The sequence below is a fragment of the Bacillus rossius genome, chromosome 13, assembly GCF_032445375.1.
Source record: "Bacillus rossius redtenbacheri isolate Brsri chromosome 13, Brsri_v3, whole genome shotgun sequence".
NCBI lineage: Eukaryota > Metazoa > Arthropoda > Insecta > Phasmatodea > Bacillidae > Bacillus > Bacillus rossius.
Genome location: NC_086340.1, coordinates 8,520,835 through 8,665,013, shown reverse-complemented (window position 1 = coordinate 8,665,013; position 144,179 = coordinate 8,520,835). Strand labels below are relative to the sequence as shown.

At 40.7% G+C, this 144,179-nt stretch overlaps 2 protein-coding genes across 2 annotated transcripts; one reads left to right on the top strand and one right to left on the bottom strand.

Moving 5' to 3' along the window:
* Nucleotides 1-7,121: 7,121 nt before the first annotated feature.
* On the bottom strand, nucleotides 7,122-21,386 carry LOC134538204 (histone H3.3A). Its single transcript, XM_063379298.1, has 4 exons — nucleotides 21,199-21,386; nucleotides 20,616-20,754; nucleotides 8,668-8,821; nucleotides 7,122-7,920 (listed from the first exon to the last, which is right to left on the bottom strand). Exons 2-4 carry the CDS (start codon nucleotides 20,741-20,743, stop codon nucleotides 7,792-7,794), a joined length of 411 nt encoding a protein of 136 aa, XP_063235368.1. The 5' UTR covers nucleotides 20,744-20,754; nucleotides 21,199-21,386; the 3' UTR covers nucleotides 7,122-7,791.
* A 61,210-nt stretch (nucleotides 21,387-82,596) lies between these two features.
* Nucleotides 82,597-133,992, top strand: LOC134538592 (GTP-binding protein Rhes). The gene is made up of 4 exons (XM_063380018.1): nucleotides 82,597-82,745; nucleotides 98,165-98,322; nucleotides 110,070-110,265; nucleotides 132,803-133,992. The coding sequence occupies exons 1-4, from the start codon at nucleotides 82,597-82,599 to the stop codon at nucleotides 133,212-133,214; spliced, it is 915 nt and encodes a 304-aa protein (XP_063236088.1). The 3' UTR covers nucleotides 133,215-133,992.
* Nucleotides 133,993-144,179: the final 10,187 nt, after the last annotated feature.

Below are 144,179 nucleotides of genomic sequence, written 5' to 3'. Positions count from 1 at the left end.
CTAGTTTTCCCTTCTTCTCTGCCTGCTATCAGTTTCACTAATAAAGCTTGGATGTTTCCTTGCTATATGTCACCGGCTGGTTTGTGTGACACTGGGCGTGTTTATTTTTATAATCTGTTTTGATATGAATGAGCTATTATTTAAAATCAGTAAAAGAATTCAAACTGTAACTTACAAGGTGCATGAATTTGATTCACTTTATAGTACAACAATTAAAGTCGAAGAACAGAAATAAAATAAATGTTCTTTCACATCACAAGTATCCGACTAAAAAAAAGACATTTCTGTTCAAACACTAATGATGCCTCAATGAAATGCGTGGAAACATTTTTTTTTCTTTCTTGCAGCTGAATTTTCTAGTGTACGAAGAACAAAATGTTAAAACTTCACAGGAAATTAAATCTCTTATTTGTAGTAGTAAAATGTAAAAATTATATATTTTATAATTTACAGGAGCTCAGGGGCGCAGCCAGGAGGGGGGGGTTTAGGGGTTCAACCCCCCCCCCCCCCCCTTAGAACCAAATCTTTAATTAATTTCTGATTCATCACTCAAACAAATTTCATATTAAAATTAATAAAATTTTTACCATTACAATATTTTACATTAAGTACCGAAAACTGCTAAAATAGCACTATTTTACACCTTAAAATCCAAATTTTCCCGGACCCCCGCTTTAATACAGGGGGTGAGGGCGGCATGCTTCTTAACACCCCCCATACACACATCCTGGCTACGCCACTGCAGGAGCTGAACTATGAGGCTAAATTCACCCACTGAGCCATGGCTACGTACACTTAAAACTGGAGATTAGCACTTGCGTAACAGTTGGGGTCAACTAAATTGTCCGCCAAGCACCAAAACAACACTGACCACGCAAATGGTCGTGTCGGCCAATGCATGCATTGACCAGGATCTGTGATGTACGCAGGGGGAAGAGATTGTTGTATATCCCCACTCCACCCTCTCTTATCAACACCCAGAAACAATTATTCCTGCCAATAAATGGGAAACATTTAAAAGCAAACTGGGAAAAGTGGTTCTCCTCCCGTCCTTTGAAAAATGAAATTCTGCGTATGCTTGAGACCAGGACTGCCAGTGGAGTCAGGGCTCGTCATCTGGTCGCAAGCACGTGGGGCATCCGTGATAATGATGCCCAGGTAAAACTCTAGGCTTCACGTATGAGAGAGTGTGCCCTAGAATCTAATTATAAAATCATGTAGGCATGTTGATCGTATTCTGCCCATATTTAAACATACAATAGAAGGTTGCAGGGCTTGAAACCTATGCAGGCAAGTTACTGACTGGTTGATTTGCAAGTCTGCTGGCATCTCTACATGTGCTTGGCATGTACGGTATTTTTATATTAATATTTTAAACCTCTTAACATGACACCTAGTAGGACTAGCAATAAAGTATTCAGGCAAGAATTACAATTCACAAAATGAGTAATTTGAAGCTAATATTCTACTTAGTCTACATTTTTAAGTTCCTGGTCAGATGCTTGTTTAGCATATTTAGCAAGTGCTGCCATTTATTGAGGGCTATTTCGTTACTACCTCCTCCACGTTTCTGACTCCCTGGTAGAACGAAAATGAATTGGCTAGATAGATGCTTTTGTTTGGCAGGTGCTGCCATCTGTTGAGTAAAGTTGGAAATAACACCTCTTCCTTGTTTATGACTCCCTGGTAGACTAAAGAATGAAATGGCTGGATAGACACTGTTATTTAGCAAGTGCTGCCATCTGTTGAATGATTATTGCACTATTTAATAACACCTCTTCCTTATTTATGACTCCCTGGTAGAATAAAGAATGAAATGGCTGGATAGACACTGTTATTTAGCAAGTGCTGCCATCTGTTGAATGATGATTGCACTATTTAATAACACCTCTTCCTTGTTTATGACTCCCTGGTAGAATAAAGAATGAAATGGCTGGATAGACACTGTTATTTAGCAAGTGCTGCCATCTGTTGAATGATTATTGCACTATTTAATAACACCTCTTCCTTATTTATGACTCCCTGGTAGAATAAAGAATGAAATGGCTAGATAGACACTGTTATTTAGCAAGTGCTGCCATCTGTTGAATGATGATTGCACTATTTAATAACACCTCTTCCTTGTTTATGACTCCCTGGTAGAATAAAGAATGAAATGGCTGGATAGACACTGTTATTTAGCAAGTGCTGCCATCTGTTGAATGATTATTGCACTATTTAATAACACCTCTTCCTTATTTATGACTCCCTGGTAGAATAAAGAATGAAATGGCTGGATAGACACTGTTATTTAGCAAAAGCTGCCATCTGTTGAATGATTATTGCACTATTTAATAACACCTCTTCCTTATTTATGACTCCCTGGTAGAATAAAGTTTGAAATGGCTAGATAGACACTGTTATTTAGCAAGTGCTGCCATCTGTTGAATGATGATTGCACTATTTAATAACACCTCTTCCTTGTTTATGACTCCCTGGTAGAATAAAGAATGAAATGGCTGGATAGACACTGTTATTTAGCAAGTGCTGCCATCTGTTGAATGATTATTGCACTATTTAATAACACCTCTTCCTTGTTTATGACTCCCTGGTAGAATAAAGAATGAAATGGCTGGATAGACACTGTTATTTAGAAGTGCTGCCATACCTCTTCCTTGTTTATGACTCCCTGGTAGAATAAAGAATGAAATGGCTGGATAGACACTGTTATTTAGCAAGTGCTGCCATCTGTTGAATGATTATTGCACTATTTAATAACACCTCTTCCTTATTTATGACTCCCTGGTAGAATAAAGAATGAAATGGCTGGATAGACACTGTTATTTAGCAAGTGCTGCCATCTGTTGAATGATGATTGCACTATTTAATAACACCTCTTCCTTGTTTATGACTCCCTGGTAGAATAAAGAATGAAATGGCTGGATAGACACTGTTATTTAGCAAGTGCTGCCATCTGTTGAATGATTATTGCACTATTTAATAACACCTCTTCCTTGTTTATGACTCCCTGGTAGAATAAAGAATGAAATGGCTGGATAGACACTGTTATTTAGCAAGTGCTGCCATCTGTTGAATGATTATTGCACTATTTAATAACACCTCTTCCTTATTTATGACTCCCTGGTAGAATAAAGAATGAAATGGCTAGATAGACACTGTTATTTAGCAAGTGCTGCCATCTGTTGAATGATGATTGCACTATTTAATAACACCTCTTCCTTGTTTATGACTCCCTGGTAGAATAAAGAATGAAATGGCTGGATAGACACTGTTATTTAGCAAGTGCTGCCATCTGTTGAATGATTATTGCACTATTTAATAACACCTCTTCCTTATTTATGACTCCCTGGTAGAATAAAGAATGAAATGGCTGGATAGACACTGTTATTTAGCAAGTGCTGCCATCTGTTGAATGATGATTGCACTATTTAATAACACCTCTTCCTTGTTTATGACTCCCTGGTAGAATAAAGAATGAAATGGCTGGATAGACACTGTTATTTAGCAAGTGCTGCCATCTGTTGAATGATTATTGCACTATTTAATAACACCTCTTCCTTATTTATGACTCCCTGGTAGAATAAAGAATGAAATGGCTAGATAGACACTGTTATTTAGCAAGTGCTGCCATCTGTTGAATGATGATTGCACTATTTAATAACACCTCTTCCTTGTTTATGACTCCCTGGTAGAATAAAGAATGAAATGGCTGGATAGACACTGTTATTTAGCAAGTGCTGCCATCTGTTGAATGATTATTGCACTATTTAATAACACCTCTTCCTTGTTTATGACTCCCTGGTAGAATAAAGAATGAAATGGCTGGATAGACACTTATTTAGCAAGTGCTGCCTTCTGTTCAATGATCACTGCACTGTTTAATTAGTAACACCTCTTCCTTTTTTCTGCCTGGTAAAAGAAAAATGAAATGAGAGCAAGTTATTACATTTATAACAAAACCCCACATTAGATCAGTAACTGTATATTTAGTCTTAAAAAATTTTACATGTATTTAGGTCAGTATTAATTGCTCATCCAAATGCCTATTGTATGCTAAATGTGACGACGTAACAGCTGAATAACAAGGCGAAAAAAACTATTTATTCAATTACAGCTATAACTTTCTGTAGCAAAACTAAGTTAAGCATAAGAAATTTTTTGAACGATCCTTGAAAAAATTGCTGTATCTAAGAAATTGGCTATAACTAATGTATTATCAACGTAGAGAGACCAAAATTATAGCTCTCACCAAATCCGATACGACCCTTCAAGCAGTATTTCCATACACATTTCCAATCATTCACAACAGACCTCCAAAGAAAGGTGTGTCAAAACTTATCAAGCTTCGCCTCCCAATACCCGCAGTTTTGGAACATGTTTCGTATGTAAACATCTCAGCTCTCGTTATGCTGAATTCAGTAGAAGTAATTTCATGAATGGAACATAAATGTCCACCTAACATGGTTCTGTCATCTGTAGACCTCTCGGAAATCTCGAAAAGGCAGTGGAACTGCACGATTCATCCATGCATTTATGTGTATGTGTATACCCAAACTTGTGCAAAAGTTGTGGGACACAACTAAGCATAACATTTTGCCAAATTAAACTTTATAATAGTAAAAGTATCGTTACGATACTGTTATGATTTATAGTCATATAGATAAATGAAAACCTAATTTTTTAATTAAAATACTAACATTAAAATTCTGACAACCCATCGCTTACATCTAAACGTAGATAGCGCAGCATTCATTATACTATACTCACTACAAATTCTACACACATTAAACACCTTGTTAAATAAATGATATTTGTGATGTTTTTCCCCATTAAATTTGAAAGTTGAATAAACGACCGGTCGTTTGTTTATAGGAAGTATTTACAGGCTGACTGCTAGGACACTGATGGGACAAAACGAAGAGTAAGGGAGAGGGCGTATTCAACATTGGTGAGGCCAATGCTTGAATGTGCAGCGGCAATTTGGGACCTACACTTAGGGATAGAAATTGAGGAACTGGAAATGGTGCAACGTCCAGAGGTTAGATGAGCGATAGGTATGTGTTAGACGAGGGAAGAGGCGAAGGGTGAGACACAGGCCGTCGGTGATGGATCTACCATAATAAGATTTCAAAAGTTCAAAGTAAGGCAATAAGACACACATGTTTAGTTTTTAAAGGTGAGAATCAAACTATGAAGAACAAATTCTAAATTTTTTACTAATAAAATCTAATTACGTGGCCCAAAATTTGCCTATTGTACCGGGCATGCACAAAGCGTTGTTTGCTGCCAGGCCGGAAACCTAACATTAAAATACTCACATTTAGCCATTACTTGCAAGCTATCAGTCTTTATTAAGTAGTTATCAAGGTTTCTTAATGAAATATAAGGACTTTAATCAATTTAAGACCAATTAAGGTCCTTTTAAGGAAGAATATGAACCATGTTGTTAATTACTTGCACACTATCAGTCTATTAAGGTTTCTCACAGAAGTTTAAGGAATTTTAAGGGCCCCTTCATCAATTCCAGACATTAAGGACTTTCATCAGGCAGATTTAAAAAATGATGAGACATAAAATAGCATTTGTAAATATACTTTAAAGCATTTACCTTAAGTTCCTCAGTGTTTATATTAGCATCGAAAATTTTTCCTGACAGTAAATACATTTGCAGAAAACTTTACATGGGGGGGGGGGGGGGAGGGGGAAATACTCTCCAAATAGCAAAAAATTACATAGTTACAATCACAAATGTGCCAACACTGCAGAACCATGTGCTGCCACAATAATGTACTGCATAATGTTTTTCTAGTTTCTTTGTTAACTTTCCTACCTTGTTCTACTACAATACTAGATTTTCGTGTGCCAACTTCCAACAATTTCATTCCTAATGTAAAATTAACATTAACCTAATTCCTTCACATTTTCAGTGGCAAAGTAAACATCGTAAAAAAAAAAAAAACGCACGTAGGGATTGCAAACACGGCACATGTACAAAACATTCAACTTGAATCGTTGAGGAGACAATGTTTTTCAATAGTCATGCAGCAAACAAAATATCACGTACAGAAAAAAAAAATATCGCTTTTTGCTGTTAAATGTTATTGTAGTCAGGTCATGGCTTACAAATAAAATTTTAAAAATTGGTCCCATTGAGAGAACATGCTTGAGAAAATTTTTGTGAATATTTGCTGATTAGTATTAGTGTTTCGTCAATAAACAATGTTGTTGCCATGATTCACTTGTAACAGTATGATGGCCAGGCTTGGTATATTTAAAATAAATTGTCAACATTTTGCAGAGATTAAAAATTAAAACATTTTGAGTTTTAAGCTTGTCTGGAAGTAGATTAGAATTTGTATAGCTAAAGAGAGTCTCGAGTCACATCAGGTTGTACGTACAATTTAGAGAACTGCTTTAGGGTTGAATTCTCTTTCAAATGGATCTTTCTTCAGTTTGAACAAGCCTCTTGGAAGTGTTATTCTACCACCACTCCACACAACTGTAGCAATACGTGCATATCATTATTTTATTTCCTTCATAAAATATAACAAAGCATTTTTATTTCTTCCACATTTTCAGTGTTAGAAATTTAGGAATGATGAACTAACCAACATTTATAGACAGTAAAACATCCATTTACGTGTGCAGCACAATGCATCCAAATTAAGGCAATGTGTTACACTTGTTGTATACTCACTGCTTTATGTTTACCACAAAAGCATCCGAGGTTAAAAAAAATTTATCACTTAGCAAAGTTTCACCAACATCTCTACATGGGAAAAATTTAATAATGTAGTATGACAGTTTTTGATTTTTGTAATTTCTTACTGTGTTTTAAAGTGACAAAATGGATTGGTTGTTATTTTCACAGCATAACGATATGCATTGTATCTGTTGTCCTCACAATAGCAGCATGCCCCCACAAACAGCAGGCTTCAGAGCAGGAAATGCACCATTTGTGATACATTATACACAGTAAATAAATACATTGTCCTCATGGGGCGAATGCTGGGACTGCAGAGCCGAACCGAAGCTATAAACATTTAAATCCCAATTCTGAAAAATGCCCAAACTTAACTCTAAACGACAATAAAAAACAGTTTGATTAAAAAGCCAATAACTGAACTTTGAATACAATTTTATGAATTTTATTACACAAGACATAATATAACTGAAATTGCACAACCTAAAAAAAAACATTTCCTATTACAACATACATGTACAAATTCAGCATGCCACACTAAACCAGCTTGTTAAGACTAACTGAAACAAGATATCAAAGACAAAGAAAATTTTGCTTCCAGCATACGATCACCATACGTTTGCCTGAATAAAGTGCTTTAACAATTCTCACAAAAATTACAAAAATTCTCATGTTCCTACAGGGGAAAAATTAATGCCTCCAACAATTATCTAACGCTACCACTAGCTACTGTCATATATATATGTAAAAAAAAATTGTTCTAAACTTAAATTCAAAAACATACATGCCCAGTTGAATTCAAGACTCTTAATGGCTGACACTAGGCCTACCTAACACACACCTTTTTTTTTTAATTTTAAAAACAAGCGAATATATGCAGACAAAACATGTAGTAAAAAATTGTTGCTTTGTACCTAACACACAAGAACAGATTAAATACGGTGAGAAGGGGGGCTGATTCCATCAAACCATGGCAGTGTTGTAAGGGACTTTGTGAAGATGACAATCGAAATGACGAATGTGGTAGTTGCAGACACCCCCCGCCCCAAGGTCCCTGCACTATCGAGTCTCTCGCCCCGGGGGCATGTCTAGGCGCGCTCCCCGCGGATGCGACGGGCCAGCTGGATGTCCTTGGGCATGATGGTGACGCGCTTGGCGTGGATGGCGCACAGGTTGGTGTCCTCGAACAAGCCCACCAGGTAGGCTTCGCTGGCCTCCTGCAACCACCACCAAGTTTCACATCTCATATTTGAAATTCAAATTAGTACAACTCTCCTTAAACACAGTTAAAAAAAAAGTATTTAAAGGCACATGAGCACATCACATTTCTAGCATCTTAATATCCACAGTAAACTGTAAAATTGCTAACTCATTAAGTGTATATATTAATAATCCTGTCACATGGTCAAAATTTTAACAGCTTTGAGGCATACACACAAACAGAACTAAAAATATTCAAGAATGGAATTTTTAAAAGTGCAATATATCTAAAAAGGATTTTCATTCTGAGTGTTTAAAACAAAAGCATTAGTCACTAAGTTCAGAACATTACAACTGCCTCCCAACACAATCCGGGTTCAATACCTGGCAATCAACTACCTTATCACTCGTGGAGTAACAAGGCAGACACGTTCCAGTGAACCAGTCCGTTTTATAATCTGTCAATGCTGCACCATCACTGCAACACCTATCAGCATTTATATCTTGATAAAGGAACGAGCCAATGAAGGTCCCAAAGGACGTCCACACAAATACGTAGGAAACTTTCCCTGAATCTTCCACGCCAAAATTACAAATGACAAATTTTCAAAAATAATTCACCTTTTTTTTGTTGGGGGGGGGGGGGGGGAAGAGAGAGTTTACCCAGCTCCAGCATCCCTATAGATGTACCAGTTTGAACAGATTCCTGCATACATCATTTAGCAGCAATGCAGGGCACCTATTGGAGAGGAATGCTGTGTTACCTGCAGGGCACCAATAGCTGCGCTCTGGAATCTCAGGTCAGTCTTGAAATCCTGGGCTATTTCACGCACCAGACGCTGGAACGGCAGTTTCCTGATCAACAGCTCAGTCGATTTCTGGTATCGTCGAATTTCTCGCAGAGCTACGGTACCAGGCCTGAAAATAAACAATTTGTTGCATTACATTAGACGGAAATCAAAATGATTAATGAAGGGGATAAAAAATGACCTGTTATCACAAGTTTATCAATTCTTCAATACACCAAAGCAAAAGTGGTTTTAATTATCTAAAACAATCAATAACTAGACCTATGCAAAAAAATATATTTTTTTCTTGCCAATCAAATACAAACACCAAAATACACTTTAATATAACTAAACAATGAGAATATTGGTTTACTAAAGTTTTTATAAAGAAAAAATTAATCAAGAAATTATTTGTGAATTATAGACAATCTTAAAGGTAAAATTACCTAACCTCAAAGAGTAATATTTTCTGGAACTTAAATAATATTTCACTTGACGACAGGCCTGCGGTACACAGCATACAGGGTAATCTTAAAAGGTATACTATGCTTATTATGCCATAGATGACACACACCATAACTAAGCACAATCCATACCAGAAGGGAAAAAAATTATTTTTTTTTCCACCTTCGGGGTGTTGCTCCTCCCCTCTAATTGTAAAAAAAAAAATGGATGGATTTTCACATAGCTGTAATAAAATATAGCCCATTGATACTTTAATGATGGAGGCCCCCCCCCCCCCCCCCCCATCAACGGGATGAGTTCAGAATTACAAGTGAGAAACTTTTGTTTCTGAACAAGTATGAACCAACAATATATTTTTTTAAAGTGTTTCTATGTATTTGCAATTTAAATTTAGATCATAGCTAGGCGGTGAGGTCTGGATTGTTACACTTGGCACAACAACGTTGTCACGGGAATAAATTTAACACGCCCTGAAAAGACAGCAAACAGTCGTTGAGTGACAATCTGAAAAACCAATTTAGAAAATTCATATGAGATTATGGCCGATACTGTTTCTCAGTGGCTGAATACAATTTTCTACAAGCTACAAGAGTTTCACACAATAAGGGGCGGTGTTGGAGACCCAATTTCCAGAACACAGTACGAAAGCAACATGGGACTTCGCGGGATAGCAACAGCAGCAGACAGCTCTCTCTAAACATCAGGAACCAAACGAACACCAAAACGCAGCAAGTGAAACCTGTGTAAATGTGTTTCTTTCGTGAAGATATTCAGGGTTTTTCAGAAAATTCGAATGAAAATTAAAAATTAAGGTAGGTATTTTTCCTGTCTCCAAGAAAATTCTGGCAACGCAGAACATCCTGGCGACCAGTAGCTAAGTAGAGGTTTATGGGCATGTGTTTAAATAACGAAAAACCCATTGAGTAATTACATGAGAAGTTTTTTTTAATATATGTGTGTGTACATATATATTATGAATGTGACTCAACAGAATCAAGAGAAATAAAACAAGGAACTCAACTAATCCATTATTGGATTTTACAAATATATATATATATTTTTTTAAGAATGGTACACCTACACTAGAGAATTACCAAATTAATAGTATTGGGCCAAAAACCTAAAATATAGATTCCTTAATTTATTTCTGATGATGTTCAACAGAATAATATACTCAGAAAAGAGGATGTTTATGAGCGAAAAAATATAATTGCATTACATTTCATTTTCTGTTCACAAATTAAATATATACAGATTACATAATTAAAAAAGCACATTCATTATTACCCTCAGTAACTGTTTGTGCCCACGTAGCAGGTGACAAAAAAGTGTTTACAATAGCAAATGTAGCTGCAGTGACCACATAAATTAAGTTAAAAAAAAAATTTAAATTATTTTCTTTTAACTTTTATTGTTCTGTCTAAACATTTCTGAAGGCTTAATATTAGGTGCAATTAAATAAATATCTTTATCATAGGAATTTGTAAATCCCATTTATAAACCTGTGGTGTCACTTGATGTTGACAAGTTATTTCTGCATTCGGTAAATAATTATATTAATACGTATATAATTAATAATAACATATTTAATAAGAACATATGTGTATATTGGGCGGTATTTGTGGAAACATTTTTTTAAAATCTGAAAATACTTTTATTATATGCTCTTTAACTTCCTCTTTACATTAAACCCGGCAGAGATAAGAAATTCCAAATACTTTAGGAGATATCGCCGTTCTTACTTTGCAATACAAGACCTGGTCAATCATTCAACCGCAGCAATTTTTTTATTTTGCTGTGTGTTCGTGAATGCCTAATTAATTAAAATGATTGATTAGGTCAGGTCAGTTACATTATAAATACTTTCAAACTAAGCGGACATTAAAAATAATATGAATTAATTTTAATGGTTGTTTAGTTTTGAAGTATTTATAATGTAACTGACCTGACCTAACAAACCGGGTTAAAGGATGAACAGTAGGAACTAAAGTATTTTTTTCTCATTATTTGCGCAACAATATCCAAATAACAAATAAAACATTAAAATTTGAAACATTAAAAAATTATACTCGTAAACAAGAAACAATGGTATGCATGAATGCACAGGTATTGTGATGAAAATTAAAAAATTCAATATCTCCTAAAGTATTTGGAATTTCTTATCTCCGCCGGATTTAATGAAAAGAGGGTTAAAGAACACAAAATAAAAGTATTTTCGGAATTTCATAACTTTTTTTGAACAAATATCGCCCAACTATGAAAATTAAAAAATTTGATCATCTCCTAAAGTATTTTCGGATTTTTAAAATTTTTTTCCTCACAAATACCACCCAACTTCATATTTACCCTGCCTTCAATCTCATATTTTCATATTAAGACATATTTATATCAAAATAAATTAATAACTGGGTCATTCCGAAATCTAGGGACAAATTAGGTAAACAAGGCTTTACTATTTTTGTATTGATTATTTTAATTTGCATTTCATTGTTTTAGTAAAAAGGACTCTGGATGAAGATGAATACTTCACTTAATAGTTAAAATAAAAATAAATTTTTAACTAAACAAAGCATTTATGGCTGAAATGTCACCTCCATGGCCTGTCACTACCCCAAAGTATCTAGAATATGAGAATAATAACTTTAAACTGGCTGTACAAATCTATGGTATATAATATAAAATGGCATGTGATACAAACCAGAAGTTCTGCTTTATAAAGGTCATAATTTTACTGAGACTATTATCTAGGCAATTTTAACTTCATTTACTGTTCCTTGTTTCAATGTCACTTCCATGGTACAAATAGAAGTTCCTTAAAAATCCACTAGATTGTGTATGGATGCTCAGAAGACATGTGAAAATAAAACCTTAAGTAGCCATCTTGTATAAGGTTTCAATAAAGACAGGCAGGTATGTGTTTGTATTGTTTTATTTAAGATTCCACTTGATTATTGAGTATTTTTATTTGTGGTCACCTCCATGGCTTTAATAAAACTTGTTCTTTTCTTTAAAAAAAAGTTTGCATTACAGTTAGGTTGAATAACATGTTATTAAATGAAATCCATGATAATGTGGTTGAGTAAGTTTTAGGTTAGGTTGTGTATAAAGAAAACTTCAAAAATGTCACCTCCATGTTCTTAATCTGGCATGGAGGTGACACGATATTCACGGAGGTGACATAATAGGCTTTGAATTTTACTTTATCTGTATTCATTTCCAAACTTTACTATAGTACACACAGGCATAGGCATAGTTGTTATTATCACTGTTCTCTTAATTAATTTCCTGATTTCGATAGTCACTTTGAAGGAAAATTGTTATTTTGGAGAATAATATCAGTTGTGTGCTTTCAAGGTATAGTTACAACAGGGTACAACAAGTAGTCCATATCTTTGCGACATGACTAACTGGCATGTGAATATTATGAAATAGATAAAAAAAAAAATATGTTTTACTATAAAACTTTGAATTTTCGTAATGTAAATACAGTAGAACCTCGATGATACGTTCCCGTTTCATACATTTTCCTGTGTCATACGCCGATTAATTTTGGTCCCGCCGAAAGTACTATATTTACAATGGTTTACTTTCCCGGAACATACACTTATAAAATCATTAATTTCCCGTTTCATACGTTTTTACGAAGCGGAAAAGCCCAAAATTCACAAATTTTTTTGTTATATTCCTCCTGATAAACTACAATTTAATGCTTTTATTCTGAAGAACGTTCATTGTTTACATTTGCAAACGTAAGAAAAATAACTTTATCGCACCATAGATATTGATAGTATCAGGAAGACTGTGCACTTTGCTAGTAGCATCTATGGCCAGCACCAAGCAAGACTAGTGGCGCAAACTAGCAATGATTATGAAAATGGTGCACGCGCTTTACCAAGGCACGGATCTCATATTTTGTGCATTCATTAATCTTTGAACTCAATATACCCGTTTGTTATTGTTATCTTACGTTCGGATTGTTTTGTATTTTACGTTTCTCAAGTTAAAAATATTATTGAAAATTGTTCTGTTGCATAAAGTTGTTTGTAAAAAGAAACAAACAAGCATAAATTTCTGATTTTCTTTTTACAATAGCCTAATTTTTTTAATTTCTAATTTAGGCTTGGTGACTTTTCCTGCCCTCCAAGAAAGGACTTCATAACATTTTGTAAGGCCACTGTTTCTCATGTCAGCTTTACTTGATTATGGACTATATTTTACATTTCTGGTGGTTTTATTATATGTATATATAATTATGAATTCATATCTTTCATATAATGCAATTATTTACACATTATGTATTTAAGTTTAATCTGACATTGTGCTGGTATGCTAAATTGAAAAAAAAAAAAATATTATTGCCATTCCCTTTTCATACACTTTCCCGCATCATACACCATTTTTGTGCCCTCCGTTGAAAAGTGTATGACAGGGGTTCTACTGTAATACAATTTTGCTGACCAAAGTAAATAATTATAATTTGTTTATTTATATTTTATTATTGTGTGTAAAATTTTAAAAATTATTTAATAAATGGTTAAGTTGCAACTCATAGTTAAAGACACAATATATTTTATGCAGGTACAAAGTTTGTGTCTATGTTTGTAGTCTACATAATGTGCAAATAATCATGGATTATTGAAGCTAAGCAACACTTAATTGATGTATTTTTAATTTTTTGGTCCAGAATATAACACACTTTGAAATACTGCACAAAAAGTTCTTAAGCTAATGTTTACATTATTTTCAGAAAAAAAAAAAGCACAGAAGAAAAAGTTATCTGAGAAGGATTTAGCAGAGGTTAAGAAAAAAAGAAAGCAGAAATGGCACGAAGAAATAAAATTAGGGATAATCCAGTACTTTATGAATAGTTCAAACGAAAAGAAAGAGAAAGGTATCACAAAAGAAAGGAGGGTGGGAAAATAAAAAAAAAATTCAGACTTAAGCGAGAAAGGTAAAAGACAATAAAAGAAAAAATTGGACAGAGAGAACGCGGCAGCACAGAAACAAGAAGCAGACAAATGAAGCTCACAGAGTTTTAGACTGTGGTACTCCATCCTTAGATAGTTACAGCGACATATATACAGATTCAGATTCATGCACTTCAGAAGCTGGTGACACTCATATTGAAGCAATACCATCTAAGCCTACTAAGGACAGTCTCGCAATTATTCATAGTTATGTCATTGTAGAATTTCAAGAAAAAAAAAAGTGTATGAAACTACATTGGCATACTAACTTCTGAAGAAAATGCAAATAAAAAGGAATACACTGTCAAGTTTTTAAGACTGGTTACAAACAATACATTTGTTTTCCCTGTGGATGACGATATAGCTGTTGTTGATTTTCGAGACATTAAAGGCATACTGTCTGAGCCAAAACTGGGTAGAAAGATGCATACATATTTTATGATTTGCCAGGTGTTAAAAATCTTTGTTAGATATGGAATATTGATGGGATTAGAGTGTACTTACTACATTGATTTGATTTGTTTCCAGTTGATTTAGTATCATCGTTTTTTATTACTGAGTGCCTTAAAACAACAGTTTAAAATAATGTTATTTTGCTTAATACTATAGGACTACAGGATACTATTATTTATGATTATGATTACCCCAATTTAAAATTTTGTCAATCCATGTAGTGTATTGTCACCTCCATGGCAATTTGTGTCATCTGTGTCTTACAATATTTTTTTTTTGTATTTTTTACTTAAAAAGAAAAAGTTTATTTAATTCTATGGTACTTTTGTGACAACCAATAAATGCTGATCATAGAAATACCATCATTTCCCTTTTTCTTGAATTTTTAATTTTAATAATTTAACAACTACAATTTGTCCCTTGATTTCGGAATGACCCAACTACATGATAAAACCTTTTCCTGCAGTAGCAATTAATCTCCAGAATTATTGTAAATAAATGCCATGTTGGATTATTTATTGACACTACACACCCATCAAAATAAACGGCCACATGGTAAAATTAATGCAATTTGAGAAAAAAAATGTTTGCAATGATTACTAAGGATTCACCTGAAACTGTTGTGTAAAGCTAGCGAACATGTATGTAAACATGCATAAATACATTTTTTCTTGTTAAACTTTGCAGATGTTACAGAAAAGAGCCTTATAATTCATAAAAAGGAAAATCCACAAATTTCATGATAATAAAAGTTTCCGAAGGTTTTGAGCTGCTTAAACATCAACGAAAGCAGTATTTTCTGTATCACTGTTAGTACAAGAAGAAATTCCAGAAATAGATTGATTGCAGACATTTCCTGGAATTCTCTGGTTGGTTTATTAAATTCCCTGACTTTTCCTGGTTTTCTAGTTCTGTAGCATCATGTCAAAGGTGTTAGCAAGATCACTAAATTGCAATTATAAGGAATTATTTGTGTTTATCTATTTCTGGTTTGTTGTCTTTGTAAATACAGTAGAACTTCTGTCATACACTTTTCAACGGAGGGCACAAAAATGGTGTATGATGCGGGAAAGTGTATGAAAAGGGAATGGCAATAATACAATTTTTTTCCAATCTAGCATACCAGAACAATGTCAGATTAAACATAAATACATATGTGTAAATAATTGCATTATATTAATGAAATATATGAATTCATCATTATATATACATATAATAAAACCACCAGAAATGTAAAATAGAGTTCATAATCAATTAAAGCTGATATGAGAAACAGTGGCCTTACAAAATGTTATGAATTCCTTTCTTGTAAAAAAAAATTAGAAATTTTTGCTTGTTTGTTTCACTTTACAAACAACTTTATGCAACAGAACAATTTTTAATAAAATTTTAACTTGAGAAATGTAAAATACAAAACAATCTGATCATAAGAAAACAATAACAAACGGGTATATTTAGTTCAAAGATTAATGAATGCACAAAATACAAGATCCGTGCCTTGGTAAAGCACGTGCACCATTTTCATAATCATTGATAGTTTGCGCCACTAGTCTCGCTTGTTGCTGGCCATAGATGCTACTAGTGAAGTGCACAGTCTTCCTGATACTATCCCAGAGCTGCCAACCTCAAATCACACCCATCAGTAATGGCAATTAGCTATATAAAAAAAAGTATGCATAAATCATGCACGAGAAATTTTTCCTGGGGCATTATAACACACTCACAAGATAAAACAAGGACAATAATATGAAAAAGAAAAATATGAATACAATGCAAATTAATGAATAAAAAAATCTATTTGAACAATACAATCATCTGAATATGTAAGAAATATTAATAATTTTACTGGATATTTTGAATCTTCAATTCAAAGTATTAAAAGTTAAACTTTAAAACAACTGTCTTTTTATTTGCTTCTTTTATCCTGGTTGGATAAGAAGTGTCATGTAAACAAACAACAAGACAAACACAAGGATTTGTAAACAATAACTGCGTTCGTTACTTTAGTTTCTTCAGATGTAGCGAAAAAACTAAGATATAGATTTATTGCTCGTCACGGCTTTAAAATGTTCTGCATGTTTCTTTGATTCAATATGTCGTCTACAGTCATCCCTTCCACCATGTGCAATCGAAAAGTCACACGTGCATACATTACAAAACTGTGGCGTTCCAAACATTTAAAAACGACAAGCATGGCCATTCTTTTGAATATTTAAGTCGAAAGTTCTGAAGACTTGCGTGTTTTTTCCCCCCCCCATATACACATTATTCTGTCACACGCTTCATTTCTACAACCGGCACAGAAGAACACTACACTATCGAAAAACATAAAAAAAATTCACGCCTGTAGACACGACAAAAACACTATGATGAAAAAAATGGCTTTCAAGAAATAAATTAACACAACACAGGTTAGCCAAAGTACCGTACAAAAATTATCGTGATGTAAGTAGCCTTCAAACGATAAGTCCGAGAATATGTACTAGTTGTATCGTACAACGGACGTAATACCATCCCATTATTATTTGAAAACACGAGAATTAATTTACTTATTTTGACAGTACATCGTACACGCGCACACTTACTAGTTTTGTTATTTGAGCAACCAAGAGATGTATTCAAAATGCGTTCACGAAACACGCACAACAGAAACGGAATTTTCTCCGTTACCATGCAGCACAAAGCCTCGTTTCCGTAATAAACCAGCGATGTTCCGTAATTCGGGGTTAAAATCCGTAATAATTACGGAAAATCCGTAATGGTTGGCAGCTTTGCTATCCATATCTATGGTGCGATAAAGTTATTTTCTACGTTTGCAAAGGTAAACAATGAACGTTTTTCAAAATAAAAGCATTAAAACGTAGTTTATTAGGAAGAATATAAAAAAACATTTATGAATTTTAGGACTTTTCTGCTTCGTAAAAACGTATGAAACGGGAAATTAATGATTTATAAGTGTATGTTCCGGGAAAGTAAACCATTGTAAATATAGTACTTTCGGCGGGACCAAAATTAATCAGCGAATGACACGGGAAAATGTATGAAACGGGAAAATATGATTGAGGTTCTACTGTAACTAATTGCATTATGGAATATTTGTTTTCTAACATTGCATTTAAAGTGGTGAGAATGGTTGATTAGTTATTATAGCTACACTAGCTGACCCGGCAAACGTTGTTTTGCCATATAAATTATTTCTAGGGAATTTCTAGCTGCAGTACCCGGCGTTGCCCGGGCTGAACACAGGGTGAAGGGGACCTTTTTCGAAATCAAATGTAGTTAGTAATTGTCTTCTTAATTTGAATGTCAAGTGTGCAAAATAATTTATATCACTTTCAGATCCCGACAGACGTTGTTCTCTATCTCTTCTATATATAAATCTCTATATAGCTCTATACATCTATATATCTCTTTATCTAACCCATTTCATTCTCTATGCCTCGCTCTATCTCAACTTATCTCTATCTCATTCTATATATATATATATATATATATATCACTCTATCTCTGACTTTCTTTAATAAATTGTGTCATGCGTGCGCACTTATACAACAAAAACAGACGAAGTGCCGCTATATAATATGAAATAAACACATTTTTTGACACGATATGTGCTCCAACTATTGCAAAATAGTTAGTATACCGTCTCAGAAACCTTCACGGGCATGCGCATAACAACTCACCAAAATTTCATCGCAATTGGATGAATGGTATAGGAACGCATACGGCACAAACAAACGAAAATTAAAGACATGACAAACGCATCAAACGATGGTGCGTTTAAAATTCAAGGCAACTACCTCTATCTATTGATGAAGTTAAGAACAAAACTGTTATGAGCGCCTTTATTTTACTAGCCGCTGCCAGCTCCACTAAGCGAGCTGGTCTCACCAAGGAGAAAAATATGAATTTGCCAGACCTTACTATGTGTATGATCGTGTGGCATACATAAAGAAATGACACTCACTCACTATTTGTATGTCTATGACCTATGATTTTTTTCTGTTATAAAATTAAATTATGACTTTTTCACTCCCTTAGGGATGGAATTTCATATTAATATGTGGTCTATGTGTTAATCCAGGTAATTAGCTCGCTGTAGGCGGGGAAGGTTGATCAAGTGTTAATTTGATCAGCTATCGACTGGGGTTGAAAAATATAAAATTATATTAAAAATTAGGGGTTGGTGATAGAAGGGAGAAAATTTAGGGTTGTATATATTTTTTAATGCCACATTATAAAAAAATAAAATAAAATTTTTTGTCCAAAAATTGAAAAAAAAAAAAAATTAGTGGTGGACTACCCCTAACATTTAGGGGGATGAAAAATAGATGTTGGCCGATTCTCATAGATACCGGATAAGCACAAAAAATTTCATCAAAATCGGTCAAGCCGTTTCGGAGGAGTATGGCAACGAAAACTGTGACACGAGAATTTTATATATTAGATTAAATACCCTGTAAAATATTTTTAATAATTGCTTAGGAATAACCAATTTTAAAATGTAACTAGCCCGAATTAAACAAACCATTCACATGATTTCAAAGTATTTTTTATGTAGCTATACTAACCCAACTAACCATCCACTAGGATATTGCATCTTTTTAGAACAGAAAGAAAAAAAATTGAAAATCTTTTTCACACACTACACACATCCCTACATTTAACCTGAAAGGATGGTCTCTTAATTCCTACTGGTTCATGAAAAATAATAGTTTGAAGCTTAGATTACAATACCTGTGTTTTTACACTGCTGTTCCCATTGTTTACCCACGACAGTGTATATCTTTGTTTAGCACAACTATAGCCAAACATGGAGAATTAAAAATATGCTATAATGCTTCAATTTCATATATTGAAGTTTATCCCTAGAACCTGAAGGCTTGATCCTGTGGTACATGATGCTTGCTGTTTTAGTTCAGTATCAGTACATCAGAAGATCCTGTACATTAAAAAATTTGTCATATAATAAGGAATTACGATCGTAAGTTGAATAAAAATGACTTTTCTTTCAACCTAGAATCATAATTCTTTCTTATTTCGCAATCTTTAATGTGCAGGATCTTCTGACTACGTACATAACTAAAACAGCAAGCATCATGCACCACAAGTTCAAGCCTTCAGTATCCAGGGTTTAACTGGGCAAAAATTCAAAACTTGTGTCAACTACTTCAGAGCACAGCACATATTCCTTACAGAAAATTGACATTTACAATTCTATTCAAATTTTTTCCTCCCCTTGTCTATTATGTCACTTAAAATAGTATGTAAGTACTTACTAACTGCAATGTAACAGGACATTTTGTAATACAATTACTTATTCTAATAAAACAGAAAATATGAAATAGATAAGTATTGTAATGTAAGCAGTGTAAAATGTTATTTTTTCCACAAATCAGTAGGGTTTAAGAAACCTGCCTTACAAGGTTAATTCAGGCACATCTCAAATACATGGAAAACACACACACATATATATCGCAGGTAAACACTGAATGGCACCAGCAGTATAAAAGCACAGGTATTGTAATGTGTATAAAAATTTCATTTTTATTTTTACAAACTAGTAGAAATTGCAAAACCATCTCTTCAGAGTAAATTTAGGGACGTGAGTAGCTTGAAAAACATGTTTTCAGATTTTTCTTTCCGTTCTAAAAAGCTGCAATATCAGTGTTACCTTGTAATGAAACCTATTAACAGTAATTTTACAGAAACCAGTAGGAATATAAAACAGTTTTCTGGGTTAGTTTAGGGACATCCATAGTTCCAAAAAGGCATTTTCTGATTTTTATTTTTACTTTAATTGTAAGCCCCTCTGTAAGAATATTACCGAAACTAAGCACCTACCAAAAAAAATTCAGCTGTGTGACTGCCTTCTCCATGGAAATAGAGGGGTTGTTGGATAGAAAAAAATATATATATTGTGACCAACTTAACATGCAACTCTCAACATTTTACGTTTTAGCTACCAAATACATACCACTGAAGCATAGCTGTAGGAAAGTTTTTCTGAAATATTTGGGTAATACAAAATACACAAACCTGTAACGATGTGGCTTCTTTACTCCACCAGTAGATGGAGCACTTTTACGAGCCGCTTTCGTGGCCAACTGTTTACGTGGTGCTTTACCTCCCGTAGATTTACGGGCAGTTTGCTTAGTACGAGCCATCTATATAAAACCTACAACATTAATTAAAAAAACGGTAAAAATCACACCTAGGGGTGAGTTACTGTACAGACTATAACCCAGCTAAAAACCGAAAAAAGTAACAAACCAACGAATGTTACATTTTATACCGAAGCTTCTAGATAATACTTCGAAGCAACGATTAATACTAACAATAAAAATCAATAACAAGCAAGACTACATTAAAACAAATCTAGTAAAACCTCCACCAGAACTAATACGCAATAAGTAAGTTTAAAAACAGTATTTAATTAACGATACTTTGTGCAAAACTATTTTATTCTTTATACTCGACAATAATGAAAATACATAGCTCTACTCCATTATTGTTTTCACAAGATGTCGAAACGAATACCTCATGTTCAAACACATCAACATTATTCACGTAAAGAAAAGCTTTTAACAATTGCAGTAAGAACACACATGCTGAAACTTACAATTCTGAAGAAGTATTTGGATAAAAAATATAATAAGTCCTTAAAATATATGCAATCAAAACACTAATTTCAACTGACTCAAGAACAGAATAAGACGTCTCTGGATCAACGCGTCTCTCCAGTGATTTGTGATTGGCCTGACGTCATCGCATATAGCACATTCTATTGGTCAAAATAAAAACAGCAACTATTGGTTGTAATATTCTCAGACTATGTATCCATTGGTTGAAATAAACTTGCCTGTGATTGGACAAAATTCAGTTCGGATTTTCTCTGTTGACAAGCATGTCGCAAATATTTTTAAATAATATACCACAATCAAATACTATAAAACTTAAGTATCACAGTGTAACAAAAATTTTAAGAGGTACCGTATTATATGAAAAGAAAAGAAAAAGGCGTATAGGGTATAGCTTGTTGATAATAGTACCACGATTTAACTTTTAGAAATGCAAAAGTGGTAATAAAGTAAAAATCTTTTAACGTTAGAGTTAAAATCAGGAGTTTAAACAGCAAAAAAAAAAAAAAAAAAATCTTATCCGTAAATTGCAGTGTAATATTTAAATTTGCATTTACTTTCTCTTTTTCCTGCATTGTACTCTGTCGTCATTCGACAAATGCATGACATAGAGCGCTAACGTTTCGGATACAACTTTCTAATGTAATGAAATTTGTATTTGTAAGGTAAAAGTTTTGAATGAGAAATTTGTAAATATATGTTCATGATGTATTTCATCAAGACCATCATTTGATAATTTTCATTTATTATTTCTAAGAAGGTATAATATGAAGACGCCATTTTGGTTTCAACTATTTCGGTTAACTCTCGGGGCGCCCTTTTCCGGAAGCAGTATGGCGGATGGTCGTTTTACTCGCGGGGGCAAGTTGCTCTCAGGTCACTCAGGTCATGCTCTCGATGCTCCTCCTCTCGAGGAAGAGTTGCGAGGGCAAGTCGTCTGCTGGTTGTTTTGGCGCGACTTTGACGATGGAGTCAATATGTTATCATGCTACATTTGGTGATGACGGTAATATTATAATAGATGACGACATTGAAGCGGGAAAACATTACAATATAACTTATTTGGCGTCCTTTATTTACCAATCAAAAGATTTGCAATAGTTTCCTAGTACAGGTTAGCTTATGCATACCACAGGCGGTTTAAAGTCAGAAAGCAATATTTATATATTTTTTTACCTTCATCAAGCTCTCTCATAATTTGTAGTCCAATATATGGTAAATAAATAGCTACTTCATCTTCAGATGAATCTTCATTTCCAAACAAATTTCTCACGATGTCTGCTATATTTTCCGCCATCATTGTTTTACAACAAATCGCGTTTTCTTCGTGTATTAAAAGTTACCGACTCTTTTTGCCCTCAGGTCAACTTGCTCCCAACTCTTTCAACTCCCGAGGAGCACGAGAGACCTCGAGTCAAACAAACCTATTTTATGGAAAGCCTTGTTGTTAATAGTGACTGACTGTTACAAATAGTTTCTCCTGTGAAACAATAATGTTTGTTCAGAAGTTAATTATAATTTTTTTGTCAGAATGAATACAACTGTAATAATAAAGTCCGTAGACACTGTTTTATAGTCTTAAAAAGTCAAGAAATTGTATAATTAATATTTATTAAAACATATGATTAGCGATGTTATGCAAAACAAGACTTTTAATTTAAACAACCTGGTTTGTATCAGTCGGGCAACACTGTTCGCCATTTCATCTGTTATGCTGTCTAGAAGTTGTATAAATATAAGAAAATATGACAAAATTCATGGTTTTATCATAACTTGCCCTAAACATGAGCTTCTCCCATTATAAGCAAATTCACATCTGTACCAGATTTTTTTTCCCGAAACATAAACTTGGGGGTGGATAGCGAATGGGAATATGACGAATGCAGCGCAAAATAATGAATCTGAGTTCGGGGTCTATTCACTAACTTTCACCAGTTTACAGCACTTGCCTGAACTTTCAAACTATCTAAACAACACTATCCGCTTGGGGACTCGTAAGGAACTAACTATTCATTTGTTAATCACTTGTGTCGATAATCTGTCATTTTCGTGAGCCAGAGGCGAATGTGTTGTTACTGTATTTGTATAAATATTTTGCGAGTGTGGAGTGTAGCTTACAAACATGTAATTCTAAAGTGTGTATATTGATGACATGCCGCCTTCTACCATCGATCCTGTTGTTGATAAGGGCGCCAACTATCTTTAATCGCGGAGTCTGCTAGCTAGTCCGCAGATACAGCTGAAATTTGTCTCGGGGTGTGACATTGCCACGTGACAGACAGACAGCTGTTGACCCGACAACAGAGAACCTCCATTTGTTGTAGTCACTGGGGACACTGTGTTAATGAAATTTGTTAACTACTTGAGAAAACTTATGGTAGCTATGGTAAGATGGTTTTTATTGAGAACTGGTCACTTGTACATCGCTGCCCGAAACATGGCCTGTACTAGTCCCTGAGCCTAGACTCGCCACAGCACGTACAGATGTTGGCGACTGCTTACGGTACTGATAACATAGTTTAACTCTGTGTGGTTTAGGGCCTTCTGGCCGTATGTCCTCACCGCGTGGGTGTATAAAATACGAAAGTCGGCGATGTGTTGCATTTAGTTACATTAATATGGAACAAGAAAACCCTATCGTGCAGCGGTTGCGACCATGATGCGTGGCCTGGTTTTTTACACACACACACACACACACACAATGAATTACAAAACACTAAAGCTTGGTGGCTATCACACCGATAGCACTGATACACTAACATCGACAAACCCTAAACAGTATAATAATGTAAATAAATCTAAGAAATAATGTTAACTGGTGATGCTGTGTAGAGGCTAGCCAAGAAGCCGATGAAGGATGATCGTAACACTCACACTATTGATAATGATGATGATGGTGATGATGAAAATGTTGAGAAGCTCAGCAGTGCGTGAGCGTGGTTATCCCCAGTGATGGTTGGTGGCTCCGAATGACCATGCTCCACTAGGAGCTGGCTCCCCGTGAAAAACGAGCAGTGTACAGGCCATGTTTTGAGCAGAATTGCTGAAGTATAAATATAATCATGTACATATGTTGGAGCACCACAGTTATTACATAACAAATATAATTGTAATTGTTCCCTTACTTGATCGTCTTTCATTTTTCATGCACAAGTAAGAGGCCCGTCTGTATTCGGTTTTTAGACATTTGGGAAGCAAACCGAAGAAGATTTGTAGAAATAATAATATCAGTTATTCCATAGAACCAAAAAGTTTCAAAAATAATAATATTTTTGTAATGGGTAATGGCCAATGGCCACCACCTTTTTAATCGTCTGAGGTCGACTTAGGGTTTACATGTGTCGTTATACACACATGTTTCTCTTGAACACTTCGGGGGAGATGAATTGTTGCCCCTTGGAGGGCAGCCCTTCAAGATTTTTCTGGAAATGGTTTGTTTGTACAGCGACTGGAAGGACAGCCCATCCAATTTCTGAAAACATGTTTCTTTGAGTTTTTTAATAATCCTGAAAACTTGCCCCTTGGAAGGGCAGCCCATCAGGATTTTTCTGACAGTAATGTTTTTGAAAGTTTGTCTGAATTGTTGCCCCTTGGATGGGCAGCCCTTCAGGATTTTTCTGACAGTGGTTAGTTTGTAAAGCGACTGGAAGGGCAGACGTTCAGTATCTTAAAATGTGTCTATTTTTGTAATTTTATAATCCTGAATTGTTGCCCCTTGGAAGGGCGGCCCTTCAGGATTTTTCTGACAGTAGTGTTTTTGAAAGGTTGTCTGAATTGTTGCCCCTTGGATGGGCGGCCCTTCAGGATTTTTCTGACAGTAGTGTTTTTGAAAGGTTGTCTGAATTGTTGCCCCTTGGATGGGCAGCCCTTCAGGATTTTTCTGACAGTGGTTAGTTTATGTTAGGTTATATTAGGTTAGGTTATGTTAGGTTAGGTTATATTAGCTTAGGTTATGTTAGGTTAGGATAGGTTAGGTCACTTTACAAACTAACCACTATCAGAAAAATCCTGAAGGGCTGCCCATCCAAGGGGTAACAATTCAGACAACCTTTCAAAAACACTACTGTAAGAAAAATCCTGATGGGCTGCCCTTCCAAGGGGTAAGTTTTCAGGATTATTTAAACACTTAAAGAAACATGTTTTCATAAATTGGATGGGCTGCCCTTCCAGTCGCTGTACAAACAAACCATTGCCAGAAAAATCCTGAAGGGCTGCCCTTCCAAGGGGCAGCATTTCAGTCGCCCCAACACTTCGCCATCACAACTTTATTTTACAGTTCCAATTCAATGCTAGTTATTTTTATAGATTAACAGGAAAGGAGTATGTTCACACACGACTTGGTATCACAGGGAAAAAAAAAACTTTTCCCTCTTTTTCTGCAAAGCTTTGTTTTTGTGACATCCAATCACGTCTCATTAGGCTACTCGGTCGATTATAGCTTCGAGCAGAACATATGTTTCGGAAAGAATTTTTTTTTTTTTCGTGTGCGCGCCACTTGGAGCGTGTGATTCGCGCTCGCCGGTGTGTTCGTGTGATCCGGGCTTGCCGTCGGTGTTGATGGTGTGTGCGTGTGCGTGTCCGTGTGTGTGCGTGTGTTCGCGTGATCGCGTGATCGCGTCAGTACACACTGCGCTCGTGTGGCGCGGCCTTCCAAGGCAAGGACACGTACCATCATACTGGTACGTGTACCATTTTCGAGTCTTGTGTACCATAACACCATAGTAAAGCCTCCACGGCACGCAAATAAACCATAGTTTAACTACAACGAAGGTAGTGGAAACTCATTACCTTCTTACCTATGGCAAACTGTATGGATTCTAGATAACTGCGAAGCACGCGATATTTAAAACAATAACGATTGGATACTTGGCTTCAATCTCAACTCAGAATGAATTATTTTATGTGCTAAGTGATTCGTGACGAAGTAGAATAAACGAAGGAGCTGATGACCGACGTAGTTTAGGTTAAATAAGTTTTTTTTTTACAGGGGGGCGGTAAAATACGCATTGAGTTTGATGACGTACAAACGCTCCATGTGAAGCGCGCGCGCTTAGCAACATTGACCAGAGGTGTACGCCGCAGACAACACGCGAATGTGTAATGAGTTGACGCGCGCAGTTCACATGGGTGCGACCACAATGCACTAGCGCCGAAGGGAGTGTGTTTGAAAATATACTGTAAAGGATTGTGACGATTAAAGCAACGTTAGTTACAAGCTCCCTTTCATTTTATCAAACCTTCGTCACTAGCTTAACTTAAGCCCGCGACTTTTTATCTTGTGGAGTTAAAGTTACAGTGTTTTACTCCATTACAAATTTTGCACCACCATTGCAAATCCTCAGGAAATGATATCTAAAATAAACTGTTAACACATTCGTTTGAACATTCTTTTTTTTTATAATAATGGTTCACATATGTGTGACTTAGAATGTTCTGCACCGCAGGGCAACCTGTTGATGGTACTGCACGCATCTAGACTAAACAGCTCGGCGACACGGAAGTCATTATAGACGATAAAAGGTGACGGGATTAGAATGGAGCGTGACCAGGGGGGGGGGGAGCCCACCGTCTCACGGCAACGTCGGCCACGTCTTCCACTTGCAAAAAAAAAATACGTGATCGACACTGCCGGGAATTGAACCCGAATCGTCTTGGTGGGAGTTAAAAATCGTTTGACACTAGTGATTTTCCATCACCAGCCTGCTTGTTGTTGACAGTTTAAGAGTTTTTTTTTTTTGGACAGGTTAACTGACTTTGACAAATCCGTGACCAGTTTAGACGATTTTATCACCTGTTGCACCATTCTGACCTTCGATCCACGATCCAATGATCTTCGCCCCAAAAATGATCTAGGGATAATTGTCCTAAACGTTGCGCCAAGCACGTAATTGGACTACACGATCTTCGTGCGCGTGAACTTAAGTTCATACCTTTCCCATCAGCGTCGAAGAAATTCTAGGTGCCTTTCTATTGGTGGGCTGTAGCGACACGAGGTCGCTACAATCGATCGAGACACGGCGAGAAAATGGTTTCTGTGGTCACCACAAGATGGCAGCCCTTGCGACCGATATGCTTCGTCTCTGTCGATTTTCAATAATGACTTAAATCACATACTGGCATCAAAAAATTCATTAACGAAATGAAGCAGTCTTAAAACATGATTGGCTTTTGTCTAGCAAAAAAAAAAGGGTCTGTTTAGTATTAAACTTAAATAACGAGCGTTCAAAAATAGAAAATTATGGGTATTTTATTTGAGAAGTGATCGTGACACTAAAAAGTATATAATTTTTTCTTGCGTGCAATTCATTCTTTGGTTTTTGCATGCGAATAAGTCCGAACGAATTCCGGGCATGTCTGCTGGCGCTGTGTCGATCCGAGATTACCTTCATGAACGGCCAGGACTGTCGGTTCAGCACCGCCCAAGACGCGATGGCGCAAGTGAAAATGCGCTCGAACCACGACGGCGAAAGGAGGCGCAGCTTTGCGGTGCAACTGGGCGACACCCCGCCGACTCCTCGCAAATTGAAACCCGGCGCGCGCCCCCCCCTACGGCGGTACTGGGGAGTTCGGCCACCCCTTTTGACCAAAACCAAGGGGCCGTTAAAACAACGGGTGACGACTTGCAAACAGGGATTAGAGAAAGTTGCAGATGGAGCATAAGCTCTGAGCACTGTGGCCAGTTTGTTCAAGTAATAATATGGCGGCCATTTGTTTACATAGTATATAGAAATGTAGTTTACTTCATACTCTTGTACACGATTATTTTTCTCCAGTCAACAGTCTTTATTTGTTTAATATTCGTGCACTTTTTCCACCACCATACATACATCAATTATGAGAAAACGCGATTTTTCTTCGTGTCACAATATGGCGGCGACCTGCTTCCCTCCTTACGTCCCCTGGCTTCAGCAGAGATACCTACGAACTGTGCTTGTGCTCCATCTGTAACTTTCTCTGATCTCTGTTTGCGAACGACATGTCTGGTCACCACGAAAGAAAGACACACGGCCGTGAGGGGAATGATGATCGCAGATGTGTTTGTACTGCCTCGACGGTCGTGGACATGTGAGGATTGCGGAATGTTTCGAACCTTCGACCCGCCGGACTAGAGAAAGAGAATGCCTCACACGAATTGCCGCCCAACTACCTCTAGTTGTGAAAATAGATATTAAGTTTCAATGGATGATCAGGGGCGCAACAACAGGGGGAGGCAAGGGTATTTTGCCCCCCCCCCCCCTCCCCCATCTGAAACCTTGAAGTGGGGGCAAACGGGGGCAAAGAAAGTGCTGTGTAATCAATTTTTAGATAATAAAACTGCTTAAATAGCACCATTTTCCACCTTGAAATACAAATTCTCCCCGGGGGAGTAGCCCCGGACCCCCCCGCTTCAACAGGGGGGATCGATGATTCTTTATAAAAAGGTATATTGCCACCCCCCCCCCCCCTTTTGGAAATTTAGTTGTTGCGCCCCTGATGATGTAGATAACGGATGTTTGGTGACCCTGAGGGAACACTACGCGCGCCCGCGGTTCGATGCCCGGATATTGCACTCGGACCTCGAGGCCCGCATGTGGCTGTGACGACAGCACAGTTGCAGCTGACCCCTGCGGCGGTGTGTTGCCTGATCGAGCAACAGGTCTGGGCCACGTCTCGCACGTCCACTGGAACATGTGGCATCTGTTCCCCCCTATGCGGCCTGTGAGACAAGGTCGCGCAGCTTCTCCGCTGTCTCGGCGTGCCCTCCCCCCCCCCCCCCTCCACGGGAAGACGGGCCGCGGGCAGGGTGTCCACAGTTAGTACTTTCCTACTAGATCCAGTACTTTTATAAGTTTTTTATAGTGGTCTAGTACATCTACGCTCAGATCTAGTACCTTTTTTTTCTTTAATATAATAATATTACAGTAACTCCAGTATGTTTTATTATTAAGCGTAATTATTTTTAAAAGCTATGTGTGGTGTGATATTTAAGTTAGAGCATTGCAATTTAATTTTCACTTCCTAAATTGTTAAAACCATAACAAATTATAATTTAGTACTTTTTTTTTCTTCTTTCAAATCTAGTACTTTTTTCTCGCCTAAGTTGGTACGAAATATATATTTTTTTTTCCCCTTGTGGACGCCCTGGCCTCGAGAGTGGTCGCGCGGAACCTCCTGGGGGTCTCGACCCCGGCCGCCGCCCGACCGCGCGGCGGGAGACCTTGAGACCACGCAGCCAACAAGCTGCGAGTCCCAGTGGCCGTCTGTCGGGGGAACACCGCTACTCTCTGAGAGGTCAGCCCGGCGCCGTCTTGTACCAGCCCCCCCCCTCCTCCCCCATGGGGGTCTCGACCCCGGCCGCCGCCCGACCGCGCGGCGGGAGACCTTGAGACCACGCAGCCAACAAGCTGCGAGTCCCAGTGGCCGTCTGTCGGGGGAACACCGCTACTCTCCGAGAGGTCAGCCCGGCGCCGTCTTGTACCAGCCCCCCCCCCCCCCTCCTCCCCCATGGGGGTCTCGACCCCGGCCGCCGCCCGACCGCGCGGCGGGAGACCTTGAGACCACGCAGCCAACAAGCCGCGAGTCCCAGTGGCCGTCTGTCGGGGGAACACCGCTACTCTCCGAGAGGTCAGCCCGGCGCCGTCTTGTACCAGCCCCCCCCCCCCTCCTCCCCCATGGGGGTCTCGACCCCGGCCGCCGCCCGACCGCGCGGCGGGAGACCTTGAGACCACGCAGCCAACAAGCTGCGAGTCCCAGTGGCCGTCTGTCGGGGGAACACCGCTACTCTCCGAGAGGTCAGCCCGGCGCCGTCTTGTACCAGCCCCCCCCCCCCCTCCTCCCCCATGGGGGTCTCGACCCCGGCCGCCGCCCGACCGCGCGGCGGGAGACCTTGAGACCACGCAGCCAACAAGCCGCGAGTCCCAGTGGCCGTCTGTCGGGGGAACACCGCTACTCTCCGAGAGGTCAGCCCGGCGCCGTCTTGTACCAGCCCCCCCCCCCCCTCCTCCCCCATGGGGGTCTCGACCCCGGCCGCCGCCCGACCGCGCGGCGGGAGACCTTGAGACCACGCAGCCAACAAGCTGCGAGTCCCAGTGGCCGTCTGTCGGGGGAACACCGCTACTCTCCGAGAGGTCAGCCCGGCGCCGTCTTGTACCAGCCCCCCCCCCCCCTCCTCCCCCATGGGGGTCTCGACCCCGGCCGCCGCCCGACCGCGCGGCGGGAGACCTTGAGACCACGCAGCCAACAAGCCGCGAGTCCCAGTGGCCGTCTGTCGGGGGAACACCGCTACTCTCCGAGAGGTCAGCCCGGCGCCGTCTTGTACCAGCCCCCCCCCCCCCTCCTCCACCATGGGGGTCTCGACCCCGGCCGCCGCCCGACCGCGCGGCGGGAGACCTTGAGACCACGCAGCCAACAAGCCGCGAGTCCCAGTGGCCGTCTGTCGGGGGAACACCGCTACTCTCCGAGAGGTCAGCCCGGCGCCGTCTTGTACCAGCCCCCCCCCCTCCTCCACCATGGGGGTCTCGACCCCGGCCGCCGCCCGACCGCGCGGCGGGAGACCTTGAGACCACGCAGCCAACAAGCCGCGAGTCCCAGTGGCCGTCTGTCGGGGGAACACCGCTACTCTCTGAGAGGTCAGCCCGGCGCCGTCTTGTACCAGCCCCCCCCCTCCTCCCCCATGGGGGTCTCGACCCCGGCCGCCGCCCGACCGCGCGGCGGGAGACCTTGAGACCACGCAGCCAACAAGCTGCGAGTCCCAGTGGCCGTCTGTCGGGGGAACACCGCTACTCTCTGAGAGGTCAGCCCGGCGCCGTCTTGTACCAGCCCCCCCCCCCCTCCTCCACCATGGGGGTCTCGACCCCGGCCGCCGCCCGACCGCGCGGCGGGAGACCTTGAGACCACGCAGCCAACAAGCCGCGAGTCCCAGTGGCCGTCTGTCGGGGGAACACCGCTACTCTCCGAGAGGTCAGCCCGGCGCCGTCTTGTACCAGCCCCCCCCCCCCTCCTCCACCATGGGGGTCTCGACCCCGGCCGCCGCCCGACCGCGCGGCGGGAGACCTTGAGACCACGCAGCCAACAAGCTGCGAGTCCCAGTGGCCGTCTGTCGGGGGAACACCGCTACTCTCTGAGAGGTCAGCCCGGCGCCGTCTTGTACCAGCCCCCCCCCCCCTCCTCCCCCATGGGGGTCTCGACCCCGGCCGCCGCCCGACCGCGCGGCGGGAGACCTTGAGACCACGCAGCCAACAAGCCGCGAGTCCCAGTGGCCGTCTGTCGGGGGAACACCGCTACTCTCCGAGAGGTCAGCCCGGCGCCGTCTTGTACCAGCCCCCCCCCCCCTCCTCCCCCATGGGGGTCTCGACCCCGGCCGCCGCCCGACCGCGCGGCGGGAGACCTTGAGACCACGCAGCCAACAAGCTGCGAGTCCCAGTGGCCGTCTGTCGGGGGAACACCGCTACTCTCTGAGAGGTCAGCCCGGCGCCGTCTTGTACCAGCCCCCCCCCCCTCCTCCCCCATGGGGGTCTCGACCCCGGCCGCCGCCCGACCGCGCGGCGGGAGACCTTGAGACCACGCAGCCAACAAGCTGCGAGTCCCAGTGGCCGTCTGTCGGGGGAACACCGCTACTCTCCGAGAGGTCAGCCCGGCGCCGTCTTGTACCAGCCCCCCCCCCCCTCCTCCCCCATGGGGGTCTCGACCCCGGCCGCCGCCCGACCGCGCGGCGGGAGACCTTGAGACCACGCAGCCAACAAGCTGCGAGTCCCAGTGGCCGTCTGTCGGGGGAACACCGCTACTCTCTGAGAGGTCAGCCCGGCGCCGTCTTGTACCAGCCCCCCCCCTCCTCCCCCATGGGGGTCTCGACCCCGGCCGCCGCCCGACCGCGCGGCGGGAGACCTTGAGACCACGCAGCCAACAAGCTGCGAGTCCCAGTGGCCGTCTGTCGGGGGAACACCGCTACTCTCCGAGAGGTCAGCCCGGCGCCGTCTTGTACCAGCCCCCCCCCCCTCCTCCCCCATGGGGGTCTCGACCCCGGCCGCCGCCCGACCGCGCGGCGGGAGACCTTGAGACCACGCAGCCAACAAGCTGCGAGTCCCAGTGGCCGTCTGTCGGGGGAACACCGCTACTCTCCGAGAGGTCAGCCCGGCGCCGTCTTGTACCAGCCCCCCCCCCCTCCTCCCCCATGGGGGTCTGCACCGCCGAACAAGCGAGGCGCCTTCTTGTACCACACCTCCCAACGCCCCCCGGGGGTCTGCAACCCCAAGCACCACATATTTTTTTTGAAGTTATACTTCTAATGCGACTTCCAACAATGTTGCGTTAAACTTTTAACGCTTCTGGGAAGGGGGGAATAGAAAGAGACAGAGCGATAGTGAATGCGTTTTGCTATTGTAAGGAACTAAGTAGAGAGTAAGGAAAAAAAAATGAAGATCCTGGCAGTTTGTAGTGTCGCCATATTTGTTTCAATTTTCAATACCCTTTTCGTATATTACAATTTAAATTTGCAGAAAAAAAAATCATGTTTCATGGACACATAAATAGTGAGTGTGTGTTATTTCTCTATGTCCACGAGGTCTCGCCGCGTCAATTTTCTCCTTGGGGCGAACCCGTCCGCTTAATTAAATAAACAGCTTTTATCGTTGAATGATTTCATGATTTATTTTAGTTTTATTCGATACAATATGATTTCATTAAAAATCAATTTCTACCCCTTCCTATTTTCATTTCCACATTACGAAGTTTCACTTCTTCCGCGCGGAGGGACTCCACGCACTATTTTTGCATGTAATTAAAAACTATTTTTTAATGATGCCAAAGAAGTATAACTTCTCACGCGCGTACCTAAGTACACGCACCCATATTTTTTTTTCCCGAATCGTTCGCAAACACAAAGAGTAGGGACAATGAATAGCGATGAACCCGAAGTAACACCGCATAGTAATTTTATGCGCCACGCAACACAGAAGTGCAACTTACACACCGTTTAGCACCGAAATGTAACTGAAAATAAATAAATAAACACAATAAGCGATTTGACAAACATTAACTCAAATTACACATATTTAATATAATATTATGGTAACTTATTAAGATGTAATTTTTTTAGCTATACTTTTATACCAAAATTTATGAACTAAACCAATTGGGGAAAAAATTATATTACTTTGTTTGATATTACATCTCTTTTATAAGTAACATTTTTTTTTACATCAATGACGTTGGCACTTGTTTCAAAGACACAAAAAATTTTCATTATATTTTTCCGAGTAGTTCTGTTCTAACCGTACTTATTGTTATTACTAAGGCTTTAGTTGTACAAGCGCATCATGACTATTTTGGTGAAATAAGTAATAATAAATATTTTATTTTTATATCACATTGCATTATTTTTGTGAAGAAATAAATGTTGAAAAAAACAATAATAACACCGAAATCTCCTGTTTTGAATACGAAATTGAACTTCAAATAAAACCATAAATTCCTTGTCCCTAACAATGGGTAAAAAAAACGCATAATCTTCCTCTCTTGCTATGAAGCAACGTGGAAACACTTTCTCGATCCCAAGTCGACTAGGAAGTCGGAGATTCTTGATCGTCTCCATGTCTCCTCCAAGTTTTACAACGCTGTGTTTCCGTTCGCTCTTTCAGCAGTCGCTGTGGTAATGCCAGTGACACGATTCATTACATTTCTTACCGAAGGACATTAAACAAATTCACTCGATCTCCAAGGTTATTTCTTATTTCAATATACCATGACTTGATGTAAGCTTTTGGGCATACGCCATTGCTAAGCACATGTATGTCTGTAGAAGAAAACTACAAAAAACACAAATGAAAAAAACACAAATAAAGCAAAAAATTGCTGTTGTCAGGATATAAACACCACACAATACTCCACAACAGGAATATGGTCAACAAAACAAAGAAAAAACAAAGAAAAATGGACTAAGAGAACGAAAAAAAAAAACCACAAATGATGACAGCATAAAAATACCGCTACCAAAAAATTCAGCACAACAGTTGAAACGAGACAAAGACACAGCAAAACGAAACGACAAAACAAATACAATAGTTTTCCAAAAACAGAAGAGAACGAAAAAAAAAACAAAAAATGATGAAAGCACAAAAATATTGAACCCAAAAACATTCAGCACAACAGTCAAAACGAGACAAAAACACGACAAAACGAAAAGACGAAACAAACACGACAGTTTTCTAAAACCGAAACAAGCGACGTTTCGGAAACTGCTATCTGCTCCCGTCCTCAGGCAGAGACGCACATGGTACGAAAACACAGGTGCGACTCGTATCTTTCAAAGATTATTTCAATATACCAATTTGTGACATGACACAGAAAATTTAAAATTTATCGCTAAAGGATTTTTAGAAAAAAATAATAAAAGCAAAAGATACGGTGACAAGATCACCAAATTGGCAACCCTGGCTATATCTTCCCTGCCTGCATCCTTCTCTTGTATAGGCTCGACTGCGTCACAAAAGCAACCAGCTGTCGGCATCATCTAAAGTTTACTTTCTCAAAATTCCAAGGTAATTTACTGCAGGGTGTCCACAAGAATCTGTCCCAAAATTTGCCGCGAGGATTGCAAATTGAGTCACTATAACTTGTAAAAAATAATTTTAGAAATACTCTATTGACTGAAAAAAAGGTTTCAGGTGATTCCGCCGCACCGTTTAGGTTTTATGATTTTTTTTTGAAAGTATTCAGATAATTTGTGCTCATCCTGTGTGTTGTATTGGCGTGGTGATATTTTCTGTTTCGTCGCAATCCGCCTTATACATAATATTTTCCCTATGTGTAGGGACCGGAAAAATTCGCGGGTTCAGTGACCTGTAGGATGAACTCCACAGTTCACACGTACACTCGGTCAAATGCCACCCACTCATTGGCTGCTGTCTTGTGAGACGTTCCAGCGTAGCAGCCTGTGATTCGTATAAAGCTTTGGTTGGTGTGTTTCTCACTGGCCCGGAGTCATCCAGGTGAGTTGCGAGCCAATAGCAGAGGCAGCACTGAGGTATAACGATTTGTATTTTAGCCTATCGCGAAATGAATTCGAGAATTTTTCCGGGTCTCTACCTATGTGTGAGTGATGTGATAACCATTGGTCGTGACGAAGACGCGGGGGGCTGGAGAGGGGGTTGATGGGCGGGGGAGGAGGGAGGGAAAGGTCAAGGCGAGGGGCCGCAAATCGGCCGCCCCGCGTGGCACGCCTGCGCGGCGGGTGGAGGGGCGAGCCAGGGGCAGGAGAAGGCAGGTTTGCTTGCGCCCGAGCAACAAGCAGTCGGCAGCCCGGCTGCGCGCGGGTGTCGCGCGGGTCCCGTACTCGCGGCGGGGCCAGGGGCAAGAGTTCCCCCCCTTGCTGCAAGAGTCCTCGACCGGGCCGGCCGCGCATGGCAGAGGAGCCCTGAGCGCAGGCGGCTGCAGAGGCCACAGGTCAGTTCTGCTCTCGCCTGCGGTCCACACAGGCCCCTCTCGACCTTATTCAACTCGTCCATCCGCAACGCGTGATTTAAAAAAAAAAAAAAATGGTTGTCTGTAAAGTCGGTTTACGGACGATAGTTTAACGTTGTAAATACTCGTAATATAAATTAAACATTTATTAATATACTATTTGAACTGGGACATTATTTCATAGACACCCTGTAATTTGCAAAAAAAAAAAAAAAAACCTATTTAGTGATCAGTTTGCGCGTAGAGGTGAAAAAACATTTAATGAACGAGCAGGTGTCGACCTTACAGCTGAAGGTGTGCAGGATTGCAGTGCGCGATCTCGCCCAAAGCACGTCAGTGACATCGTTGGAAATACAAACAAAAAAAATTGGTTGTCTGTAAAGTCGGTTTACGGACGATAGTTTAACGTGAAAACGTCATAACAAAACATTGATGAAATGATTGCATACTTTATGAATAAAATTGAATCATTTTTATTTTAATAATAAAAGAATAAATACTTGAAATTATATTAGTAATCAGATTTTTAAAATGCAAGAATAATGAACCTTTATTGCCGAAATTGTTGTTGTAATAAGCAATGAAAACCACATTAACTTTTCACTTCACTTTATAAACAGTCGAGTGGAAGATAGATAGATGCGGCGCAAGCGTACAATGAGCGTAATGGGACACAGCGTAACGGAACAAGGTGCGTAACGGGACACTTTTTCGTGCGTGCAGCCGGCGTTCATCGATTTATTAGACGTCACTTCAAAAATAAGTAAATAAATAAATTACAACCCAGCAGGTTCACGCCAATTTCGAGTTACATGTTAATGAGTTCTCTGATTCCATCATATCTTTGAACAGTGAGTTAACATTTAAGTTGGTTATATATAATATATACGTATACATAAAAATGTAAATGTTCGTTCGTTAAATATCTTAAATCTCAGAAATTTCTTTACCGATTACTTTGAAATTTTGACACGTTACATTCGAATGCGTGCGTGTTTTTTATATACCTTTGTCACACCTGTGATAGGGAAAAAGATGGATGATATATTTATATAGGTGGAAAAATAGATATTTAATATTTTCATTGCTACAGAAATATATAGATATGGGTATTTATAGGAGAGATATAGATGAAATATAGATATGTGTATAGAAATAGAGAGATATATAGAGATATACATAGAGAGATAGATAGAGAGATAGAGGATTAGAGAGAGATGCCTTGTATATGTGTACCTATTTCAAACAAATTACAAAAAAAAAAATATTGAGGCATTGCAACGCATGCCGATAGTTAAGTATATTTTGGATATGCTTGATTATTTTCTTTTTCATATTTATTGTTAGATTAGAGAAATTTGTAATGTGTTGAAGAGTAAGAAAAGGCGGTATCGCCTTAACTTCAACACCAACAAATACTGTAAATAAATAAATAACGCGTTAACGAAGGATTACAAGCATTAGCGACCATTGTCGGAAGTTTCTTGGCTTCTGGGGTCCTAGCCTCGTCGAGGGCTACGACTTCATCTGTGTGACTGCCACCCTGAAGATGGTGACAGCAAAATCAACCGAACAATCGGCGAAATCATCTTCCTCTTCGACGCGGCTGGAACTCAGAAGCCGAGCGACTTAGACCAAGAAAGGCAGGCACTGAACTTTACGTCCTAGGAAAAATCTAGATCGTAGACCTTCGTGTCCAGGGTCGCCAACAACCTCTTTGCTTCTGTGTCGAGGTCACGTCTCGTATCTGCAGCAATTTTCAAGGGCGATTAGGCGAAGAAAAAATTAAACGATAATTTTGTTTTGTGCATAACACTTACCACGTTTCCATGTCGGGTTTAAAACGTTTTAAGAACACTTACCGATTCGAAAACGTCCATGGAAACGGGTTCCGAAACGTTATGAGTTTCAAGGTCGATACACCAAAATTGTGGGATGGAATGGGATTGAGCAGAGGGAAAAATGGCATGGAAACGGTCATCGTATTGAAAACGGATAGAAAGTAAATACGCACAGCATTTGTTACCAACGGCAGTTGTTTATAACACTTTAATGTGTGTTGTTGTTTAAAAATGACGAGTGTTAGTATGAATGTGTGGACAACAGAAGAAGTGTTAGTTTTGTTGGAAATTGTAAGGGAACGAGAAATAATTAAACTGTTTGACGGGAGTAGGTACAAAAATGCGGAAATATATAAGTTAGTACATGCATTACGGACGTAGCAGAATGACAAATCACCTGTTCGTGTTTATTTACTTACGTCTTTATTTATTTCATGTGAGCCAACATAAATTTCAATGTCACCACCCTTATAACAAGCAAATATATCGATCGAATCGAAGTCGTTTTTAACTGGATCGAATTATTGCATGGAAACGGGTATCGTACAAAAACTAAATTGGATACCCGAAACGTTTTAAACCCGACATGTAAACTTGGATAAATGATATTTGGCATGTTATCAGTTTTTTTTTTGTTTGTATTTCCAACGATGTCACTGACGTGCTTCGGGCGAGATCGCGCACTGCAATCCTGCACACCTTCAACGCTAAGGTCGACACCTGCTCGTTCACGAAGTGTTTTTTCACCTCTACGCGCAAACTGAACACTAAATATTTTTTCTTTTTTCGCAAAATACAGGGTTTCTATAAAATAATGTCCCAGTTCAAATAGTATATTAATAAAAGTTTAATTTATATTACGAGTATTTACAATAAATCATAACAGGGCTGTTTTTTTCAACCTCCGTTGGGCTATAAAAAAATACCAATTTAAAGAACATAACAATGTTATTACCAAAAGTGCAGCGGGGTCTTAAATATTTTTCTACACAATTGCCAAAATGATCGAGGCATTTGTCATATAGTAACACAAGCTTCGAAGAAGTCAGCCGCCAGTGAATAGAGATACAAGGCCAGCGCCTGTACCTCCCTCTCCCTTACGACGCCGCTGTGAGGCGGGTGGACTAATGGTACGGTGCACTGTGCCGTAATATTCGCATCTCTTGCGATAAGTCTTGACGCGGGAGCTAGTGCGCCGCGCGATTAGTCCACCCGCCTCACAGCGGCGTCTTGAGGGAGATGGAGGTACAGGCGCTGGCCCTGTATCTCTATTCACTGGAGGCTGACTTCGTTGAAGGCATCGAGAAGCTTGTGACAATTGCGATTATGTAGAAAAATATTTAAGACCCCGCTGAACTTTTGGTAATAACATTGTTATGTTCTGTAAATTGGTCTTTTTTTTATAGCCCAACGGAGGTTGAAGAAAAAAAAACCAAAACCCTCGTACATCAAATTAAAGGTAAAATAATCTAGCTTTTTTTTTTTTTTCAAACGTCCAATATGTGAGCATATTTTTACGGCATACATCCAACTTATGTCCAATTATTCCCATACTTTGGTTAACACATCCGAAGTAATGGAAGCAATGGCCCCTTCAATTCTGTGTCTTGATTCTGGAAAATCTTTAAGAAGCAGCGGGACGTAGACGCGGTCTTTCATAAAGCCCCAAAGGGAAAAAATTCGCACGGCTTTATGCCAGGTGAGCGTGGAGGCCAGATAGAAAGAGCTCTGTCGTCTCGCCCATTACGACCAATCCAACGGTCAGGGACTTCGACGTTCAACCAATCCCGTGCAAAAGAGATTCCAATGGGGAGGGGCTCCATCCTACTGCCAAATAAAGTTTACAGGTTCACCCTCTACTGATTGTGGAAAGAGCCATTCTTTCGCGCTGGAATCGAGGAAACAACAAAGAAGTTCTCGCGCATGTGCTTACCTTAAAAATGTTTGAGTTACTATTTAATTGTGACCTTGAACGAACACACTACAACGCCTACAGTTGATACTATTAAATTTTTGGAAATTGGAAATTCGTTTATGGACATTCTGTATTTTGAAAATATTGACCATGACCATAAACTAACGAGCCACTTCGTGAACAGTGAAAAAAAAAAAAAAAAAAAGAATTTGGTTGTCTGTAAAGTCGGTTTACGGACGATAGTTTAACGCGACAACGTCATAACAAAAAATTGATGAAATTATTGCATACTTTTATGAATAAAATTGAATCATTTTTATTGAATTATCGCTTTTTTGTATGGATACAAAGAAGGAGTGAAATGAAATCTACAATTTAATTGAGAAATTTACTTTTATTTACACTCATTAATTCAAATATGTTTATTACTTTAACGAAGAGATTATTTTAACTATAACATTTTTACATGTTTCCAATCTGTGTTATTCTGTTGAGGATAGGACGATAGGAAAAGTAGGAAACGAATGGGAGTGTTTCAAGTTTAATGTGCCTCGAAAAAATCAAATCGATGGTTGTTCCAATCGAGTGGAAGAGAGATGGATACGGCGCAAGCGTACAATGAGCGTAACGGGACACAGCGTAACGGGACAATGTGCGTTAAGGGACACTTTTCCGTGCGTGCAGCCGGCGTTCATCGGTTTATTAGACGTTGTCACGTCAATATAATTGCCTCCATGGAATTTTTGACAGGCTCACATTTACAAAACGCGGTCACTCAAACTATTTTCTTTTTCTTCAGTGCTAGGCAGTTGATGGGCCTGCGGTGTTTCGTCAGTTGCCCAGGGGACCACGACTCCGTAGTTTGTTTTGGAGTGATAGAAGCGAAGACTTCGTGCACCGCTCTATATCACTGTCCACTCTGCATGAAAGAACTCTCTTCACATCCTTAAACATGTTTGGTAAAGCACCCACATTAGTCGTCTTCACCGCCCAATTGAATACAAGTTTTAAAAACGACGTAGAAAAAATTCAAATTGTGCTGATTAGTTTCGAACTTGCGACCCAGGGGTTCCCAAAGTGGGAGCTGCTGCTTTGAATTCAAAAATGAGTTTTTTTAACTTTGAATAAGTCGTACATTTTTATCAAATAACAAGTTCTTTACTTGCGCGCTACATCTATTTTTATTTTTCAATATGTTCATTTCTTTAACTCTTCATTTCTACCATTTCGCGTTATTTATTTGTAAAATAGCTTTATAATTAGATTGACAAACTTTAACATAAATTTTTATACAACAAAAATTATATTTAGACGTTAAAATATGTTATAACGAATTTTGGAACGAAACACATATCGGTTCGTATCGGCGGCGCCGCCGGAAATAATCTATCGATTAAGGTAAAAAAAAATTGGAAAGCCCTGCAAAATGTGCAGACATTACATTTTTCAAAGGAAAATTTAGCAGTTTTTGTTAGTGGCACGTTAGGGCACATGTCTAGTTTGGGGTTTGTTTGTGTCGGCGAGGCGGGAAGATAAGTGCGACGCTCGCTGGTGCTGTTTTAAGTGCAAGGATGCGAACTGGCGCGCAGTCCTCCTTTCGCGCATAGGAAAACTACGAGATTTGAGCGGTACATGTAACATTATATGGCGGATTAATGAAGGATAAAAGTGTAATGCCAGTCCCTTGAGTGTCTTCAAGCACGGGTGTCTCTGGCCCGGAGGGGGGGGGGAGGGTAGAGTGGGTGAAACATCCCCCCCCCCAATATTTTCAAGTACATCCAGTAGTTTTATTTATACTATTTTCATGCTTATAAAAATACATGTATTTACAGTGGTGACATAAAGTAGTAGACCAGGTGTCAAATAAAAAAAATTACATACAAAGCATAGTTTGAAAATACACAGACATTTTATACTTAACTCGATGGAGGTACTAGCATTTATAAATTTATTTTATGTCCTCCCCCCAAAAAAAAAACTTTATGCGCCAGAGACGTCCATGTCTTCAAGAATCTCTACCGGCTGTTACATGTCTAAAAACTAAACTGAAAAAATTCGTTATCAACCATTTTCCCTCTTATATGATTACAAAATACGGAAGAAGAACCACTCATTCTCTCTCAAGAGTATTCTTAAGTGATTTCCGCGAACGAACGCCGCTCCGATACGTTGAGCGGCTGTCAAGTCGCTTGGTTTCACCGTGTGTGCGTGTGCGCCTGTGTAGGCAGGGGCCTTAACTCTCGAGGCTCTACGTGCTGTCCAGGAGCCCAGCTGGGCGGCCCTCAGTGGCCGTCTCTATAGCCATCAAGAGGCCGCTGTAGGGGTCTTTGGCTCGATGTGCGCCTGTGTAGGCAGGGGCCTTAACTCTCGAGGCTCTACGTGCTGTCCAGCAGCCCAGCTGGGCGGCCTCAGTGGCCGTCTCTATAGCCATCAAGAGGCCGCTGTAGGGGTCTTTGGTTCGATGTGCGCCTGTGTAGGCAGGGGCCTTAACTCTCGAGGCTCTACGTGCTGTCCAGGAGCCCAGCTGGGCGGCCCTCAGTGGCCGTCTCTATAGCCATCAAGAGGCCGCTGTAGGGGTCTTTGGTTCGATGTGCGCCTGTGTAGGCAGGGGCCTTAACTCTCGAGGCTCTACGTGCTGTCCAGGAGCCCAGCTGGGCGGCCCTCAGTGGCCGTCTCTATAGCCATCAAGAGGCCGCTGTAGGGGTCTTTGGTTCGATGTGCGCCTGTGTAGGCAGGGGCCTTAACTCTCGAGGCTCTACGTGCTGTCCAGGAGCCCAGCTGGGCGGCCCTCAGTGGCCGTCTCTATAGCCATCAAGAGGCCGCTGTAGGGGTCTTTGGTTCGATGTGCGCCTGTGTAGGCAGGGGCCTTAACTCTCGAGGCTCTACGTGCTGTCCAGGAGCCCAGCTGGGCGGCCCTCAGTGGCCGTCTCTATAGCCATCAAGAGGCCGCTGTAGGGGTCTTTGGCTCGATGTGCGCCTGTGTAGGCAGGGGCCTTAACTCTCGAGGCTCTACGTGCTGTCCAGCAGCCCAGCTGGGCGGCCTCAGTGGCCGTCTCTATAGCCATCAAGAGGCCGCTGTAGGGGTCTTTGGTTCGATGTGCGCCTGTGTAGGCAGGGGCCTTAACTCTCGAGGCTCTACGTGCTGTCCAGGAGCCCAGCTGGGCGGCCCTCAGTGGCCGTCTCTATAGCCATCAAGAGGCCGCTGTAGGGGTCTTTGGTTCGATGTGCGCCTGTGTAGGCAGGGGCCTTAACTCTCGAGGCTCTACGTGCTGTCCAGGAGCCCAGCTGGGCGGCCCTCAGTGGCCGTCTCTATAGCCATCAAGAGGCCGCTGTAGGGGTCTTTGGTTCGATGTGCGCCTGTGTAGGCAGGGGCCTTAACTCTCGAGGCTCTACGTGCTGTCCAGGAGCCCAGCTGGGCGGCCCTCAGTGGCCGTCTCTATAGCCATCAAGAGGCCGCTGTAGGGGTCTTTGGTTCGATGTGCGCCTGTGTAGGCAGGGGCCTTAACTCTCGAGGCTCTACGTGCTGTCCAGCAGCCCAGCTGGGCGGCCTCAGTGGCCGTCTCTATAGCCATCAAGAGGCCGCTGTAGGGGTCTTTGGTTCGATGTGCGCCTGTGTAGGCAGGGGCCTTAACTCTCGAGGCTCTACGTGCTGTCCAGGAGCCCAGCTGGGCGGCCCTCAGTGGCCGTCTCTATAGCCATCAAGAGGCCGCTGTAGGGGTCTTTGGTTCGATGTGCGCCTGTGTAGGCAGGGGCCTTAACTCTCGAGGCTCTACGTGCTGTCCAGCAGCCCAGCTGGGCGGCCTCAGTGGCCGTCTCTATAGCCATCAAGAGGCCGCTGTAGGGGTCTTTGGTTCGATGTGCGCCTGTGTAGGCAGGGGCCTTAACTCTCGAGGCTCTACGTGCTGTCCAGGAGCCCAGCTGGGCGGCCCTCAGTGGCCGTCTCTATAGCCATCAAGAGGCCGCTGTAGGGGTCTTTGGTTCGATGTGCGCCTGTGTAGGCAGGGGCCTTAACTCTCGAGGCTCTACGTGCTGTCCAGGAGCCCAGCTGGGCGGCCCTCAGTGGCCGTCTCTATAGCCATCAAGAGGCCGCTGTAGGGGTCTTTGGTTCGATGTGCGCCTGTGTAGGCAGGGGCCTTAACTCTCGAGGCTCTACGTGCTGTCCAGGAGCCCAGCTGGGCGGCCCTCAGTGGCCGTCTCTATAGCCATCAAGAGGCCGCTGTAGGGGTCTTTGGTTCGATGTGCGCCTGTGTAGGCAGGGGCCTTAACTCTCGAGGCTCTACGTGCTGTCCAGGAGCCCAGCTGGGCGGCCCTCAGTGGCCGTCTCTATAGCCATCAAGAGGCCGCTGTAGGGGTCTTTGGTTCGATGTGCGCCTGTGTAGGCAGGGGCCTTAACTCTTGAGGCTCTACGTGCTGTCCAGGAGCCCTCAGTGGCCGTCTCTACTGTCGGGGTCTTTGGTTCGATCCCAGCTCGATCTTATCTTTGAAAGATTTGTGCAATGGGAGTGCATGACTTGATGTAGGCTTTTGGACATACGCCATTGCTATGCTCATGTATGTCTGTAGAAGAAAACTACAAGAAACACAAATGACAAAAACACAAATTATGCAAAAAAAATTGCTGTTGTCAGGATATAAACACCACACAATACTTCACAACAGGAATATGGTCAACAAACAAAGAAAAAATGGACTAACAAAAACGAAAAAAAAAAACCACAAATGATGACAGCACAAAAATACCGAACCCAAAAAATTCAGCACAGCAGCAGTTGAAACGAGACAAAAACACAGCAAAACGAAAAGACGAAACAAACACAATAGTTTTCAAAAAAAAAAACAGAAGAGAACGAAAAAATCCCCACAAATGATGACAGCACAAAAATACCGAACCCAAAAAAAAATTTCCGCACAACAGTCAAAACGAGAAAAAAAACACGACAAAACGAAAAGACGAAACAAACACAGCCGTTTTCTAAAACAGAAACAAGCGACGTTTCGGGAACTGCTATCTGCTCCCGTCCTCAGGCAGAGACGCACATGGTACGGAAACACAGGTGCGACTCGAGCGTCGAGTGGGTGCCAACACTCTTAGAAACAACAGTCAATCTACGGACTTTTCAACCAAGAACTAACCTCAAATGAACTAAGAGATCTTCGTAACTCTTCATACGACTGAATATCCGTAGAAACTGCGCCGTATTTCGACTTCAGAGTTCTGTTTTTTTTTTTTTTAAGTAAACACACTCGTAGAAAAAAATAAGTGTCTCTTCGCAGGAGTCTTAACAAGTTTTCCTAGTACACCAAGATTATTTTCTTGGATTCATGTTTTTTTTTTTGTAAATAACTTAGTGCCCGTAAGTTTACGAAGATAACAGCAAATTTACAAAGATCCCTGGGTAATTTGTAACCAGCGTTTTGCGTAATTTTAAGGTGAAAATTTTTAACAGTGCAAATGATGCGCCGCTCACCTGGTCTTGTAAATCCCGTTGGCTGCTGCTTTGAGGCAACGTAATGTTGTGGTTATCGATCGCCCGACGTTTTCGGCATGCTCTTTTTTTTGCAGCCATCTTCAAGGGTGTTTAACAGCTGAAGACCTGATGTTCTGGCACATTTTTTACATAGAGCCAACCACAGCCGAGTTGTGATTGGTCCTTGTGCGTGTATATGATTGGAGGAGGGTCTGAACATTCAGCTTGCGAGTGTTTAGTAGGTGAAGCAACATTAACCGTGACTAATTCTTGGATGGTGACCATTCAAGATCATAGGGAGACAAAGAATTAGAGATATTACTTAATTTTTAGCCATATTATTAAGAATATCTCTTCATAATTTTTATGGATTATCTGAATAATCTGTGGCTAAAGTGGGAAATACTTACAATTTGCTGGAATTGGTCAAAGTGGATTATTTGTCGTATGAAACCAAGTGACGTAAATATATGTACTTATACTTACAGAGTCACGTAAATTTACACGGGTTTCATTCACGTATTTGACGTACTTTATGTTTACTAGTGATGTTAATCTTAATATGTAATAATTTTTCAAAAAAAGCAAAGTCATCATAGTGGCAATAGTTTGTCACAACTTCATTGTCATGACTCAATAAAACATATATTAATACGACCAGAAACAAAACAGCGAAGGTAATTAATAAGTAAATCAGGTGTAATAATCTCTATATTCATTTATTATGGACTTGTTATGTAAATAATATCAATGAATAACGTAATCAATGCTCATTTTCTTTCCCGCCTCAAAAGTTTAGCCACGAGTGTGACCAAAAATCTATTTCTGTTCGCCTCGCAATAATTATTATCGGTGAAATGCGAAGCTAAGTTCTATCTACAGCATCAGCACTCTTGATAACGTGTCTTGCATCTTCTAATGCAGAAAAAAAAATTTTGGAACGGATTAACTTAGCACTGGGTGCCCTAGTGCCATTTCATTTATTTTTCTATTATATCATAACCACGTTTAAAACCCATATAAAAGTGTAAGTGCCCCAGTAGGTACAGCAACAAGGAGTCACGCGAAACAGACATCTCGTGACTTCGCATTCTGACAGCTGTTAAACTGGTGAAGGGCCCATAATGTTTTCACACATACGCACAAACAAATTTTTTTATTTTTGTTTGGAAGTTTTTATTCGTGAGTTTGAAGTAACATCACGTCCTTTTACAAGAAACGGAATCGTAATGGGCTCCACTTTACTTCTCCCCCATAATCTGGTAGTTACTAACACATCTCTCGTTTTCATTCCTATATATATATATATATATATATATATATATATATATATATATATATATATTCGTTCCCTGTACCTGGCCTCATTATTTTCTCCAGGCTCTGAGAAATTGCATCGCACGTTCTCCGTGAGAGGTGGTCATCTATGGAGAAAAAAATGGGTGCGTGTACTTAGGTACGCGCGTGAGAAGTTATACTTCTTCGGCATCATTAAAAAATAGTTTTTTAATTGCATGCAAAAATAGTGCGTGGAGTCCCTCCGCGCGGAAGAAGTGAAACTTCGTAAATGTGGAAATGAAAATAGGAAGGGGTAGAAATTGATTTTTAGTGAAATCATATTGTATCAAATCAAACTAAAAAAAATAAAGGAAATAAATTTGTAACGATTCATAGATTGATTTTCAAAGAGAGAGAGAGAGAGAGACCTATTGAATGTCTATAAAACTAACTTTTTTATGAGAGCAGATTTTCATGAAATAAATCATGAAATCATTCAACGATAAAAGCTATTTATTTAATTAAGTGGAGAAAATTGACGCGGTGAGACCTCGTGGACATAGAGAAATGACACACACTCACTATTAATTTATGTATCTATGAAACACGCATTCACTCTCGCTCTGTCTCTTTCTATTCCCCCTCCCCAGGAGCGTTAAACGTCTAACGCAACCTTGTCGGAAGTCGCATTAAAAGTTTCACTTCAATAAATTAAAGTTCGGGAGCGAGTTTTTATCAATTTAAATTAATGCATACATACAAAGTTTTATTTGGTTTTAAGACACGCGAATCCACATATCGATCTCGGAATGAATCCGCGCGTCCGTAAAAGCTTGACGGGATCCTGGAAGTCCAGAAGATCCAGACCGTAAATTTTAAATGAACCTGCCTGTATGTGCGTGTATATATATATATATATATATATATATATATATATATATATATATATATTTCTAACTTGGGCTTAACGCTTCGGTGACAGCGAAGGCCATTAGAGACGTATAACACAAGGCCATAGAGAGACACTGTGGGCCGTGGGAATTCGGGGGGGGGGGGGGGGGGGGGAATATTTGCTTCGGGCCAACTCCCTGATATTTAATGCACAACTTTTAAATTCCAAAGTTCAAAAAAAAAACAGTGTAAGAGAGACTTTCAGTACTCGCCAGATACGCGCAAATTCAAACCTCGGTAACGAGCAAATTCGTGTGTTATATCATGCTGCAAATACACTTACAATACGAAACAGGGACACAAAATCTAACGCAGAATTATTTTAAAAAAAAATGCCGAGCGTGATAAATTCATGCGCAGATTGTGTTTAAAAAAAAAAAAAATCCGCATCCACTCCTAGATATCACTACCGGAGCAACTACTGTACCTTGACTATAGAATCATTCGTTTTGCAGACATAAATTTTTAAAATACATAATAAAACGACTCCGACAAAAAGCGAAAAAAAAAAGACTTTGAAAAAAAAACTCAACCCCGGATTTGGACATTATTTTCGACGAGGAATTTTTATTAAAATATTTCCCATCTTGTTAAAATTTTACTGAACAGTTGATACTGTACAGTTTCCCTTTGGCTTTGCGAACTTTGGTTCGCGCCATACGCCACAGATGGCAGCACCGCGGTTGTTACACATTTCCGTTTCCTTGACTTCCGTCACATTCGCGGAATTACTCCCACCAAAAGGCCGTGCACCGAGAACTGAGATGTTACACATAGGAAAAAAAAGGGGGGGGGGGGTTTGTCTGTAAAGTAGGTTTACTGACGATAATTTTACGTGATAACGTCATAAGAAAACATTGATGAAAAATTTCGTACTTTTTAATTTTCAAATATTATTTACAGTTTTTGCAAATTTAATTAGAAATAATTTGTTTGAATATAATCATGAACAACTAGTTATAGAAATAAACTGAAATCAAATCAATGTCAATAAATTGTTAAATTGAAATGACGAAAATTGGACGAATTAATCGAAAAAATTTTAAATTGCTATTTTTAAAACGCCCGCCTTAACCTGTTTGATATTATAGAAGATTTTCTCGCACGGTGGTTGGCCGGTTCTTGCACGCTCGACTCAGGCGGAACGTGACAATGAGTCATTCCTTTTTCGTGCGTGCAGCCGGCGTTCATCGATTTATAAGACGTTATCACGTCAAAAAAACACACTTATACCGCAAACGTTAACGTGGCCAGGCCAAATATGGGGAAATGGCTTCACTCGCAGACGACCGCCAATCACAAGGAAGAAACGGCGTGTCCCGTTCTGGTATTTTCGCGAAAAATACATGGCCTAATCCCACCAGGAAAATTGTTCAGTCGCCGTCTTGAGGGACTGACTACACAATGTGAAGCCTTCTTATCACAGACGAGAGAGCCAAAACCCGAAGTTCCCCGAAGTGAATGCTTTTTTTCCGTATCTTTTTAATGTAGCTATCCTAACCAAATCAACCGTCCACATATTTATATCTTCCAGTCGACTGTTTATAAAGTGAAGTGAAAAGTTAATGTGGTTTTCATTGCTTATTACAACAACAATTTCGGCAATAAAGGTTAATTATCCTTGCATTTTAAAAAATCTGATTACTAGTATAATTTCAAGTATTTATTCTTTTATTATCAAAATTAAAATGATTCAATTTTATTCATAAAGTATGCAATCATTTCATCAATGTTTTGTTATGACGTTGTCACGTTAAACTATCGTCCGTAACCCGACTTTACAGACGACCAATTTTTTTTTCTCTTAATCGTTGCACTGAGGGGTGTTTGTGGCACAGCTGGCGAGCTGATAATGTGGCCTATCCCGGGGGCGACTTAAAGAGTTGAGTGCACCTCCTCTTAGACCCGGCGCGAGAGAACATCTGCATCTTCCGCAGCGCCACCTGTGCCGGGACGAGGCAGGGGCTCCGCCCCATCTTGTACCCTGTCCGGCGTCCTTTCAAGGTCGCGCGAGCGCTCACGTCCATGGGCGAAGGGGGTGGTTTCCTACAGTAGCGTAGCCAGGATTTGTGTATGGGGGGGAGGGGGGGGGGGGGTTAAGGGCTCCGCCTACCTGGTCACACACACGGTGTGCAGAGCTTCAGGAAAAACAACGCGATTTCAAAACTACCCAACATATCCGAGTGGGGTTTGTTTACGAAAAGCATTTAAGAGTTCGCTGAGGCCCGAAAAGTACTTTTAATTTTGGATCATGTTTTTAAACTGTATTTGTAGAAGAGTTAAAATGGCTGAAACGCATGATTTCAGAGTAATTTTTAGGTGTAAAACAAGTGGTACAGATTCTTGAAAGCACTTAAGGAACTTGCATTACACCTTTGTCTTCATTTACCCGTAATATAAAAATACGGTCACCGCATAAATTTCACAGTTATCCTGTGACGACGAGAAGACTGCGCGCCAGTTCAGAGCCTTGAGCTTAGAGGCGATACCGCGCTAGAAATACCATCGAGCGTCGCGCTTATCATCCCGCCTCACTAACACACATACACCCCTGACGAAGCATGGTCCCCCCCCCCCCCCCCAATTAAAGGCCCGAGGGGGGGGGGTCCGGGGGTCCTCCCCCGGAAAAATTTGGATTTTAAGGTGTAAAATAGTGCTATTTGAGCAGTTTTCGGTACTTTACTTTAAATATTGTAATAGCTAAAATATTATTAATTTTTTAATAAAAATTGTTTGAGTGATGAAGTAAGAAATTAATTAAATGTATTTTAATCAATCCAAGTGTCTTGTCCACGTCCACTCAAAATCATGAATCATGCTCGAAGTTCGACAATACAGAAAAAAAGAAAAAAAATAGGAATAAAAATGGTTGGGTTTCGGCAGAACTGGCCTATTCCTGGAAACAATAAGCTTTAGCTTGAAGAGTTACCCAGTCACCACCTGCTTATAATTACCGCGCTGGTTAAATACAACAGGTGTAAGATATTTGAAAGCTTGGGACCCGTCACGGCGTCACAACCTTATAACTTCTGCTGGTGACAAGGGTAGGGGAAGGGAAGGATAATCGGTAGGGCTCGCTTACTCTTCCCCTCCAGTGCAGTGGCCGGTGATAGCAGTAAGACACCCAGGCTTTTAGCTAACCTGCTTTCAGATAAGAAAAAAAAATAGGGTTATAAGGGGAGGGGGGGGTTAAAACCCCTAAAATCCCCCCCCCCTGGCTACGCCCCTGGTTTCCTAAACCATCTTTGACACTCAACATCTCAGCTCTCGGTGTATATGTAAGTCTTGTTGTTGGGAGTGTAGTTTCGCGGGTATGGAACGGAAGTCGCAGCACGGAACGGAAATGCGTGACCACGGTTCCAGCCGTCCGTGGCGGATGGAGCGAACCCGAGTTCACAAAGCCAAATGTAAACTTTAAAAGTATCAACTGTTCAGTGAATTTCAAACAAGCTGGGCAGTATTTCAATCGAATTTCCTTGTCGAGAATCAGGTCGAAATTCCGTTTTTTTGTGTTTTTTCCAATTATTATTTTTCATGTTTATCAGAGCCGCTTTAGGAAATAACCTCTCGGTTAAAACGGATGGGTTAGAAATTTAGAAAAAATAATAATTTTCTTAAAATTATATTATAACGCATTTACGACGTGAAAAGCCATTCTCAAAGTCTATGGCTTTACCAGATTTTTTTTATAGAGTGCTCAATTTAAAAAAAAATACAAATACATACAGAAGCACTATTTTTTTAAATAATACCTTTCATTTATAAAAAAAATCTAATATACTTAAAAGGCTAAGAGCGGGTTGAAGAAAAATTATTCTTTTTTATAATGTCTCCAGTTTTGTCTAGTTCTACGGGAGTTATGGGAATAAAAAAAAGGGGGTTGGCACCACTGAGGAACAGCACCATGTACTATACCGAACCCTCAGTTAGGTCTCCCTAACTGGACCCCAGGACCCCTGGAACCAAGGGCGGATACAGGATTTTCTTTTGAGGGGGGGGGGGAGACCCCACTGGTAGTCTGGATCTAGTATAATACCTGTTTGTTACTACAGAAGTCGTAGTAGTAATAAACAGGTATTATACTAAATCCAGACTACCTGTAGGGCCCCCCCCCTCCACGTTATTCCCCTTCCCGATTTTTCCCACTCCACCTTAGACTGCTCTGCCCCTCTTGAGTTACGCCCTTGCGGCTGTAAAGAAGTTTCACCTGTAATAATAATCTTGCAGTACGGATATTTTACTTCGCGGCCATGTGTTAGTGTTACTTCAACTGCAGTAGCTCCCCTTGAATTACCAGTGAATTTCTCCCGCCTCCAAGGGCTTGCATGATGATGCCTTTAAGGTAAAGCGAGGGGAGGAGTGTACATTCACCCACCTACCCCCTCTAAGTTCGCTTATGCCTGGAATCAACAGTCGGGAGCTCCAACCATTTGCACTTATTTATTTACTCAATTTAAATTAATTTTACTAAAAAAAAATGCCCGACTTATCGGTTGAGTTTTTAATCACTAACCAGCCAATCATTCAACCTCCCTCACCACCAAACAAAATTCGAGTTATCATTTGACATTATGAGCGATTCGTTGACTTTGCCGTGCTTCTGACCGATCTTGACGATTATGATATTCACATCCATGCCTCAGCCGGGACTCGAAACCTTTAATAAATAACGGTAAAATAATTGTTTGTGGCTTAAAACAACTCGTTGGATCCCAGTGGTGTATTTGAAAACTGGTCGATGATTCCTGAAAGATATATGATTGCGATTAGCTTTTGAAAACCACGAAGCACGCGTTTAATAAACTTTAACTTTGGTTTTTTTTTTTTTAATGTGTATTTTTCGTGACTGTGAAAAAATACCCATAGCGTGTGTTTACCCGTATTATTATAGCATGAAAAATGTTGATTGGATTTCTGTAAGTATAGGCTCACTGGGGGTTGCATTCAACCTTCTGTATTGCCACGCTATGAAAGCGAAGTGTCGCCAGTCAAATGCCTCGTAGCGGCGCGTTATCGACGATGAGATCGCACGGCAGTTCGGTGCCTTGCGCTTAGGGACGGAGTGTCGTGTGATGTGCACACGAATGTCACCCTTAGTGCTCCTGCGCTTCAGGCCGAGTTTATAAGCTACGCAAAAAAAAAAAAATTGGTTGTCTGTAAAGTCGGTTTACGGACGATAGTTTAACGTGACAACGTCATAACAAAACATTGATGAAATGATTGCATACTTTTATGAATAAAATTGAATCATTTTTATTTTAATAATAAAAGAATAAATACTTGAAATTATACTAGTAATCAGATTTTTTAAAATGCAAGAATAATTAACCTTTATTGCCGAAATTGTTGTTGTAATAAGCAATGAAAACCACATTAACTTTTCACTTCAATTTATAAACAGTCGAGTGGAAGAGAGATAGATGCGGCGCAAGCGTACAATGAGCGTAACGGGACACAGCTTAACGGAACAATGTCCGTAACGGGACCAAGCGTAACGGGACACTTTTTCGTGCGTGCAGCCGGCGTTCATCGATTTATTAGACGTTGTCACGTCAAAATCACATCTTGTGTAGCACCCGTTCATAAATTACGCAAGACTTAAAAAAAAAATTAAAAAAAATACAGCAATGTTTGCTCAGCTTTCAAGTTCTCACGTTTCGGCTTGCGCAACACGAGAACACGCTCATTTTCTCGTTACCGCGGTCAGCACGGGCGAGTACAGAAAAAACTTGCTCTCATGGTTTTATATTTTCCGGATGGATCATTGAAGTGTGAAGTTGCACTTGCAACGCACCCATTTGCAGAAGCCAAGATGGCGGCCGTGACGTCACCCCCGCGGCGGGCCGGAGCAAGATGGCGCGTGAGAAGGAAGAGTTGGACTGTTGTTCCCGTCCGTGGGTGGGAGGGGCAGTGGGTCGAATTGTGAAGGGAAGGGGGAAGGAAGACAACCTCCCCCCACCCCCTCATTAGCCACGGCAGTCACGGGCAGTTGCACTCTCGCTGCTGATTGCCCGCCAGTTCCCCCGCGCGCTACACCTGCGCCAACTGGCCGCCAGAGTGCTCTGCTGTCTCCCCCCTCCCCTTCGCCCGGGACACTCCCGCCATCTTGCATCGACAAAATATCACGCCGCATCCGGTCGGGAAGCCTTCATTTCGCAGACGAGAGAGCCACACCCGAAGTTCCCCGAAGGTTGCGTAGCAAATAACTTTATAATTATGTAGCTATCCAGGTGTACGAAACCGTTTAACAAATTTCACAGTACCTATCTTTAATGTAGCTATCCTAACCAAATCAACCGTCCACAATGTTTTAAAGTATTTATAATGTAGCTAACCTAATCTAATTGACCATTAGTTATCATGAGTTGTCCTAAATAAAAATAAACAAACCGAAGATGCACGATCGGGCGTTTGGCTCTCGCGTCTGTGAAAAAGAAGGCTTCTCCATCCGGCCAGGGCTGGTCAAGGGGGAGAAACTGTCGTTGGCGAGACTGAGACCTAGATTTTGAAGTAGTTTTGGGCGCGGACGTTAGATGGTGGCTTTCATAATATATTGCTAACATAGCTGCATTGATTGTGAGAAGTAATGCATAAGCTATTATCAGGCAAACAAACACACATTTTTTTGTGTGACATACCAGAAATTTTTGCATCTCCTATTATACATATATATAAAACCAAAAAAACTTTAAGTGTTTTTCTCACAGTTGAAATCAATTTTACTAAGCAATTAGCCAATTAGATAAATTAACATTATTAACCTAAAACTTTTTTTTATTAGAACCTCTAACTGGAGTTTTTTTTTTTTTTTTGCTGGTAGTTATGGGCCCGCCCAACAGATAGCGTCCCATGTCGCGTGAAACATGGTTTCAGTTTCCACTGTAAGAGTCACACTTCTATGGTGTCTGTGTTCGGTGATGCGGGGTGATATGGGCGACGCTCGCTGGTGCTTCTAGGGCGGTGTCGCCTCTAAGCACGCAGTCCTTTCGTCGAGCGGTGACCACAACATTGTATGTTGGACCAATGAAGATAAAAGTGTTAATGCAAGTCCATTGAGTACTTTTAATAATCTTTTCCCGTAATTTTCATGCTTGACTATTATTCTGAAAGCACGAATCTGACCCCATTTTTACTCTTATAAAAATACAGTTTAAAAAAGAAATACGGAAAAAGAATCACTTTGCGTATTCTTAAATCCCTTTACGAAAAAATTACACCGAGTTATTGAATCCAGCATTTTCGGACTGACAGCTGAAGTCTTTCACTATCACTTACATCATTCCAGTTGTCACAAACTGGAGACATTTGGTAAATACCAAATTGTAAAAAGGTGTAAGAGCTTGGTGAGATATGATTTATGTTTATCATGCAAAGAGAATTTAAATAAAAAATTTACCCTAGAAATTTAAAGTATATCAGATATCATTATTTTGGCTTACTTCAAACTTTTTATATCGTGTTTTTCAAATGAAACATTATACATTTTGGTTCTCGGGTTACCCAGGCATTGATACACAGCATTTTAACTTCCAGTGAATGATCACGACGAAACTATCCAGGCGAAAAAAATAAAAGTTTGGTTACAAATACTTACCTGAGATTTTTTTCTTTTTGACGTGACAACGTCTAATAAATCGATGAACGCCGGCTGCACGCACGAAAAAGTGTCCCGTAACGTACATTGTCCCGTTACATTGGGTCCCGTTACGCTCATATTACGCTTGCGCCGCATCTATCTCTCTTCCACTCGATTGGAACAACCATCGATTTGACTTTTTCGAGCCACGTTAAACTTGAAACACTCCCATTCGTTTCCTACTTTTACTATCATCGTCCTATCCTTAACAGAATAACACAGATTGGAAGAAGTTAAATAGCAAACATGTATAAAAGTTATAGTTAAAATAATCTCTTCGTTAAATTAATAAACATATTTGAATTAATGAGTGCAAATAAAAGTACATTTATCAATTAAATTGTATATTTCATTTCACTCCTTTGTATCAATACACAATAGTGATAATTCAATAAAAATGAATCAATTTTATTCATAAAAGTATGCAATAATTTCATCAATGTTTTGTTATGACGTTGTCACGTTAAACCGACTTTACAGACAACTAATTTTTTTTTTACTACTCGCGGTTCTGACGTGTATCATGAGAGACATTATGTGACAAGAGTAGCAAACAAAGCATAATTTGCAGGCGTTTGCAAGGAGAGTCTGCCTTCGATCGACAAACTTTGGCTGTAGGATCATCATTTAAAAAAAAAAAATGAAGAAAAAAAAGTTGAAAACTTACGTAGTCAGGATTGGGCATGGATGAGATTCACTCCCTCCCCCCTTTTTACCCAAAGCAACTAATTAACCAGCTTAAAATTACTAGTGTATGGCTCAATTTATGGTCACTGAAAATGAAAAATTAGAGTAGCTATCGCTTTAAACACGTATAAGGACGTAATCTAAAGCAGTGGCATTTTTAGGATGGACCTTACATAAGTCGTACTTTTTTAATTTAATATTTAAAGGTTTCGAAAAAGCACTTAAGGGTCCTGAGATGGCCTAAAAATGCGTTTTAGAGCATCATATTTTAAAAAAAAAATGTTCTGGAGGAGGTGAAATGGGCAACCGGAGTTTTTTGGAGGGGGGGGATGCTGGGCAGGAGCAGGGAGGTGGGGATTAATTCTATTATACTCCCACTCAACAGCCTCAGTAACAGAGTTATGAAAAAACCTTCTCTTATTATAGCTTCATTTGCCGCCCCCCCCCCCCCTACCCCCCCCCCCCCCAAACTGTCATCATCTAATCCTGGACATGCCCGCGCTACTTACAGTGCTAAGTGCCTTCCCAAGGCTCACGTACGCGCGTCTGAAGTTGGAGCTCGAAAAACCGGTTGAGTGCAGGCAAAACATATAAAAGTGTTGGCGATGGAGCACCGGGCAATTCAGTGGTGGCTGCAGCGGGTCCAACATTCTCAAAACAATGAAAATTGGAAATAAAACTTTTTCGTGAATATGCACAATTCACATTAAACGTGTGGTTTATTTAAAAAAAAAATTGGTTGTCTGTAAAGTCGGTTTACGGATGATAGTTTAACGTGACAATGTCATAACAAAACATTGATGAAACGATTGCATACTTTTATGAATAAAATTTAATCATTTTTATTGAATTATCACTATTTTGTATGGATACAAAGAAGGAGTGAAATTAAATCTACAATTTAATTGATAAATTTACTTTTATTTACACTCATTAATTCAAATATTTTCATTACTTTAACGAAGAGATTATTTTAACTATAACTTTTATACATGTTTTCTATTTAACTTCTTCCAATCTGTGTTATTCTGTTAAGGATAGGACGATGATAGGAAAAGGAGGAAACGAATGGGAGTGTTTCAAGTTTAACGTGCCTCGGAAAAAGTAAAATCGATGGTTGTTCCAATCGAGTGGAAGAGAGATAGATGCGGCGCAAGCGTAATATGAGCGTAACGGGACCCAGTGTAACGGGACAATGTACGTTACGGGACACTTTTTCGTGCGTGCAGCCGGCGTTCATCGATTTATTAGACGTTGTCACGTCAAAAAGAAAAACTACAGTGGTTGACGGCGCCGGCGGACGATATGCGGGTCACTCGCGCGAGGGGAAAGCAACTGGCAGCAACCGTAGCTCGAGAGTTGCCCAACAGACAGTTGCCCGTGTGAACGCTCACAGGGTATGCCTAAATATAGGCAATGATTCAGTAGTTGACAGAGACGGGTTTCACCGTGCGAAAGGGCTCTTGCAGCCGCCTGCATCCCTCTGATCTTTTCTCCGGTAGAGGAGAGGGAGAGAGAGAGAGAGAGAAAGAGAGAGAGAGAGAGAGAAAGAGAGAGAGAAAGAGAGAGAGAAAGAGAGAGAGAGAGAAAGAGAGAGAAAGAGAGAGAGAGAAAGAGAGAGAGAGAGAGAAAGAGAGAGAGAGAATAAGGGGTGTGGGGTTTGGGCCGCTACGACGACGTCTTCATTCATTTTTGATGTGCAACGTCTCAGCTCTCGGTGTACGGCATTTTGTGGGCGTAATTTCGTGAATGGAACGGACGTCGCACGGAACGGAAATGTGTAACCACGGCGCTGCCATCTGTGGCGGATTGCGTTAATCAAAGTACACAAAGCCAAAGGGAAACTTTACAGTATTAACAGTTTAGTAAATTCAAACAATATTATCTTTGAAAGATTTGTTTAATGGGAGTGCATGACTTGATGTAAGCTTTTGGACATACGCCATTGCTAAGCACATGTATGTCTGAAGAAGAAAACTACAAAAAAACACAAATGACAAAAACACAAATTAAGCAAAAAATTGCTGTTGCCAACAGGATATAAACATTTCATAATATTCCATAACAGGAATATGGTCAACAAAACAAAGAAAAACAAAGAAAAATGGACTAAGAGAACGAAAAACCCCCCACAAATTATGACAGCACAAAAATATTAAACCCAAAAAAATTCAACACAACAGTTGAAACGAGACAAAAACACGACAAAACGAAAAGACGAAACAAACACAATAGTTTTCCAAACAGAAGAGAATAAAAAAATCTTATATCTTTAGTGTTTTTTGAAGTTTTCTTCTACAGACATACATGTGCTTAGCAATGGTGTATGTCCAAAAGCTTACATCAAGTCACATTTAACTAAGACAGGCAGAATTTTAATAACACTCCATGTCAAATATCAGGTCCGAAGCTAAAGTTTAGCATTTTTTTCTAGTCTTTTTTTCCCGCGTTTATCAGAGCTGTTTCATTATATAGTTTAAAATTTCTGTCTGCAAAGGAAATGATTCGGTAGTCAGCGTAGTTGCTCTAACAGCGAATTCTAGCGGCGGGTGCAGAAACTACATGTGATTCGCGTCAAGAAATGTAGTAATTTTTTTTTTAGAAAGTTTTCATTAGCAGTACAATAGCAAAACTTTTTTAGCCGGAAAAAAATCTTTTGTAGCTTAACTATCAGAAAAAATATTGCGTATATATTTTGTGAAATTAACCAGTAAAACATAAATTTAATAATCAAGTACCCAAAATAATTTACATCCAGAAAACTAAAAAAAATAATAGTCGGGACGGTAGTTTCGTAGTTTGCAACAGTGCGTGCAGCTACCTCAGTTCCTAGTGAGTTCCTGAAGACCCAGCATTCCCACTGCCTGATGCGATTCCATTAGCAGACATTAAATGAACCCGCGCTTCTCTGCCGAAAGGCAATTACTGTTTCTGCGCTGACAACTTATTCGGCCCGAACTTTGCCTCGGTAACTGAGTTTGGGGGAGTCTTTGGAGCTTCTTTTTTTTTTATTTCCTTCTTTATTTTCTTCTCCTTATTGCCACCAAGAAGCACTCGGAAAATTGGAGGGGAATTACAACTTTTATTGGCGAGGCAGATGCGTTGTGGTTAACATCACCCGCGTTTCGGGACTTGCACGCAATATGCCGTCCCGCGCAAACTGTTGAACGTTTGTTTCAAACTTATATTCACTTGCACGTCTACGTCTAATTTTTTTTTGACGTGACAACGTATAATAAATCGATGAACGCCGGATGCACGCACGAAAAAGTGTCACGTTACGCACATTGTCCCGTTACGCTTTGTCCCATTACGCTCATTGTACGCTTGCACCACATCTATCTCACTTCCACTCGATTGGAACAACCATCAATTTGACTTTTTCGAGGCACATTAAACTTGAAACACTCCCATTCGTTTCCTACTTTTCCTGTCATCGTCCTATCCTTAACAGAATAACACAGATTGGAAGAAGTTAAATAGCAAACATGTATAAAAGTTATAATTAAAATAATCTCTTCTTTAAAGTAATAAACATATTCGAATTAATGAGTGCAAATAAAAGTAAATTTATCAATTAAATTGTAGATTTCATTTCACTCCTTCTTTGTATCCATACAAAATAGTGATAATCCAATAAAAATGATTCAATTTTATTCATGAAAGTATGCAATCATTTAATCAATGTTTTGTTATGACGTTGTCACGTTAAACTATCGTCCGTAAACCTACTTTACAGACAACCAATTTTTTTTACTTTGTAATAACACGGAAGTACCACTCTCCGGTTATTCCCATTTAGATTTTTCCTCATCTTCTCGAAATCCCTCAAAATTTTTGGATACCTCCAAGCTGTATACCATAGTCTATACTATTTCCAACATCCTCATTTATACTACCATCTTTAATGACCTCTCTGGGACAAAAAGTATCACTCAACTTTAAAATGTTTTTTTTTAATAATCCTTTTTAAGTACAACAAATGAGCGCACATTTTTCATTTCTTCTCAAACTTAGTTTTAATCAATTTTAGTATCTCCACATTTAATCGCTACAGTATTGTGAGCATTTTTTTTTCCTACTCGTCTTCTATCATTGGATTCGGTGCCGATGAGATAGGCATGAGAGTTAATTCAGCTGAAGGTTTAAATCGTATTTCAATGAAATTATTTCGAACAATCTTTTTATCACCATTAGATATTCAAATTTGCGCGATTTTTACCATCGCAGATTAAGGTATATTGTGCGCATGGTCTTGAAATTTTTATTTTGCAACTTAGGTGAGATATTTGGCGTGCAATTTAGAATGAAAGTACTTGTGGAAAAAATTTACGTCACGGGTAATCCAACACCAACAAAAGATTTTTAAAAATATGAACATAACACAGAAAACAATTCGAGGTAACACATTATCAAAAAATAAAGAAATAAGTTAACACTCGTGGGATTCCGGAGAAATAAATAAATCGGAGCAACCGTGCAAACAACACAAAAAAAATTCTGGAAAAATAAGAGAGCTAAGTCTTTTAGTACCTACTCACCAATGATGTGAAACATCTAACCTAGGTAACGAGCGAATTTATGTGTTCTCATGTCGCAAATACGCTTATAATACGAAAATCAGACACGAAAAGGACAAAAATTACAATTATATTCATAGAAATATTCATAGGAAAATTCATTGGAAACATTACCAAGTATGCAATTTTTGCAGATCACGTTTACAGTTATGCCCTGGTAACTTTTAGTCTTAAGATTTTTTTTTTTTTTTTTTTTTAGTTATGGATATCGAAAATTTGTACATAAATTAGTAGGGTTGATTTTTGTCTCAACGGCCCGGTTTTGATTGTAGCTAAAGTTGTCCTGTTTCACTGGAGGTACGTTTTACTAGGGAGATGTCTGTTCGTTAATGGACTGACCTGGTTGTATCCAGGGGTTGCTAATGGCTTCGCTCCCCCTCTTGCTGTCAGCGATGTTTTCTTCCCGTAGACTCGCGGCATTGTGCCTGGGTCTTGTTCCCGGAGACGCATTTTAATTGGCCCCCCGTTGTTCGCAGCCTGGCGTCACACTCTGTTCTTAAACACGCCTCTGTGTGCAGGCCTACCACTCACGGAAACGGGAGACCTAAGATGCTCATAAAGTTCTGCCATTCCCGATTACACCCGAACAATTCACCTTCGGCCAACTTGTTTTATTCGGGATTTGTTTTATTTTTGCGCAGGAAAAATGAATTCAAATATTAAAAGTGGTCGGTTAGTAGGCTAGCTACATTAAAACACTTTAAAACACTATGGACAGTTAATTAGGTTAGTATAGCTACATTAAAATAAACAGAGAAGTATAAATTCGAGGGTTATTTTTTTTTCAACCTCCGATCGGCTGTAATAAAAAAACGGGAATGAATTGGGAAATTATTTTAATGTCGAAAGAAACGTACATCTTTACTCTATTTTTCCACATAATCACCGTGCAGATTGAGGCATTTGTCGTACCGATGCACCAGCTTTCCAATACCCTCTGCATAAAATGATGCCTCCTGCCTATTCAGCCACGTTTTAACAGTGCTCTGCAGTACATCATTGGTGTTGAAGCGTCGTCCTCCAAGCCACTTTTTCAACGTGGGGAAAAGGTGATAGTCACTCGGTGCCAAATCCAGACTGTAAGGAGGGTGATCAAACACTTCCCATCGAAATCTTGCAAGGAGTTGTTGTGTTACGGCGGCACTATGCGGTCGGGCGTTGTCATGAAGCAAGACAACACCAGATGTCAGCATTCCTCTCCGCGTGTTGCGTATCGACTGTCTTAGCCGTCGTAGTGTCGCGCAGTATGCAGCAGCATTGATTGTTGTCCCTGTCTCCATGAAATCAATCAGTAGCACACCTTGGTGATCCCAGAACACTGTAGCCATCTGTTTCTTTGTGCTGAATGTCCGTTTGAACTTTTTCGGCTTGTTTGGAGAATAGGTGTGCATCCACTGTTGTGATTGAAGTTTTGTTTCTTCATTATCGAAATGAATCCATGTTTCATCACCTGTCACAATTTGAGTCAAAAAGTGTTCACCATCGTCTGCGTAACGCAGCAAAATCGACAAGGCTGATGCCTGTATCCGAGATTGTCTGTAACAATGGCGTATAGGGCTGACCTTGAAATGAGCGGAAATTGTTCAGACAGTTCTGAAATCGTGAATCGACGTCTCTCACGAACAACTGCATCAACTCTCTGAACTGCTTCATCTGTTGCTACCGACTTCCTTCCTTGGTCAACTTCATCATGAACATCAATACGGCCTTCGCGGAATTTCCGACACCACTCTCGCACAACGCCATCACTCATAAAGTTTTCACCGTACACAACACTCATTCGGCGATGGATTTCTGCTGCAGTGTGCCCTTCTGCCTGTAAGAAACGGATGACTCCACGCAGCTCGCATTTCGCCGTACAGTTTATCGTTGCAGCCATGTTGACATTCCCATAACCAAGCTTCAACTGAGGTGTGAGTTGGCCGCTCCACATGGTTGGTGGAAGGGGGTAAACACTACGAGACGTGTCGATTCGTGTACGAGCGATTATGGTATCGATTAATGGGCATGCCATGGAGAAATGAAACTGTAATCACACTGCAGGGCACTGTTAAAACGTGGCTGAATAGGCAGGAGGCATTTTATGCAGAGGGTATTGGAAAGCTGGTGCATCGGTACGACAAATGCCTCAATCTGCACGGTGATTATGTGGAAAAATAGAGTAAAGATGTACGTTTCTTTTGACATTAAAATAATTTCCCAATTCATTCCCGTTTTTTTTATTACAGCCGATCGGAGGTTGAAAAAAAAAAACCCTCGTATATATAAATGAACCCGAGGTTGGCCGAAGGTGAATTTTTCGGGTGTAATCGGGAATGGCAGAACTTTATGTGCATCTTAGGCTTCCCCACGGAAACATGCGTACACTTATTTTCCTTAGTTTTTTTTTTTTTTTTAAGGATATATATGTATTGTAATGCGTTTGATAAACATGACCAGGAGCAAACGCAGAGTTTCATTTCGTGAAATGTTCTTTGGGGGGGGGGGGGGAGGAGGAGGTTAGCGAATAGAACCACTTACCTGCTGTTTGCTTTTAGATTAATTCCACTAGTTTTGTGAAGTTTATATACATATATATATATATAATTTCAGTTCGGGACGGGGGAATATATTCTCCTCTGCCTACGCTCTCGAAGATGACCACATTAACTTCACTATACGTTTACGGTTTACATTTCAATTAAAAATTTTTTTTTACTTTTTCTGACTAGTTTTTTTATTGTTAAAGAAGCTAAGTTTCATCTAGATTCGATCAGGGCCGGATTTTGGGGAGGGCAACCGGGGCTAAAGCCCCGGGGCCTCCACAAACGGAGGGCCCCCACAAACGGAAGGTTCCTTTCATTAACACTAAAATTTAATTTCATATAATTCTTGTCTCCAATTATATTTATGTATGTTTTTTTAAATACTAAGAGAATCTACTTGATTTCACAATAAATTATTTATTGGAAAACTCGACTGAAAGAAATTGTTCATTTTATTTGTAAAATAACTTGGGGCCAGGGGGGCCTCCGCTCCTCTGTTGCCCCGAGGCCTCCAGACCTCTAAATCCGGCCCTGAGATTCATTATCAAAACCCGTTAAACCAAGGAACTACTAACTTTAAATATCACACTTACATGCGGCATTTTATGAATCTTAACGCAATGCAACTTAATGGGGTTTGGGCACCGATATCTTGATCCCTCAAATATTTCAGCCACAGCCTGAAGAACAGCTTCCGTTTGATGTTTTATGGCTTGACACGGCAGTAGTATAGGATAGCCGGTCCGAGGACTGGCGCTGGCGCGTGGTGTGTGGCCGGTGGTGTTTTCCGCCATCTTGGATTGTGATGTCACGGCGGCCATCTTGGATGGTTGTGACCTTGACCTTTGACCTTGACATTTGACCTTCAAAATGTGTCAAAATCCGCCAAAATTGGGCAAAAATTGCCCAAAATTCCTCAAAAATCGCCAAAATTTACATTTCTTAGGAAAAAAATTCCACCAAAAAATCTCAAAAAATTCCTCAATTCAAAAATTAGAATTTCGAAAATCCTCAAAAGTCGTTTTGTCCTAGAAAGAACCCTAATTCCTAAAACTGGCTTAAAACTCCTAAGAGATAGCCGCTTATAAGCCATTTCTAGGAATAAGGATACCATGACCGCCATCTTGGATTATGTCATCACCGATGCGTATTTTCGTTACGGCCGCCATCTCTAACTTTTTTATCCGATTTTAATGATTTTTTTTTTTAAATTTATAAAAAAATTCAAATAATAAAATTTTAATAAAAAATATTTAAAAAATAAACTTTTACGACACGGAGTTCGGAGTCCTCGGTTCGAACCCGGTGAGGGCAAAAAAATTAAAAAATGGCGACCGATCCTTCCCTCACAGTGACTGCTGGCATACTGACTCCCACCACTTTTTTCATAGCATATATCATCCGGCAGTATGACGTCATGTACGCCATCTTTAAATTTGGACGCCATCTTGAAAATCTTTATTTATTATCCGATTTTAATGAAAAAAATTCCAAAATTCATCAAAAAATTAACGTATTTGAATTCTGTTTGATTATACCGATGTACGTCCTTGGTTCGATTCCCGGCGAGAGTAAACGGTCGATCCTTCCTCCATGAAAGCTACCTAGACTGATCTACCACCACCAGTACCAAGGTATATATCATCAACTGGTATGACATCATGTCCGCCATCTTGTCTTCATCCGCTGGAGACCACCATCTTGTTTTCGTCAGCTAGAGTGTGCCGATACCATGTAGTATAATTATCTGGTCACTATACTTGTGTCCTCAACTGTTGACATTGAACATTGACCTTGAACTTTGACCTTGACCTTGAAATTTGGCCTTGACCTTGAAATTTGACTTTGTCCTGGAAATTTGACTTTGTCCTTGTCGACCATCATGGATCCGACATTTTATGTTCAGTACATGCTACCAGAGGATACCACCTGCTGGAGTACGCCATCTTGTGTGTGTACTTGTATTATAGAGTACATTTCCATCTAGATAATTTTATTCTAACCCGCTACAGTGCAGTAATCATTTATTACCGAGGTGCCCCCGCCATCATGAAATTCGACCGCCATCTTGAAATCATGTAATAATGTAGCTAGAAAAGCGGGAAAAAATCCAAAATTCATTAAATAAATCACTCATTAACTTACATATCGATTCGATCCGCTCCAGTCCTTGGCTCGATCCTCGATCGATGCAAAACATTTAATTTTATGAAAAAAAATAATAATTCCAATAAACCATGTTCAACATTCATAAAGAGACTTTAAATCCTCTACTACCATCATCCTATCAGACGTCAAGACTACCATATTGGAAATTCGTAATTGTAATGCTAGAGATTCGGGAAAAAGTTCAAAACTCATTAAATAAATTTGTAATCTATATACTGATTAGATCGACTAAGGTCCTTGGTTAGATCCCTTGTCGATACAAAACAACTTTAATTTTAAAAAAGTACCAGAAAAGTGTAAGGTTCGAGGAATAAAACACCTAAAAGTCTTTTACAAACATAATATTTATTACACAATTTCTATCCTACTACAGAATCACTTGCGAAAGCCAGCAATCTTATAAAAATTTAGCCCTGCATAGACGTACAACGACTACTTCTTAGCTCCAAATGGCTCCAAATGCTCCAAACGGCCTCCAAATGGCTCCAAAAGCTCCAACAGCCTCCAAATGCTTAACACAGTTCCAAATGGCTCCAAATGCTCCAAACGGCCTCCAAATGCTTGACAGCTCCAAATGTTTCCAGCAGCTCCAAATGCTCCAAATTCTTGACAGCTCCAAATGCTTCAAAAGGCTCCAAATGCTCCAAATGACTCCAAAAGGCTCCAAATGCTCCAACAGCTCCAAAAAAAAGGCTCCAAATGCTCAAACAGCCTCCAATGCATAACACAGCTCCAAATGGCTCCAAATGTTCCAAACGGCCTCCAAATGGCTCCAACAGCCTCCAAATGCTTAACACAGCTCTAAATGGCTCCAAATGCTCCAAACGGCCTCCAAATGCTTGACAGCTCCAAATGTCTCCAGCAGCTCCAAATGCTCCAACAGCTCCAAAAAAGGCTCCAAATGCTCCAACAGCCTCCAAATGCTTAACACAGCTCCAAATGGCTCCAAATTCTTGACAGCTCTAAATGCATAACACAGCTCCAAATGGCTCCAAATGCTCCAAACGGCCTCCAAATGCTTGACAGCTCCAAATGTCTCCAGCAGCTCCAAATGCTCCAACAGCTCCAAAAAAAGGCTCCAAATGCTCCAACAGCCTCCAAATGCTTAACACAGCTCCAAATGGCTCCAAATGCTTGGCAGCTCCAAATGCTTCAAAAGGCTCCAAATGCTCCAAATGGCTCCAACAGCTCCAAAAGACTCCAAATGCTTCAAAAGGCTCCAATTGCTCCAAGAGCTCCATCTTCAATTGGTTCCAACTGATTCCTATTACTTTTATCGAACTTGGCATGATTACTAACATGTCTTTATCAGTATACATTTTGACTGGCAGTGGTAACGTTTTTTACACCTTTAAGTTATAAGTTTTATTTAGAAATCAGATTTCGATAAATGATAGCTTCCATCTGGAAAGAAAATATATTAATTTATCTTCAAGTTTATACACATACATTTAATTTAATCCATTATTGTATGTAGCCAGCTTCCCTCAGTTCTTTGAGTATGAAGGATATTTCTTTAATGTTCGAATAGTTTCCTGCACAAAGCGATCCATGTAGTAGTCGTAGCCTGTTAACCAATATGTTAGGATCTTCCCATGAGGTATAATCAATCTCTTCTGCTGCCTTCATCATCCTTGCATGTTTATAATAAATATTATCTCTGGTGTCTATCGTTTTAACACCAACCACAAGGTCACTTTCGTCATCTTGCCAGTGATTATCACAAGCTTGATCAGGATAATTTATTTTATTACGTCGTTTCCATCGTTTTGGTCTCAAACCACCATCACAGTCTTCGCTCTTGCATGCTTTTGGTGCTTCAGTACAGTACTCAATCATGCCAGCTTCTGATGTGTCACCACAGTCTTCAATCATGTCAGCACCACAAACTTGATCAGGATAATTTATTTTATTACGTCGTTTCCATCGTTTTGGTCTCAGACTGCCATCACAGTCTTCGATCTTGCCTGCTTTAGGTGTTTCAGTACAGTACTCAATCATGTCAGCCTCAGATGTGTCACCACAATCTTCAATCATGCCAGCCTCAGATGATTCATCAAAGTCTTCGACCTTGTAAGCTTCAGGTGGTTCTCCATCTTTCACATTTTCATGGAGACGACTAGATATTGGAGTAAATATATTTTCATTTCTAATGTGGTTACAACTTCCTTCGTTTGTTTTAAATTTTAAATTATTATCTTGATCTAGATCAGTAATTTTAGCATTAGCTTTTTCGCCTTCGTTCCTCTTCAGCGATGTTGTAGCCCAGTCTTCGTTATCTTTATTCATCTTAATTGTACAGGTCTTGTAATGTCTATCCAAGTAATATCTTCTACCAAAGGATTTCTGACACTGACTGCAATGAAATGGTTTTTGACAAGGACCCAAATTACACTCGCTTCTCTCATGTCGTTTAGCATTCTTTCTCAAGGTAAACACCTTGCTACAGTATCTACAGTGATGACGTTTTGATACAGCAACAAATCCCGTTTCAGGATTCATATTAGTTATTGAGACTAATGCCAGATGCAAACTAAGAGTTTTAAATTATATATATTACTTAAATAGAATTTTTTAATTATTTCATCAGCGAGAATTAATTTATCTCATTCAAAGGTACTTGTTGCAAGTAGTTCTGCTTTTCAACAACAGATGTCGCCACATGTTACTTGCAGGTAAATAATATTTAGTTCTTTTATGCGGGATGCGGGATGCTCACTAACGATCGCAAAAGAAGGATGGCTTCGCTAGACTCCAAGGAGAAGGAAGTTCGTCCATCCTGTTAGTGCTTCTTAGATTTCTCAGAGATTATTTGACTGAGTAATGATATTTTTTTTTTAATTTTCCACCTGATAAAAATATTACAAGTGCTGATTTATTGACAGAATTTCAATAATTAAATGCAACCTTGAATAAAAAAATGACATGACTCATTAAGTAAAAAATTCTTCATGCAGAGATCAATTCCTCATCAGTAACCAGAAGCACTCGGAGAAAACCATCAGATGTCTAGTCAGGAATAATCAGAAGCACCCAGAGAAAACCATCATAATATTGTCAAGAATAAACGGGAGCACACGGAGAAATCCACCATAATATTGACAAGAATAATCAGGAGCACACGGAGAAAACCACCGCAAGTTTTCTTTGATATCATAAAATTTCAGGAAAAAAATAATAAAAAATAAAAATAAATTAATAAAAAATAAAAAAAAATAAAATAAAAAATACATAAAATTCTGGCTTGTACTAGAACTCTATCTTTGTTCAACAATGAGAAGTTCACAAGCTAGCAGAATATATTTATGTATTTTTTATTTTATTTTTTTTTATTTTTTATTAATTTATTTTTATTTTTTATTATTTTTTTCCTGAAATTTTATGATATCAAAGAAAACTTGCGGTGGTTTTCTCCGTGTGCTCCTGATTATTCTTGTCAATATTATGGTGGATTTCTCCGTGTGCTCCCGTTTATTCTTGACAATATTATGATGGTTTTCTCTGGGTGCTTCTGATTATTCCTGACTAGACATCTGATGGTTTTCTCCGAGTGCTTCTGGTTACTGATGAGGAATTGATCTCTGCATGAAGAATTTTTTACTTAATGAGTCATGTCATTTTTTTATTCAAGGTTGCATTTAATTATTGAAATTCTGTCAATAAATCAGCACTTGTAATATTTTTATCAGGTGGAAATTTAAAAAAAAATATCATTACTCAGTCAAATAATCTCTGAGAAATCTAAGAAGCACTAACAGGATGGACGAACTTCCTTCTCCTTGGAGTCTAGCGAAGCCATCATTCTTTTGCGATCGTTAGTGAGCATCCCGCATCCCGCATAAAAGAACTAAATATTATTTACCTGCAAGTAACATGTGGCGACATCTGTTGTTGAAAAGCAGAACTACTTGCAACAAGTACCTTTGAATGAGATAAATTAATTCTCGCTGATGAAATAATTAAAAAATTCTATTTAAGTAATATATATAATTTAAAACTCTTAGTTTGCATCTGGCATTAGTCTCAATAACTAATATGAATCCTGAAACGGGATTTGTTGCTGTATCAAAACGTCATCACTGTAGATACTGTAGCAAGGTGTTTACCTTGAGAAAGAATGCTAAACGACATGAGAGAAGCGAGTGTAATTTGGGTCCTTGTCAAAAACCATTTCATTGCAGTCAGTGTCAGAAATCCTTTGGTAGAAGATATTACTTGGATAGACATTACAAGACCTGTACAATTAAGATGAATAAAGATAACGAAGACTGGGCTACAACATCGCTGAAGAGGAACGAAGGCGAAAAAGCTAATGCTAAAATTACTGATCTAGATCAAGATAATAATTTAAAATTTAAAACAAACGAAGGAAGTTGTAACCACATTAGAAATGAAAATATATTTACTCCAATATCTAGTCGTCTCCATGAAAATGTGAAAGATGGAGAACCACCTGAAGCTTACAAGGTCGAAGACTTTGATGAATCATCTGAGGCTGGCATGATTGAAGATTGTGGTGACACATCTGAGGCTGACATGATTGAGTACTGTACTGAAACACCTAAAGCAGGCAAGATCGAAGACTGTGATGGCAGTCTGAGACCAAAACGATGGAAACGACGTAATAAAATAAATTATCCTGATCAAGTTTGTGGTGCTGACATGATTGAAGACTGTGGTGACACATCAGAAGCTGGCATGATTGAGTACTGTACTGAAGCACCAAAAGCATGCAAGAGCGAAGACTGTGATGGTAGTTTGAGACCAAAACGATGGAAACGACGTAATAAAATAAATTATCCTGATCAAGCTTGTGATAATCACTGGCAAGATGACGAAAGTGACCTTGTGGTTGGTGTTAAAACGATAGACACCAGAGATAATATTTATTATAAACATGCAAGGATGATGAAGGCAGCAGAAGAGATTGATTATACCTCATGGGAAGATCCTAACATATTGGTTAACAGGCTACGACTACTACATGGATCGCTTTGTGCAGGAAACTATTCGAACATTAAAGAAATATCCTTCATACTCAAAGAACTGAGGGAAGCTGGCTACATACAATAATGGATTAAATTAAATGTATGTGTATAAACTTGAAGATAAATTAATATATTTTCTTTCCAGATGGAAGCTATCATTTATCGAAATCTGATTTCTAAATAAAACTTATAACTTAAAGGTGTAAAAAACGTTACCACTGCCAGTCAAAATGTATACTGATAAAGACATGTTAGTAATCATGCCAAGTTCGATAAAAGTAATAGGAATCAGTTGGAACCAATTGAAGATGGAGCTCTTGGAGCAATTGGAGCCTTTTGAAGCATTTGGAGTCTTTTGGAGCTGTTGGAGCCATTTGGAGCATTTGGAGCCTTTTGAAGCATTTGGAGCTGCCAAGCATTTGGAGCCATTTGGAGCTGTGTTAAGCATTTGGAGGCTGTTGGAGCATTTGGAGCCTTTTTTTGGAGCTGTTGGAGCATTTGGAGCTGCTGGAGACATTTGGAGCTGTCAAGCATTTGGAGGCCGTTTGGAGCATTTGGAGCCATTTGGAGCTGTGTTATGCATTTGGAGCTGTCAAGAATTTGGAGCCATTTGGAGCTGTGTTAAGCATTTGGAGGCTGTTGGAGCATTTGGAGCCTTTTTTGGAGCTGTTGGAGCATTTGGAGCTGCTGGAGACATTTGGAGCTGTCAAGCATTTGGAGGCCGTTTGGAGCATTTGGAGCCATTTAGAGCTGTGTTAAGCATTTGGAGGCTGTTGGAGCCATTTGGAGGCCGTTTGGAACATTTGGAGCCATTTGGAGCTGTGTTATGCATTGGAGGCTGTTTGAGCATTTGGAGCCTTTTTTTTGGAGCTGTTGGAGCATTTGGAGCCTTTTGGAGTCATTTGGAGCATTTGGAGCCTTTTGAAGCATTTGGAGCTGTCAAGCATTTGGAGGCCGTTTGGAGCATTTGGAGCCATTTGGAACTGTGTTAAGCATTTGGAGGCTGTTGGAGCTTTTGGAGCCATTTGGAGGCCGTTTGGAGCATTTGGAGCCATTTGGAGCTAAGAAGTAGTCGTTGTACGTCTATGCAGGGCTAAATTTTTATAAGATTGCTGGCTTTCGCAAGTGATTCTGTAGTAGGATAGAAATTGTGTAATAAATATTATGTTTGTAAAAGACTTTTAGGTGTTTTATTCCTCGAACCTTACACTTTTCTGGTACTTTTTTAAAATTAAAGTTGTTTTGTATCGACAAGGGATCTAACCAAGGACCTTAGTCGATCTAATCAGTATATAGATTACAAATTTATTTAATGAGTTTTGAACTTTTTCCCGAATCTCTAGCATTACAATTACGAATTTCCAATATGGTAGTCTTGACGTCTGATAGGATGATGGTAGTAGAGGATTTAAAGTCTCTTTATGAATGTTGAACATGGTTTATTGGAATTATTATTTTTTTTCATAAAATTAAATGTTTTGCATCGATCGAGGATCGAGCCAAGGACTGGAGCGGATCGAATCGATATGTAAGTTAATGAGTGATTTATTTAATGAATTTTGGATTTTTTCCCGCTTTTCTAGCTACATTATTACATGATTTCAAGATGGCGGTCGAATTTCATGATGGCGGGGGCACCTCGGTAATAAATGATTACTGCACTGTAGCGGGTTAGAATAAAATTATCTAGATGGAAATGTACTCTATAATACAAGTACACACACAAGATGGCGTACTCCAGCAGGTGGTATCCTCTGGTAGCATGTACTGAACATAAAATGTCGGATCCATGATGGTCGACAAGGACAAAGTCAAATTTCCAGGACAAAGTCAAATTTCAAGGTCAAGGCCAAATTTCAAGGTCAAGGTCAAAGTTCAAGGTCAATGTTCAATGTCAACAGTTGAGGACACAAGTATAGTGACCAGATAATTATACTACATGGTATCGGCACACTCTAGCTGACGAAAACAAGATGGTGGTCTCCAGCGGATGAAGACAAGATGGCGGACATGATGTCATACCAGTTGATGATATATACCTTGGTACTGGTGGTGGTAGATCAGTCTAGGTAGCTTTCATGGAGGAAGGATCGACCGTTTACTCTCGCCGGGAATCGAACCAAGGACGTACATCGGTATAATCAAACAGAATTCAAATACGTTAATTTTTTGATGAATTTTGGAATTTTTTTCATTAAAATCGGATAATAAATAAAGATTTTCAAGATGGCGTCCAAATTTAAAGATGGCGTACATGACGTCATACTGCCGGATGATATATGCTATGAAAAAAGTGGTGGGAGTCAGTATGCCAGCAGTCACTGTGAGGGAAGGATCGGTCGCCATTTTTTAATTTTTTTGCCCTCACCGGGTTCGAACCGAGGACTCCGAACTCCGTGTCGTAAAAGTTTATTTTTTAAATATTTTTTATTAAAATTTTATTATTTGAATTTTTTTATAAATTTAAAAAAAAAAATCATTAAAATCGGATAAAAAAGTTAGAGATGGCGGCCGTAACGAAAATACGCATCGGTGATGACATAATCCAAGATGGCGGTCATGGTATCCTTATTCCTAGAAATGGCTTATAAGCGGCTATCTCTTAGGAGTTTTAAGCCAGTTTTAGGAATTAGGGTTCTTTCTAGGACAAAACGACTTTTGAGGATTTTCGAAATTCTAATTTTTGAATTGAGGAATTTTTTGAGATTTTTTGGTGGAATTTTTTTCCTAAGAAATGTAAATTTTGGCGATTTTTGAGGAATTTTGGGCAATTTTTGCCCAATTTTGGCGGATTTTGACACATTTTGAAGGTCAAATGTCAAGGTCAAAGGTCAAGGTCACAACCATCCAAGATGGCCGCCGTGACATCACAATCCAAGATGGCGGAAAACACCACCGGCCACACACCACGCGCCAGCGCCAGTCCTCGGACCGGCTATCCTATACTACTCACGGCGTAGAACTAAGCTTTGCACACTTGATTGATTTTGACATCCGTGCATAGGTGTGACGATTATTATGGCGTGGTATAATCGGTTGTTTCCGCCCAGCAGTTACAGGCTGTTACCTGTTAATAACTGTCAGCCTATAATGACGTGTAAAAGTTCGGGAAGATGTCATCTGTGCTCTTTCAAGCCAGAAATTTCAGTCAGCAACTCAAAATGGAAATTTTAACAATATTTTTTAAAAAAATCATTATGTTGGGGCCAAATATACGTTAAATATTAAATATATATAAAAAATAAATAAAGTTTTGTATTGGCATACGAAACCTCAGAATATGTTTTCTTGCTGTAGACGTGACGATAAGGCCAAAAAAATTGAACTTAGATACATCTGGGCATACATAATGATCGAATTATATCTATTCATATGAACCCATACATGCTCTGTATTTGGAATGCCTAATGTGTTAACCATTTAATGAGGATCGTGTGGTATAAGCCCATGATGCTGGGGAATGGAAGGCCCAATAGAAAGTTTACATTTTTGAAATAGGCCAAAGGAAGTACATAAATTACTTGACATGTTAGAAATGGGGCTTTATGAATTTATAAGTACAACATTATTTTAATTTCAAACGTATTAAACATTTCTCAAAGGCAGAGATTTCCTCTTGCAACAACAGTAATCAGACTAACACTACCATGGAATCCTCTGAAAATCTGAACAGTATATCTTAGGCAAACCTCCTTTTCCACAAAACCACAGACATACCCTCGTGAGAATGTGTGATTGCGAGTTGAGTACTGTAGTTTCGCGAGCTTCTATAGTCTGTCCCACGCTTAGATTCCAGCACAGGGCAAATGGCACTCACTGTAGCCATATACTACCCGGCTTTTTAAGCAATAAAATTACAACTATAAAAAAAATTGATTGTCTGTAAAGTCGGTTTACGAACTATAGTTTAACGTGACAACGTCATAATAAAACATTGATGAAATGATTGCATACTTTTATGAATAAAATTGAATCATTTTTATTTTAATAATAAAAGAATAAATACTTGAAATTATAGTAGTACTCATATTTTTAAAATGCAAGAATAATAAAACTTTATTGCCGAAATTGTTGTTGTAATAAGCAATGAAAACCAAATTAACTTTTCACTTCACTTTATAACCAGTCGACGAAACAGTTCACGTGTAGATGTAAGTTGTGTGCTGCTGCTGTCTTTCTTCTCCTCGGACGCATAGGCCAATCGAGTGTAAGAGAGATAGATGCGGCGCAAGTGTACAATGTGTGTAACGGGACACAGCGTAACGGAACACTTTTTCTTGCGTGCAGACGGCGTCCATCGATTTATTGGACGTTGTCATGTCAATAAGTTTTAACATTTATTACATTTTTTATTTGTATTTTTTTTATATGATTTAAAACAGCGTCTCTTGACAGTTTTAGTACTGTTGCATGTATTCTGAAAGAAAGAAAAATCCATTATTGATGTGCTATAATCAAACTGAGACCAAATATTTTTAATATAAAATGATATAAAATATTGATGGCAAAACGGTTGAAACCAAGATGGCGTCTGTCAGTTACATTTCCTTAGAAGTAAGAACACGAATATTATCAGACGATACTGTTGATGAAATAGGCCTACGTGTTTTTCTTTAAGAAATAAATAAAAAAATTAAGCACATTAAAAATTTATCATTACATTATAAAGTTGAGTATAAAGCGTTTGTGCGCTTAAGCGTGCATCTGGCAACAGAGCACACTTAAACAAGGACAGAGAGCTAATAGCAGATATCGTGCCTTCGGGAAGAAAGATTAAGTGCCCATTAAAATGCACAGCTGCGAACTAAAGATGAGACATGCTATAGTCATCGACTGTGGTGGGTGAGGGGATGGTTTCGCGCGAGGGAGGTTATAGATAGAACAGTGGCTGGATAGTGGCGGCGCGCGACGCCAGCGCTCCTAGCGGGGATCGATAGCGGCAGACTGGGTGAAGGAGGGGGTACAGGGACCTTGAACAAGGAGGGGGGGCAGAGGGAGGGTGCATACCTACCCCCTCCCCCTTTTTTTTTCACACTCACCACCTGTGGAGGCGGCGAGACACCAACAACGGCGCCAATTTTTTTTTCTCCATCAAGTCTAACGAACAACAATTTACTAATGAACTATTCGCTTTAAACATATGGTTCGATCACTGTCGTGAGACCCGCGAAACTTACACGCATGTAGTTATCATTCGCAAAATACAAAATTTTTAGTGAAAATCCAATCCTTAAAGTATTATGCGAATGGACAAATGCAATATTTTTATTAATTAAATCATATTCATGAATTGTTTTGATGTTTTTGTTGTTTTTTGCTTACTGATTGCCATTGCCTCGAGGATCATTGTTGTGTTGTCCTGTGCTCAGTAGTGTGATGTTTGCGTATTGTTACGAACTGGGAAGCGGAGCCACGATGCGTGTTACGTATGTACATGAGCGGGCCCTGGGGCGTCTCACACGGCCACTGACGTCATGCGCGCCTCACCACCCCTCCCCCCTTCCCCCCACTCCCCGCGAATCGTCCTGCCTCGGCGCTGTTATCTATCGCTGAGCGGCCTTGAGAATTCCGCGAAGCCGCCGCGCGGAGCGGCGAGAACAAAACACCGCTTTTCTGGACTTCTCGGGTCCGGCCCGGAATGGACGCGATCCGTCACACGGCCGCTATCGTCGGTTCGAGAAGGGCGCCGCAAGTATATAAGCAGCGACGCCAAGTTGCGCGACCAGTTCCGAGCGAGTTATGAGAGTTCGGAGAGTTCCGCGAGCGAGGGGAAGTGCGACATCGGCGAAGAGGGTGAGAGACCCCCTCGAGAGTGGCGCGACGTGGAGCGACGGGATCTAGAGAGTGCGACTGAGTGGCGCGAGACCGTGTGTGCGTACAGGCGCGAGGTGAGGGGCGAACCACTGTCGAGCCCAGCTCCAGTGAGGAGTGCGAACTGTGGAACTTGACACACATTGAGTGACTTGAGTATAAACATTTTTAACTGCCAGTGATTGGCGGTAGGACATTTTTAAGAACAATTATTCATTAGTAATGTAATTATTAGTAATTAATAAAATTGTGATAAAACTTAAATGGGCTATCCCTTACGAACCCAGTTCCCCCAAATTATACTCGTAACAGTATTTACTACATTATTTGTAAAGTGTCTGCCTGGCTTTAACTGTTGGAAGGCACTTAAATGTTAAATAAATAATGGTTATTTGTTATATAGGTTTTGAAACCAAAAAAAAACTTCTTTTTAACATGGAAAGTAATTACGATGAAATAAACTATTTAAACATAAAAGTAAAAACAAAATTGCAAACACTTAAATATGTAGGTATTTCGTGTTAAAATAGGTTGTAACACTAGAATAAGTAATAATTTGTCGAAAAGTGAATTGCATATGATCATGAAATTTTGTAAACGATACTCTAATATTTATGTCTGATTAAATTTACGTGCATCAAGAGTCCGTGAAAATGCCGTCCATGTGTCGGACCGTGATCATTGACTGCCAACTGCCATGGACCGACCCAAGCTTCGGTTCACGTCGAAGCTCCCAGTGATCTTCGCTCAGCGCCCGCGACGCCACGGCGTAACAGAGAATGTGATTGGGCGATGATCAGACCAGCGGATCTCCAACAGCCACTAGTGATCTGTAACTGGCCACTAGTGATCTGCAACTGGCCACTAGTGATCTGCAACCGGCCACTAGAGATCTGTAACTGGCCACTAGTGATCTGCAACTGGCCACTAGTGATCTGCAACCGGCCACTAGAGATCTGCAACTGGCCACTAGTGATCTGTAACTGGCCACTAGAGATCTGCAACTGGCCACTAGTGATCTGCAACTGGCCACTAGTGATCTGCAACCGGCCACTAGAGATCTGTAACTGGCCACTAGTGATCTGCAACCGGCCACTAGAGATCTGCAACTGGCCACTAGTGATCTGTAACTGGCCACTAGTGATCTGCAACCGGCCACTAGAGATCTGTAACTGGCCACTAGTGATCTGCAACCGGCCACTAGAGATCTGCAACCGGCCACTAGAGATCTGTAACTGGCCACTAGTGATCTGCAACCGGCCACTAGAGATCTGTAACTGGCCACTAGTGATCTGCAACCGGCCACTAGAGATCTGTAACTGGCCACTAGTGATCTGCAACTGGCCACTAGTGATCTGCAACCGGCCACTAGAGATCTGTAACTGGCCACTAGTGATCTGCAACCGGCCACTAGAGATCTGCAACTGGCCACTAGTGATCTGTAACTGGCCACTAGTGATCTGCAACCGGCCACTAGAGATCTGTAACTGGCCACTAGTGATCTGCAACCGGCCACTAGAGATCTGTAACTGGCCACTAGTGATCTGCAACCGGCCACTAGAGATCTGCAACCGGCCACTAGAGATCTGTAACTGGCCACTAGTGATCTGCAACCGGCCACTAGAGATCTGTAACTGGCCACTAGTGATCTGCAACCGGCCACTAGAGATCTGTAACTGGCCACTAGTGATCTGCAACTGGCCACTAGTGATCTGCAACCGGCCACTAGAGATCTGTAACTGGCCACTAGTGATCTGCAACCGGCCACTAGAGATCTGCAACTGGCCACTAGTGATCTGTAACTGGCCACTAGTGATCTGCAACAGGTCACAGGTGATCCACAGGCGATCCGCGGGCTGAACTCGCGCTGACACAGACACTCCCTCCCGCCCCTGACGACGCGCCCTCCCTCGCCGCCCCGGGGGAATCCAATCTGCAGTCTTCGTGACCCTCGTGCGCTCACACACGAACAACACGCATTAATCAGATTAATTCAGCTGAATTAATTGCGGCGGCGCACAAATTAATTACTTACCTCCCCCACTCTCCCCACCCTCCCCCTCCCCCAGGCTCTCCAGAGAATTACCCGTACAAGCAGAGTGGCGCAAAAAAAAAAAAAAAAAAAAAAGCTCTTCGGGTTTGAAATTAAATGGAGACAGTAACTAATAGCAAAAATTTATGTCCACACCCAAAAATACTCCACGAAACACACTCGTGTCCTCTTTTCTGACCGGGAGGAATATTTCCGAGACGTGCATGTGGTTATTTTTTTTCAGACGAATAGCAAACGCTCCATGCGCAACGGCCTCTGATTTCCCCACTCGCTCTGTCAGAACGAGGTCACTCTCAAAGTCAGAACTACGTAGGTTGCTGCCAACATGTCACATATACCTGGAATGTGTCAGCAAATGACTGAACGAGCTATGAGCGCACCGTTAAAAATTTTCACCTTAAATTTAAGAACACGGGTTACAAATTTTCCAGGGATCTTTGTAAATTACGGTTATGTTGGTAAATTTATGGATACTGAGTTCACCTAAGTTTTATCACGAATCCAAAGGAATAAACTCGGTAAATTAAAAAAATTGGTTGTCTGTAAAGTCGGTTTACGGACGATAGTTTAACGTGACGTCATAACAAAACATTGATGAAATGATTGCATACTTTATGAATAAAATTGAATAATTTTTATTTTAATAATAAAAGAATAAATACTTGAAATTATACTAGTAATCAGATTTTTAAAATGCAAGAATAATTAACCTTTATTGCCTTTATTATTGTTATAATAAGCAATGAAAAACACATTAAATTTTCACTTCACTTTATAAACAGTCGAGTGGAAGAGAGATAGATGCGGCGCAAGCGTACAATGAGCGTAACGGGACACTTTTTCGTGTGTGCAGCCGGCGTTCATCGATTTATTAGACGTTGTCACGTCAAAAAAATCAACAAAACTTTTTAAGTCTACAACAAAAAAACGTTCTTATTTCTTTCACGTGAGTTTTAACAGTTTTTTTTAAATCGAAACACATAACTCGGAAGTCCGAATACGGATAAGTTTCTACAAAGATTCAGATATCTGGAATCAAGAAGATCTCTTCGTTTATTTCAGGTCAATTCTTCGTTGAAAAGTCCGTGATCTTGCTGTAATTTATAACAGTGTAGGGCCATGTATTTTTCGAGATGATCTCTCATTGCACTGATATAAGGTTTGCCCGCGACAGCGATTGATCCCTTAATTGGCGGCCGTCTGCAAGAGTAAAGTCACTATCCACGAATTTCCAATTGTCCGTCTAGAAAATCGCAGCTTTAAATTTTGACAATTTTCTGACGGCTCAGAAAATATACAGTGTGAGTATATCGGCGACCACTGCATTTTTTTTTTAATTTGAAGGTGATTTATCTCAGATAACTAGAAGCACTTTTCTTGAAGCATTAAAAGTGGACCAAGAATTCTGTTTGCCGGTGTTGTTAAATTTGGTGCCTACATTGAACATGTCAATCATAGTTAATATTTCAGACGTTGGCGTACTTTTGAATTTAGGAATACAACTCGGATTTCTCGTCATACTATGCAACAGTAAATCAAGGGTCGTTACTACAACGCCGAAATACCATAACGCCTAATGTCAAAATTGACCACAACGCCGACATCTAGAAAACTGCTGTGTACCACAACGCCGAAATAACTGAACGAATTTGTGTGTGTTTCTTAAATGTACCTTAACGCCGAAATACCTTAATCAAACCTAACCTTACCTAACCTAACCTAACCTAACCTAGCGTAATATAACCTAACTTAACCTAGCCTATCCTAGCCTAACCTAACCTAGCCTAATATAGTCTAACCTAACCTAGTCTAACCTAACCTAGTCTAACCTAACCTAGTCTAACCTAACCTAGTCCAACCTAACCTAGTCTAACCTAACCTAGTCTAGTCTAACCTAACCTAACCTAGTCTAGTCTAACCTAACCTAACCTAGTCTAACCTAACCTTTGTGGTAGTCCTGCAATGACATTTTTCGGCGTTAGTGTATTTCGACGTTGTGGTAATTCGGCGTTGTGGTACACAGCAGTTTTATAGCTGTCGGCGTTGTGGTCAATTTGGCAATTCGGCGTTGTGGTGCGTTCCCGTAAATCAATTACCAGTATTTCATTAGAGATTTTTTTAACACCTCCCTATTTTTAATATTTGCAAACCGTGATGGTGTTATTTTTTTTCGCAGTTGATTTTTAGGAGTCAAGAGGAGCAGAGAAGTGAGGCAAAGTTTCGACGCGCATGAAAAAAACATTTCCGTCGCTTGTGTGATTCTTGCAGTCAAACGAGTTCTGTTGCTTTCCGACAGCGCAACGCCCTGCTGTCTGTCCGCCACAGTGGCGACAATAGCCTTCCCGTTGTTTCTATCTCTCTCTCTCTCTCTCTCTCTCTCTCTCGAAAGAGAGAGAGAGAGAGTCGCACCTTCACATCCCGCGGCCAGCTGCTATCACGCCATTCTCCGCAAACAAACTTCCCATCTGTTTATTTAATTTCCCTCCTCTCCTAACCCGTTTCCACCCCGAGCGAAGTGGGAGAGAAAATTGAAACGTGTTATCTTTTTCAAACGACCGGCTTCCATTGTTCGAACAGTCACGTGTGTGAAATCAAAGGCAAAGTGGTCTTCTGTGAAGAGTTCAAAGAGAGAAATGCAGTAACTATTTTATAAAGCTTCGTTGTTGTGTTAAAGTGGATGTAGGTAGGAAGATGTAATTCAGTGTGTGTAAGTCAACTAGGGCTTAATTTGCGGAGCCCAACAAACTGTGAGGTATTTAACACAAAAGTGAGTTGAAGTCGTTACTTGAGATCAATTTTAAATGCAACCAAAATCATATCGAAATATTTTCGTTGGGCACCAAGCGAAACTTCACTTCAGAAATTAAAATTTAACTGTAAAAATAAATTATGGTCACTGGTACATACATGTGGGTTTGAATGAATATTTTAACAAGTGTGCCTGATAAAAAATATTATAATTTTTCTAATATTCCTTTAGCAAATAGTGTAGTTAATTATATACTTTATTATATAAATTAAGTATTTACTGTTAATTATTGATATAATTGACACACTAAAGGAATCAGAGACTTTACTTAATTTAATTTCGTATGTATTCACATGTATTATTATTATTTCGGGCACATGTCAACTACTTTGTTTGAGCTTAAAATTTAAAAAAAAAAAAGTGTGGTGATTTATAAGACACTCGTTTTCTTGTTTTCATTGCGCTGAACTGACTCGCAATGATGTTGCCATGGAAACGGGCAAGGGATTCGTGTCATGTCAATAAAAACCGTACCACGTAGGAATCGATATCGAGCTTTTATTACGGTAATCCCTGAAGCATGCACAGTGAGTTCGGTGCGGCGAGCTTCACTGTGAGAGGCTAATAGCCATTCGTTTATTTAAACTTTAAAAAATAATAAATACACGCACCTAGGAAAATGTTCAGATTAAATTAAATTATGACGGAGAAGTTTAAAACCCGCTTAATTTAGATTTAAAGTGATTCGTTTAAGCTTAGATATGAGGTTTTTGTAAAATGTTTCTATGACCTGTTCTGATAAATAACAGGATTTACAAAATCATAAATAAAACGTGGAAATTTTTTTTCTAGCCTTTGGAGATCAACAACCATATTTTTAAAAAAAATCCAACATTTTTAAAGAAAACATTAAATGTAGTTTAATTTGACATAATAAAAATTATTTTTTTAAAATTCCTTCATAAACTCTATTATTAAAAGTACCTAGGTAAGTGTCTATTTGATATTTGATATGAGGAAAAACATTTATTGTAATCAACTGATAAATTTCCCTTCCCATTGTACCTAGACAAATTGGCCAGTGATTACCATTTAGGTTTTTTTTTTGCTTTAGTTTCCAATTAAAGTTTAGCGCGAAACGTTCAGAGACGGCGCAAGTCAAATATTAAGATTTAAAAAAATTATAAAATTAAGTTATGAAGAAACTTATTAAATGTGGCATGGAAGATACGGAACTATACATATTTAATGTCGCTGGTATGGGAGGGGTGGCGGCGAAATATTAAGGACGAAAAATTACACAAGCTGTGCAGAAACACACACATATTTAGTTGGCATCTTTCAAAACTCCCGTGATTTTTATGGTAATTTTTTTTTTGCATTTGATTTAAGTTCACTCTAGTAATCGCACGGTTTTTGATTTGACTAGTGTGTGTCCCACTCATAGAGCAATTGCCATGAGCAGTGGCGGATCCACGATTTTGGTTTGGGAGGGACTTGACCCAGCTGAGGCTAGGCTTTATCTAGGCAAACACTAAAACAATAGTGGACCCAGATGCTTTTGGAGGAAGCTTGTGCCCCTTAGCCCCCCCCCCCCCCCCTCTGGATCCGCTACTGGCTCATGAGTGAACCGGCAGGTAACTGGTCCCTGATGGTGGAGACTGCAATGTCGACCCGGAAACGTCGGTGAATTATATTCGCCCTAGGACGCGGCTACAAACCCGGAAGCCAAAAGCTATACTTCGTCGCCTGAGAATTGGAGTGTTCTATGTCCATTGAAGTCGGAACTGAGACATAAGCATTTGAAAGTTCAAATAACCATGAATATCATGGCATAGAACAAAATACTATTGGTCTTAAATTAAGAAAAAAAAAACATTTTCATGTGCGTAGACGTGTGTGGATATAGTACAAATGAATACTAATATTAATTTCGTGTCCATAGCATAAAAAAAACCTAAAAAAGTTGACATGGAACACTCCAATTCTCAGGCGGCGACTTGTAGACAGGGAAAACAATTTTGTAAATGCTTCCTCGGAGATGATCGTTACGGCGGATAAACAAACGAATCAGGAGTGCAAGGGTTTCAAAAATTCTTTCTTTCAGATCGTCGATCCGCACACGCGCCCCTTCGAGTCCGCGCCGACGGCGGGCTGGAGGCAAGCCCTTGGCGGGCGGCGGTTAGCGCCGCGGCCTCGCGCCTGGGGCGGCTGCTGTGCGGCGGCGGCGGCGGCGGCGGGGGCGGCGGCGGCGGCGGCGGCGGGGGCGGCGGCGGCGGGCCGGAGTCGCCCATGCTGCCCCAGCAGCAGGCGGCGGGGTCCGCCCCCAGCCCCGGGTCGTCCTCCTCGTGCGAGGACAGCTGCCGGCCGCCGCCCAGGAACTGCTACCGCCTCGTGCTGCTGGGGTCTTCGCGCGTCGGCAAGACCTCCATCGTGTCCAGGTACACCCCCTCCTCCCCTACTCCTCCTCCTCCGCCGTCACACGCGCATCCACATGGTTAAAAAACCCGCATGTTTAGAGCGTATAGGGGCTTGCCCTGAGACGCACTTTAGAGTCTTCCCTACCCAGACCCCTCCCTTTTCACACATAGTTTTAACTTAGGTTAGGAAAAAAAAAAAAAAAAAGTCCACCGGGAAGCCTACGAGATTCACTCATCCTTCTGGACATACATACCTACCCGAATGCTCACGTTGGCAAGCCCTTCTTTTCACAGACGAGAGAGAGCCAAAACCCCCCGATGTTCCCCAAGTTCATGCTCGCTTTTTTTTTTTTTTCCAGTACCACAACAGGAGGTGTATTTATTTGGGGGGGGGGGGGAATTTCGCGGGGCATTTACTCTCCAAATGCGCAGGTTCAACTTATAAGATGTCATTCTTAAAATTAGCAAGAAGTAAATATAAATACTTTATAAAACATTGTGGACGGTTGGTTATATAATGTAAGTATAGCTACATTTTAAAAATACTGTAAAATCATTTTATGGTTGCTTAGCAAATAAATTTTTAATGTGTAGCTATCCAGCGCTAGGAAACAGTTTTTACATGATTTCACAGTATTTTTAATGTAGCTATCCTAACCAAACAAACTGTCCACAATGTTTTAAATTAGGTATTTATAATGTAGCTAACCTAACCTAATTGACCATTAGTTATCATGAGTTGTATATTTATTTACAATGAACAAAAAAATAACCCCGAAGATGCACGATCGGGAGTTTGGCTCTCTCGTCTGTTGAAAGAAGGCTTGCCAACGTGAGTATTCGGGTATGTCCAGAAAGATGAGTGAATCGTAGGCTTCCCGCATCCACCCTATGCACCTCGGGAAGCCTTCTTTTCACAGACGAGAGAGCCAAAACCCGAAGTTCCCCGAAGTTCATGCTTTTTTTTTTCCCCGTATCTTTAATGTAGCTATCCTAACCAAATCAACCGTCCACAATGTTTTAAAGTATTTATAATGTAGCTAATTGACCATTAGTATCCTTTTATCAACACCGCCATATTTATTTACAATGAACAAAAAAAACCGAAGATGCACGATCGGGAGTTTGGCTCTCTCGTCTGTGTGAAAAGATGGCTTCCCCTGCGCCTCTGGACCGGGAATCATTCTAGTGCTCGGTCACACTTGACTATCGCAAGTAGTCGTCAGCACCCCATTTATCAATTTGATACTCCAGTATAACCTTTACCGGTTCCCTGTCACACCCTTCATAGTTGTTGTTCTCAATTAGTTTATTTTATTCCAGCGACGATATTATTGCAGTATTTGCGGAAACTTGTTTAGTCGGACATTTTCCAGACGCGTGGAGTTCAATCATTAATTTTTTTTGACGTGACAACGTCTAATAAATCGATGAACGCCGGCTGCACGCACGAAAAAGTGTCCCGTTACGCACATTGTTCCGTTACGCACATGTTTCCGTTACGCTGTGTCCCGTTACGCTCATTGTACGCTTGTGCCGCATCTATCTCTCTTCCACTCGACTTTTTATAAAGTGAAGTGAAAAGTTAATGTGGTTTTCATTGCTTATTACAACAACAATTTCGGCAATTAAGGTTAATTATTCTTGCATTTTAAAAATTTGATTACTAGTATAATTTCAAGTATTTATTCTTTTATTATTAAAATAAAATTGATTCAATTTTATTCATAAAAGTATTCAATCATTTCATCAATGTTTTGTTATGACGTTGTCACATTAAACTATCGTCCGTAAACCGACTTTACAGACAACCAATTTTTTTTTGTTTATTTTAACGCACTCACCAATTACTTATCACAGTCACGAACACAATTTTTTTGTTATCGTGGATTAAGGAAATTTGAAATTCTCAATCGTTACGTCCATGCTCCGAGAACGAGTAGACGGCGCTAGTATCTTCGTGAGCTGTAGTCACCAGTAACGTGGCCTATTCTATAAAGACGGGACTCGCTACAGCTTGAGTTACATAACTACTGTACAAAAGAATGAAGGGACACGAATTTCTTCTGCAAAAAGTTTAAGTCATTAACGTTTAGTATTGAAATAATTTTTTGGGGATGACTAAACAATACTTTCAATATAAACTATCTTAATATATTGCCTATAAATCCAGTGTCCTGATGTTTGTTTCCAGTGAACTCTTCACCAAGTCAACCGATTTCGATGAAAATTGGCATTTATGTGTAATTTTTTCCAACTTGAGAGACAGGATAGTTTTTATTTCGATTAATGGTCTTAATAATTTATAATTAATAATAAACTGATTATCAATGTTGATTGGTGTTTAAGCCCGGGAAACAGTGGGTACTTCGTCTTCATGACAACGTTGCGTGCTCGAGAGTCGGGAAACCATCGGTGCTATTCGTTTTTTCTTCGGTACATTACAAAGCATTGTGTTAAGTTTTTGTCAAAATTAATTAATTTTCATTTTATTTAATTTATTATAACTGTAAATAAGAGATTTGGTCTCATTCTCCCCCCCCCCCCCCCCCCCCCCCCCCCCGCCGTATTAAAACAAACGTCCGAAGCCGGGTCGGGCAGCTAGTGTCATTGTAAATCTCTTAATGTGTGATCTTTGCTTCAAACAATGCCAAGTTTTCAACATCATTTTATGGTATAAAAACTGTTGAAACAATTGTGGCGTCTTTCAATTTCCCCTTCTTACCGTTAAACTATTAGCTAACCCATTTTTCATCACTTCCGCGCGAATCCCCACAAAAAAAAACGACGCAGTTTGTGCCACGAAACCCACGCCGCTCCTTGGACACCCCTGACCCCAGTGTTGAGTGAAGGTGCGAGCTAGGGCCGCCAGAGCGCACGGCAGTCCACTTCTGCGACGTTGCCACGTTGCCGCTTGTTGACAACGCGCGCCTGCTTCTATACCTCCTCGCGGCTATAGGCAGGCGGTCCCTGTGTAGCGATGGCAACACTGTCGAACATATCGATATATCGGTCTTTCAACATATCGCACGAATTATATTGGTATCGGCTTCAAAACATCGATATATTCTATACATCGGTTTATTACCATGTACGTACCTTTACCCATGCTTTGCTTATTATAAGATTATTATTTACGTAGGTATGTGTTACATTGAGTTCTTGATACGTCTAAGGCGTCTAAGCTAATACAAAAGAATTAGCTAACACAAGTTTAGCTAATTAAATAAAAAAATTACAAATAACTTTTTTTATTTATTCAATAATTTAGGATAGATAATTAATATATTGTATTGAAAAAAAATTGGTTGTCTGTAAAGTCAGTTTACGGACGATAGTTTAACGTGACAACGTCATAACAAAACATTAATGAAATTATTGCATACTTTTATGAATAAAATTGAATCATTTTTATTGAATTATCACTATTTTGTATGGTACAAAGAAGGAGTGAAATGAAATCTACAATTTAATTGATCAATTTACTTTTATTTGCGCTCATTAATTCAAATATATTTATTACTTTAAAAAAGAGATTATTTTAACTATAACTTTTATACATGTTTGCTATTTAACTTGTTCCAATCTGTGTTATTCTGTTAAGGATAGGACGATGATAGGAAAAGTCGGAAACGAATGGGAGTGTTTCAAGTTTAACGTGATTCGAAAAAAAGTCAAATCGATGGTTTGTTCCAATCGAGTGGAAGAGAGATAGATGCGGCGCAAGCGTACAATGAGCGTAACGGGACACGGCGTAACGGGACAATGTGCGTAACGGGACACTTTTTAGCGCGTGCAGCCGGCGTTAATCAATTTATTACACGTTGTCACGTCAAAAAAAAAAAGTGGCAACACTTCAGGACATGTATCTTCTTCACAACTGAGACAAAACACTTGGTTAGGTAATAACCTAGAAAAACGCCTGAGGTTAGCTTTTTTCCCGATGGCGGAAGAGGGTATCCAGCGACAGCGATGCCAGCGCTGTTGAGTCTTCTTCTCGACACAGGCCGGCTCGCCGTGCTGCGATGATCGATGTTGTTGACACGTTTCCCGTCCTTGCCTCGCCCACTTACCGCCAACCGTCATCCCTTTCTCAAAAGCCCGACGTCTCACTCCCAGCCGAGCGGTGATAAATACCTCGTGGCAGACTTCGAGAAGGTGCTTCCACTTCCTCCCCCCTTGTGACTCTACCCCCCCTCCCCCCCACCCGGCCCACGCGAAGGATTGGCGCACGTACCAGGATTCTCGGCCGTACCGCAAATCTCAGACGTACAATTTTAATGGCGCTTATTATCTTTGAAAGATTTGTGCAAATGGGAGTGCATGACTTGATGTAGGCTTTTGGACATACGCCATTGCTAAACACATGTATCATGTATGTCTGTAGAAGAAAACTACACAAAAAAAATGACAAAAACACAAATAAAGCAAAAAAAAATTGCTGTTGTCAGGATATAAACACCACACACTACTCCACAACAGGAATAAGGTCAACAAACAAAGAAAAACAAAAGAAAAATGGACTAACAGAACGAAAAAACCTCCTACAAATGTTGACAGCACAAAAATAAATAAATAAATAAATAGGGAGTGCGTCGTTTGCCCTACAGGCGTTTGCCCTAAACTCATTTTCGAAGCATATTCTCGCATTCCTCATTCCAAACAGGCGTTTGCCCTAAAAGTGTTTGCCCTAAAGGCGTTTGTCCTAAAGTCGTTTGCCCTACAGGCGTTTGCCCTACAGGCGTTTGCCCTACAGGCGTTTGCCCTAAAGGCGTTTGCACAAAATGTTTGATAATCACATTCGGTCCAAGCTCCGGCATTTGCCCTAAAGGCGTTTGCCCTAAAAGAAGTTTTTCGACAGTCGTTTGCCCTACAGGCGTTTGCCCTACAGGCGTTTGCCCTAAAAGTTTGCGAATTTTCAATAATCCGAAAATGAATGCTTGCCGGCGTTTGCCCTACAGTCGTTTGCCCTAAAGGCATTTGCCCTAAAGTCGTTTGCCCTACAGGCGTTTGCCCTACGAACCTTTTCGAAGATAGATGTCCTTACGTGTGTCGCCCCTGTTGACAAATGTTGGAACCATTCTCCAAATGAGTACAAAGTACAAAATTCACATATTAGATGGCAGCACATACGGTTTGCTTTCCCAACGTTGAAGTCTAAGAATGCAGCTGGTAATTGAACCTTACAACAGATGAATCTCAGTGACTGGATTGTATTTTTTAAATAATTTTTATCAAAGAGGTTGATGATGTAATATTTTCCAAGGTGGGTGGCGGGGGGTTAACTAGCGAACGAATTAACTTAATTTAATATTGCTGCTATATATAAAAACAAGCGTTAACAAAAGGAGCTTACAAAATTTTATTATCCTTGCCTGCTGGAATTTTCACTTAAAGTCGTCCTAAAACGATGACCCTAAAATAATTTAAGGCAGAAGATGATACATATGCATTTATAAAAACATTTTCAGTGTTTAAAAGTAACTGTTAAAATAGCCTCCGAGACCTTCATGCCTATTTTCAATTTTTATATAACATGTGCCCAACTGAATCTGTCGTTTTATTAATATGTTTGTAGAGTGCGGTGAAAATACTTCCATCGAGAGTGTGCATATTTTGCTAATTCGCCCAGACCATCTATAGCTTAACCCCTAATAAGTTTTATGGGAACAAGTGAAGAATAATAAAAGACTGATTTTATGTGTGACAGCCAATGAAATGTACAACATTTCAAAATGCATTTAATCATATCATCCATATTGCCACAATATTTGAATGAATGTCATAGGTATGAGTGTAAACTAGGAACGATTTTGATATGTCATGGAATTACAATAATGAATTACGTAAAAGTATAATACACAAAGAAAGATCATTAAATATAACTCTGTTTCAGATGCTAATGAATAAGCAAAAATAGTGCAATTTTAGTTAATATATTTTCAAAACAATTTAGTTTCAAAATTGCTTCGATCTTGTTTTTAAACACTGAATCAACTTCTCTATATTTTTTGCAAGTGAAGATTAGAAAATAATATTCAAAAAAATAATTCACCGAATTACATAATTTTCAAAATAAACCCTTGCAATTATATTTAGTTAATTACATATTTGTCACATGCCCACAAACAGTCTTACGACTTTAACAGTGGGCACGATGTGTGTGTGTGTGTGTGTATATATATATATATATATATATATTCATTATTTGGTTAAATGTACGCAATAGGTTTAGCCAACCCGACTTGCTTGCCTTGGTCGGCAAATATGTTGGCTGTTTTCTCTGTTAGAACTCTGGGTATCGTGTGTATGGAGTAATGAATTATTTCTTCACTTCTGCTAATGAAATTTATATACCCACTTTTATACCCATGGGTATAATAGAATATAAAGCAGATATTGGACGTCGTGCGGGGCGGGCTTACAGGACAGCAAATCATAACAAAAACTGTTAGCATAACAATCATGTATTAAAAATAGTATTAGTTGTGCACGCGCAGTTCATCTCCACAAATTAAGTTTGTACGTGACTATAATTTTTTTTTCTCCTGAGATCGTTTTTAGGTAGATTTCGCAGAGCGACTTACAGAAAATTTCACGATATTTTCTCCTATCTAGGTCCTCTGAATTTCAGAATTTCTAATTGAGGTAAATATGAATGTCTAATGTATTGTTGGATTGGATTTATATCTCATACATATTGTTGAGCCAACAATTAATTTGCAATTTATTGTTACATTGGATATTCTAGAAATATTCATAAGATTTTACTTAGTTATTGAAACTTCTGGAATTTTTCAGAAAGTTTTTTTTTATATTGGTAGGCCGCACGGCGAAATCTACCTTTCCGACTGGCTGCCATCGGGGATTTTTCATTTATGATTATGGGATATATGATTTGACACTATTATGCACACAGACGATTCATATCTAAAACAATCTTATTCAAACGAAAGGTTTTTAATTTTTTAATAAGACATTTTTTTTGTGACAGATATCTCAAAGAAAACAAAACCAGTAATTCGGCAGAATTCTATACGAGCCTCGTTGCCAAATTTAATGGACGCAAAATAATAAATTACCTACACACATACACAGCGAGACTCTTTTCAGCGTAAATGTTACATGGCAGGACAAGATTCAAGAATAGTTTAGCTTGGGAGAAGAGTCCTTTCAAAAAAATGTCAGGTAGGAGCCCTGGTTCAATACACAAGAAAGTCATTCGTAAAAAGATTCGACACGGCACAACTCGGCGTAAACTGGCTTACCAAGGAGATAGTCGGTTGAAACTAAAACGGCGTGATCTCCAATCGACTAAACCAAATGTTGACTATGGATCCTCATCAGGGCAAGTTACTATTGTACAAGGGTGTGATCTTCCTGAAAATGAACTATTAAGTAAGTGTGAACATTACATCGCGTCACTGCAAGTCAGTTTGGAAGAAGGAAGGAATATTGTGGAACAAACAAATATGCATACAATCCCGCAAGGAAAGTCGTTCTGTGTGCGGTGCGCTAAAGTCACATTATTATTATTATTATTATTATTATTATTATTATTATTATTGAGAAATACCATTACGTATCTTCATTATTTTATTTTGGGAATATAAGTGGAATCCACTATGTAAATATGGGAAATATTATGAATGTATTTAAATATATATTATATTACGGATACAGCCTATTTTAAGAATCATGCCAACCAATTACTATTATCGGCCAACTCTTATAACTGAACGTCAAAATGATCTAACACAAACATTACAAACTAAATGCAAATTATGGAAAACCCAGAACAAAACGAACTAGAATACTTCTTCATTGTGTACTTCAGGTGTATGTTGTGTATACATTCCAGAATAAAATAGTATGAACAATATGTAGGAGTTTAACCGCATTAGTACTATTATGCTAATTAAGAAAATGTTTAACAGCTAGTATTCGCATTATTTACCTATATGATCGTATTATTTTAAGTAATCATAGCGTAATGCGCGTCTGACAGCTGAAATTGAAATAAGCAAAGCCCCGGAAAAAAAATTGAACCTTTTTCCAGCGATATTTTTGTTAAATCGCCAATACTGTTTTTTTTTTTATTATACGATTTCTTTTTTTGGTCGAAGACCTTACATCATCTAATGTTCCGAAATATTTTACAGAAAAAATATTCGATAACATTGAACTTACTGCAGGGAACCATCTGTTGGTGAATCTAGGAAGTTCATACCACATGAATTCCCACCAAATCTCGATATAGGCTTACATAAGTGCCATCTAGTGACGGTTTTGTAAACTTTGCATTTAGAGGGAAAACATTTATTTAGGTACTGCCACCTGCGGAGGAAATATAAACTACGAGAACACTGTTTGAATGGATACATAATTGAAAAAACCTACATTACCCAAAATAACCTAAGCTTCGTTTACCCTAAAGTCATTTGCCCTACAGGCGTTTGCCCTAAAGGCATTTGCCCTACAGGCGTTTGCCCTACAGGCATTTGCCCTAAAGGCGTTTGCACAAAATGTTTGATAATCCCATTCGGACCAAGCTTCGGCATTTGCCCTAAAGGCGTTTGCCCTAAAATAAGTTTTTCGACAGTCGTTTGCCCTACAGGCGTCTGCCCTACAGGCGTCTGCCCTAAAAGTTGGTGTGGTTTCGTTAATCCAAAACATAAGTGCTTGCCGGCGTTTGCCCTACAGTCGTTTGCACTAAACGGCATTTGCCCTAAAGTCGTTTGCCCTACAGGCATTTGCCCTACGTTTAGGGCAAACGCCTGTAGGGCAAACGATGTGTACCCAATAAATAAATAAATAAATAAATAAATACAAATACCGAACCCATTATCACGGTATTTGTACCACTATCACGGCGCTTGTACCATTATTATAACTGTACTTGACACTTATCTGTACTTGTACTATAAAAATGCCTTATTTACCTGTACCGCAATGACGAAGTTATGGTACGCAAACGTAAGCACAATATTTGACTACAATGAAACCAGTAATTCTATCATTTGTTTCAATTAGTTTGTTTTTCGAAGTTATGCTTCTTTAGGCGCGTTATGAAAAAAATGATGAGAGTGAAATTTTAAAGATGCGCGCGCATCACTGTAACACAAAATTAACAGGTTGAAGCTGCCCGCTAAACCGCTTATTATGTCTCGAAAAAAAGCTACCAACAAAATAGAAATAGAACCTCTATTAGTCGCGCATGTTGGCACGCTCGTCGCCTCTGATCACTGTTTTCATATTTATAATATTTATCCACATGTTTCTACTTTCTACATTCACAACACGTGTTTTAGTTTCATACAAGTGCGAATTATATATGTGCTAATAAATTATATTCAGTAGTGATTTAAATTGAATATTTTGATTAATATTATTTACTATTCGTAAATATTAGTAAAAAAATTGTGTTTATATACTTTTAAAAGTGCTCCAATATAATTGAGGTTAACTATCCGTATGTATTATTTATTGATATAAATTAAAATATTATTATTTAATATAATTAATACTAAATAGTATTAAATTATTAATGTTAAATATTTATTATTGGTTATTTAATATTTACAAAATAAAGAAATACATTTAATATAACATTTAACAAAAAAATTGTGATAAAAATTAAAACCAAATTCAAAATAAAATATTAATTTTTATATTTATTATTAAATTGAATAAATAATAAATATCTATTAAAATAAATGAACAAATTTAATGAAAACTTTTGGATAAAAATGAAAAGTAAATATTAAATTAAGAAAATAATAAATATTTAAAAGATGAATAAACTTAAATTAAATGTTTGAATTTATTTGTTTATTTATTTTCTTTTAAAATATTACATAATCTATAATAAATATTTAAAATTAAGAATCTTATCATATTTAGTACAAATTATGTTATATATATTTATTATTCTCTAAATTTTATTTATTTAATTTTTCAAATTTAAACTGAACTTTATTGACTATGTTGACTATATTTTTCCAGCCCTTTTATTATTTTATTGTAATTAATTATTTGCATGCAATTAAAAACTTTTTTTAATGATGCCAAAGAAGTAAAACTTCTCACGCGCGTACATAAGTACACGCGCCCATTTGTTATGTTATATTAATATTTACGTATGAAACAAAGCTGTCAAATTTTCCGTTAAGTGTAAATCTGTCGACACTTCTATTTATTTTTACATTTCGTTCGTAATTTCCCAGAGTCGTGAATTTTCCGAGAAACAGAATACGGAATTTTAAAGTTTTTGAAATATACCGATATTCCATTGTTATCCTGCAAAACCGCCTTTTTTTAAATTCCTGCTAGATAATGAAACATATGAGTGTCGCTGACCCAAACTTAACAACATGGGCGAAAGAAAATCTGTAGAATACCCGAGGAAGGCGGTAACATTCCCGCTCTACAGTTGTGATTTTCAAAACGCAAGTGGACCCCTACAGTAAACAGTGAGGAGCTTTTTAATTCCAGGGGGGGGGGGTTAAGTTCCCCTGCCCTCTACCCCCCCCCCCCCCCCAGGCTGTTAATTTACGCCCATGCTTACCAACCTTTCACCCTCCAAACTTTCACGTTTACGTGCAGAAAAGTCTGTTAAGAATTTAAAAGTCAGTGAAATCAAAGAATGTTTACAGCCACTTAGAAGTAACTAAATAACTATAAAAAAAAGGAGCACGTGTAACTCAGTACACGCGATTGAAGTGAAACTTCTTTGGAAAATCAAATTTCGACTCGTAAAGTATATAGTAAGGGGTAAAACGGAAGATAGAGAGATAGAGAGAGAATAATAGAGAAAGAAAATATATTTTTTTAAAATAAACATGGTTTAACATGATTATTACTCACTTCAAAATAACTGTTCAGGTTATTATAATTATTTATTAATCAATGATGATTAAATAACAATAAATATTACTCACTGTTGAAATACTTACACCATAAAGAAAAACTGTGCATGTTACTGTTTCTTCAAACAAGGTAGGAAGCGCTACCTATGCGGGAAATGCAGGGACTGTCTCGACAGCGCTCTCTACGCTTTTGGTTGAACAAGGAGGAAAGCTTACGTGCTGGTAGCAAATATAAAATTCACGGCACTCACACCCGACTGTATAGGATACCTATATCTATTTTCTGAAGCAATCGCATGCGCACACTCTGTCTTATTCTTCCGTTCATCAACCTCTCTTTCGGTTCTATTTTGTACATGTTTATTCTATGTCCTTCTTGCGTCAGAAACCTTTCACGAAAACATTGCATTAAAATTCGGCCTGGAAATTTTACTCTCATCGCGCGTAAAAAAGTTTCACTTCAAAAAAAGAAAAAGATTTATTACCGGAAAATGTTTGTTGCAAAAAAAAATTGCTAGCCTAGAGAATTATTGTATTTGATACCAATGATATAACCTGTCGACGATTAAAAAAAAATTATTATCCATCAATTCAACAGCACATCGAGCTTTTTCGTAAATGTTACGCACATTATGCTGTGCTGGCGTACGATTATTGGAGTACCGTACCGTAATGAGGCATCGCTGCCCCTTCCCACAATTGGCCGCATTGTGAGAGAGAGGGCAGCCAAATGGCTGTCTGAATGGCGTTGCCTGGCGACCGTGACACCGACAAATGACGCTTCACTCCCCCCCCCCCTCCCCCTTTCACATACTCCACACCTCCGATGCAAGGAGATGGGTGTTCTCGGAGCGACTGTTAACGAGCACCGTTCTCTCTGGCCGCGGAAACCCGAGCGTCGCTCCACGCCAGCGCTGCAGGCGGGAAACAATGGAAGTTGCCGGCGCGTTAAGTGTGACGTAATTGAAACGTCTCGTCCAGGTCGAATGAGTTATTAGCACACGTCTTTCAACATGCGGTAACCATTCATTACGCTTCTGCTCATACTCACTAACTGTGAGTGCATGGTGCGAAGGTGTCTGAACAACCGAAGCCTATTTATAAAGAAAAAAAAAATTCTAAATAAGTGTTTTATACAGTTTTTAAGTAAAACGCATAATATACATTGCAATAAAACCATGTATAAACTTAAATTAAATAAGGGAATAACATTCTAACGTAAGTATACTTAAAACTTCATTAAAATATGTAAATTGACACAGACAAAATGAATGTTTTCATAAAAAAATTGGTTGTCTGTAAAGTCGGTTTACGGACGATAGTTTAACGTGACAAAGTCATAACAAAACATTGATGAAATTATTGCATACTTTTATGAATAAAATTAAAACATTTTTATTGAATTATCACTATTTTGTATGGATACAAAGAAGGAGTGAAATAAAATCTACAATTTAATATATAAATTTACTTTTATTTGCACTCATTAATTCAAATATGTTTATACTTTAACGAACAGTTTATTTTAACTATAACTTTTATACATGTTTGCTATTTAACGTCTTCCAAACTGTGTTATTCTGTTAAGGATAGAATGATGATAGGAAAAGTAGGAAACGAATGGGAGTGTTTCAAGTTTAATGTGCCTCGAAAAAGTCAAATCGATGGTTGTTCCAATCGAGTGGAAGAGAGATATATGCGGCGCAAGCGTAAAATGAGCGTAACGGGACAAAGCGTAACGGGACAATGTGCGTAACGGGACAATGAGTTATCCTTTTTAGTGCGTGCAGCCGGCGTTCATCGATTAGACGTTGTCACGTCAAAAATTTTTAAATCCTAATGAAAAAAACGAACGAGCGATAACTTTTAAGTAAATTTTTAACACTGCGTGAACAAAAAAAAAATAATGTTACACTTATCGGAGAAAGCCAGTAAACTAGCAACGTATTGTTATAAATCGCATAATTCGAGGGTAGGACCCAAGCCAATAATCTCTAGACCACCCAGGCAGGTACAAAGTTGTAAGTAGACTAATTATGAAGCAACTGAATACAACAAATCACAATAAAATCTCACATGACCATTTAAAACAAAAATTAAATCCTTACACCATAAAATGAGTGTGTCACTCAGATGAATATGTCACTCACCAGAGACTGGGTAGTAAATTCTCAGCCCGAAATTTTTAGGCATTAACAGAATGTACATAAGTGTTTTTATATATACATTTATAAGATTTCTTAATAAATGTACAGAAATATTCTACTGCAAATATCAGAGGTTAAAAGAAGAAACTTTAAGTAATATGATTTTTAAAAAAAATGTATTTTGTTTTCCTTTTTAAGTTACGTCTGCCTGCAAACGTACTAAGCATAGAGATGAATATAATACTAAATAAATGGAGCTTGTGGTAAAATAGAGGAATATCGCTACACCTATCGGAACTCACGAGTATTTCTAGTCGTTTGTCAAAAATATTGCTTTCCCCAAACTGCACCCAGCGATACTTAACCAAAAAAGCCAAACCCAAAAAGCCATTACCGTTCGTATGCAACTCGTAATTTAGTTGTCAAGCTCGTGACAAACGGCGAACGTTAATCTTAAAACGAATCTGCAAGGCCTTCAGACGGGAAAAAATAAATAAATGAAATTTGTAAATACATTGGCAAGCCGAGAAGCCCGTATGATATACTACACATAGCAAAATAAGTGCCTGTAAAAAGGGGATACATGAGTAAAAAAGGTAAGCGTACAGTCTTCCAACACCTTCAGTTTTGACATAGACTCTAGTCGAAATACTTTAACCCCCAGACATCTGGTGTTTCTATATATATTAAGGTCATAATTTAGTGCTTTGGAGAGGTTACTAACCACTTCGCTATCTTGTCTGAAATCGTACCGGCTCCCTATTTTTGGTGCACTGACTTGTAGCGACATACATATTTTTTTTTTTTTTTTTTTTTTTTTTTCGGTAAGTTGTTGCATCTCAAGGAGTTGAAAATCATCACAAGGAGGCTGCTTGTGTTTTACTCCCCTATTCCCCCTTGGTTCAAGAACTTAATATCTTGCCCAATCTTTTGTTTCTGGCAACGATTTAGTTGGCCACTTTTTAAGATAAATGCACTCGACATGAAAGTTTGATAATATACAAAAAAAAAACTAATAAATGTTTAAAGTGTATAATCGTGGAATATCGCGGGGTAGTATACATAAATGTAAAAAAAATAAAAAGTGAGCCAATCTTTCATTACTCGCCAGTGAGGTAAACAGCTAACCATATGTAAACGAGCAAATTCAATGTGTTCTCACGTTCCAGATAAACTTATAATACGAAACTCGGACACAATTTTTAGGAGCAAACATTTTTCAAGTAAAATTATACCATAGCATATTTACTCGACAGACCTGGCATTTTCGTTCAGAGAGTTTACTCAGTTTTCTGCATCTCATTGAGTTACCAATCACGCCACACACAAACTGAATTGCTTCCACAGTGGGAGGCAATTCAAAAAACGAATGATAACAAAATCGGGTGACACAGTTTGGTGTTGCAGCTACATATCTTATCATCTCCATCCAAAATTTAAATCACACCACTGGATAGCTAAAAGGATCAAAGAATATCGTTACGCTAAGTGAGGACTGTGACGCATCGCGCGCGGTGGAGGGGGAAGCGCCGCCATTTTGAGGTCATTTGGCTGCGTTTCGAAACTTCCATTTAGTATAACTTTTGACTCGGAGGAGCTACGACGTTCGTTTCAGTTTCAATCGTCAGCTTTCGTCAAAATCTATCGATTGCGTATATAAAGCATTAGTGTAAAATAGTTACAGTAAAATTATATATACATATATATATATATATATATATATATGGTGTTAAAATAAAAATTAGCGTATTTTATATTTTGTACAGAAAATGTTACCTGTTACGTACACGTATTCACGTAAAACACACGGCCTTGTTCATGAGACAGCCACACCCAGGGCCGGATTTAGGGGAGGGCAACCAGGGGCGAAAGCCCCGGGGCCTCCACAAACGGAGGGCCCCCACAATAGAGACTTCGGAAAAAAAAAATCTTTCAAATTCCGACAAGTAAACACTAGTAAACATCTTTTCCTTCGATATTCTTTTTTCGCTGTTTTACCTTTACCTACAGTACTTTGTACATACATGAATATATTATTGTTAAATATTAACAGAAATTTTCATTAACACTAAAATTTAATTTCATATAATTCTTGTCTCCGATTATATTTATGTATGTTTTTTTTAATACTAAGAAAATCTACTTGATTTCACAATAAATTATTTATTGGAATACTTTACTGAAAAAAAAAATTGTTCATTTTATTTGGAAAATAATTTTGGGCCAGGAAGCCTCCGCTCCTCTGTTGCCCCGAGGCCTCCAGACCTCTAAATCCGGCCCTGGCCACACCCCATTTCTTTTGTAAATAAAAAAAAACATATTCATTTAAAATTAAAGATGTTTGTAAAGTTGTACGTTTTCATCGCGAAACCACTAGCGTGTGGCCACAGAAACTAAAATGGCGCCAGTGCTTGTGTCGCCACAGGTTCCTGAGCAACAAGTTCGAGGACTCGTACACGCCCACCATCGAGGACTTCCACCGCAAGCTGTACCGCATCAGGGGCGAGGTGCACCAGCTCGACATCTTGGACACGTCCGGCAACCACCCCTTCCCGGCCATGCGGCGGCTGTCCTTCCTCACAGGTGCGTGCTACCCTTCTCGTGCACGGCAGTGGGGTGCTTGGTGACGAATTACATTGTTATTAACAGAGACCGGAAAAATTCGCGCTTTCGAAGACCTCTAGGATGGACTCCACAACCCCCTACATACTCAGGCAAATGCCACCTGCTCATTGGCTACTGACTCGTCACACCGGTCAACTGGGACACTTACTATTCGATACTTTTTTTTGGTTGAAGGTTTTCCATTGGCTCAAAGTCCTTCAGATAAACTGTAAGCCAATCACAGAAGCAATATAAAGGTACCTACAGTTGTTTGGATTCCAGCATGTCGTGAAATGAATTCGCGAATTTTTCCGGTCTCTAGTTATTAATAATTTTTTTTATAATTTTTAAATTTTTTCCCAATTTCCTTAGTCAATATTTGAGGATTTTCAAGATGGCGGACGTGACATCATAATTCAAAATGGCGGAATGTTCTAGAAAACAAAATGGCCGCCCGGGTTCAAAGTCCCGTTGTCAAATACAAGATGGCCTCCGGAAATGACGTAATCCAAGATGGCCGCCGAAAATGACGTAATCCAAGATGGCCGCCAGAAGTGACGTAATCCTAAGATGGCCGCCGTGGCTACCTGGCTCCCCAGCCTTACCGCGTACCTACCGAACATGTTTAAGTTAGTTTAGCTACATTAAAAATACTTTAAAATAGTAACTAATACTAGCTACATGAAAGTTTTGGAACTGTTGGTTAGTAAATGTGTATCAGAACGTAGTTTTTACCTAACCAACCTTCACATGATTGCACGGTATTTTTTTTTACATGTAACTCGCCGAACATAATCAACTGTTCTCGCGATTTCACACTACATCTCTTGCGCCTAACTTAACCTTAGCAAACCGTTAAAACGGCAAACCTCTAAAATTAATCCAACGTCCTCTTACAGAATGATTGGAAAACATGTAATGAATGATGTAAGTAAACGCCCTCCAGGCCCGGGCCCTGGACCCAGGGGTCCACCCAGCCCCATCCTTGTGGGGGGGGGGGGGCATGTTCGTTGCCCCAATCATTGTTCGTTCCTATTCGTGCCGTCACTTCCCTGACAGAAACAGTCGAGGAATGTCGGGCGACGCGCGGCGCAGAGCGAACAGAGGAGTTCCCGGCGTAGGTCACGACACTGTGACCTCCCCCCACCTCCCGCACGCCGTGACCTCTGCGATGTGACGTCAACAAGCCAGCTCCGGACAGTTGACAGTCGGACAAAGAGGGACGCGGAACTCGGAGCTGTGACCTTTCCGCGTTTTAAGGCCAAGAGAATCCACTGACACACGGGGGGGGGGGGGGGGGATTTATTCTGCATCCCCCCCCCCAAAAAAAACCCTATTTTAGTATTCACAATTTAAAAAAAAATAATCTAAAAACACGTAACCGTTACAATGGACATAACTGTAAATATGATCTGCGTGTATCGCATAACGTGTAACGTTTCCTATGAATGCTATTACAAAATCTCGAAACTAAACCGGGCCTGGGGATTTTTAACCCCCCCCCCCCCTTTTTTTTCCCCCTTTATTTCTTGATCTTCTCTAACAAGGCCCTGACTGGTTTCTGACATTGATGACGAAATATTTCGAAGGAAAAAAAAAGTGACTTCGGAAGCAACGTTGTTGAAAACACAGAAAAATTAACTTCCAGCGAGTAACCACAACGGAAAAAGTCGGAATTTTTTTTAAAAAAATTACGAATGTTTGTCTGAATATTACAATGGTTATTATTATGAATTAATTTAAAATCATGAGCAAAAACACGAAATTAATACAGCAGATTATTTCAGTATAATTGACATTTCTTGAATTATCACCTCCTAGATCTTATTTCTGTCGAGGTTGTAACAGTTTTTTAAAATTACCAGTTCTTTATCTTTATTTCAGTAATTCTTGAATATCGTTTATCTTTAATATCTTTGGTTTTCAATCGTATGACAGAGGGGCGCATCTTATGTTTATGTTCTATGATATCAGCATGATCATTTGGCTTGAATACCTATTTTTATCATACACGCATTTAATTTTTTGACGTGACAACGTCTAATAAATCGATGAACGCCGGCTGCACGCTCGAAAAAAGTGTCCCGTTACGCACATTGTCCTTTTTTTTTTAACTTGCGAAAATTTTTCAGTGAAAAACAGTGGAAAACGGCAATGGCGTATGTCCAAAAAAAAATACTGCATTAAAACAATATTCCCCATGGCATGAATCATTTAAAAGAACGTAACGAGTGCTGAAGTTTTTTTTTTGCGCGTGAAAAAAATGCCTGCTCACCGAGTCTCCTGCCCGCCCAGCGCAGACAGCATCGGGGTCGCTTCACTTCGCTTCTCTCCTCGCGAGGATTACTGGGGTCCCCTATCCCCCCTCCACTCCTTGTCGTGGCCACGCAACGACGCGACGACGCGACGACACGACATCCCCCCCCCCCCCCCAGGCACAGTTAACCCTCTGTCGCGACCGCAGTTGGGGAAGGCTCATCATCCCACACCGCGGCGGAGCTCTGAAGAGCCGGATCTCGTTCAACGGCCGTGTCTCGTGGGGCTCACATACTGGCGGTCTTGTTGCTTCCTACGCCGTCAGAAATGCGGGCCGCAAGTCCCCAAAGCACCCAACAACCCCTGCATGGTTGATCTTTCAGCCCCGCCCAACTCTTCCCTGGACCTTTCTTCCCCCTTCTTGGGCCACTCCAGTGTTTCAGGGGCACTACGCAACCCGCGTTAACCATAATAAGATTCAATGCTATTTTCATTTTGCTTATAACTTATTAACTAATATAGATGTCGAAATGATGCTTGCTTGATATGTAAGACAAAGATACTCTTATCAAAGCCCATTTCTTCAAAAACGTGTTTAAATTATGGTTTCATACTAATCTTTACTAATATGCATAAGTGTATTGTCTAGGTTTGAACCATAATTTATTCACGTTTTTGAAGAAAGGGGCTTTGATAAGAGCATCGTTGTCTTACATATCAAGCAAGCATCATTTCGAAATCTGTATTAGTTAATAAGTTATAAGCAAAATGAAAATAGCATTGGATCTTATGATGTTAACGCGGGTTGCGTAGTGCCCCTGAAACACTGGAGTGGCCTCTTAATGCATGATATTTGTTCCGCGCATGACCCGGCCCAGGGTTTTCCCTGTGTCTATGCAGGTTTCACCTGGGTCACATTAGTTAGCTTTTAAGCTAGACTATCAATGGGGTGTCAGCCTAGGCGCCATTCGCAGCCATGGCTGGCCAGTAAACCCCAATAGCACACGGTGCACGCGCCCTTGTACTGCATGGTTAATACCCCGCATGGTAGAGTGTATAGGCTTCGGCCTGACACACACTTAGGTCCTCCCCTAACCTGGATCCTCCCCTTACACACTTAGAATAACTTCGGCCAGGAGAAAAAAAATCGTCAGTAATCACAACTTAAATTCGACGGACTTTTCCGACGAAGACCCTAACCTCAAATAAACGAAGGATTTTCTCCGAAACCTCGAATGACTGGATGATCTCCGCGTCACTGTTCGAAATTTTTCACCTTAAATTTTACCAAGAACCCTGGATACGTAAATCTATCGTTATATTCTAAAAAAATTACCGGTACAAAAATTCACTTGCTTTGAACATGAGCGTACAAGAGCACACAAATTTCTTCCACGCATGCGTTTAACCTGTTTATAACGGGCAAAATAAAAAAAATTCGGAAAGGGAAATACGGCCTACAAAGATCCACTTATCTGAAATTATGAAGAACTGTTTATTTATTCATTTATTCAAATTTACATTTACCCATACATAACCACGCTTGAGATAATTTATTTAAAAAAACGATTTCTACCACTAATAGTTACAATAAATTAATGTTTTTTAATTATATGGGCTAGTATTAAATATCAATCACTAAAGTATATGATTTAAAAGCAATTTTTATTTGTATGTAGCATTTTGTTTTTCATGCTGTGAAAATTTCGTTGCACATGGTACGCGCGCATCGTAAAAATTCAGTCTCATCATTATTTTTTTCGAAACGCACCTAAAGAGTATAGGTAACTTCAAAAAGTTAAAAAAAAAAAAAATTGTTGTCTGTAAACTCGGTTTACGGACTAAAGTTTAACGTGGCAACGTCATAACAAAACATTGATGAAATGATTGCATACTTTTATGAAGACAATTGAATCATTTCTATTAAATTATCACTATTTTGTATGGATACAAAGAAGGAGTGAAATTAAATCTACAACTTAATTGATAAATTTACTTTTATTTGCACTCATTAATTCAAATATGTTTATTACTTTAAGGAAGAGATTATTTTAACTATAACTTTTATACATGTTTGCTATTTAATTTCTTCCAATCTGTGTTATTCTGTTAAGGATAGGACGATGGTAGGAAAAGTAGGAAACGAATGGGAGTGTTTCAAGTTAAATGTGCCTCGGAAAATTCAAATCGACGGTTGTTCCAACCGAGTGGAAGAGAGATAGATGCGGCGCAAGCGTACAATGAGCGTAACGGGACAATGTGCGTGCAGCAGGCGTTCATCGATTTATTATACGTTGTCACGTCAAAAAAAAAAATTAAAAAGACGGAGTTGTAGTTACAGCGATCAGTATAACCATTTGGTTGCAGTTACTCGAGTACTGCTGCAGGCCACAAGAAGTCGTGGAAGTGAGCGCAGAACAAAGCAGCGCGGCTAGACGTGTTGTGGCAGCCCTGCGGGCGGGCGGGCGTATTGCGAGGGCTGTCTAATCACGTCGCTGCAGGCGCGCCAACCGCTATAACGACCATTCCCCTGCGCTCTCCATATCGACTGGCGGCGAGTCTGCCCGCTGACGTCACCAGCCCCGGCCGGATGAAGGGTTGGAGGGGGGGAGGGGAGAGAAAAAAAATAAACAAAACAACAACCTCTTGCGCGCCACCCCACAATGCAACGCGGAGATGAATAATTGATGAGGGCGAATTTGACGAAAGGGTTGGAAAGCCCCCGCGTCAATATAATAAATGCGACGCTGTGTGTAAAACCTCGAATCGTTCCTTTTAAAAAAAAAAACTCATTATTTAAAATATTAATGACTAATTGTTTAACATGTGGACTCTTAAATATACGTTTTATTTTAAAGATGTCAAAAATATCCCTCGTACAATTGTTTGCAAACTTATATAGTCATATCAATCTTAGGTACCCTCCCGAAAGGAGAATTAAACTAATTAAGACAGACATGAAACTGTTCGGAATAAAAATCGTTACTAATGCTTACTTCTCGATATTAATTCAACTATTTCGCAGGTAAATTTAATTCTTTTATTATTAAAATGGTAAATATGTTTTGGGAAATAAAAAAAATTAATCGCTATTCTGCTTTTCAAAATTTTCTCAGGAACATTTAGAATTCCTTTAGATTGTAAAGTTTTTACCGAAATGCTATAGTATATACAATTTAATGTATTTATAAAATAAAATAAAATATTGTAAAAAATTATGAATTTATAGTATTTTTATAGTTAATTATAAATAATAGTTTGTAATGTTAAAAATGAAAGGCCTTTATTGAGTTATGATTTTATTTCTGACAATATGCTTCAAAACCTTAGTCGCAAACACAAATTCAGTATATTTTTAACGCTATTTTATGGTGAAAATCCACTTTCTTAAATTTTAATATCCAGACGACAAAGATTAAGTAAGAAGTAAAACTTAAATTAAAAATAAGCTCATAAATATTTATAAATGTTACGAATAACGCCTTATAGTATAAAGAGCCATCACTTGAAAAAGTGAAGGTCTCGGTTGTAAATAGTGATAGACATAAAAAGAATAAAATTCCCGTACCAGCGTTTATCGGAAAGATTTCTACTTGGTAAAAAAAAATATTCACAAAAAAGTTTTTACTCAATTTAAAACAATTTATGAACATACGCCATTGTTGGTTTACACTGTATGTAATAAAGAAACCACAAGAATGCACAAAAATAAATTAATAATACACACAGACTAAAAACAAACCAAAATCAGCCAACACCAAATGTTAAAATCATAGACAGTTCAGAGAATTCAGTGGAAGCAATAAGTCAAAAAAAAATTATAACAAACGCAGTAGACTGAGAACGACTATACATTTGTAACAAGAACATAGAATACATACAAATAAATAACAATCTTGGGGAAAAAAACAGCGACAACCCAACGATGACACAAAACAGATATTATGGACAGCACAACGAACACAGCACAGATGAATACAGGTTCAAACTTAAAATATCAGACAGCGCAATAATTCCGAGAAAAAAAATAGCACCACAGACAAACACAGTGGGTTTGACTGTCTCATTGTTGTATTTTTGTGATTAAATTTGTTTAAATTATTGCGCTGTCTGATATTTTAAGTTTGAATGTATTCGTTTGTGCTGTGTTCGTTGTGCTGTCTGTCATCATTTGTGTTGTTTTTTTTTTCGTTCTCTTCTGTTTTGGAAAACTATTGTGTTTGTTTCGTCTTTTCGTTTTGTCGTGTTTTTGTCTCGTTTCAACTTCTGTGCTGATTTTCTTTTTGTTCAATATTTTTGTGCTGTCATAATTTGTGGGTTTTTTTTCGTTCTCTTAGTCCATTTTTCTTTGTTTTTCTTTGTTTGTTGACCATATTCCTGTTATGGAATATTATGTGGTGTTTATATCCTGTTAACAACAGCAATTTTTTTTGCTTAATTTGTGTATTTGTCTTTTGGGTTTTTTGTAGTTTACTTCTACAGACATACATGTGCTCAGCAATGGCGTATGTCCAAAAGCTTACATCAAGTAATACCTGTTTAGTTCCATCGTTGGGTCCATCTGTTCGACATCAGCTGATTCTGTTTGGGTTTATGTTTTCATTGTTATTATTTTGCATTCTTGAAATTTTTTTTCCAAAACTGTAAAGACGAATGTCCAAAAATTTTTATCAGATCAAAATTCCGCATTGTGTGAATCATTGATGGAACGAAAAACAGTTTCTGTTCACCTTGTTTCGTTTTCGCGCCGTTTCAAACCTGGCCGAGGTGGATTTGGAATGCATACACATCGAGATGCGTGTGATGTGTACGTGACTTAACGCACTTACCGCTGATATCCGGTCCACGCTTTTAGCTGGCGAGGCGTTGATTGGCGCCAGGCCGCGCGGTCCCAGGGGATGCGGTGTTGCCGATGTTACTCGCGCTCGTCTGCAACCACCCCGCGCGAGCGGAGAGCCGGCAACATCGCATTTACCGCGCGGCAGCGCAGCCCGACAATACTGCTGCGTAGGGCGCGCAGCCACGCAGCATTAACGAATTATCAAAGGTTAACAAAACATTTTTTGGCATTATTTGAGTTAACAACTAAATACATCGCCATATTGGTTTCAGCAGATGTAAGCCGTTACAATTATTTATCGCCCAGCATTTAAAGTTTGTCTTCGTTGAGGCAGAAATAGCGCATGATTTTGACGTGACAATGTCTAATAAATCGATGAACACCGGCTGCACACACGAAAAAGTATCCCGTTACGCTGTGTCCCGTTACGCTCATTTTACGCTTGCGCCGCATCTATCTCTCTTCCACTCGATTGGAACAACCATCGATTTGACTTTTTCAAGCCACGTTAAACTTGAAACACTCCCATTCGTTTCCTACTTTTCCTATCATCGTCCTATCCTTAACAGATTAACACATATTGGAAGAAGTTAAATAGCAAACATGTATACAAGTTATAGTTAGAATAATCTCTTCGTTTAAGTAATAAACATGTTTGAATTAATGAGTGCAAATAAAAGTAAATTTATCAATTAAATTCACTCCTTTGTATCCATTCAAAATAGTGATAATTCGATAAAAATGATTCAATTCTATTCATAAAAGTATGCAATCATTTCATCAATGTTTTGTTATGACGTAGTCACGTTAAACTATCGTCCGTAAACCAACTTTACAGATTTTCAAGCCAAGCTCCAGTAAGGAGAGTAAATATTTAAAATATTAAACTGAGATAGTTTTCGTGGACAGTCATTGTAACATAATAGTGCGCTACCGTAATTTCTTTCACGTTTTCCGCGTCACTGTGGAACGGGCCCACCCGGGCGAACACGCGGTACGCAGAGCTCCAGGAAAAAACAACGCGATTTCAAAACTACTCGAGATATCCGAGTGGGGGTCTGCTTCCGAAAAGCATTTAATAGTTCCCTGAGGGCCGGAAAGCACTTTTGATTTCGGGATTAAGTTTTTAAACTGTATTTTTAGAAGAGTTATAATGGCTAAAATGCATGTTTTCAGAGTAATTTTTAGGCGTGAAACAACCGGTAAAGGTTCTTGAAAGCACTTAAGGGACTTGCATGACAACTTTATCTTCATTCCACTGCAATATAATGTTACGGTCACCTGTGCACGACGAGAAGACTGCGCGCCAGTCCAGAGGAGACACCGCGCTAGAAGCACCAGCGAGCGTCGCGCTTATCATCCCGCCTCACTAACACAAACACACACCCCTGACGAGGCGGGGCCCTTAAGGAACGAAGTGGGATCATGCTGGAGTGTCGGGTTCGATCCCACGATCCTCGCCTCTGGAGCAGGACGCCTTGGCGATCACGTCTCCCGAGGACCCTTCATCGATCGCGGCGCGAGCTGGGATTCGCAGGCCTTGAGCACGTACGGGAGGCTGGCCGCCAACCAGTTTACAGCAGAAGGAGACACGTGAATAGGAGCGAAGGAGAGAGGGGGTAGGAGGTCCCCATCGAATCTCACAGCCGAGCTACTCGGGAAGCCTATGATGTACATTCTATATTGCACAGACCCGAATACTCACGTTGGCAAGCATGCTAAACAGAACTACTCAGAAAACATGTCGGCAAATTTTTGTATCTTTGAAAAAGGTGCCAACGCCATTAATGTAAAAACATGTTATTGATAAATGAGATGGAATATCAAACAACGTAATATTTTTTTTTTCCCGAAATGTTTTATTTATACATTCTGGTACAAAATAATAGCTAAATGAACTACAACAATAGATTTTTCATTAAAAGTATTGAATCTTTGCGGTTTAAGTTGAGTTTTATCAAATTGATAATTGTTTTTATTTTTTCTTTAGCTACGTTTTGGTGCGAAATGTTGAGCCGTTACCATAGTGCGGCCTATGCCACTACCTGAAATTTTTTTTTATAGTTTTTCGTTTCATGGTATACACTCAAGAGTTATATATATATATATATATATATATATATATATATATATATATATGTACATACATAAACACATACATAACCTTTTCGTGGACACGATAATAACTGCAGTAATTATTTTCACAAATAACTTAGAAACTGATACATAAAACCTAGTAGTGGAAAATATCGGTCAAGTTCGTTAATGGGCAATATCTGACCAAAGAAGTAGAACTGTTTTTTTTTTTAAATATAAAAATCGATGTAACTCCCATAATATGGGAAATATCACATCCGTTTGAACGTATTGTAACTAGTAGGAGTAATACCAAAATATTTTGTCTGAAAATATTTTTGATACGACCAACTATAACTGAAAAAAAAAAAACAAGGATCGGAGGATAAAAAAAGATCACAACTCCCTTCGTAGGCCCAACATCGAATTCGTACGAATTTTGTATTAATCTTATAATTTTTATCTAAAACTTTTGTCTGAAACAATTTTTGATTAGACAAACCATTTCTGCAAGGGGTGGATAAAGAGGGGTTAAAATACAAAAATAAATTAATAATTACCTTAATAGGCATAGCATCAAATCGGTTCACATTGTTTGTAAATATTATGATTAAAAAACCTGGGGTTAAAAATAAGAAAATATATAAAACTTCTCTAATATGTACTCCATCGGATGAATTATTATTTTTGTTTAAATTTTCAAATATTGTTTGAAAAAACTTGTCTAAAGTGAAATTTCGTGTAACAAAACATTTCTACAAGGGCACTGTCGGAACTTCACTGCGCGCGACTCAAATCTGCCGTGACTCTCGCCTGTTACAGAGCAGCTGTTGAAACCGCGCAATCGATCGCTAATCGCTCGCGTTTGCAAAGTTGGCAGTACTTGTCGTTGCGGCGTTTCACGCAAAGTTCACGCCGACGGGAAATTAATTGCCCGCGGATAAGGCCGCAAGAGCTTGGCCCTTGTCTCGAGAAGTGCCGTACGTACCCGGCGAATTTTTGAAGGGAAAACTTCTGCAGCCGCGTTGAGCGATTTTTCGGTGGGGGCAAAACTTACGGGTTCGCGTCACCGACATGCTAGTGACGTGTTGCGCCAGACTGGCGACGCGCAGCGGCCTGTGTACATGTACACGCATATATGCACTAACACCTAGGATTGGAGACGATGGTGGGGCCTCCTCCCCAATTTTACAGTCACGTGCTGCATTATAATTGCATGGTTATTTCTTACCTACACTCTTATAATGTTATTTAACCTGAAAATACAGGGTATAATTATGGTTACCATAAGTCCAAACTAAGCTTTATTTATAAAATATTCAATATTTTTTTATAGTTTGTAAACAATTTTTTTAATAGTTGAACATTTAAAAATAAGGAGGGCTGGGCTTGGGCCCTGTACCCAGGGGTCCACCCAGCCACACCCTTGTGGCGGCCGTGGTAGTGGGGATAAAAAAATATATATGTTCTGTGCACACGAGAGGAAGTCGGAAGATACTTTTGACATGAGCTGTACAGGGATCGAGGGGCGTGTCTGGTGATCACGTGATATCCGGTCGTTGGCCGACAGCACGCACGAGCGCCCGTCTCTCGGCTGTCAAAGGTTTCCGGTTCGTGCGCCATCGGGAAACCTTATAAGGCTGAGGCCACACGTGCGTGTAGTTTTCACGCTGCAGCCTAGCGCGTGATTTCACGCAGAATTTATCCACCTACCAGGCCACACGAGCATTGCAGCGAGACCTGACACCGTCTCCGCTATGCGCGCTTAATTATTGTGAAAGAGATCGCCAACATTTGATTCATTTTCTTCGTCTAACTCAGCCCATTTTTTCTTTCTCCCAAAACAGCCGCTGTTACTAACAACCAAGATACTCGCTTCTTTTCTTTAAAATGTTTACTTAACGGTGTCATACAGACACGGGTATTTTTTTGTACTTCCAAAATGACGAGTTCACTGACCAAATCCATTACGCGGAACTTGTTTGTGCTGTTGTTACTAACAGGGGACTTGATGGCCCTGGTATTGCTGCAGGGGACTTGATGGTGCTGGTGTTGCTGCAGGGGTCTTGCTCGTGTGTGTGTTACTGCAGGGGTCTTGTTCGTGCGTGAAGTACTGCAGGGGACTTGCTCGTGCGTGTGTTGCTGCAGGGGACTTGTTGATGCTGGTGTTGCAGCAGGGGACTTGTTCGTGCTGGTGTTGCTGCAGGGGACTTGTTCGTGCTGGTGTTGCTGCAGGGGACTTGTTCGTGCTGGTGTTGCTGCAGGGGACTTGTTGGTGCTGGTGTTGCTGCAGGGGACTTGTTGATGCTGGTGTTGCAGCAGGGGACTTGTTGGTGCTGGTGTTGCTGCAGGGGACTTGTTGGTGCTGGTGTTGCTGCAGGGGACTTGTTGGTGCTGGTGTTGCTGCAGGGGACTTGTTGGTGCTGGTGTTGCTGCAGGGGACTTGTTGGTGCTGGTGTTGCTGCAGGGGACTTGTTGGTGCTGGTGTTGCTGCAGGGGACTTGTTGGTGCTGGTGTTGCTGCAGGGGACTTGTTGGTGCTGGTGTTGCTGCAGGGGACTTGTTCGTGCTGGTGTTCAGCCTGGACTCGCGCGAGTCCTTCGAGGAGGTGCAGGCGCTGCGCGACCAGATCCTGGAGACCAAGCTGAGCGCCTGCGCCGCCGCCGGCTCCTCGGGGGTGGGCCGCCGCAAGCCGCCTGCCCCGCGCGTGCCCATGGTGCTCGTCGGCAACAAGAGCGACAAGCAGATGAAGTGAGTGGTGCCCCTCTGCTTGCAGTTCATAGAGCCATCACAGTCCCTCCCCTTGCAGTTCCTCGAGCCATCACAGTCCCTCTCCTTGCAGTTCCTAGAACCCTCACAGTCTCTCTCTCTTTGCAGTTCCTAGAACCCACACAGTCTCTCTCTTTGCAGTTCCTTGAGCCATCATAGTCCCTCTCCTTGCAGTTCCTCGAGCCATCACAGTCCCTCTCCTTGCAGTTCCTAGAACCCTCACAGTCTCTCTCGTTGCAGTTCCTAGAGCCATCACAGTCCCTCTCTTTGCAGTTCCTCGAGCCATCACAGTCTCTTTCCTTGCAGTTCCTAGAGCCATCACAGTCCCTCTCCTTGCAGTTCCTAGAACCCTCACAGTCTCTCTCCTTGCAGTTCCTAGAGCCATCACAGTCCCTCCCCTTGCAGTTCTCGAGGCATCACAGTCCCTCTCCTTGCAGTTCCTAGAACCCTCACAGTCTCTCTCTCTTTGCAGTTCCTAGAACCCACACAGTCTCTCTCTTTGCAGTTCCTTGAGCCATCATAGTCCCTCTCCTTGCAGTTCCACGAGCCATCACAGTCCCTCTCCTTGCAGTTCCTAGAACCCTCACAGTCTCTCTCGTTGCAGTTCCTTGAGCCATCATAGTCCCTCTCCTTGCAGTTCCTGGAGCCATCACAGTCTCTCTCCTTGCAGTTCCTCGAGCCATCACAGTCCCTCTCCTTGCAGTTCCTAGAGCCATCACAGTCCCTCTCCTTGCAGTTCCTAGAACCCACACAGTCTCTCTCTTTGCAGTTCCTTGGGCCATCATAGTCCCTCTCCTTGCAGTTCCTTGAGCCATCACAGTCTCTCTCCTTGCAGTTCCTCGAGCCATCACAGTCCCTCTCCTTGCAGTTCCTAGAGCCATCACAGTCCCTCTCCTTGCAGTTCCTAGAACCCACACAGTCTCTCTCTTTGCAGTTCCTTGAGCCATCATAGTCCCTCTCCTTGCAGTTCCTGGAGCCATCACAGTCTCTCTCCTTGCAGTTCCTCGAGCCATCACAGTCCCTCTCCTTGCAGTTCCTAGAGCCATCACAGTCCCTCTCCTTGCAGTTCCTAGAACCCACACAGTCTCTCTCTTTGCAGTTCCTTGAGCCATCATAGTCCCTCTCCTTGCAGTTCCTTGAGCCATCATAGTCCCTCTCCTTGCAGTTCCTCGAGCCATCACAGTCCCTCTCCTTGCAGTTCCTCGAGCCATCACAGTCCCTCTCCTTGCAGTTCCTAGAGCCATCACAGTCCCTCTCCTTGCAGTTCCTAGAACCCACACAGTCTCTCTCTTTGCAGTTCCTTGAGCCATCATAGTCCCTCTCCTTGCAGTTCCTCGAGCCATCACAGTCCCTCTCCTTGCAGTTCCTGGAGCCATCACAGTCCCTCTCCTTGCAGTTCCTGGAGCCATCACAGTCCCTCTCCTTGCAGTTCCTCGAGCCATCACAGTCCCTCTCCTTGCAGTTCCTAGAGCCATCACAGTCCCTCTCCTTGCAGTTCCTAGAACCCACACAGTCTCTCTCTTTGCAGTTCCTTGAGCCATCATAGTCCCTCTCCTTGCAGTTCCTCGAGCCATCACAGTCCCTCTCCTTGCAGTTCCTGGAGCCATCACAGTCCCTCTCCTTGCAGTTCCTCGAGCCATCACAGTCCCTCTCCTTGCAGTTCCTAGAGCCATCACAGTCCCTCTCCTTGCAGTTCCTAGAACCCTCACAGTCTCTCTCTCTTTGCAGTTCCTAGAACCCACACAGTCTCTCTCTTTGCAGTTCCTTGAGCCATCATAGTCCCTCTCCTTGCAGTTCCTTGAGCCATCACAGTCTCTCTCCTTGCAGTTCCTGGAGCCATCACAGTCCCTCTCCTTGCAGTTCCTAGAACCCTCACAGTCTCTCTCGTTGCAGTTCCTCGAGGCATCACAGTCTCTCTCTTTGCAGTTCCTTGAGCCATCATAGTCCCTCTCCTTGCAGTTCCTGGAGCCATCACAGTCTCTCTCCTTGCAGTTCCTCGAGCCATCACAGTCCCTCTCCTTGCAGTTCCTAGAACCCTCACAGTCTCTCTCGTTGCAGTTCCTCGAGGCATCACAGTCTCTCTCTTTGCAGTTCCTTGAGCCATCATAGTCCCTCTCCTTGCAGTTCCTGGAGCCATCACAGTCTCTCTCCTTGCAGTTCCTCGAGCCATCACAGTCCCTTTCCTTGCAGTTCCTAGAGCCATCACAGTCCCTCTCCTTGCAGTTCCTAGAGCCATCACAGTCCCTCTCCTTGCAGTTCATAGAGCCATCACAGTCTCTCTCCTTGCAGTTCCTAGAGCCATCACAGTCCCTTTCCTTGCAGTTCCTAGAGCCATCACAGTCCCTCTCCTTGCAGTTCCTAGAGCCATCACAGTCCCTCTCCTTGCAGTTCATAGAGCCATCACAGTCTCTCTCCTTGCAGTTCCTAGAGACATCACAGTCCCTCTCCTTGCAGTTCCTAGAGCCATCACAGTCCCTCTCCTTGCAGTTCATAGAGCCATCACAGTCTCTCTCCTTGCAGTTCCTAGAGCCATCACAGTCCCTCTCCTTGCAGTTCCTCGAGCCATCACAGTCCCTCTCCTTGCAGTTCCTAGAACCCTCACAGTCTCTCTCGTTGCAGTTCCTCGAGGCATCACAGTCTCTCTCCTTGCAGTTCCTGGAGCCATCACAGTCTCTTTCCTTGCAGTTCCTAGAACCCTCACAGTCTCTCTCGTTGCAGTTCCTCGAGGCATCACAGTCTCTCTCCTTGCAGTTACTAGAGCCATCACAGTCTCTCTCCTTGCAGTTCCTCGAGCCATCACAGTCCCTCTCCTTGCAGTTCCTGGAGCCATCACAGTCCCTCTCCTTGCAGTTCCTAGAGCCATCACATTCCCTCTCCTTGCAGTTCATAGAGCCATCACATTCTCTCTCCTTGCAGTTCCTAGAGCCATCACAGTCCCTCTCCTTGCAGTTCCTAGAGCCATCACAGTCCCTCTCCTTGCAGTTCCTAGAGCCATCACAGTCCCTCTCCTTGCAGTTCATAGAGCCATCACAGTCTCTCTCCTTGCAGTTCCTAGAGCCATCACAGTCCCTTTCCTTGCAGTTCCTAGAGCCATCACAGTCCCTCTCCTTGCAGTTCCTAGAGCCATCACAGTCCCTCTCCTTGCAGTTAATAGAGCCATCACAGTCTCTCTCCTTGCAGTTCCTAGAGACATCACAGTCCCTCTCCTTGCAGTTCCTAGAGCCATCACAGTCACTCTCCTTGCAGTTCATAGAGCCATCACAGTCTCTCTCCTTGCAGTTCCTAGAGCCATCACAGTCCCTCTCCTTGCAGTTCCTTGAGCCATCACAGTCCCTCTCCTTGCAGTTCCTAGAACCCTCACAGTCTCTCTCGTTGCAGTTCCTCGAGGCATCACAGTCTCTCTCCTTGCAGTTCCTGGAGCCATCACAGTCTCTTTCCTTGCAGTTCCTAGAACCCTCACAGTCTCTCTCGTTGCAGTTCCTCGAGGCATCACAGTCCCTCTCCTTGCAGTTCCTAGAGCCATCACAGTCCCTCTCCTTGCAGTTCATAGAGCCATCACAGTCTCTCTCCTTGCAGTTCCTAGAGCCATCACAGTCCCTCTCCTTGCAGTTCCTCGAGCCATCACAGTCCCTCTCCTTGCAGTTCCTAGAACCCTCACAGTCTCTCTCGTTGCAGTTCCTCGAGGCATCACAGTCTCTCTCCTTGCAGTTCCTAGAGCCATCACAGTCTCTCTCCTTGCAGTTCCTAGAGACATCACAGTCCCTCTCCTTGCAGTTCCTAGAGCCATCACAGTCCCTCTCCTTGCAGTTCATAGAGCCATCACAGTCTCTCTCCTTGCAGTTCCTAGAGCCATCACAGTCCCTCTCCTTGCAGTTCCTCGAGCCATCACAGTCCCTCTCCTTGCAGTTCCTAGAACCCTCACAGTCTCTCTCGTTGCAGTTCCTCGAGGCATCACAGTCTCTCTCCTTGCAGTTCCTCGAGACAACACAGTCCCTCTCCTTGCAGTTGCTCGAGACATCACAGTCCCTCTCCTTGCAGTTCCTCGAGACATCACAGTCCCTCTCCTTGCAGTTCCTAGAACCCTCACAGTCTCTCTCGTTGCAGTTCCTCGAGGCATCACAGTCTCTCTCTTTGCAGTTCCTTGAGCCATCATAGTCCCTCTCCTTGCAGTTCCTGGAGCCATCACAGTCTCTCTCCTTGCAGTTCCTCGAGCCATCACAGTCCCTCTCCTTGCAGTTCCTAGAACCCTCACAGTCTCTCTCGTTGCAGTTCCTCGAGGCATCACAGTCTCTCTCTTTGCAGTTCCTTGAGCCATCATAGTCCCTCTCCTTGCAGTTCCTGGAGCCATCACAGTCTCTCTCCTTGCAGTTCCTCGAGCCATCACAGTCCTTTTCCTTGCAGTTCCTAGAGCCATCACAGTCCCTCTCCTTGCAGTTCCTAGAGCCATCACAGTCCCTCTCCTTGCAGTTCATAGAGCCATCACAGTCTCTCTCCTTGCAGTTCCTAGAGCCATCATAGTCCCTCTCCTTGCAGTTCCTCGAGCCATCACAGTCCCTCTCCTTGCAGTTCCTGGAGCCATCACAGTCCCTCTCCTTGCAGTTCCTGGAGCCATCACAGTCCCTCTCCTTGCAGTTCCTCGAGCCATCACAGTCCCTCTCCTTGCAGTTCCTAGAGCCATCACAGTCCCTCTCCTTGCAGTTCCTAGAACCCACACAGTCTCTCTCTTTGCAGTTCCTTGAGCCATCATAGTCCCTCTCCTTGCAGTTCCTCGAGCCATCACAGTCCCTCTCCTTGCAGTTCCTGGAGCCATCACAGTCCCTCTCCTTGCAGTTCCTTGAGCCATCACAGTCCCTCTCCTTGCAGTTCCTAGAACCCTCACAGTCTCTCTCTCTTTGCAGTTCCTAGAACCCACACAGTCTCTCTCTTTGCAGTTCCTTGAGCCATCATAGTCCCTCTCCTTGCAGTTCCTTGAGCCATCACAGTCTCTCTCCTTGCAGTTCCTGGAGCCATCACAGTCCCTCTCCTTGCAGTTCCTAGAACCCTCACAGTCTCTCTCGTTGCAGTTCCTCGAGGCATCACAGTCTCTCTCTTTGCAGTTCCTTGAGCCATCATAGTCCCTCTCCTTGCAGTTCCTGGAGCCATCACAGTCTCTCTCCTTGCAGTTATTCGAGCCATCACAGTCCCTCTCCTTGCAGTTCCTAGAACCCTCACAGTCTCTCTCGTTGCAGTTCCTCGAGGCATCACAGTCTCTCTCTTTGCAGTTCCTTGAGCCATAATAGTCCCTCTCCTTGCAGTTCCTCGAGCCATCACAGTCCCTCTCCTTGCAGTTCCTAGAACCCTCACAGTCCCTCTCCTTGCAGTTCCTAGAACCATCACAGTCTCTCTCCTTGCAGTTCCTGGAGCCATCACAGTCCCTCTCCTTGCAGTTCCTGGAGCCATCACAGTCTCTCTCCTTGCAGTTCCTCGAGCCATCACAGTCCCTTTCCTTGCAGTTCCTAGAGCCATCACAGTCCCTCTCCTTGCAGTTCCTAGAGCCATCACAGTCCCTCTCCTTGCAGTTCATAGAGCCATCACAGTCTCTCTCCTTGCAGTTCCTAGAGCCATCACAGTCCCTTTCCTTGCAGTTCCTAGAGCCATCACAGTCCCTCTCCTTGCAGTTCCTAGAGCCATCACAGTCCCTCTCCTTGCAGTTCATAGAGCCATCACAGTCTCTCTCCTTGCAGTTCCTAGAGCCATCACAGTCCCTCTCCTTGCCGTTCCTAGAGCCATCACAGTCCCTCTCCTTGCAGTTTATAGAGCCATCACAGTCTCTCTCCTTGCAGTTCCTAGAGCCATCACAGTCCCTCTCCTTGCAGTTCCTCGAGCCATCACAGTCCCTCTCCTTGCAGTTCCTAGAACCCTCACAGTCTCTCTCGTTGCAGTTCCTCGAGGCATCACAGTCTCTCTCCTTGCAGTTCCTGGAGCCATCACAGTCCCTCTCCTTGCAGTTCTTAGAACCCTCACAGTCTCTCTCGTTGCAGTTCCTCGAGGCATCACAGTCTCTCTCTTTGCAGTTCCTTGAGCCATCATAGTCCCTCTCCTTGCAGTTCCTGGAGCCATCACAGTCTCTCTCCTTGCAGTTCCTCGAGCCATCACAGTCCCTCTCCTTGCAGTTCCTAGAACCCTCACAGTCTCTCTCGTTGCAGTTCCTCGAGGCATCACAGTCTCTCTCTTTGCAGTTCCTTGAGCCATCATAGTCCCTCTCCTTGCAGTTCCTGGAGCCATCACAGTCTCTCTCCTTGCAGTTCCTCGAGCCATCACAGTCCCTTTCCTTGCAGTTCCTAGAGCCATCACAGTCCCTCTCCTTGCAGTTCCTAGAGCCATCACAGTCCCTCTCCTTGCAGTTCATAGAGCCGTCACAGTCTCTCTCCTTGCAGTTCCTAGAGCCATCATAGTCCCTCTCCTTGCAGTTCCTCGAGCCATCACAGTCCCTCTCCTTGCAGTTCCTGGAGCCATCACAGTCCCTCTCCTTGCAGTTCCTGGAGCCATCACAGTCCCTCTCCTTGCAGTTCCTCGAGCCATCACAGTCCCTCTCCTTGCAGTTCCTAGAGCCATCACAGTCCCTCTCCTTGCAGTTCCTAGAACCCACACAGTCTCTCTCTTTGCAGTTCCTTGAGCCATCATAGTCCCTCTCCTTGCAGTTCCTCGAGCCATCACAGTCCCTCTCCTTGCAGTTCCTGGAGCCATCACAGTCCCTCTCCTTGCAGTTCCTCGAGCCATCACAGTCCCTCTCCTTGCAGTTCCTAGAGCCATCACAGTCCCTCTCCTTGCAGTTCCTAGAACCCTCACAGTCTCTCTCTCTTTGCAGTTCCTAGAACCCACACAGTCTCTCTCTTTGCAGTTCCTTGAGCCATCATAGTCCCTCTCCTTGCAGTTCCTTGAGCCATCACAGTCTCTCTCCTTGCAGTTCCTGGAGCCATCACATTCCCTCTCCTTGCAGTTCCTAGAACCCTCACAGTCTCTCTCGTTGCAGTTCCTCGAGGCATCACAGTCTCTCTCTTTGCAGTTCCTTGAGCCATCATAGTCCCTCTCCTTGCAGTTCCTGGAGCCATCACAGTCTCTCTCCTTGCAGTTCCTCGAGCCATCACAGTCCCTCTCCTTGCAGTTCCTAGAACCCTCACAGTCTCTCTCGTTGCAGTTCCTCGAGGCATCACAGTCTCTCTCTTTGCAGTTCCTTGAGCCATCATAGTCCCTCTCCTTGCAGTTCCTGGAGCCATCACAGTCTCTCTCCTTGCAGTTCCTCGAGCCATCATAGTCCCTTTCCTTGCAGTTCCTAGAGCCATCACAGTCCCTCTCCTTGCAGTTCCTAGAGCCATCACAGTCCCTCTCCTTGCAGTTCATAGAGCCATCACAGTCTCTCTCCTTGCAGTTCCTAGAGCCATCACAGTCCCTTTCCTTGCAGTTCCTAGAGCCATCACAGTCCCTCTCCTTGCAGTTCCTAGAGCCATCACAGTCCCTCTCCTTGCAGTTCATAGAGCCATCACAGTCTCTCTCCTTGCAGTTCCTAGAGCCATCACAGTCCCTCTCCTTGCAGTTCCTAGAGCCATCACAGTCCCTCTCCTTGCAGTTCATAGAGCCATCACAGTCTCTCTCCTTGCAGTTCCTAGAGCCATCACAGTCCCTCTCCTTGCAGTTCCTAGAGCCATCACAGTCCCTCTCCTTGCAGTTCATAGAGCCATCACAGTCTCTCTCCTTGCAGTTCCTAGAGCCATCACAGTCCCTTTCCTTGCAGTTCCTAGAGCCATCACAGTCTCTCTCCTTGCAGTTCCTAGAGCCATCACAGTCCCTCCCCTTGCAGTTCCTCGAGGCATCACAGTCCCTCTCCTTGCAGTTCCTAGAACCCTCACAGTCTCTCTCTCTTTGCAGTTCCTAGAACCCACACAGTCTCTCTCTTTGCAGTTCCTTGAGCCATCATAGTCCCTCTCCTTGCAGTTCATAGAGCCATCACAGTCCCTCTCCTTGCAGTTCATAGAGCCATCACAGTCTCTCTCCTTGCAGTTCCTAGAGCCATCACAGTCCCTCTCCTTGCAGTTCCTAGAGCCATCACAGTCTCTCTCCTTGCAGTTCCTAGAGCCATCACAGTCCCTCTCCTTGCAGTTCCTCGAGCCATCACAGTCTCTCTCCTTGCAGTTCCTAGAACCCTCACAGTCTCTCTCTCTTTGCAGTTCCTAGAACCCACACAGTCTCTCTCTTTGCAGTTCCTTGAGCCATCATAGTCCCTCTCCTTGCAGTTCCTCGAGCCATCACAGTCCCTCTCCTTGCAGTTCCTAGAACCCTCACAGTCTCTCTCGTTGCAGTTCCTAGAGCCATCACAGTCCCTCTCTTTGCAGTTCCTCGAGCCATCACAGTCTCTTTCCTTGCAGTTCCTAGAGCCATCACAGTCCCTTTCCTTGCAGTTCCTAGAGCCATCACAGTCCCTCTCCTTGCAGTTCCTAGAGCCATCACAGTCCCTCTCCTTGCAGTTCATAGAGCCATCACAGTCTCTCTCCTTGCAGTTCCTAGAGCCATCACAGTCCCTCTCCTTGGAATTCCTCGAGCCATCACAGTCCCTCTCCTTGCAGTTCATAGAGACATCACAGTCCCTCTCCAAGCAGTTAATAGAGACATCATAGTCCTTCTCCTTGCAGTTCCGCGAGCCATCACAGTCTCTTTCCTTGCAGTTCCTAGAGCTATCACAGTCCCTCTCCTTGCAGTTCCTCGAGCCATCACAGTCTCTCTCTTTGCAGTTCCTAGAACCCTACATTCCCTCACCTTAGACTTCCTAGATCCCCTACAGTCCCTCTTCTAAGAGTTCCTAGAGCCCTTATAATCACTATAGTCCTTAGGGTTCCTAGAGTCCTTATAAGCCCTAGAGACGTTAGAGGTCCTAGAGTACTTGGAGTACTTAGTCCCTAGAGTCCTTAGAGTTCTTAGATTCCCTAGAGTCCTTAGAGTTCTTAGATTACCTAGAGTCCTTAGAGTCTCTAGAGTTTCCACAGTCTTTAGATTACTTAGGCCTTAGATTCCCTAGAACCATAGGGTTCCTAGAATCCCTAGTCCTTAGAGTCCCTAGAGTCTTTTTAGAGCCCCTAAAGTTCTTAGATTGCATAGTCCCTATTGATAGCTCCTAGAGTCTTGGAGTCCTTAAAGTGTCTGGAGTTCCTAGAGTCTCTAAAGTCCGTGGAGTCTCTAGATTACTTGGAACTCCAGGGTTCCTAGAGTCCCTCGTCCTTAGAGTGCCTAAAGTCCCTAAAGTCATTAGATTGCCTAGAGTTCCTATTCAGAGTCCCTAGAATCCCTAAAGTCCGTGGAGTCCCTAAATTACTTGGAACCCCAGGATTTCTAGAGTCCCTCGTCCTTAGAGTGCCTAAAGTCCCTAGAGTCATTAGATTGCCTAGAGTTCCTATTCAGAGTCCCTAGAATCCCTAAAGTCCGTAAAGTCTCTAGATTACTTGGAACCCCAGGGTTCCTAGAGTCCCTCGTCCTTAGAGTGCCTAAAGTCCCTAGAGTCATTAGATTGCCTAGAGTTCCTATTCAGAGTCCCTAGAATCCCTAAAGTCCGTGGAGTCCCTAAATTACTTGGAACCCCAGGGTTCCTAGAGTCCCTCGTCCTTAGAGTGCCTAAAGTCCCTAGAGTCATTAGATTGCCTAGAGTTCCTATTCAGAGTCCCTAGAGTCTCTAAAGTCCGTGGAGTCTCTAGATTACTTGGAACCCCAGGGTTCCTAGAGTCCCTCGTCCTTAGAGTGCCTAAAGTCAAGGTTATTAGAGAGAGGTTGCCTCGATCGCTTGCGCATCGTTCTGCGCATCGCGTCACTTGCAGCCCCGGCTCGGCTTGCCAGCCCGTCCGCTCCTATCAGTTACTTAGTTTACAAGCACATCTGCTCGTAATAACGTGTCAATATACAGCGTAATGCAGGGAGAGTTATTGTTGTGAGGAGTTTAATTAAGAGTGCGTGTGTTATAAAATGTTGGTGTTGCTTATATCATAAGTGCACGGGTGCTTCGTTAATTATAACTAGCAGGCAAAACGTTAAGAACACGAATTTAAAGTGAATTTGTTTTGTTAGGCTAAACGCTGTTAACAAGTTGTATTTAAACATAAAATGCCAGGTACGCGGTGTACAGTGGCTGTGTGTACAAATAGTTTGTAAAAACAAAATCTTTACCTGAAACAAATCATATAAAATATCATCGATTCCCATGTGATGATCATCTGTTGAAAGTGTGGGTTCAGAAATGCCGACGTGATGGTGAGTGGAATCCAAAAACAACTTACATAATATATGTTCAGATCACTTTACAGATGATGATTACGAGCGCGACTTGAAAGCTGAGTTGTTAAATGCATGCGCTAAAAGACGTCTTAAACCAAATGCTGTACCTTCATTAAAACTTGGAATTACAACACATGTAGAAACATTGGAAAGTCGTCAGTGGCGTAGCCAGGATTTGTGTATGGGGGGTGTTAAGAAGCATGCGGCCCCCCCTCCCCCCCCACCCTATTAAAGCGGGGGGTCCGGGGGTCCTCCCCCGGGAAAATTTGGATTTTAAGGTGTAAAATAGTGCTATTTTAGTAGTTTTCGACACTTAAATTTAAATATTGTAATGATAAAAATTTTATTAATTTTAATATGAAATTTGAGTGATGAATAAGAAATTAATCAAAGATTTGGTGCTAAGGGGGGGGGGGGGGGTTTGAACCCCTAACCCCCCCCCCCTGGCTCCGCCCCTGAAAGTCGTGTGCGCCGAGAAGACAGAGTTAAATGCAGGGAAAACAAAAAAAAAATGTTATGTAAATTAATCGTAGATTCAAATGAAAATGTAAGTGAGGAATAAACCTGTTCTTGTAGTCAGTTAAAGCATTCAAAGTCTTGTTCTAACAATGACTCGGTTGAAATGCTTAGGAAGTAAATCCAAATTCTTAAAGAAAATTTGTTTCTTGCCGAAAGAAAGTCAGTTTTAAATTTGGAAGTCATGAAAAAACTCAAAAAAGAAAACTTAAATCTTAAAAACAAACAAGAAAACGTTCTTAGTTAGAGTTCCGCATGCGGAATATTCTTTCAAGTGTTTTTTTTTCTTTTCAAAAAATCAAATTGACATTACTTTCGTTGAAAAAAAGAGTAAACTGGACCAATGAGGAAATAGCTCTCGCTTTCACTTTGCGTTATTTCAGTAAGCGATGTTATTTATTTTTAAAACAGAAACTTAACTTCCCATTACTTGGACTTTCAACTCTTCAACGATGGGCATATTCATTTGACATGAGAAAAGGTATCCTAGTAAACATGTTTGAAATTTTGAATGTAGCACGTTCTTCGTTGCTAGACTTCGAACGCATTGTTGTTCTTTCATTTGACGAAGTAAAATTGAAGAAAACGCTCCAGTATGATGCAAAACAGGATGAAACTATTACACGAAAAACTGCTCTATTCATGTTAGAAATTTATTTGTAAATATAACCTCAGTTTATTTATATTGTAAACATTCCCAAAACGTTTTAATGAGCTATGGCTACTTTTATTAAACACTAAGAAATTGATATGCAATTATTTTAAACATTATAATCTTGCTGAGAAATAAATACAAATAAACCATTTTGTTTACTAGTTACATGTTAATTATATTAATTCTTAAAAATTCATGGATTCATCATTGATATTTTGAAAAGTTTTACTGTCACTTAAAAATATGTTGAAATGATAATTCATCCTTGTTTTCAGTCACAGCATTTTGTCATTTGAAAAGCATATCAAAACGATTATAATTAACAGTAATCAACAAAGCATAAATGAAATACTATAAGTATTGCGTATCAGACATGTGAAACGAGCCGAGCTGATAAGAGAGCGCCGTCAGTCAGCAGGTGTAGTATTACGGCTGGGAACGGCGGGGCTGCAGATGACGTCAGAGCGGAGTGTCGGGCTGTCTACATTGTTCTTATGGGATCGAGACAACCTCTCTCTACTAACCTTGGCCTAAAGTCCCTAGTATCATTAGATTGCCTAGAGTTCCTATTCAGAGTCCCTAGAATCCCTAAAGTCCGTAAAGTCTCTAGATTACTTGGAACCCCAGGGTTCCTAGAGTCCCTCGTCCTTAGAGTGCCTAAAGTCCCTAGAGTCCTTAGATTGCCTAGAGTTCCTATTCAGAGTCCCTAGAGTCTCTAAAGTCCGTGGAGTCTCTAGATTACTTGGAACCCCAGGATTCCTAGAGTCCCTCGTCCTTACAGTGCCTAAAGTCCCTAGAGTCCTTAGATTGCCTAGAGTTCCTATTCAGAGTCCCTAGAGTCTCTAAAGTCCGTGGAGTCTCTAGATTACTTGGAACCCCAGGGTTCCTAGAGTCCCTCGTCCTTAGAGTGCCTAAAGTCCCTAGAGTCCTTAGATTGCCTAGAGTTCCTATTCAGAGTCCCTAGAGTCTCTAAAGTCCGTGGAGTCTCTAGATTACTTGGAACCCCAGGATTCCTAGAGTCCCTCGTCCTTAGAGTGCCTAAAGTCCCTAGAGTCCTTAGATTGCCTAGAGTTCCTATTCAGAGTCCCTAGAGTCTCTAAAGTCCGTGGAGTCTCTAGATTACTTGGAACCCCAGGGTTCCTAGAGTCCCTCGTCCTTAGAGTGCCTAAAGTCCCTAGAGTCCTTAGATTGCCTAGAGTTCCTATTCAGAGTTCCTAGAGTCTCTAAAGTCCGTGGAGTCTCTAGATTACTTGGAACCCCAGGGTTCCTAGAGTCCCTCGTCCTTAGAGTGCCTAAAGTCCCTAGAGTCCTTAGATTGCCTAGAGTTCCTATTCAGAGTTCCTAGAGTCTCTAAAGTCCGTGGAGTCTCTAGATTACTTGGAACCCCAGGGTTCCTAGAGTCCCTCGTCCTTAGAGTGCCTAAAGTCCCTAGAGTCCTTAGATTGCCTAGAGTTCCTATTCAGAGTCCCTAGAGTCTCTAAAGTCCGTGGAGTCTCTAGATTACTTGGAACCCCAGGGTTCCTAGAGTCCCTCGTCCTTAGAGTGCCTAAAGTCCCTAGAGTCCTTAGATTGCCTAGAGTTCCTATTCAGAGTCCCTAGAGTCTCTAAAGTCCGTGGAGTCTCTAGATTACTTGGAACCCCAGGGTTCCTAGAGTCCCTCGTCCTTAGAGTGCCTAAAGTCCCTAGAGTCCTTAGATTGCCTAGAGTTCCTATTCAGAGTCCCTAGAGTCTCTAAAGTCCGTGGAGTCTCTAGATTACTTGGAACCCCAGGGTTCCTAGAGTCCCTCGTCCTTAGAGTGCCTAAAGTCCCTAGAGTCCTTAGATTGCCTAGAGTTCCTATTCAGAGTCCCTAGAGTCTCTAAAGTCCGTGGAGTCTCTAGATTACTTGGAACCCCAGGGTTCCTAGAGTCCCTCGTCCTTAGAGTGCCTAAAGTCCCTAGAGTCCTTAGATTGCCTAGAGTTCCTATTCAGAGTCCCTAGAGTCTCTAAAGTCCGTGGAGTCTCTAGATTACTTGGAACCCCAGGGTTCCTAGAGTCCCTCGTCCTTAGAGTGCCTAAAGTCCCTAGAGTCCTTAGATTGCCTAGAGTTCCTATTCAGAGTCCCTAGAGTCTCTAAAGTCCGTGGAGTCTCTAGATTACTTGGAACCCCAGGGTTCCTAGAGTCCCTCGTCCTTAGAGTGCCTAAAGTCCCTAGAGTCCTTAGATTGCCTAGAGTTCCTATTCAGAGTCCCTAGAGTCTCTAAAGTCCGTGGAGTCTCTAGATTACTTGGAACCCCAGGGTTCCTAGAGTCCCTCGTCCTTAGAGTGCCTAAAGTCCCTAGAGTCCTTAGATTGCCTAGAGTTCCTATTCAGAGTCCCTAGAGTCTCTAAAGTCCGTGGAGTCTCTAGATTACTTGGAACCCCAGGGTTCCTAGAGTCCCTCGTCCTTAGAGTGCCTAAAGTCCCTAGAGTCCTTAGATTGCCTAGAGTTCCTATTCAGAGTCCCTAGAGTCTCTAAAGTCCGTGGAGTCTCTAGATTACTTGGAACCCCAGGGTTCCTAGAGTCCCTCGTCCTTAGAGTGCCTAAAGTCCCTAGAGTCCTTAGATTGCCTAGAGTTCCTATTCAGAGTCCCTAGAGTCTCTAAAGTCCGTGGAGTCTCTAGATTACTTGGAACCCCAGGGTTCCTAGAGTCCCTCGTCCTTAGAGTGCCTAAAGTCCCTAGAGTCCTTAGATTGCCTAGAGTTCCTATTCAGAGTCCCTAGAGTCTCTAAAGTCCGTGGAGTCTCTAGATTACTTGGAACCCCAGGATTCCTAGAGTCCCTCGTCCTTAGAGTGCCTAAAGTCCCTAGAGTCCTTAGATTGCCTAGAGTTCCTATTCAGAGTCCCTAGAGTCTCTAAAGTCCGTGGAGTCTCTAGATTACTTGGAACCCCAGGATTCCTAGAGTCCCTCGTCCTTACAGTGCCTAAAGTCCCTAGAGTCCTTAGATTGCCTAGAGTTCCTATTCAGAGTCCCTAGAGTCTCTAAAGTCCGTGGAGTCTCTAGATTACTTGGAACCCCAGGATTCCTAGAGTCCCTCGTCCTTACAGTGCCTAAAGTCCCTAGAGTTCTTAGATTGCCTAGAGTTCCTATTCAGAGTCCCTAGAGTCTCTAAAGTCCGTGGAGTCTCTAGATTACTTGGAACCCCAGGATTCCTAGAGTCCCTCGTCCTTAGAGTGCCTAAAGTCCCTAGAGTCCTTAGATTGCCTAGAGTTCCTATTCAGAGTCCCTAGAGTCTCTAAAGTCCGTGGAGTCTCTAGATTACTTGGAACCCCAGGATTCCTAGAGTCCCTCGTCCTTACAGTGCCTAAAGTCCCTAGAGTCCTTAGATTGCCTAGAGTTCCTATTCAGAGTCCCTAGAGTCTCTAAAGTCCGTGGAGTCTCTAGATTACTTGGAACCCCAGGATTCCTAGAGTCCCTCGTCCTTACAGTGCCTAAAGTCCCTAGAGTCCTTAGATTGCCTAGAGTTCCTATTCAGAGTCCCTAGAGTCTCTAAAGTCCGTGGAGTCTCTAGATTACTTGGAACCCCAGGATTCCTAGAGTCCCTCGTCCTTACAGTGCCTAAAGTCCCTAGAGTCCTTAGATTGCCTAGAGTTCCTATTCAGAGTCCCTAGAGTCTCTAAAGTCCGTAAAGTCTCTAGATTACTTGGAACCCCAGGGTTCCTAGAGTCCCTCGTCCTTAGAGTGCCTAAAGTCCCTAGAGTCCTTAGATTGCCTAGAGTTCCTATTCAGAGTCCCTAGAGTCTCTAAAGTCCGTGGAGTCTCTAGATTACTTGGAACCCCAGGATTCCTAGAGTCCCTCGTCCTTACAGTGCCTAAAGTCCCTAGAGTCCTTAGATTGCCTAGAGTTCCTATTCAGAGTCCCTAGAGCTTATAGAGTCCCTCGAGTCCCTGGAGTGGGAAGGGCCAGGGAGGGGCAGGGCCCGGCCAGCTGAGGGCCCGGTCCATTTATGAGATATTTTGTAATCCTTTAGTTCACCCAGATAGGACGAAAATGACAAGCTTATTTCTAATATAATTCATTGGAACCCTTTAAGATTACGAAATACTCGTAGATCACGTTTTCGGTATAGGTTATGGTAACGTTTACACTCTTAAATATATACACACATATATTTTAATTGTTTTGTTGTAAAATATGTGCATTGGGTAATGATGCCAGGAAAAAATAGTATTCATTCCTCCCTGGATTTTAGTTACTCTGACGGTGCTGGGAGTAGGTGTCTGTTCTGCGACTAAAGTCACTCCTGGGAAAAATAATTATGCTGGTTAGCAAAGCAAACCGTGACTGTATACAATCTAATATAGAAGCAAAACTATTTTTTTTTTGGATTATTCTATAACATTCTCGTCGCAGACAACATTACATACCATACAAAAATATTTACCCAAATCCCAATTATTTTTCCGACTATCCTCCGCCAGGTGAATTGCTAAGTCAATGAGGTAATACATGATTCTGTGCCACCATTTTCGGGAACTTCGACCTATTGCAAAACGTTCCCGCAGTTGATCAAATTTATCAACGCCTCCCATGATCTCATTGTATGTAACAATACCAGTTGGGCAGCTCTCATGACAACGTGTTCCATTCTTGTTCTTCCTTGAGACTGTCGTGGTGCACATAGAGTGGTTTTAGGTTGTGAGAATGGTTACCTGTTTCCTGTCCATCCATTTGATGGCTGCAATACCTTCTTTGCACTGGAACTGAAACTCTCCTCTCTTCAGCTGCACTTTCTCTTTCAACATTGCAGGAAGTCATTTTCGGTTTGTTTGTTTGAAAAGTTACTTTTGACGTGACAACGTCTAATAAATCGTTGAACGCCGGCTGCACGCACGAAAAAGTGTCCCGTTTCGCACATTGTTCCGTTACGCTGTGTCCCGTTACGCTCATTGTTCCGTTACGCTGTGTTCCGTTACGCTGTCGGCGAGTGCAGTAATAATATGTTATGTTACAATTGACTAAAAAATTATGGTGATTCATATAATTTATGATAGATATTTGATTACAGTTATTTATATGAAAATTGTTTATAATTATATTTAAACTTTATAGCTAAACGCCAGTTTTTAAAATTAATTACAATTAATCTACACGTGAACTGTTTCGTCGACTGTTTATAAAGTGAAGTGAAAAGTTAATGTAGTTTTCATTGATTATTACAACAACAATTTCGGCAATAAAGGTTAATTATTCTTGCATTTTAAAAATCTGATTACTAGTATAATTTCAAGTATTTATTCTTTTATTGATAAAATAAAAATAATTCAATTTTATTCATAAAAGTATGCAATCATATCATCAATGTTTTGTTATGACGTTGTCACGTTAAACTGTCGTCCGTAAACCGACTTTACAGACAACCAATTTTTTTTTTTTGTTGCTAAAAAAACAACAGATGGAAGTAGATATAATTCATGCGCCCGGGTCCAAACTCGGAACCCGTCCGAAGTGAAATAGCTGGGATCAGTTTGGCGGTGCCGGCTCGGAACATTGAAATTCCCGGTCGCCACTGGGTCTGGAAACTTCTGGGGGCCGCAAATCCTGGACGTGCGCTAAATTATAGAGTCCGGACCCCTCCCCACTCCCCTCTACAACACCATCCCTCCCCCCTCCATCACCCGCAACTGTTTCCCGTCGTGTTGGGCTTTCTCTCTCGGCGACTCACCAACCCTCGCTGTTTGTGTGGGGAAGCCTTCATTTCACAGACGAGGGAGCCACACCCGAAGTTCCCCGAAGTTCCCCGAAGTTCATGCTCGCTTTTTTTTCTTCCGTACCACAACAGGTGTATTTATTTGCGATGTAGCTTACTCATGCGTCATACGCCGTTCTATCTCATTGTATAAACCGGTGTGGCATTGAATTTTGCGGTCGATTAGGATAGGTTAGCTACATAATAAATACTTTTAAACATTGTGGATGGTTGGTTATGTTAGGTTAGTATAGCTACATTAAAAATACTGTAAAATCATTTTATGGTTGCTTAGCAAATAACTTTTTAATATGTAGCTATCAAGGGCTAGGAAACCGTTTAAATGATTTCACAGTATCTTTAATTATCTTTAATGTATCTATCCTAACCAAATCAACCGTCCACAATGTTTTAAAGTATTTATAATGTAGCTAACCTAACCTAATTGACCATTATTTATCATGAGTTGTCCAAAATAAACATTCACGGACACACGGCAAACGTAAAATATGGCGGCGTAAAAATAAATACCGTTGCCTTGTTTATGGTCTTTCATTTTATCAACACCGCCATATTTATTTACAATGAACAAAAAAAAAAAAACAACCGAAGATGCACGATCGGGAGTTTGGCTCTCTCGTCTGTGAAAGAAGGCTTCCCGTTTGAGTGGGTGGGACTCCGAAGTCGATCTCTCTCTCACTCGCACCTCACGTTCTGTAAACTTCTTCTGTAAACGTCGTGTAATAAATTACAGACGTTTGTAAATTTGTGCATTCTCGTGAAAACAACTGGATCACAAAAAAACAAAAAAAACAACAAAAAAAACAGCTTCCAGCCTTTTGGCCGGGTCAGCAAAGTTAAATTGCGCTCAACATATCAGGGTCACCTATTCAAGTCCCGCACAAAAGCGAGATGTCGATGCTAGGACTGCATGCAAGTCACTAGAGGCGAAGAGGCGCGTGATGTTGCGGGCCAGTGTCACCCTTAGCGCTTTCAGAGAGGTCGTGAGCTCAACCAGGCTCGCTCTCACATCCCGAGTTGGTCGCTTAACTTGTAGAACTGTAAAATGTCACGCAAACGATCATAATATTAAGATTCCTGCCTAGTCAAGAGATGCTGTGTGTTGTGTAACGGCAGCTGTGAGATCAGAGCGGTAACCATAAAACAATATGGCGGAGAAATTAAGGTAAAGGTGAAATGCAAGTCCTGTGAGTGTTTACAAGTATCTGTACATTTAAAAAAAAATTGTCTGTAAAGTCGGTTTACGGACGATAGTTTAACGTGACGTCATAACAAAACATTGATGAAATGATTGCATACTTTTATCAATAAAATTGAATAATTTTTATTGAATTATCACTATTTTGTATGGATACAAAGGAGTGAAATGAAATCTACAATTTAATTGATAAATTTACTTTTATTTGCACTCATTAATTCAAATATGTTTATTACTTAAACGAAGAGATTATTTTAACTATAACTTTTATACATGTTTGCTATTTAACTTCTTCAAATCTGTGTTATTCTGTTAAGGATAGGACGATGATATGAAAAGTAGGAAACGAATGGGAGTGTTTCAAGTTTAATGTGCCTCGAAAAAGTAAAATCGATGGTTGTTCCAATCGAGTGGAAGAGAGATAGATGCGGCGCAAGCGTACAATGAGCATAACGGGACAATGTGCGTAACGGGACAATGAGTCATCCTTTTTCGTGCGTGCAGCTTGCGTTAATCGATTTATTAGACGTTGTCACGTCAAAAGTTTGAAAACGGAAACCGAGAGACAGAGCCCACTCGGATATGTTGAGCAGTTTTCAAGTGGTCTAAAGGCCCCCGCCCACCCGGGCACACACACGGTGCGCAGACCTTCAGGAAAAAAACAACGCGATTTCAAAAACTACTCGAGATATCCGAGTGGGGTCTGCTTACGAAAAGCATTTAACAGTCCGCTGAGGGCCAAGAAGTACTTTTTGGTTTCGGATTAAGTTTTTAAACTGTATTTTTCAGAAGAGTTAAAATGGCTCAAACGCATGTTTTCAGAGTAATTTTTAGGCGTTAAAAAAACCAGTACAGATTCTGGAAAGCACTTAAGGGACTTGCATTACACCTTTATCTTCATTTCTCCGCGCCGTGTAATTTTACGGTCACCGCTCCTGTGCACTGGGAGAAGACTGCGCGCCAGTCCAGAGGAGACACCGCGCTAGAAGCACCAGCGAGCGTCGCCGACACAGATACGCCCCTGACGAGGAAAAGGAGACGGAACACAGGGAACTGCAAGAAGGCTGTGGCGACAGCCGCGCAGGCGACAGTTACGTGGAGGATGACGAGTCAGCTGACGTCGCCGAGTCGAGGCGGGAAGCCTAACATGTACATCAAGTTCTGTCCCTGCCCGAACACGCCCGAATATTCACCTTCGACCAACCTCGGGTTTATTTTTATACATATTTATATTTCTCTGTTTATTTTAATGTAGCTATACTAACCTAACTAACCGTCCATGGTGTTTTAAAGTGTTTTAATTTAGCTAACCTAACCGACCACTTTTAATATTATAATACATTTTTTCCTGCGCAAAACTAAAACAAATCCCGAGGTTGGCCGAAGGTGAATATTCGGGCGTGTTCGGGCAGGGACAGAACTTGATGGACATCATAGGCTTCTCGAGTCGAGGCGCGGGAAGCCTACAAACTCACGTAGTTTCGGTTCCCTGTAAGAATTTCCGAAGATTTCCGAAGTTTGACGTTTTGGTATTAACGCCACTTCAGCCGCTAAATCAGAAGTTTCCAATGAAAACAAGCATGTTGTGACTGACCTGACCTAACCTAACCCTTTGATTTTTTTTAATTTCAATTTTTTGAGAGAAATCCGAAGTTGCACGAACGTGGTAGGTAACCGAAACCACGTGAGTTGTAGGCTTCCCTCGAGGCTCAGAGGCCTTCGAGCCCCGCGCGCTGTGTTCGCGCCGGACGGCGCAATCGATAGCGTTTGCGTCGCTGCGTCGCTCGACCAGCGCCGGGCTCGTACCCTACGCCTTGGTCAGGGGGGAGGGGGGGGGAGGTAAGAGGTACACAGGCTGCGTTCCCTTTCGTGCTGGCAGCGCAGAGCAGCGCCTCCTAATGTGCGACACGGTGGTCGGGTAAAGCAGCACGCACGAAGAAGAAGTGTGTGCGTGGAATCTGTGTCGGCGAGGCGGGATGACATGGAATCCTTCTTTTCACAGACGAGAGAGCGAAACGCCCGATCGTGCATCTTCGGTTTTTTTTTTGTTCATTGTAAATAAATATGGCGGTGTTGATAAAAGGATACGGGAAGCCTACAACTCTCGTAGTTTCGGTTCCCTGCAAGAATTTCCGAAGATTTCCGAAGTTTTGCGTTTTGGTATTAACGCCACTTCAGCCGCTAAATCAGAAGTTCCCAATGAAAACGTGCATGTTGTGACTGACCTAACCCAACCTAACCTAACCTTTAGATTTTTTTTAATTTCAATTTTTGAGAGAAATCTGAAGTTGCACGAACGTGGTAGGGTACCGAAACTACGTGAGTTGTAGGCTTCCCAAAAGGATATACTAATGGTCAATTAGGTTAGGTTAGCTATATTATAAATACTTTAAAACATTGTGGACGGTTGATTTGGTTAGGATAGCTACATTAAAGATACGGGAAAAAAACATGAACTTCGGGTTTTGGCTCTCTCGTCTGTGAAAAGAAGGCTTCCCGGGATGATAAGCGCGACGCTCGCTGGTGTTTCTAGCGCGGTGTCGCCTCTAAGGACTGGCGCGCAGACTTTAAGTCGTGCACAGGACAACTGCAACCATAACATTTCAAGAATCTACCAGGAGTTTCGTGCCAAATTATGTTTTTTTTATTTTTTTTTCTGAAAACACGCGTTTAGTCGTTTCAACGCTTATAGAAATACATTTGAAAAACTGAAATACTGAAAAACAACTGCTCATCCACCATCAGATAATTTTTAAATGATACCTTTACATGAAAATACCCCGCTAGAATATGTTGAACATTTTTCAAATCATGTGATTTTCCCTCAAGTTCAACCCAATGTGAGCATGTGTATGCGGGCCTCTTAGGTATTTTATGCTCTGCATAAGTCTAGAGTGCATGGTCAAACGGGCACAAGTCACTCTGTAATCCATAATACAGTGCCAATTTGACCCTGCACTAAAATAGTGTTTTTTTTCCTTCACATGTTAGTGAAAAATAAAAAACTGTAGCCTAGTATTTATTAAAGAGTGAACAATGCAAGTCTAATTCATCGCGGGCGCGTCTAATTCCTTGTGACCAACCGCCGTTTGCAAGAATGAAGTCGCTTTGTGTGTTTTCAGAGTAAATTTCAGACATGGAACGCCCAGTGCAGATTCTCGACAGCACCCGAGGGACTTCATTTCTCCCGACTTTAGATGTGTTCGCTTCTCATATATTATAGTTTCCCTGAGCACTGAGTGCCAGATCAGGGGAGACACCGCTCCGGAAGCACTAGCGAGCGCCTCACCAACACTCGTCGTGCATCGGAGAAAAAAAATTGAAAATCGAGCGGCAACCAATACGCGAGATGGCAAAGAAATAAATATGCGGGTGTAATGCAAGTCCTTTTCAGTGCTTTCAAGAATCTCTACCGGGACTAACGAGCGTTTGAAATGCAGTTTAGTGAGGAAATACGTAAGCTGAACAAATCAGCGTGGTTTAATTGTTGAGCGAGGGTTGTCGTGCCGGCGTGGTGTTATTGTTGAGCGTGGTGTTATTGTTGAGCGAGGGTTGTCTTGCCGGCGTGGTGTTATTGTTGAGTGAGGGATGTCTTGCCAGCTTGGTGTTATTGTTGAGCGAGGGTTATCGTGCCAGCGTGGTGTTATTGTTGAGCGAGGGTTGACGTGCCAGCGTGATGTTATTGTTGAGTGAGGGTTGTCTTTCCAGCGTGGTGATATTGTTGAACGAGGGATGTCTTGCAAGCGTGGTGTTATTGTTGAGCGAGTGTTGTCTAGCCAGCGGGGTATTATTGTTGAGCGAGGGTTATCGTGCCAGCGTGGTGTTATTGTTTAGCGAGGGTTGACGTGCCAGCGTGGTGTTGTTGTTAAGTGAGGGTTGTCTTGCCAGCGTGGTGTTATTGTTGAGCGAGGGTTGTCGTGCCAGCGTGGTATTAATGTTGAGCGAGGGTTGTCTTTCCGGCGTGGTGTTACTGTTGAGTGAGGGTTGTCTTGCCAGCGTGGTGTTATTGTTGAGCGAGGGTTGTCGTGCCAGCGTGGTATTAATGTTGAGCGAGGGTTGTCTTTCCGGCGTGGTGTTACTGTTGAGTGAGGGTTGTCTTGCCGGCATGGTGTTATTGTTGCGCCAGGACGGTGACGCCTGAGGAGGCCGCCTCGTACGCCGCCAGCCAGGACGACTGCTGCGTGTTCGTGGAGACGTCCGCCAAGCGCAACCTGCGCATCGACGAGTTGTTCCACGAGCTGTTCCTGGCGGCGGGGCTGCCCTTGGAGATGGCGCCCGACCACCACAAGCGGCTGCACCCGGCCTTCGGCAGCCCGTGCGCGCTGCCGCCGCCCTCGCCGCAGCACCGCTCCAAGAAGTGCACCATCTCCATCCGGCGGCGGCTGAGCGACGCGTGCGGCGTGGTGGCGCCCAACGTGCGGCGGCCCTCCATCCGCACCGACCTCATGATCATGCGCACCAAGACGTGCGCCCTCGGCGGCGGCGGTGCTGGGGACCCCGCGGGCCGCGACCCGGGGCGCCACTGCGTCCTGCAATGACGGCCGTCGAACCCCCCGCTCCTCGAGGCCCGCGGGAGTGCTCACAAGAACACGCGCTTCGACCATTTCATCCAACTCTTCTGAAAAAGAAAAACACGGTTAAAAAAACAAACGATTTACGGTAATATGACCTTACGTGAATCGTGAAGAGACCAGTTTTTTTTTTTCAAATCGCTTGATTTCACCTGAAGCATCGTGTAAGTGTCCCAGGTTGGGACGTGGCCCCTTTAATATGTTCTGCGTCTGGCTAGGGATTTTATTTTTTGGAAAAAAAAAATTTTTTTAGCAGTTTTGTTGAGTCGCTTCGGATTTTTTTTTTTTTGACGGTTTTGATGTGGAATATTTTAACCTCGTGCGCCCGAGAAAAAAGTGATCGGTCAGTGTCGTGTATTCAGGTTTACGCGCGGAATGCCATTGCGACAGCTTCCAGATCTCCTGGGGCGGTGCGGAGCGGATGCCCACAGAGTTCAAGAGACCGCCTCGTTTCCTGAGGACAGCTTGGTGTGGCGCCACTGGGCGCCTCCAGGGACCGCGGGGAGGGGAGAGGCACAGCGCCCCGTTCTTCAGCGGCAACCTCGGCGCCAGAGGTCTCCAGGGACGGCGAAGAGAGGCCCTCTAGGGACGGTGTTCCAAGACGGTCGGTTGAGGTAGCGAACAAGCACCGCCTTGTTGGGCCGTATTCCCGAACCGTGTCCGAACCGAATCCCAGCAAGGGAACAAATTCCGGCAACAGTTTAAAATAAACCTGTGCCCCACGCGAGGCTAGAATCCGGTTTCAACGCACTCCAGCGGACTTTTCGCAACCGTCGATACAATATTGTCACGGGAAAAAATTACAGGAGATGATAGCAGCTCCGTCGCACAAAAAACTAGAACGGTCTTTCTAATATTTTTCAAGTACGGTACTTGTAAAGTTGCGATCATTTCTCGTTGCGACCATTAAAGTGTAAAAAAAAAAATGTATTCCAGGCCGTGGCGGATCCAAGGGGGGAGGGGGGAGGCCACCAGGGGCAAGTACTCCCCCCCCCCCCCCGAAAAACCAGTTGTTTGCTACATTAATATTGCTGACAAAAATGATTGTTACTGAAACCAATAAAATATTTTAATATAATTAATGAATTTCTTGTAGGATAATAAAATCTGGTGGTTGGATGTTATGTGTAGTGTGTGTAGATTAAATACAAATTTAGTAATTTTAAGAAATTTTTCCTCTGGCTATTCTGAAATTCTAGAGTGTGCCCCCTCCGAGGTGAACCTCTGGATCCGCCACTGATTCCAGGATAGTTTCGCTATTATAAAGTTTCATTCGGCTCACTGAAATGCTTGGTACGTCCTTCGATGATCACAAAAAGTGATTGTATACGAGTTGATGGCGCCAGACTCGGGTCCGTCGTTTGGACGAAATCAACGAAAAAAGTTAGCTCTGGGCACGCGCGGGACACCAAAATCCGTTCCCCAAAAATAAGGGACTGGGCCTTGTCCTATCGTGCGCTGGGAATACGGCTAGGTGACAAATGCATAGAGACCTGTAAAATTCGCGGGTTCATTTCGCGATAGGATAGAGTCCAAATATTTTTGACATTATTTTGCTTCAGTGGTTGGGCAACAGTTTATCTGAAGGACTCTGGGCCAATGGAAAATCTTTAACAGAAGAATTAGCGAATCACGATCATTCCAGTCAACAGGTTTTACGAGTCGGTAACCAATCAGCAGATGTAATTTGCACGAGTGCATAGAGGATCATGGAGTCTATCCTTTAGGGATTTGAAATCGCGAATTTTACAGGTCTCTACAAATGCAGCATGTTCAACGCCTGAACCTTCAATTTTTTTGTGTTTTGGAATGCCGGCCCTTTTAGTGTTGCGCGCGGGGCGTTCGCGACAGCTGTGCTCGCAGGCCGCCCCACCAGCACAGACAACCATTCATTGCCGTGTCGTTCCGTTTACAGCTTTTCGTGCGTTCTGTGCGCGGTCCACGCATGATTCTGCAACTGACGTTCTGTCGACTGTGTTTGCAAGCAGCTTCGTGTGCTTGTCAGCACGGGCCTTAATCCCGGAAGGGTTTGGGGAATCAGGGTGTCCCCCCCCCCCCTAGAATGAAGAAGTCCTTTATGTAAAAGGGGGGGGGGGGAGTGGCGCTTTAGCTTGCAACACCGTGACTGTGCATAAAGTTTTGTTTAAAAAAAAGAGTTTGTTGACCTTAGCTCATATTTGTTCTTAAGTTGTTACCATACCCCTAAAGTATGTCAACATTTAAAACAGATTAACACACATTTATAATAATCAGTTATGCTTTAAAAATCAAAACTTAATATAGGTTTAATGTTTATTAGTACTGTATATAAACACCAATATCTTATATTTAAGGAATTGAATACACTTAACTAGTAAATATCATTATCATCCCTATAATTTTATAACATTCATTTAAAAAAATTCTATTGAATTATAAAATGTTAATAAACGTGAAGGTCAAAACTACGTTTTATGGGGGGAAAAAATGTTCTGTATGTATTTTAAAATTTTTCTGCTTATTGCTTACATACGGGCCAACACATGGGGCAGTATACAAAATACGCGCACCTTTTATATTCAGAGAGGACTTCTTGTGTGGATTAAAACACACGCGCAAAAAACTCTTCCCCCACCCACCCTGTCAACCCTGCGGAATTTTGCTGTTACCTCTTTCTAGTCCTGCAGGTTTGCGCCCCTGGTTGTCTGCGTTCAGTGAACACCCGTCGTGCGATACTTCCCAAGTGCGTTTTTCAAATGATTCGTGCTATGGGGAATTATGATATAAACAAAGCCTACTAAATATTGTGAAATAATATAAAATGACAAAAATCATATTTTGCAAATTGAATAATGGAATAATCTTATCAAATTAGTTTATTGTCATCGGTCCTCGATAAATCTACAAAGTTTGAATTAAATCTGGCCGTTTAAAGTGGGTCAAAATCGCACCCAAAGGAGTCGGTTACAAACATACAAACAAACATACAGGTGAAAGGTGATGCTAATATAAAGCGTGTAAAAATGAAAACACAAACCTACAGACTACAAGCCTGAATCAGCTGATGTCGAACATATGGACCCGACGATGAATCTTATCAACAGGTATAATGGACAAAACGTCTCTTTCCTGGTTCTATGATGATGGTTGTTTACGAACGCTGACTATGGCAGAAGTATACTTAGACTACACAGACTACACAAAGTTGTAACGAAACGATACAGCAGGATTAGAGGAGCTTGAGTAATGGAGATGAAATTAAATAAATGTGGTTTGTGTTGATGCGACGCGGTGACAGGCAGACTTCCAGCTGACATGTTGTTTTCAGCTTAAGTGAATTCCACACATACCTGGAAGGTAAAAATTACTATCAGTCACCTAGATACCCACAATTGGCGGCAAAATTTATTAGTAACTAGCTGCCCGACCCGGCTTCGCACGGTTGTATTAATGGGGGAAAAAATGAGACCAAATCTCTTATTTACAGTTATAATAAATGAAATAAAATGAAAATTAATGAAACTTAATACAATGCTTTGTAATGTGCCGAAGAAAAAACGAATAGCACCGATGGTTTCCCGACTCTCGAGCACGCGTTGTCGTGGAGACGAAGTACCCACTGTTTCCCGGGCTTAAACACCAATGAACATTGATAATCAGTTTATTATTAATATTAATTATTAAGACCATTAACGAAATAAAAACTATTCTATCTCTCAAGTTGGGAAAAATTACACATAAATGCCAATTTTCATCGAAATCGGTTGACTTGGTGAAGAGTTCACTGGAAACAAACATCAGAACACTGGATTTTTATATATATTAAGATTGTCACGGGTATAATGTGAGAAGAAAACTGGGTTCGTGATGTATACGCCAATCAACTGGTTGTTTTATTTGTTACTAATGTCTACAGCATAAATTTAATTACTGCACTCAAGATCTCTGTCCACAACAATTAGTCTCACACTGGTCATGGAAACATTTAACTCTTTCCACCGGAGCTTGGCTCAACAGTGGCTCGCTCTTCTGTCCGCCTCTGTCCGCTTCCTTCGCACACTCACCCACACTGTATCTCAGTACAGTCCTCAAATATCGCTCGTCGCACCCGATTGGCTCGCCAGGCCTTCTCTCGCAGGTATCGCCTCCCGATAGGTCCTTCCTTGCCCTCTTCACCTCTAGCTGATGGCACGGGTATCGCCAGTATCATTCCCCGAGGGGGAAGAATCTCTCCTCTGCTACGCTCTTCGCTCTTCGCTCGGATCTCTCGCGGAGACCGGCGTCGCTCCTTTTATACCCCCGGCAGACCTTCTGGAACCGACCCGACTAGGGGTTCTGGAAGTGTCCCAACCCAACGCCCGAAAAGTCCAGAAAGGCGGTGTTTATTCGCGCCACGGGAAACGCGCAGAATGCCCAGGCTGCTGAAAGGGTCACTGACAATGGCATGATGCGTGACGGTGCGAGGGGAATGGAAGGGGAAAGGGGGTAGCGAGGACCCTTGTAATCCGGCCAGGCACGCGTGGCATGCCTTATGTCAGCGGACGTAACAGTATATTAATTTCATGAGGGAATCTTCTAGAGTAACAAATTCAAGGGAATCATGTCATACAGTATCTGACCCCAATGGTGTCGTAATTATATTTCACGGCATTTTTATGTTATTCGCTGAAAACCATATTACCTTTAGTAGCAATATAGTTTGTTAAACTTTGTATCATAATATGAATTTCTTCTAGAAAAATATGCTTTCTACCGTTTACGTCCATGGTAGAAAATATGTTTCTCATAGATCCAATATTATTAAAGAGGATTGTGTGGACATTTTATCTTAAAAAAAAAAGAAAAAGAATGCAGATTCACAGATTCGAACTCTTCCTTATTTATTCGCGAGATTTCATTAAGAGATGGAATGTTTGAAAAAAGGGGGAGGTTCAAAAACGATATCGGCATTTTCAAATTTTTCTATTTTTTTAATTTTTTTTTTTCATTTATACGTCCTCAGAATGCTGTCGCAAGCGCCTCGTATTTTTTACTTGTGAAGATTTTATACAGCCTGTGTTTTTATTGCTTGTACCCCACCGCCATGTGTAATTTGGTTGTTGAAGAACATATCACAGACAATAATATTTTGAGATTTTCTTCGAGCTTATTAAAGTGATTGTAGTGAATTGTCAGCTGCTGAAAAAAAAAAATATGTGTATCATATCACGAATTGACTGTGAAAAATCATGTATGAATAAAGGTTTATGTTTGGATAAGCTTGTAATAAATATTACCACTTATCAACCGAAATAATTTATTTTAAAATTTGTCACTTTAAATTTTTTAATAGCTAATTTATACATTCAGAAGCTTGCACAAATTACATTTTGAATAGTGACTATTTATGTTTCTTTAAGGGTTTGTATTTTGCGTTACTATAAATGCCAAGTCCAGTCATGAATCATAAAAACCAACTTAACTAGTTAAAAGGTTTTTTATTTTTTGTTTATTTATGGCTTGGAAGATAGGTAGCCTTGTACTACAGTAATATATGTACAGCGAAAATAGTATGCTATCAAAGTGGAAGTATATTTTTTTACTTGTGTAATTGGTAAAGATCTAATAGTGTTGTTTTCACCAAAGTGTTTTTTCAAAGTTGTGACACTATTTAAATGTTTACCATGCAAGATGTACTTAACTGGAACATGTGTAATATTAAGAAGCTATTATTTTGACTTTCTGTTGCGCTTTAACGTAGATTAATTTGAAAATAAAATTGTTTATGTGTTGGACGTAGAGCCTACTTTCCTTGAAATATATACTGGGACACAACATTTCTTAGACTTAAAGAAAATATTATTATTAAACTTCTATATAAGTGTTAAATGTGGACCTAATATATTTACAGCATATAATTTGTACTACAATTTATTCTTTAACCTTGAATCATTTTGATGAAGTTAGCAATATTTAAATAACTTATATCTACTTTGTACATTGCTACATATTAATTTCATAATGCATACAAGTTTATTCCCGTCTAATATCTGTAGATGGCTGACTTAAAATATACAGGTCCACCAAATGTTTGAGACAATTAGTAGATTTAGTATAATAATTTTGGGTACTCAATCTGGTGAAAACTAGTAGGTAATTTTTAAAAGCAATAACTATTTTGATAATTACTAATAATTAAATGAAATTTCATACCTAGTTTACACAGATTTATTTTGGTCTACTTGTTACGAACATTTAAAACATATCACCGTATTCTTGTTACAGTTACTTTTTTTTTTACTAGATACAGATTATCCCATGTATAAAAAATTGATACAAATCCCACAAAAAAAAACTTATACTGTAGTAAAGATTTTTTTATGCCTCAAACTTTGTTTCGTAGAAATCGTCCAATTATTCAGTAATATTAGTATTTGTATCACACAAAGTAAGCGTTATAAAAATTAAGAAAGAATAATCGTCATTTAACAATATATTGTTAATTATTAACATTCACGAGTAATATAAAATGAATGTTTATAATCAAAAAATTGTTATCTTTAATCTACTAACGGTCTTAAACTTTGTGTAGGATTTGAATAATTTTTTTCTCTTCCACTTGTAAACAGTTCTAGTGGTCCACCACAGAAGAGTACATGTTTTCCTTTTCATGTCGTTTTACTTGAGATACTTTGGCTTGCCGGTTTTCTCTGCTTTACACTTTCGACATATACGCACCTTATGTCGTGTATAGGCTAATATTGCTGGCAGTTCAGTAAACACCTAGACAGACTTGACTCCAGGAATATCATTTTGGGAGGGACTGTCGTACAAAGAAAGGATGCAGTTGCAAAACATGATGTTAAATAAGTCCGGATTGTCCTTGGAATATCTACAAATGCATGGACTCAAATATAGAACTTAGATTGTTTAATATAAATTTTGATCACAGTGAAGTTTAACACATGAATTCAAGTATTTTAATAAACTTAAATACCCCCCCCCCCCCCCAAAAAAAAAAAATTGAAAATTTTGGAGCGTAAAGGGTGATTGCATTCAACCCCTGAAACCTTTTGGGATCAGCGCTTACACGTAAAGAATAATTAACAGCAATGCCTACAGTAAGGATCCTTAGGTGAATTTTTCTCAATCCTATTTTGGGTGATAAAAGTTAACAGGCTTACCAGCACTGAAATTTTGGTTTAATCTTGTTAGTGTGCATCGGAACATCAAATAATGCATTCAATCTACTTATCTCAACAGATATATATATATATATAATATTTTTCTCGGTTATAAGTGGACAAACAAAGTAACACAAACGTTGTGGTGTTAGTAACGGCATTAATTTAAAATCTGTATTATTTTATTGTGTCCAGTTTCTTTTCTCGTTAAAAAAAATGATTACTCACAAGTGTCCTAGTTCCAATGTCTGATAGATATTCTAGGAGTTGATATCTTTCAGTATATTTCCGCTCAATTATACCAACGATATTATAACTATACACGCAAACATGCATAGGCGTAATTAAAGGGAGCCAGGGGGTGGCAGTTTTCCACCCAAGAATTGTACAACTCAGAATTTAGTAACTCCCTCTTGATGTAAACATATCAATAATTTACAAACAATTGTGAAATAAAATTTTGCAAGCACGGAACTTTTTTTATTCATTATTAATAAAGCCCTTATTTATAATGGAACTTGTATATTATAATGTAAACAGAAAAATGTTAAATAGTGAAAATAGTCTGAAAAAACTTAAAAAATCTAACTACATGTTTAATGCTAGTTTTTTTAATTCCTCGGAAGATGACTCCCGGGCCCTCTTACACTTAAGAGGCCCGCCTCGTCAGGGGTGTGTGTGTGTTGGTGAGGCGGGATGATAAGCGCGACGCTCGCTGGTATTTCTAGCGCGGTATCGCCTCTAAGCTCAAGGCTCTGAACTGGCGCGCAGTCTTCTCGTCGTCAATTGATAACTGTGAAATTTGTGCGGTGAACGTATTTTTACATTACGGGGAAATGAAGATGAAGGTGTAATGCAAGTCCCTTAAGTGCTTTCAAGAATCTGTACCATTTGTTTTACACCTAAAAATTACTCTGAAAACATGCGTTTCAGCCATTTTAACTCTTCTAGAAATACAGTTTAAAAACATGATCCAAAATTAAAAGTACTTTTCGGGCCTCAGCGAACTCTTAAATGCTTTTCGTAAACACACCCCACTCGGATATCTTGAGTAGTTTTGAAATCGCGTTGTTTTTCCTGAAGCTCTGCACACAGTGTGTGTGACCAGGTAGGCGGGCCCCTTAAGGGGCATTCCATACCCCCAACCCCTCTTAGACGTGGGTTTTTTTCCAACCCCCAGACCACCGGTATGCCACGCCACCCCAGTTATAAAATTTAAATTACGCCTCTGCATACGTGTATAATTATTTAAATGGAAAACATGGTAAATACATATTATTCTAGATGTTTGGAGAACTTGCAATTCAGATTATAGTGGTAAAGTCACAGGCACCGAGAAATGTGTTCAGACAATAAACCTCGAACTACTAAAGACCGGCTCAGGAAACCACTCTAAGTTTTTTTTTGACAGTTGCTCCAAGCGCGACAGAGTTGAACAAGAACGAACATCATACTCTTAAAGGTTTTAGTTCATTGATAATAACAAGAATTCATAAACAAAATTTGAAAACTGATTATTCTTTTTCATACACGCTGTAGTCATACATCGGTCATACATTGGCACTGGCCAATAAAAACCATATCTTTATGTGTAAACTTTACATAATACAAAATCAGACCATTTTATGTATAAAATAATTTAATAAAATGTTCAAGGAAAGTAGACTATTCGTGTTCATTGATAGTGATAAACAGTTCAAAAGTTGGATTATGCTGGAGTATTATTATTTAGATATATGTAAAAAAAAAAGACCATAATATATCTACATCTAACGTATTTATATAAAATATAATCGTCATAATGGGAGTGAGATAATCATTGATTAAATTTTAAAGGTATTAAAATCAGTGCAATGAGTTGAAGTAACATAACATTACATACATCATTTAATTCTAAAAATCGCCAGAGTAACATTTCTAAATATATTTCACTAAATAATAATATTATAAATCATATCTATACACATAACATACCATAATAATTTATTTTTATCGTGATTATATAATCTAAATATATATATTTAACATAAGCTAAGCAAAAATACTCATGGCATTGACTTAAATTCCTGCAAACGCTTAATATTCCTGTGTAAAAATCTAATTGTATAACAAAACAAAATTAAATTGCCCGTTATTTACATTATGGTGCTTTGTAAATAATTCTGGGTATTTAAACTTACTTATCCAATACATATTATTAAATGAACAAGAAATACTGACCTTGTATTAATTTATTCCTGATTCTGGCTAGAAGGTTATAAATTGAACTTGTATTTGCTAAGATGAAAATTATTCATCATTAAACATGTACATGTATATGCCAATATATGACTACACTCAATTCAGTGCATGCAAAGTTTTTTGGTATCATTTTTGTTCTTCATTTTGTTGATGAAAATAAGAAAATTCAAATTCTTTCTAGTTACAGTTATAAATATATATTTTCGATAATCTTATTGACACATGTGAGATCGTAGGAATGATTATGATAATGTTAAAATCATTCACAATTGTATAAGAAAGCAAAGAATATTTTGTATTGCGCGCGCAATAGAATGGTAATTAAAGAATGACAATTTCACTTTCGCCCGGACATATTAATAATTACTTACTGCAAAAAAAAAACAGTTACTAACTACTAATTTATAACTACAGAGGCGTTTATTTAACCAATACACTTAGAAAACCGATAAAAAAACTTCATGTTTGTTATATTATTCACATCAACACGCTATTACAAGCCAAACTAAAATATTTTATCACAAACTTAAACCTTACTAATAAACTAAATCACATTCGCTGTTACTGCTTAATTTTATTTTTAGTGCTGGTTAAACTATTTTCTTCATGACAATGTATTTAATTTCCACTATAATTTTTTATCAGTTTTATATAATTATATATATTCTTTATTTATAAGAAAAGTGGGATTAATATGGGTATGTGTTTTATAATACGCCATGAAAACTTCCACCGAAAGAAATATAAATGAGTGTTACTGCGTATAGCATACATAAAGGTATTATATTATTTTTAATGTTGTTACATGTTAACCTTGTCATCCGTTTGCAGGAATGTTTATCCAATAATACCTAGCAACACCAGTGTTTATTAGCAATAATTTTGTATTATAAATGACCATGTAGCCGTTGTCTTTTTTTAAGAGTACGTTTTGTGAACCTTATATGGATGGAATATATGGTGTGTAAAAATAAGGAATTCAACAAGTTTTATTTTTGAAACTATACATACGAAAATTAGCTGTTTTAATCCAGAAAATAAAACTATTGTGAAAATGAAGGAACAAATTTTATTTAGATAACATTTCATCGTTCCTTTTTTTGCTCCTGCTACATACCAGAAACGATAAAATGACTAACTTCCAAAACAGTTAAGGGGGATTATGTCCTGCCATCCTGGATTTTAGCCAACATTTTTGCTATAATTCTTATTTTTAAATATTGATCCCAATTTGTGGCATGTCAAGGCATAAATCATATCTTCCAGACCTTACATACCGTGTTGCAACCACACATGTGCTAACAGGCTCCAGTTTGTCAGCGCTGCGAGGTAATAACTTATTATTTCACATGGGCGACTACAACTATCATGGTAATCAGACCAGTTCACAAGGGGAAGCCTTCATTTCACAGACGAGAGAGCCACACTCGAAGTTCCCCGAAGTTCATGCTCGCTTTTTTTTTTCCGTACCACAACAGGTGTATTTATTTGGGATGTAGCTTACTCATGCGTCATACGCCGTTCTATCTCATTGTATAAACCGGTGTGG

Excerpts from the sequence above, each read along its gene's own strand:
- LOC134538204 (XM_063379298.1), bottom strand. The coding sequence starts at position 20,743 with ATGGCTCGTACTAAGCAAACTGCCCGTAAATCTACGGGAGGTAAAGCA. Across the intron at positions 8,822-20,615 it reads AAGAAGCCACATCGTTACAG|GCCTGGTACCGTAGCTCTGC; the intron begins GTTTGTGTATTT and ends GTTTATTTTCAG. Across the intron at positions 7,921-8,667 it reads CAGCTATTGGTGCCCTGCAG|GAGGCCAGCGAAGCCTACCT; the intron begins GTAACACAGCAT and ends TGGTGGTTGCAG.
- LOC134538592 (XM_063380018.1), top strand. The coding sequence starts at position 82,597 with ATGCTGCCCCAGCAGCAGGCGGCGGGGTCCGCCCCCAGCCCCGGGTCG. Across the intron at positions 82,746-98,164 it reads AAGACCTCCATCGTGTCCAG|GTTCCTGAGCAACAAGTTCG; the intron begins GTACACCCCCTC and ends GTGTCGCCACAG. Across the intron at positions 110,266-132,802 it reads AAGAGCGACAAGCAGATGAA|GACGGTGACGCCTGAGGAGG; the intron begins GTGAGTGGTGCC and ends TTGTTGCGCCAG.